The sequence below is a fragment of the Barbatula barbatula genome (genome assembly GCF_947034865.1).
Source record: "Barbatula barbatula genome assembly, chromosome: 3".
Lineage (NCBI taxonomy): Eukaryota > Metazoa > Chordata > Actinopteri > Cypriniformes > Nemacheilidae > Barbatula > Barbatula barbatula.
The window spans coordinates 5,016,632-5,160,453 of record NC_136764.1 but is presented as its reverse complement, the minus strand read 5'-3'; the positions used below and the strand labels follow the sequence as shown (position 1 = coordinate 5,160,453).

The 143,822-nt window shown below is 39.5% G+C and overlaps 11 protein-coding genes across 31 annotated transcripts; 7 read left to right on the top strand and 4 right to left on the bottom strand.

Annotated features, from left to right (window-relative positions):
- Positions 1-605: 605 nt before the first annotated feature.
- Positions 606-23,869, top strand: gng7 (guanine nucleotide binding protein (G protein), gamma 7). 2 transcript variants are annotated; one of them, XM_079452485.1, is made up of 4 exons: positions 606-1,097; positions 4,450-4,506; positions 19,839-19,960; positions 20,925-23,869. In XM_079452485.1, the coding sequence occupies exons 3-4, from the start codon at positions 19,880-19,882 to the stop codon at positions 21,048-21,050; spliced, it is 207 nt and encodes a 68-aa protein (XP_079308611.1). In that variant the 5' UTR covers positions 606-1,097; positions 4,450-4,506; positions 19,839-19,879; the 3' UTR covers positions 21,051-23,869. The 2 variants fall into 2 exon arrangements, with proteins under 2 accessions (XP_079308611.1, XP_079308612.1); XM_079452486.1 differs by having other exon boundaries at positions 1,097-1,302.
- A 14,999-nt stretch (positions 23,870-38,868) lies between these two features.
- Positions 38,869-40,288, bottom strand: gadd45bb (growth arrest and DNA-damage-inducible, beta b). 2 transcript variants are annotated; one of them, XM_079451378.1, is made up of 4 exons: positions 40,090-40,288; positions 39,906-40,007; positions 39,589-39,814; positions 38,869-39,478 (listed from the first exon to the last, which is right to left on the bottom strand). In XM_079451378.1, the coding sequence occupies exons 1-4, from the start codon at positions 40,131-40,133 to the stop codon at positions 39,374-39,376; spliced, it is 477 nt and encodes a 158-aa protein (XP_079307504.1). In that variant the 5' UTR covers positions 40,134-40,288; the 3' UTR covers positions 38,869-39,373. The 2 variants fall into 2 exon arrangements, with proteins under 2 accessions (XP_079307504.1, XP_079307503.1); XM_079451377.1 differs by having other exon boundaries at positions 39,318-39,814; positions 40,090-40,286.
- A 2,349-nt stretch (positions 40,289-42,637) lies between these two features.
- LOC306891849 (uncharacterized protein) lies at positions 42,638-118,941 on the bottom strand. 16 transcript variants are annotated; one of them, XR_013786416.1, is made up of 29 exons: positions 118,681-118,891; positions 118,287-118,365; positions 118,016-118,103; positions 117,779-117,917; positions 116,945-117,089; positions 116,674-116,761; positions 116,436-116,574; positions 115,602-115,746; positions 115,331-115,418; positions 115,093-115,231; positions 114,293-114,404; positions 114,022-114,109; positions 81,613-81,751; positions 80,713-80,923; positions 80,442-80,529; positions 80,204-80,342; positions 79,371-79,509; positions 79,100-79,187; positions 78,862-79,000; positions 77,929-78,172; positions 77,658-77,745; positions 77,417-77,558; positions 76,637-76,728; positions 76,373-76,538; positions 75,952-76,022; positions 71,790-72,107; positions 61,040-61,174; positions 58,721-58,856; positions 54,711-56,742 (listed from the first exon to the last, which is right to left on the bottom strand). XR_013786416.1 is itself a non-coding variant. In XM_079452422.1 (28 exons), exons 1-28 carry the CDS (start codon positions 118,754-118,756, stop codon positions 44,254-44,256), a joined length of 3,768 nt encoding a protein of 1,255 aa, XP_079308548.1. In that variant the 5' UTR covers positions 118,757-118,941; the 3' UTR covers positions 42,638-44,253. The 16 variants fall into 16 exon arrangements, 11 of the variants coding, with proteins under 11 accessions (XP_079308548.1, XP_079308554.1, XP_079308553.1 ...); XR_013786417.1 differs by lacking the exon at positions 61,040-61,174 and adding an exon at positions 58,206-58,320 and having other exon boundaries at positions 56,603-56,742; XM_079452422.1 differs by lacking the exons at positions 54,711-56,742; positions 58,721-58,856; positions 61,040-61,174 and adding exons at positions 42,638-44,490; positions 47,158-47,298 and having other exon boundaries at positions 118,681-118,941.
- LOC306892454 (electromotor neuron-associated protein 1-like) lies at positions 50,796-55,563 on the top strand (the record flags this gene model as incomplete). Its single annotated transcript, XM_079453580.1, has 4 exons — positions 50,796-50,943; positions 53,657-53,758; positions 55,077-55,159; positions 55,354-55,563. The coding sequence occupies 4 exons, from the start codon at positions 50,796-50,798 to the stop codon at positions 55,561-55,563; spliced, it is 543 nt and encodes a 180-aa protein (XP_079309706.1).
- Positions 63,940-69,168, top strand: LOC306891852 (interferon-induced protein 44-like). Of its 3 annotated transcripts, XM_079452432.1 has the most exons (9): positions 63,940-63,993; positions 64,444-64,480; positions 65,729-66,218; positions 66,342-66,393; positions 66,530-66,725; positions 67,292-67,444; positions 67,575-67,746; positions 68,103-68,203; positions 68,303-69,168. In XM_079452432.1, exons 3-9 carry the CDS (start codon positions 65,735-65,737, stop codon positions 68,483-68,485), a joined length of 1,341 nt encoding a protein of 446 aa, XP_079308558.1. In that variant the 5' UTR covers positions 63,940-63,993; positions 64,444-64,480; positions 65,729-65,734; the 3' UTR covers positions 68,486-69,168. The 3 variants fall into 3 exon arrangements, with proteins under 3 accessions (XP_079308558.1, XP_079308559.1, XP_079308560.1); XM_079452433.1 differs by lacking the exon at positions 64,444-64,480 and having other exon boundaries at positions 63,949-63,993; positions 68,303-69,162; XM_079452434.1 differs by lacking the exon at positions 64,444-64,480 and having other exon boundaries at positions 63,960-63,993; positions 65,755-66,218; positions 68,303-69,162.
- LOC306891856 (interferon-induced protein 44-like) lies at positions 86,528-88,411 on the top strand. The gene is made up of 3 exons (XM_079452439.1): positions 86,528-86,600; positions 87,222-87,714; positions 87,817-88,411. Exons 2-3 carry the CDS (start codon positions 87,231-87,233, stop codon positions 87,870-87,872), a joined length of 540 nt encoding a protein of 179 aa, XP_079308565.1. The 5' UTR covers positions 86,528-86,600; positions 87,222-87,230; the 3' UTR covers positions 87,873-88,411.
- map1sb (microtubule-associated protein 1Sb) lies at positions 87,966-96,668 on the top strand (the record flags this gene model as incomplete). The annotated part of the gene is made up of 7 exons (XM_079453579.1): positions 87,966-87,992; positions 89,087-89,288; positions 90,561-90,643; positions 90,688-90,978; positions 91,074-94,113; positions 94,237-94,442; positions 96,510-96,668. 7 exons carry the CDS (start codon positions 87,966-87,968, stop codon positions 96,666-96,668), a joined length of 4,008 nt encoding a protein of 1,335 aa, XP_079309705.1.
- On the top strand, positions 99,396-104,687 carry LOC306891853 (interferon-induced protein 44-like). Of its 2 annotated transcripts, XM_079452436.1 has the most exons (9): positions 99,449-99,498; positions 99,946-99,982; positions 101,281-101,770; positions 101,894-101,945; positions 102,081-102,276; positions 102,841-102,993; positions 103,124-103,295; positions 103,622-103,722; positions 103,822-104,687. In XM_079452436.1, exons 3-9 carry the CDS (start codon positions 101,287-101,289, stop codon positions 104,002-104,004), a joined length of 1,341 nt encoding a protein of 446 aa, XP_079308562.1. In that variant the 5' UTR covers positions 99,449-99,498; positions 99,946-99,982; positions 101,281-101,286; the 3' UTR covers positions 104,005-104,687. The 2 variants fall into 2 exon arrangements, with proteins under 2 accessions (XP_079308561.1, XP_079308562.1); XM_079452435.1 differs by lacking the exon at positions 99,946-99,982 and having other exon boundaries at positions 99,396-99,498.
- Positions 118,942-122,531: 3,590 nt separating the features above from the next.
- LOC306891851 (interferon-induced protein 44-like) lies at positions 122,532-126,372 on the top strand. Its single transcript, XM_079452431.1, has 8 exons — positions 122,532-122,606; positions 123,209-123,701; positions 123,804-123,855; positions 124,822-125,017; positions 125,137-125,289; positions 125,428-125,599; positions 125,675-125,775; positions 125,861-126,372. Exons 2-8 carry the CDS (start codon positions 123,218-123,220, stop codon positions 126,041-126,043), a joined length of 1,341 nt encoding a protein of 446 aa, XP_079308557.1. The 5' UTR covers positions 122,532-122,606; positions 123,209-123,217; the 3' UTR covers positions 126,044-126,372.
- rabgap1l2 (RAB GTPase activating protein 1-like 2) lies at positions 126,215-130,552 on the bottom strand. Its single transcript, XM_079452437.1, has 8 exons — positions 130,338-130,552; positions 129,116-129,175; positions 128,799-128,909; positions 128,574-128,678; positions 128,416-128,499; positions 128,112-128,183; positions 127,822-128,010; positions 126,215-126,988 (listed from the first exon to the last, which is right to left on the bottom strand). The coding sequence occupies exons 1-8, from the start codon at positions 130,446-130,448 to the stop codon at positions 126,770-126,772; spliced, it is 951 nt and encodes a 316-aa protein (XP_079308563.1). The 5' UTR covers positions 130,449-130,552; the 3' UTR covers positions 126,215-126,769.
- A 2,203-nt stretch (positions 130,553-132,755) lies between these two features.
- fam163aa (family with sequence similarity 163 member Aa) lies at positions 132,756-135,406 on the bottom strand (the record flags this gene model as incomplete). The annotated part of the gene is made up of 3 exons (XM_079453546.1): positions 132,756-133,220; positions 133,349-134,326; positions 135,314-135,406. 2 exons carry the CDS (start codon positions 135,404-135,406, stop codon positions 133,967-133,969), a joined length of 453 nt encoding a protein of 150 aa, XP_079309672.1. The 3' UTR covers positions 132,756-133,220; positions 133,349-133,966.
- Positions 135,407-143,822: the final 8,416 nt, after the last annotated feature.

The following is a 143,822-nucleotide window of genomic DNA, read 5'->3' as shown; positions in this document are numbered from 1 at the left end:
TCATTCTAAATCATAATCATCTTACAGACGTCTTCTAGATGTCTATATGACTTCTGACAGCAGACATCGTAAGAAAACATCCGCTAAACATCTTAGAAAGAGCTGTTGCTCATTCATTCTAAATCATAATCATCTTACAGACGTCTTCTAGATGTCTATGTGACTTCTGACAGCAGACATCGTAAGAAAACATCCGCTAAACATCTTAGAAAGAGCTGTTGCTCATTCATTCTAAATCATAATCATCTTACAGACGTCTTCTAGAGATCTACGTGATGTCTGACAGCAGACGTCTCCGAGACGTATCGCAGACGAGCAAACGATGTATTGAAGATGTAAATGCAGACGTCAAATAATCGTAAGCCAGATGTATGTGTGCTATCAGGGTTTAGTCCGATCTAACAGCTTCAAATCAAGCATTCATCTGTAAGTCGCTTTGGATAAAAGCGTCTGCTAAATGCCTAAATGTAAATGTATTTACGCGGTGTTACCTACGGAGTCCGTCATCTCATCCACCACTAAAACTAAATGGTATTTTAAAGCAGATACTGCACAGACACCTCTCTCTCTTCCCAAGCAAAATAAGCGCCTGCGTCCGCAGATGTGAGCAGATATTGTGCACCGGCGCCCTCTAGGGTCAGCGCGGGTCCCTGCACACTGCGGTGCCATTCGGGGCGAGAGATCGGAGCGCCCAAATGCGTCGCCTTAGAAAACCGTGAGACGATCAACCGCTGCGTAAAGTGCGCGCATTAGACCGGTCGGCAACTCAAAGGCGCAAAAATCTCACCGAGCAGCGAAACGGTCCATCGAAGGACGCAACCAAACCCGTCGTCGCCCGTTGAGGGTGGAGAAAGCGGATCTTGCAAAACTGATTGGTTTCCGATTTTACCGAAGAGCCGCCTTATTTGACTCAGAACCGACTCAGCTTTTTCCCAGGAGAGAAAAGCAAGTTCGTGTGCGAGGACGCTGTCACCAGCGGTGGGGGGACTGACTGGGTGGACACTGGTGCACGGAGGGGGTGGTGTTTGTTTGGTAGGGGGGCAACAATCTGCGCGAACCTGGCCCTTTAAATTACCTCCACAAGCACCGTGGACGAGGTGAGTGTGCAACGCGCTTTTATTTCTCTCCTTTCGCATCCGAGCATCCGTTCGCTTCGCCGAGCGTCGGTGCTTTTCACTGCGCCTTCGTCAGGCAGGGCGCGCGGCGCGGCGCGCAACTCCACCGGTGTCACGAATCCGAAAGCGCTTGAATTTACCGAGACTCCGGCGGGGCGGGGAACGGGCTTCACATCGGGAGCCTTTTGTACGTTATGCGTTTTAAATGGCTGCGCTGGGGAAAAACAAGAGGCCGGGATTGGCGTTCGGGCGTTTGCGTTACGCGAGCTTTAGCGGAAAACCCGACATTTCCACAATGTTAACGGGCGCCTCCTGTCAACACCTTTACGCGTTATGTGGTGTTGTTCCGCGAGCGCACGGAGATAAAACGACGGGACGGCGCATCCGTCGTTTGATGGAGTCTGTGGAGATGTACGCGGTGTACCGTTTGTCAAAATGCCCGCATTGTCTTAACATCGGTGTGAGCAAGGCCTACCAGCAGCAACAGACGCACAATATGCTGTGCGTGTTTAATAGACTGCACTTCTGCGCTGTTTGAGGGGGATTTATCATCGCCGTGGCGTGAAGACAAATGCGCACGAACGCAGTAATGTTGCCATAGTTCAATAGTTTCGGGGAGCTTTTAAAAACAGCCGAACATGACATCAGATCAGTCGCAGGCCTGCTTTTCCTTGCGTTCACTCTGTAGTTTACTTATGGCTTGAGCATCATTCGCTCTTTCATCTTTTTCATAGTCAGGAGAGAGTTGTCTGTTATTTACACTACGATCTCTTATACAGTATAGATGGTATGTGATGCATAGCAAGGAATGTTTCATTTTTTTTCCTTTACAGAGAAATCTCAAGAATTCCAAACAGGGCTGTGATTTCATCAGAAGGGATTTGATGTGCTCCGGTCAGGGGAACGTAGTGTAGTCGGAGAGCCGGTGGACCGCTTCTGTCGACCTGTTCTAGAGAAGTGATGTCATGAGGCGTTATCGTGATTATGGGCAACATTACCACGCTGAGCCACACGACACACTGTATACTGGACACAAGTGCATTCCTGCGTACATGTGTACATTTACATTTAGTCATTTAGCAGAGGCTTTTATCCAAAGCGACTTACAGGGAGTTCGGCGAGCAATAAGCGATATGTCATAAAATGTAAACGAGCAATTCTTTTATTATTGATAATCCTCGTGTCGTTCCATACCTGAATAACCAGAACACAACAAATATATTTTTGGAGAACGTTGTCGACAAAATAGCTTTTGGCCCCGTTGACTTCCATTGTATGTACATTTCACAAAATATCATTTTTTGTGTTCTTCAGAACTCGGATTCTTGATGATTTGTCATGCTATATTGAACAAGCGCTCGAGTGACACCATCCATTACGGGCCACATGCATCTTTAAAGGTCCAATGTGTCATTTTTGGCCGGAACGCAATATAATATACATAACCATGTCTTCGGAGGTGCATAAAGACCACGAAGCGTTAGGATTTTATTATGATTCGATCTACATGCACTCCTTACATAGAATTCATCACAAATTTTTGGATGACATTCTACGGTAGCCCCAAATGGACAAACTGGTCCAGAGAGCGCGTTTAGTAAATACATTACATCTTCGTTCTGTGTCAGCCAACATAGTGCTTAGAAATGACATATATTCTTTATATTATATGATTTTATAGTTTTGGAATCAGGCCTAGGACCGGTAGTTGGTAGATATTTGTCAATGTTTTTGAAAGCGATTCGATCATTTCCAGGAAGAAATATTTCCACTTTATAAAGAGCTTATTATTCGACATACGTCTATGTGTATATTTAGACATTATTTTATACGCGTCCGAGTTAACAAACAGTCAAAAGTATTTAATGTCACTCAGCACGGGCTGTTCGCTTATCTTGAAGTGACCCATATTTTCCCCGTGTTTCCAGGGACCCGCAGCTCATAATTACAGCCGGACGAACACCCGGTGCTAATGACCCAATCACCTCACTCACTCATTCTACAGCAACATAATTAAAACATACATTTCATCTACGCCTCTATATAAAGAAACCGATGGTTGGCAAAATGTTGCCGCTGGTTCTGTTTTGCTGGTCTGGGATCATACTCTGAGCTCTATTGAATGAGATGAGATCAATTATTCATGGGGTTTGATTTTGGCGCCTCGTCTCTCTCGTTGTACTTTGGCTTGCCTTGTTGGAAATAGTTGTTTTGACAACATGAATAATGGTTGTGGCTGCAGAGCACATTATTTCAGCATTTGAAGTCCGATAAGAAATGTTGGAGTAGTTTGAGAACCGTGTTGGCGTTACTACAACATCTCACCAAGGGAAACGTTCAGTGTGACATTTAAATCATATGCATGTATAATTTATGTGGAACTAAACATGAAAATGGTCGTTTTAGTTAGTAAGTCCGTGGGGTTTGTCAGTGGTTGCAAAGAATGGCATGGTTGTAGAGTAAAGGTAGTGTTGATAATGTGAATTGATGCGTTCAAAATTGCGAATTGACTGTGACCATATAGCTATGTCAATATGTATTAAACATATGTATACAATATATTTTTGACTAGGGATGTGACACTATAATCTCACTGTACAATAATACCTCGATATAAAGTCTACAGTACGATATTTTGGAAACGTGCCATAAGCGTCCTCTTTTCTTTATCCTCTAATCATAACTATTGCTTAGATGTATGAGTTATAATACGAGATGAGTTAAATGACCTAAAAATCCCCAAATAAATCGGAAAAAATGATGCATTGAAAAATTCCACATTGGTTCACTAGGGGGCAGGGTATTGATGCGAGGCCAGCATAACACGCATCATTTATTTATTAAAATAATGGCAGCAGATGGACCTTGCCAAAGTGAACATCTCTTATGTTTTCTAACATTCTCTATGTTAGGCCTGGAAGACCTATCGTTTCATACAGTCGTGTGACCCGGAGACAATTTTGCTATTGCGATAACACGATATCGATAATATTATAACATCCCCAATATTGACATTCGCTTCGTTCAAACCTGTCTGAACATATTGCTTTATCGTGATTATAAAGGGATTAAAACAAGCCTCACTGGAGATTAATCTGCCCGACTACTGAAAGTAGATTTAGATTGCGGTAATGCTAATTCTGCCCTAATCTGCATTAAATGAATTATGTGAGTGGCCTAGCATCAATGCACTGCCCCCTAGTGAACCTATGTGGAATCTTTCAATGCATTTTTTTCACTTGTTACAATCTGTCTTGTTTATTTAACGATAGTATTTTGCTAGTCGCTTGTTTTCTCGTTCTAATACCTGTTGCCGTGTGTTTTTGTCCCGCAGATAAGTGACCTGCAGGTTTCTGACTCGGCTTTGGTCTTCAACCTCTCCATCATCCAGGTAAGGCCAAGATGCAAGTAATAAAAACCAAACTATGAACGCAGATGTATGTAATGCCGACAGGGACATGCAGGCCATGCATTTTATGTAATGCAGCACACGCACGTCCAAATTTTGACCACATGGGGGCGTTTATGCACATCCTATGATGTATTCTCTGCAGCTGCAGTGAGCTGCATCCATAGCAACCGTCCAGGTCTAAGTCCACAGTTCAGTTTTGTTAATAGAGGTAGACCAGGCCTCCTTATGGCTCAGCGTGGAAATAAAAACGAATTGATGTCTACATGCCTCAAAATTGCACATTGCAATTGTGTTGACCTTTGTTTGCACGTGATATCGATTGGCTTGGAGTTTATATGCGTTTATTTTAGTCCTGCACAATAATGATGCCATACTGACCGTTGTTTGTCAAATATTTCGTTTTAAGAGTTTGACTTGGTGTCTCAGTAGTGGGGTTTTTGACTTTATGGTTTATTTTGTACTAATTGTACAAACATTAGTTACATGCTTGTTTGAGTTTATCCGTGCATAATCTTCTCAAGTCAACATAATACTGTTGACAATGTCTCAGATTTAAAGCTGCAATCGGCATAGTTTGTCTCTACATCACCGTCTCTGTTTCAAACGGAGGTTCAAAATATTACAATATGTCAAAACGTTATTGAGCATAATTGTGTCTGACATTTCTAGAGACGTGATACCCAACAGCTACAATTACAAATCATTATAATAAACCCACCCTACGAATGCTTTATGTACTATGTCGTTCTGTTTATTTTGAAACAAAAATAATTCGCGGACCGCTGCTTTAAATATGTGTAATGCATAATACATGTTATACGAATAGGCCTAATGAATACATTTTAGAATAATGGGTCATTCTCATAAAACATGATCATTTTAAATATAAAAAATATAATTCAATATATATATATATATATGTTTTGTAAGTGAATGACATGTTTTAATTTACACCAAATAAAAGTAATTGGATGTTGCACAAAAAACATATACACAATAAAGTTGAATAATCTCTCGACTGCGTACACGGCAAAACATCCTGTTTTGCTTTTTTAAGACCGTTACGGCAATGAGATTTGTTCGGGTCTTGAAATGAATGTGTTAAACACGTCAGACCTTGTTCGCAATGCCTAGAAAGGACGTTTGTTGATGCGAGTATTATATAAACGCTCTAAGCTAAAAACAATCCCTGCTGTCACAGTCAACTCCATGCGATGTGTCGACGTACTGTAAATCTACTACACCACAGTGTGGCAGTATAGGACCTCACTAGAGAGGCTCTTTTGTTTTTGTCTCTCTAGTTACTTTCTGCCTAGTCTAGACGGGCGAAACCTCGGACCAGATTCCTGCAGTCTTGCGTCAGCTGGGGGAAAGTTTGGGGGCCCGCTTGGAAAAACGTGCATGAGTAAAAAGACCTCCCGAGCCTTAAGTCTGGACTGCACACAAACACGGTGTCTGGTTTTACAGAGGAGACTGTTTTTGTGGGGAAGACAGAAAGATTTTGTCACATGCTGACTTGAAACATGTCTGTGAGGGATGGACCGTAGGCCTGTCTCGGGGCCAAGCGTCTCTCGCCGTCTCTTTCAGACTTTACAAGCGACCTGTGTTGTATAATTCCATATATAACATATTACATATGGCCACACATCGCTGGGGCATGTGACACGATGGTCTTGAATAATACCCACAATAAATGCGCTGTCGTTATAAAATACTCGAACCATTACAGGAGTGCAGTGTATCTGAAATAAGTCTGATGTTTCTGTAGATCTTTCGTAATGTTTTGCAGCCTCGCAGGTTGTTATTAAACAGTTGGATGAGCGGTTGGCAGGTGAATATCCCTTAAGACCTCCGCTATCCGTGTTGTGAAAGAACAGAGCTGTTATAAAAGGCTTGGAGCGACTACAGAAGCGTGTGGTCATGATGACTGTGCTATTTGTGTAGTAAGCTTTCAAAATATGAGTCAGCAGCTGTGCTCCAGACTGCTGGATGAAAACTGAGCGGCTGACGTTCACATCAGGGCTTTTTTTTCCTCGGGTAGCTCGTATGACAGGTGTCAGTGTTGCGTAAACTCTTCCTCACAGAGATCCTTTGGGATTTGTCTTGTAACAGCTTATGTCACTTCTCCGAACCTCCAGATGGATCAGGCACCGGGGGTTTTAATGGACGATTACCGAACGCTCTGAGCGGGAAGAGGAAATAAAGTAGCCGTCGCTCCATTCCACGAGCATATTCAGTTTGTGTGTTGCCCGGCGACATGCAAAGCTGGAAAGCTTCTTTTGTAACTGTTTTTGGAGATTAAGTTTGCAAAGCAGCGTGCCGGATTTGGCAGAAACCTGCGGTAAATGATAACCGTTGCAGGGAACTGCTGACTAAAACAGTGGTGTGTCCTCGAATGATCAAATGTGGGAACCAAAGTATAATCCTTTACTAAAGTCTACTAAACTTTTAAACTATTACTTAGTTGCCGGCATTTTTCATTATATTTACAAAACTATCGTGCCCCCAAAATGATTTTTCTGTATGAATATGCAAACATTTCATATATCAAAAGAAAGAACAGAGCATCTCTGGTTTAGGCCCGATTCGTATTTCACGTCTAAAATCGTGAGCCGGGCCTCTTTCTCTCTTCAAATGACCCATGGTGCACTCCGAAAAGTTGTTTTTGATTATTTCAATCTCGATGCGGCGGCGATGCATCTAGAAAAATATGCCCTTGTCTAAAATAACGAATATGCGCGAAATGTGAACCGGGCCTTAAACAACATAAATGTTATGCTAGCTTCATTCATTTTGTATCAACAGTTAAATACGGATTGTGTTTTTTGGCAGGCAAAGACTGTCCAGTTCGGATTCAGAATGATGATCATAATGTCGATTTTGGATCCATAGTTTCTCTACTTTTTGGAAAAGCTCTTCCTACTGTATAACAGTGAAAACACAGAAAATCTTGTACGAGGAAGAAATAGATGTTCTTTCCTCTTTGGCAGGGAGTAGTTTTGATTTTTTCCGTGTCCTGGATTAGTGCTGTCAACCGATTAATCGTGATTAATCGCATCCGGATTAAAAGTTAATGTTTACGTAACATACGACTGTGTACCAGGGCTGCTCGATTATGACACAAATCATAATTTTGGCCATTATTAAGATCCTGATCATTTAACACGATTAATCATTAACCCTTAAAACAACATAGAAAATAAACAACTTGGCTTTTAAACTCTGAATTTAACTAAAAAATACATGTTCAGAAATAGCACTGCTGAACCACTGTAAAGGAAAGGTGTGCGCTGTGGATTAATACTACAAGAAAAGAGAGGATCCTTGCAAAATGGAATGCGGCACAATAATCGTTTACCTCGATCATTTCGTTTTTGTAATTGATGAAGGCCAAAACTGACCATTACGATTAATTTTCGATTAATCGCACAGCCCTATTGTGTACTGTGCATATTTATTTTGTATTTATAAACGCATCTAAATATTTATAAATCTATATCTGTGTATGTGTTGTTTTTTAAATACAAAATGCACAATATACAGACGTATATTATGCAAACACAAACTGTTATTTTGGATGCGTTTAATCGCGATTAATCGCTTGACAGCCCTAGTACGAATGATATGTAAGGTAAGGTTTTTGCAGTATTAAAATACCTTGAAGTAAAAACTAATATTTTTGGTGCCATTCACTGCAACAAGCAAGTAACTGTGCAACCCACTTTGGAGTTGGGTAGTGTTGGAATTTTACTGCTGATCATTTCCTATTATTATTGAGTCCACAGTTTTGACGTTTCAAGATATTAAGGCCATTCAGCATGCCTATTGACTGGTTTTCACATCACACAGGATTTGTTAAATGTAAGGATCCGGTTCCAGCACTGTAATTGATTTTCAATTCCCAATTCTACGTGTGACCCACAGTTTGGAAACTCCATGGACTAAAGCAATATCAAACTCGCAAGCATGCTATTATACTAAATAGAGTGGCATGAAAGTCATGACATGAATATAATAAGACTCCTGCTAAAGTATACAGAACATTTCTATCTATTTTCCAGCATGACATTAGAGAGGTTAATAATGGTGTGCATGTGCAGTTTGGAGGTGCAAGCACACACAACAGCCCATCAAAAGTAATGACTAATACATGTTATTTAGACCTGATGACAGCAAGTCCTTCTGCCTCGTGAACGCTGTGTTATTTTCACCGCGGCCCCCTCACAATCTCTTCGGCATTCACGAGTCCCTATTCAGCTATTCAACCGTTGCCCGCATTCCTCTCGTTCTCTACTGGCTTGTCGTTAAAAAAAGGAACGTCATGTGGGAGAATGTGAGTAACGGCCTCCGCTCCTCCACCCGCCTTCCCTCCATCGTTTGATGTGTTGCTGTGTTCAAGGACTCCCCAGGATCTAGATCCGTAGTCTCCCACCTCCATGTGTGGAGGGAGAGCGTGTGTGCGGCCCACCCCGGTGCATGTTCGCTCCACCGCTCCACCGCCTCCTCCTGTATGACAGTTTATTTAACGCTGCTTTATCAGGCCAAATACTCGCATTCTTTGCATATTTACAGCAATCTAAAGTCAAAATAAGTACGCAGCTAATGGTGTGCAAATTTAGACTCTTTGCTAGTCCTCACACGTTTGCATCATAGTTTTTCATCCGTGCCTAAGTAACACCGATGGTAAGAGGATGTTTGCATGTTTTGCATTCGAATGACTAAAAGGTCCATGCCGTTCTCATGTGCAACGTTCCTCTCGCTTGAATATGAATGATTTTTTCCTAGAAATGCCAGTGCTAGTGCTAGAAATCCTGTTTGTATGAAAGAGCTGATTGTATTGGTTTGATTTGCAGAAACGGAAAGGAGTCGTTCTGGAAGGGTATTACATGTGCAAGTGGATGATTCGGGACATAACAAACTGTTTATTTTGTTCTTCTTTCTATGTTTGGAGTCATTTGATAACATATCTGTGTCCCACTCATGGTCCGTCTTGTCTGGTGTACTAGTTCGGAGCTGCTATCTGTACTGCTTTATAAACCTTTGGTACATTCGCCTGTGCCACATCATGATGTCTTGCGCTGGAACCTCGTGCGCTTGAGGATCATTGGCATTGTTATCTCTCAGCTTTCCCAATAACTATATAATTCAGCAGATATCCAAATACTGGAATACAGGCTGTATGTTAGTGTAATACTGTATTGAATCGTGGACTTTAGTAGAGGGTTCGGTGAGATTATACTTTGGTTCCCACATTTGATCATTCGAAGACACACCGCTGTTTTAGTCAGCAGTTTAGGCAGTGTTGTGAGAACAGAGGGAGTGTTTGGAATGACACGCATATCATATTTAAACAGTTTGTATACAATGCACAGTTGCACTTTTTGTAGGCATTTGATAAATGTGTAGTATTCAACTTAAGCACGCTGTTGGAATGCTGTAACCTCAAACGCAACATGAACGTCAGGATGAAACGTTTCAATTTACGATTTAAGATACTGATGTACGATACGATTAATTTTTACAATATGAGTAGAGACAAATTAGAAATGAACAACTGCCCTTTATTTTTCCTCAAATGCTGCACATTTCGTTGTAAAATAAAAATATACGTTGTCAAAAAACTAAATGAAACCGCAATTTTAAAACAAATTCCAAATAAAAAATAAAAAAAGTAATAATACAAAAGTCTCGTTAATATAAACAAACTAAGACTTTGTGCTTTTCTAGGATTTTTTAACATTTAAGAAATATCAGCATATCCACTTGTTTCAAGTTTGCAGTAAACACAGCAGTTCAAAACGTGTATCGCGATTCAAATAACATCTCAACCGGCTTGAATCGTCACATATTATAATCGATTTTCAACCGGCTCATGCTGAATCGTTACATCCCTAATTGAAAGATATTTTGAGACATAACTAGAAAAAAAATGCACAATAGTCGTATTTTTAAGATTATAACTGTATGCTACTTGATTAAGATACAACATAGTGAGTGCGATTTTTGACAAATATTTTATATATAGGGATTATTATACTATATGTGCACAGTGCAGTAAATTGTATGCATTTGCTTTTATTCATCTGCCATTAAAACGACACTGCAAGTGTAGTTGGAGATTAAACAGACTGAACCCATGGCCGTTTGCGCCCAGGACTCATCAACTTTGACCCGAGTCTGACACAAGTTGACCCTTCTCATGACTAGACAGAAGAATCTCCTCCACTCTCCCCCTCCTCAGGTTATCATGGGACCGGGGTGCTGCAGCTGACACCTGCCCGTTTTGCCACCAATGCACCAGAACTCTTCAGTCGTCCTGCAAAACACTTGAGATAACAAACTTCTTGCCATTTATCTACTAAGTTCAGTGCCTTTAAAGGCGTTGTAGATATTCAGATTGTAGGCCTGGCATGGATCATTCCCATTGTTAGTAATATGCAGATTTCCTCTCGTACTTATAACAAGTAGGTTAAGCTCCTAGAGCACTGACCCAATTTAAAGGGCCTTTACACAGACGGTAAACGTCTCTACACTGGGGAGGATTGCGGAGAAGAGGTGTTGCTTCCCAGCAGTAAGTCCTGTCCTGCAAACCTTGGCCAAAGGTTTAGCAATGTGCACATCAGCGCTGCATAGAACCAGTTATCATGGGTTTAAGGGATGCAGAACATGGCAAGAGTAAGAACGTGCAATTAAAGACCAGTTACAGTGCTGTATTCTGACTTTAACATTTTTATTTAGCCAATTTTTTTATGCTAAAATGACAACTCCATTATTAAGTGCATTACAACACTTAACTTTACTAACTTCTTCATTTCTAACTGGCCTTATTAGAGCAACAACAGCAATGCTTCACATATTATCGCATGTCCAGGCTGTTTATTATCAATGGGTCATTTAGCACCCCTTTCTTTCAGGCCATAGTTTACATTCTCTGTGCAAGCTCCAGACAAACAGGGAGCACATGTGCTAGAGTCAATTACAGTCTTTGCACTGAGGGTGGCTTGTTTGGGAAAGCAGGCGCGAGGTTCGACACCTGTGCAGCTGATATCTGCAGCAGCTTCTCACAGCTGGGGTCCGGTGGGGACCAGGCCACAGACCAACTCAGAGCCGTGCATGTGAACCGCCTGCTTTAAGCAGTTTCACGACAGAGGTGCGATGTGACCTGCCATATATCTCCCTAATGCCCTGCTGTTTAGGTTGTGGCCATCGAGTGGCTCGGAACAATCTTTCCCATTCTCTCTCTCGCTCTCCCCCAATTACAAAACCACAGATGACATGGACACGTCAATAAATCTGCTTCCATTACTGCCTTAGTAATGATCAAGATCTGTCTCCATTGCGAGTCATGTGCAATTGATTCCATGTGGTCCAGGAGGGACTGAAATGTTCCTCCTACACAATAATGACTTGTTCTACCTGGTTTGAGAAAATATAGGTTTGACTGCCGCTATAAATCCGAACGGTCTCTGCTTGGTGTGGCATTCGATTGAATCTCATCTTTATAGGGATCTGTTCTGTTTCTGGTTGCGTGTGTGTTTCTATATACATTCAATTAATGTATAGATATTTAAAAGAAATGCACTGTGTTCTTTCAGCAAGTTTATTTAAGCAGACACGTTATGTGCATCATGGGATGCAGGGGAAGCGGTAAGCAGAATTTGGCAGTTGTGTTGTGTCACTCAAGTTGTTCCAAAGAACTGTGTGACGAGAGAGAGATTAGCTCTCTAGCTCTGTAGATCAGCACAACGTCACATCCTGGTGCTGTAACAACAGATTAAAGACAAAAGAGACTGCAGACCATGAATGGCTAGGGATCTTGCTCATTATCTCGGATGGTTTGCATAGGCTTTAAAATGATAAAAAGCATTTTGCAACATGTAATACCGCAGTTAACTGCATAGACTAATGCAGGATTAGTTTCATTTGATCATTAGGGAAGATGCTTTTCCATAAAACTTGACTAGCGTTCCCAACAGTGCTGTCGCTTTTATCAGAAGCTTTAAGAGCAGAAGAGGAAAGGGTGTGCCCTGGCTCTTGCGTCATAGGCTGCCTTGACCGGCTTTGTCTCGCGTCATCTCAAATATCTCCCAACCTCCACATATGGGCATTCCTTCAAGGACAGATCCAGCAGAACGCTCTCGGCTTCTTTGGCAACTCCATGATAAACCTCAGATTGTAAACATAAATGCTTTGCACCATATTGTGAATATCGAAGACACATGGTGAAAGTTAAATAAAACGTCCGTTCAGTCGTAGGAGCAGAACAGTGGACGCGTCGGCTCAGAATCCCCCAGATAAGCGCCACTCACGCTTACTGGAAGCGGCGTCGGGCCCCTCAGGAGTTCCCCACTACACCACGTCCTCTGCCCATATAAGGAAGCAGACGGAGGAGGAAGTCGGCTATTGAGAAGCCGGTTAGTCAGATTCTCTGTTCAGTCCCGTGTGCTTGTTTACCGGCTGCTCTGCGGGCTCAGCACAATGGCTATTGGCACCTGGCTCTCACCTCAAAGGTTGTCTTGCGTCCAGCACGCACACACATCAAACGGAAGCCACGTGTTTGCACGAGTGACCCAGGCAGTGAAAAGACCCTCTTACTCACAAGTTTGTGAATCATGAAAGACTCGAGCCATCTTGTAAACACACAGTTCTCAGAATAGCTGGAGGGCAAGAGGCTGTACTTTTTTTGCCATGGTGCAGATTGTTATCAGGTTGTGCACCTTCCTCTGCACGGTCACGTACAGTTTCTCAAATCTTTTCTAGATCCGGTTGTCATGAAATCGAGTCGTTTCGTCATTGCAGGAAACTTAGATTTGTGCTCCATGCGTTTCTTTTTCTACACATCCGTAATGTAAAAAATGTCACCAGTGAGGTGGATCCGGAGAGGGTGCGTCTCTCCCACACATACTCTCTGTTTTGACTAGATGCACTTCCTGACCTCAGGCTTCTGTCGCCCGCATCCCAGGCGCTGTAGGGACAAGTTATGGTTCATTTTTCCTCCTCTCCACATTTGAACCTCACCCTGGCCTCTCTTGCACAGTCTGCAAAGAGACGCCGCCTCCCTAAAACCTTCCAGAACTTCACTGAATAAAAATGTGTTTGTTGGCGGCGGGGGTGTCGTGCATTTTCAGGACTGGCTCTGTAATGATTATTTTCCCAGATAGCACAACCACGTCCGCTAAAGATCTGGGAAACATCTGCCGTGTAAAAACATCTGTTTTACATGCATTCTAAATCATTAACATCTTACAGACATCATACAGATCTGACAGCAGACGTCTTAAGAGACGTAATGCAAATGAGGATGTAAATGCAGACATCTTACATATGTATGTGTGCTATCGTGGTTTTGCTAGATTGAACTGTTATTAATGCATTAAAGGCTGTTGCATAATTTGCTTGATGTATGCTAGTTTTTCGACTTGTTTCGCATGCATTGACATCAACATGCTCTTGCCTTCTCTTTCGGTTATGTCCGTATCGTTTCCGCTGATCAATGGGAATTCTTCATATGGTTTCTGTGAAAGAATACGTTCTTTTATGAAGCATTATGTTGGCTGTTGTATGTTGTTTGCATTCGTATCCTATTCATGTGTTGCAGTGCTTTTGATAACAAGATTTCTAGTCTCAATGGTTTCTTGTAGTCTGAGACACAAACTGCATTGGGCGACATTCCTGCAATTCCTCTGACTATTTAAACAAAATGCCTTACCAAGCATGTTTGCACTGCTGGGCAATTTTATGGTATTATCATAAAGTGGCTGGACTAAAGCTAGTTATGGCTTAACAAAGACATTGTCAAATCCATCTTTTGTCCGCCCAACTGTCAAACAAGTTTCTGACTGGGTGTTGTTGGTACCACCGAGTGATGCACGCACAGGCAATGCCAGCTACACCTGTCTGATCAAACGTTTGGCTGGGGTGTTGCCCACAATGCACCTGTCCCGACTGCAAGAATTCAGCACCATCATAGCAATAGTAATAAAATTGACCGAACGGACTTTGGGACTTTAAAAAAGGCAGCAAACACCCCCATACTTGTCTTTCTCAGAGTACCAGATCTTTTTTTTTACAAATCACATGCGCCTGACAGTAATGTAATGAGTGTGAAGGACAGACGTTGTATATGCCCGACCAAACAGTTTCCTCCCACTTCGGTCATTTGTACCTCATCAAGAACCGGGCTGTCTATTTTTCTGTCTGTGTGGTTATGAGACTGTCTGTGCTTTTGTCTCTCTATTCATGCATGCTTGTTCCCCCCACACACCCATGCTTACATTACTGAGACATCACTGTGCACATGCGTGCTATAGTGAGCAAACGCTCCGTCACGTGATATCTGCTGGGAGATGAGCAATCCGTTTATTTTTCCCCTATTTTTCACTTCCCTCCCCTTCTCCTCCCCCTGTTTCTTGCAAATGCTCTAATATCCTGGATGCTCTGACATTTTGTTTGGCAGCTGATCAAGCAGTACATGTTTTTCGGTTTCTGATTCCTGTAAGGAAGCCGTTGAGCGAGCATATTAAAGACAGGGGAGGTGGAACAATAACAGTCGTGCTGTTTGCAGTCGCCCTTGAATACAGCGCTGCAGTGTTATTGGTCATTAGTAACATCTTATCTCTTATCAGCTTTTCATGAAATGTTCATTATGTAAATAGTCGTCGTGTTTACCGTTGCTTACAGGCGACAAGAGGAAATTAAGAGCATTTTTGGAACGAGCTTGTTTTGAGTGTAAATTCTGGTTGGTTGAGTTGCATTTAAAGGAATTATACAATTCAGATAAACGCACAACTGACTGCACATTCTATAACTATGCACGACAATCCTATGAGGCATACAATAATAAACTGTAATATAGATGAACCATTAACCATTAAGTAACTATGCTTACTGTTATCAACGATTATAGACATTAGCATGTGGTCACAGCTTTGGTATTTTGAACGGGGAAAAGTGTGACGTTTAGTGCTTGTCAGTCATTGCACATGTGCAGTGCAAAAAAGTTTTAGTGCAATCTGACCTCAAAGGTCCAAAGTGTATTTAGTTTTTGGAGGATCTATTGACAGAAATGCAATAAAATGTGCATAACTATGTCGTATACAGATCTTACATAATGAACCGTTATGATGTTATTTCCTTCTATATACAGGTCGCCTTACATAGAATTAACAATGTTGTTTGTATAGTAGCGCTTAACAGACAACCTGCTCTAAGTATAAATAAATCTCCTTCAACAAAGAAGCGAAAACGTGACATCTTAGTTCTGTGTCAACCACCGTAGTGCTTTGAAAGGGAGGGGTGAAGCGAGCCGTTGGCTGCAATATGCAACCTTACCACTAGATGAGAATGTTTACGGTACACTTATACGATAAGATACGATACAATTTTATTTATATGGCACAATTTAAAAACACCCGAAGATCACCAAAGTGCTGCACAGAAAGACGATGATCAAAGTTTTAAAACAAACTGTCAATTATTAAAACGAAAGCTGTAACATAGTCGAAGGCAACTTAATGCCGAGCGGTACATAAGATGTAACTTAATGTCAGGTTAGTTGTATAAGGCACATTTGCACAAAATTGAAAAAAAAAATGTGATATGCAATAACTTTGTTGTGGTATACTATATCATAGTGCTAAAGTTTGCAAAGTAAATTAAAATAATATTAAAATCAGAAACCATATAAAAGATGGACGACACTTCCCCAATAACTTCCACTTTAGAAAATGAAGCCATAACTTTTCATATATGGCCGCCGACAAATTGCGCCAATGACATCATTTGGAGTCAGAATATGCGCATTAGTAAGGGCAAGCTAAAGCCTTGGTATCAAGGTCCCACCCGTATTCCCCAATGACTCAAACGGAAATTAAGAGGTCACCCCCATTTTATAACATCTTATAACTACCTAACACCAAACTTATTAGAAAAGCAAACTCTTTAACATATATCGGCATGAAATCATCCTTTGCCGAAATGTATTTCAATTGCAATTGGATTTTGTTTTGTTTGGTGTATGCCTCATTCGTTTACGTGGAGAAGGCGGGGTTAATTGACTTATGCTACAGCCGCGGCCACCAGGGGGCGATTAAATTGCTTTTGCTTCACTTATTGCAATCTTACATACTGCAATATGCACATTTGCATTATTTCGATATATCTTGCAGCCCTATACGTTGCATCCAAAATGTGGATATTGACTGTATTTATATTGACTTCTTGTATTTCTTGTAAAAGTATTTTCACACATGCTATAACAAACGTCAGGCTTCGGCCTCGTGCAGACCACAATTCCATTAGCCACAAAAATCAGTTAGTCTGATGCCAGTATGAGACATCTTTCCGTATCAGCCTTGAAGGGCCGTTGGTCACAATCCGTTGAGAGCCAGAACACTCACTTTTTTCCCTCTCTTCCCCTCACACTTCTTGTTCAGTACAGTCATATATACGGCCTTCCCGCCAAACACTACGCATCAGCCAAAAGGCCGGCAGCGTAGAAGCATGTAGCCTGGTGACTAAACAAATCGGCACTGTGCCATCAAGTGGCCGTTAGAGTTCTGTTTGATTCAACACCACATTGTGAGGCTTTATTGGAAAGCTGGCGGGTGCTGCCGCCTCGCTTTGAACTAAGAGTGAAAATAGAGCCTGCAAAGCTACACATATCCAGGCAGACTGCGACTGAACACTGCGGCTTAGAGCAACATACTGCAGAATCTGCATGCTTCACATTCTCACTTGACCACTGTTTACATCCTGCGTCCTACATGTATCTCTGCTCTTGGCTTGCAGGGGAATACCAAAACACTACGGTGATATACAGATTATTGGGACAGTTTAGCTGTTGGTTAACCATTTGGGATTTATTTGAAAGAAATGCTAACGTTTGCTAGGTGTGAGTAGTAATAGTATTGTGACGCTCTTGTTCATTGTTAGTGTTTCTATTCGCCACAGTGATTCTGTTACATTTTCGGCACAGAATATGCGACTGTTTACATGTTGAAGTGGCTTAAAACAGCACAAGCAATGAAGGGCGGGGTGCAGTTTTCTAATGAAGGGAAAAACGGCCACCCCGTCCCCCCCAAATTCCACTGAGCGGAGAAAGAGGCGCCTGTTTTGGAGAGTCCGCGCGGCTCTGGACCCGCGTAGTTATGCGAAAAAGAAGTGTGTGCAATTGCACGTGAGTCTGCTTCCAGCTCAGAGAGAGTGAATGAGGAGTGGTGTGTGTGTGTGTGTGTGTGTGTGTGTGTGTGTGTGTGTGTGTGTGTGTGTCATAGGCAATGGTTAATAATCCTCACTAACTCTGAGCGGAAAATAAAGTAACCTATGGATTTAGGGTGCTCGGTGGTGCCTTGTGTTTTGGCCTAACTCTCTGTAATTTACATTTACACATTTGCAAACACGTTTTTTATACAAATGGGCTTTCAGTGCTTTCAAGCTATACATCTGATCTGTATGTGTGTTCTTTAAGTATCAAATTCGAGACCTTTGTGCCAATTTAACCCACATTTCATCATGCAGCTCATTCTGATGCTCAACTATTCGAGCATGGCTCGATCGCACATCTTGAGATGATGAACATCTTCCAAATGCAAAGGGAAAAATGTAAATCAGTGACTGCAAATTAGAAGACAGTTGCATTATGTTGAGTTGTAATGTATTGTAATATTTTACACGTGTCCAGAGCTGCACGATTAATTGTAATCGCAAAAAGATTTTTCCGTCATTTGTAAAATCATTTTGATATTAATGCGTTAATAGTAAGCACGAAACATCATCTTGATATGTTTATGGAAGTACGGAGGCTTTGAAATACGGAGTCACAGAAGTTCAACAGCAGCAAATTATATCATATTAATTGGCTGTAACACATAATCAAAAATATGCTGAATGCATAAAAATATGTTATAATAAATATGCTAAAGTGACATCATAAAACGTATGTAAACCGACAGAATAATCGCGATTTGTCATTGTGATATAATTTTTTAGCAAAATAATCGTTCTTCATTCTTTCTTTGTTTCCAAAGATTCTGCAGCACGCATTCACATCATCTTGCATTCACATCATCTCGCACTCTCAGGATGTGCACTGAATAGGGTTCAATGTCAGCAGCCTACATGGTGCACTCCATGGCTCCATATATCCAAACCTTGTGCCAAATGTTTCCTGTGTAGGTTTTCTTAAAAAATAAAGGAAGATGTGGTTGGAAAGAAAGAACCGTGCAGACGTCTTCCTTCATAAGGACTGTATGTTTAAATCAATATACCAATGTGCTGGACAGGGCTGCCGTTCAATATGCCGTTGCCTATTTCCTGGAATGCAGCAGGCCGTGAAAGAGACTGTGTTTGCCGGGACAAGACAAAGCCCAGGCACTAAGCAACATGTGTTAACCGCTACGATCCTTCTAGGAAAGTCCTGGAAAGCCGGGGGTACGCCGTGCGTGTGGAGAGCGAGAGGGGCGCTTGTATAAGGAGCGTGTTTGTGTGGAGAGAGAACGAAACCTTTCATTGCCTCCAGTGTTTCCTCTGAGTCTGCGGTTACTTTGATACTCTCCTCTCTGTGGGTGTCCTGTTATTAAACTGTACATCTTGGCGTAAGTGCTTTTTAAAAAGACCTCTCGGCGAACGTGTATGTGAAAGGCTTGCGTTGTGCAAGGCGCACGACGCTGTTTGACTGCATTCAAAAGTGTTTATAGTTTAGATGAACGCGAGATAACTTCGCCTCTATTGTTACCTTAGTCGAGGTTTCCAAAGCAATGCCTTGAACCAGAACAGTCAACGGTACAAAAGATGTTCTTCTGCACGAGGCAGACCCTGCGACGTTAAGTTGGCTTCAATTTTTTATATCGACCGAACCGCTGTCGGAAATATAAAACTGCTTTTCCCGACGCATTTCGCTGTTCAGGGCACTTGGTCCCTAAACAAAGAGGGAGACGATAAGTATGTGAGCCTCGCAGCACAACTGCACCTGTTTTCAGTTTTAGCGTTTGTCTGATTGATGGGCATGTTGATCTGGGTGGTCCGGACTGAAGTTTCTGGGTCGCAGTGTGGTCATGCTGTCAGATTGTTTCTGTGATATACATATTTACTGCGCTAAGCCGTTTAAGAGGTTTGATTTATTGAGAGACATGACTATAAGTGAAATATTTAGCATATTTGCCGTCCTTGCCCGTGTCGTTTTGAGGCTTTTCGAAGTCCTAAGGAAAGCAACCCACAAGTAGTGTTTTATCTCGTACTTTTATCTTCTGCACGCAGTACGTGCCTGAAATTCTATCTGGACTTTAACCGTGATGCAACTTTTTTCGTTGCAGAATTTTCTCCCTTTTCCTGGCACGATAACCGATGGCAGAGAATGTCGACATCTAATAACATAGCGCAGGCCAGGAAGTTGGTGGAGCAGCTGAGGATCGAGGCTGGCATCGAACGCATCAAGGTACATGACGCATGCATGATTCTGTGCATCACTACAACTGTCGAGCATCATCCGTTTAGCTATGCATTCACTTTGCAGCGATGACGATACGTTATGGCATTCATCATGTGGCTGCTTGAATATGGACATGAAATATCGATTTGGGTTTTAAATTACGATATGTGGGGAGAAGGAGATAGCAAAGCTCTATGAGAGACGGCTAGCGCAGTGATGTAGCATATCAGTTGCCCGAAGCTGTGTTTACCGATATTGTTTAGTGGTCTTTACGTAAGGATTATCACAGAAAAAAAACCTGACAGTGTGTGAAGAACCTTGATGTCTTAAATAACGACTTCGTAAGAAATGAAATCGGTATGTTCATCTCTATTCTACGCCATTTTGTTGTATAAATAGTGTGAGTAGTGCGTTCACATTGAAATTGTCCGAAAAGGAGTTCGCTTTAAGTGCCGAATGATGGTTAGTATAAACCTATTTAGTATCCCAATTGGGAATACGATACTACCCTTCTAAAAAGTGCATAGTATATAGTATGTCATTTGGCACACAACTAGCGTTTAGATATGCTAAGTTCTAATATGTTTGTGCAAGGTAATACAACTCTGTTCATGAAATCATTAATTTCAGTATTTATAATATTATAATTGAAAATATGAGTACGTTGTAGAATGTCATGAGGTAACAGTGATGAGTGATCCGAGGCAGGCTGTTCACACGACTATGCAATTTACATTCGGGTATGAAAAACAAACGGTCGGCTCAGACTCGGTTCTGTCTCAGGTGGGTTTTTATCCAAATAAATGAATTTATGAATATTGGGTTCGGGTAAGACGTTGTTTGGGTCGGGTACCGATCTTTGGAGACCAACATATTGATCTGCGATGCGCTTATGGGCAACGCGAGCTCAAATCTCACTAGCCCGAAAAGACCTAAATTAAAAAAATGTTTCTTTTGTGTTTCTCTTCAGGTGTCCAAAGCTGCCGCTGACCTCATGAGTTATTGCGAGCAGCATGCTCGCAGCGACCCTCTGCTGGTGGGGGTTCCCACCTCAGAGAACCCGTTCAAAGACAAGAAGCCTTGCATCATCCTATAGCTACTCTCTCTCCTCCAGCTATCTCAGTCCAAACAGCGCCCATCCCCGGCCAATGGGCATTTCAGTCCAACACATCTTTTACCTGGAATCCACAGTATTGTCCAGAAAATCAATCTGTCAGAATAAAAACAAAAGGGGCAATGTCTGAACACCTAGCGTCATGTAGCCCGGCGTTGAGTGCGTCTATATGAATGAATATACGCACGCGTGCGTACTACACTTCACGCATATGGACTCACTTAACAGGAGGTGGCAGATTTTGAATTTGGAAACTATTTTCACAAGATTATACAGCGCAAAAGAGGCTGAGAGCATGTTTTTCAGTGCAGTGGGTGACGTTACGACCACAGGTGATAGAGGAGAGCGGTTATGCCGACTGACTAGCTGGCTAGCCGGGTCACTCTATGGTAAACGCTTCAGTTCAGTATTAACCCTGCATTGTTACGTTCGATCCGCAAGCTAAAGGTTCATTTTTGATTCGTATGGCCAAAATGGAATCCAGGTATCCAGGCACATTTACAAAAGGGATTCACGACATTAACCGGAGTTGCCAATAGTCCGTTTGTGAGCTGTAGTTTTTCTTCTCGTGAATAACAACACATGTTTTGGGCTTTTTTTCTAGTCTTTATACTATATTTCCGAATCCTCAGACGCGAAGTATAAAGGAATAATTTTCTATAACGCAGAATGAAACCTAGCTTATAACTCCTTCCCAGCCCCCTGAAACTCTTGTTTGAGATGCTGATTTGCAGAAAAACAAAATGTTTCCAACATTTGTGTTCAGATCTGACCCCCGAAATAGTAATGATCCTTTAGTATCAGTATTTTAAGATGTTAATAACAGAGGCTCAGCCCCATACGAAGGTGTCATTTGAAAAGAAACGTCCAAGCCCCGGCATCAGCTAATCCTTTTCTCTAAAGCCAAACTTGATTGTAAAATCCACACGGAAGGAAAAAAATGTACACACTTTCTTTCGGACATGTTGAGAGGTGTTAACTTTGAGAATAGCTGTTTGGATTTGTTTGTTCCGATTTCTTCTTTCTATGGAAACATGGAATCTGGTCATTGAGTATGAAACTGTACAGTGTTTGATAACTAAAGCGCATTCATTTTCTTTTGGATGTTTTATCTTTTTTGTAATCTTCGTGTAATATTTCTGTTTCCTCACCACTCATATTTAACCTCTCGGTTCGTCTTCTTTGAAGCAGTGAAGGAAGCGATGGACGGCTCCTGTGCTCTTACATCGGTTACGCTGGTTACCTGTTCCCTTTTAGGGAATGTGGAATGGATTGTTGACACTTTACACGCAAAGCTGTTAGGTGCTCAGGCCATTGTACCGTTCTATACGTTTAAGGCACATGTCATGAGGTGGTCCGCTGTTTGGATGTCCAGTGTAATGCAACCAGTCAGTGGGTTTGGCTTGGTCTCGTGCAAAATTTTAAGATCGGGGGGGACAAGGTCAACCCACAACTCTGAATGTGTCCATTTGCATCCAGCACATGATCCAAGCTTAACTGGAAGTGCCAATCCTTGAAAAGTAACAGTACAAAGATGAAGAGTAATGAGATTTGTGCCGAAAATAGAATCGCCCCATTGTCCCTCCTTATGCGACGGAAAACAACGACGGTGCAGCCAAGTGGGTCTTGGGAATAGTGTCGTACTGTAAGGGGGATAGAGGGGGGCCTGTGCTCTCCGCAGCCTACAGGATGTTGCCATCGGCCCTTATTTGGCATGATTAAGCGTGTGTAGTGGTCACAAGTTTGTGTGAGTCATCTGGCAGGCCATTGAACGACAGAATCTCATCACTCTGTCAGTCAGCCCGCAGTGGACCGAGCCGTTTCAGTGACATCACTTCTTGTCTGGCGGAGCATTAGGTTGAAGTTGGCTTGATCGCAGCGCACATGTAGGGTTGTCGTGAAGATCTTGGACGGTCTTGCTTTTGACAAATCTTGAGATACTATGATGTTATGTAATGAAGAGTTGTAATTGAATCTCTTGAAGTATTATATTAGAAACTCGCTCACTTCTCCATTGTTAACCGCATTACTACAAAGACATTAGGAAAAAGCCTTTGGAGAGGTGCATTAATTCACTCCAGACGTGTAATGAGCGCTAAGCTAAAGGTTGCGCTCAAGAAACGTTTATAAAGAATAATATGATGTTTATTCACCAGATGCCAACTCGCTGTACCGTCATTGATGGTATATCACTGGAGCAAACACTGTGAAATTCAGCTAAATTAAGTTTGCTTATCAGTTATGAGTTCTCCACCCTCTTGACTCGCAGTGTCGGGATGCACTGTGCTCCAAAGTATTTAGTATGCTCGCACCACCAGTGCAAGGTTACTTCTAGATTTAATGACCACGTAATCGTTTCGCTCGCTATGAAACCCGATGTATGCAAGGGAGCGCGCTCATTTCCACTTTGCGTCGCACACGGCAAGAACAACTAAGGTGCTGGGAAGGCCATGATACCTTAACCTCGATTCCTTGTTCCCAACGTCATTTTCTCTCCATCGCGCTCCCTTGGTGACCGCGAGAGATGAGATTTAGGCTTCGTGTGGGTAAAATCTGTAGCCGAGTCCTTAGCCAGTAGATTCGATCTCAGCCTGTCCCATTTCTTTGTGTTTTTTCCTGTGTATGCATATGTATCTTTCTGCCTTGATTATGAAGAAATATATCTATTTTTTGTAATTGTTCTCCTCGGATGTGCCATAAATCATGTTTTCTTGCACACTGTTAATATTTTGTGGATATTGCTGTTTAAAAAGGATGATATCGAAAAAGTAGATGAAATAAAGACAAAATGTTACTCTGCATCGATGGGAGTTGTCTCATGTGTTATAAAGTGGTGTGGACAGCCGGATCGCACAGGAATGTCTGAGTTTAAGGTAGCGAATTCATAGAAAACGTAGGATTGTTAGAAAAAAAACAATGAAGCTCAACGCCTTAACCTAACCGTCACTGGTGCAAAAGCTAATCGTACAAAAATGTACAAATGAGATTAGCAACCTTGTCAAATAGTTATGAACCGCTATGAGATTGTGTTGGTTAAGCTTTGTATCAGGATTATTACGATATACCAGAATTGGCAATAGCCGCATTATTTAAAAAACGCAATTATCGATATTGTTTTAATGAGAGAAATAATTCACCACTTGTTTAAAGTTTTGCTTTAAGAGCTACAATGGTAAGTGTTTGATTTATCGACCAAGAGAAAACAAAAACAAGCAACATTACAGATAAATTTAACAGGTTTATTCATAAAAAAAAGTTTAATTGTTAATATATCGCTCTTGAGAATTATTTCCACCACAAGACACGTGTAGTGAAAAATCTGATATTGAAACAGCGCTACTTTAGAGTATTTGTTTTAACCTCACCGTAGTTTGGTTCCTATTAGACAAAAAATTGTCAAATATGTGAAATTTTCACTCTAATATTTCGTGTCCTTCGTCAACATTGACGCTGTTTTCATTCTGTCACTTTAAGAATGATATTTACTTGCTTTTGCAGATATACACCAACACTTTACACTAAGATTGGTTGTTAACATTGCACCGTAAGAAAACGGTAATATTCAGAAAAATGCTGTACAATAACACCGTTATATTAAGGTACATTCATCATTAACTACTAGGTTGTATATACTGTATAAAGCACATATTAATGCATTATTCTGCATCACCCTCTCTTAATCCTACCCAATATATAAACCTAAAAACTACCTTATAAGAAGTCATTTATTGAGGCAAAAGTCATAGTTAATAGTTTGTTCGTAGTGCGAATTACTCCCAACACTGAAGTGTGTCCAATAACACTTTTTGTTAAGTAAAATGACTTGTTTCCCATGTGATTTGTACACCCGACTTAAACCTGACCCGTAAATTTGCGGTATATACCTGTAATTTAAAACTTTACCATATTTTAAAAAATACATGAAAATTTGCCAAATAAAACCGTAAAATGAACCACAATGACTAATACTACAACTTATTCATCTTCGTTCATGTTAATTTCAGTATTTACTTTTACTTAATGTTTTTGTTAAATCAAAGGCATTGGTTCCTGTGAACTAACCTGTATAATTGTATTAAGAGGTCGATTAAATGCAAAGATGAAACAATGGGCTGAAAAAACGATGTTGCTAGGGTATTTGTTTTAATTTACAAATACTACCTTTTTAGTAAAGTGTCATTTATTTTGCAGGATTTCGCTTTAATGTGGCTTTTTTGAGCATCATGCACGTGTCTGAAAGCTATGCTAGTACCATTGTGTGTAATACAGTATGACACTTTGCTAAACTATACAACAAATATGCATGTCTCATCCTTTGTTCAACAGATCCTGTTGATTGTATTTACACGTTTCATCTGCACGTTGACCTTTTAGAAAGAAAGGAGCTTACAAGGGATAAACAAGGGAAAAAGTGAGATGGAAACCTGTCAGTCGTCTGCAGGAGTGAATCAGCCAACCAGCAGCAGGTGGACGGTAAACAACCTGGAGGTGCATGTGAGTGAGTGTGACTGTGCTCTTGTAGTATTCTGCTCTGACATGTGAGTATGCAGGGATTGTGGTCGGAGCATGTGTCAAATACACATTAAAGGAAAGTCCTGGGTCGGGTTCTTTTCAGAGGTGGACAACAAACCTCGGGGTGGAACATCAAGCTTTGTTGTGTGTGTTTGTGTGCATTGATCACCACAGGACACAAAAATGTGCGCGAGGGGACATTCTCTTCCTTAATTTGTCGGTTAAGTGTCGGTATGCACTCACCCTTGGGAACGGCCGGGGTGACTAAACGTCCCTCTGCAAGATCCAGAGAGGGCAGGACAGAACAAACCATACTTCATCCAGATCTTTATTTACAAACATGAGAAAACACACAGCAGGGTGGGGCGGAAGATACAAGGGGATTACGGGAGGCAGACGCAGTGTTTTCGTGGTGGAAAAATGACAGTGACCGCTGTCGGCTGTTGTTGTTTTGCATTGCTCTTTAAGGTGTTAGTTTTGCTCGGGCACAGTCACTATCATTAACTCGAAGTTGCAAAGCAATGCTTAGTGTCTTAAAAGATTAGTGAGCATGTGCATGCATGCTTTTCATTTGTTTACAACAGCCTGTTCGCTGGAAAATCCACTGCTGGACTGAGAAAAAAACGCAAAGCAGGGAAATGGTGCAACAGTGCTCAAATATGTTCTTTCATTTTATGTACCTTCAAAGTGCAAATATGTACTGCAAAACAAATGCACACGGTTTAAGATGCATGATAAGGTCATGCAGTATTTCAGAGCTGTAAGTCTCTCCATGTTCAGCAATGTTGCCAGGCAACATGGCTCAGAAGGGGTTGCCATGTGTATCACCAATGGCGATCAGGATTCATACGTTCATTACAACCACAGAACATACAGTATGTTTCCAGCATGCGCTCGCATTAAAACAAGGATAATGGTACAGCGCTGCAACGCCACTGAATCCCGGCCTGACCTTCTGGCTGATGTTATCAGCGGCTGTAGTTTGAATGGCTTTGCGTCAGCTGATGGGGTTCAGAACGCACTGTTATTACCCTATCAGTAGATCAAAGCAGACGTTCCCAGCGCCTTTCTGTCCTGCACAAACCACGCAGAGAGGGAGAGGAAAAAAAGAAATCGCACTTTCTGTCGTGCCACATTCCATCTTCACCCACGTTTTCCTCTAGAAAACACTATGTGAATATTTGGCATTGTGTGCGTTTAGACACTCCTTGAGTTTAGTCTCGTGACAAAAATGCGCTTTTGGCAGCCGGTGCCGTCCTGCCCCGGTTCCTCAGGAAGAACTGCTATCTGCAGCATTGCTATGGCTTGGACCAGTCATGCATTACTAAGTCATTAGTAAAGGACGGGCATGGCTAGATGTTGGAACAAATGGCTCTGGAATTTTAATTTACTTAATGTTTCTCCGTGAGTATCCATTGCCTGTGTTTCCAGTAGACCTTCCTCTGGTTGGCATGCAGGCAAATTGATTTTGCAAATGCATCGAAATGCAACGAGGTCCTACTATGGGCAAAATATCAGTAGTAAATTATGTATTTTAAAGAGTTCACCCAAAGAAATGAAAATGCTGTCATCATTTAGTCAACCTCAGATCAGAAGGACAGATCTCATCCCCCATTGAAGTCGCATGAAATTGAACAATATCACTTGTCAGTCTCATCCAGCGACGCTTTTTCTGATAATCGTATATTGTTGCATTATTCGTACGCATTCTTACACATTTTAAGTAGCTACTGTACGTCTTCCTGTGAGATCAGGTTGGACACATGGTCTCGTATATCTCTGGGCAATGCTATGCAAATGCCAACCTTAAGATGAAAAGAAGTTTTTATCAAAGGTTTTCACCGTACTCCGATGTCAATATTTGGTGGTTTAAAAACCCATGTGAAGTCTCACACTTTTTAATGCGTAGTCAGGTAAGTGAATTTTCACATCCATAACGGTCCATATTCTTCATAAATGGGCACATGTTCTATGAAGCGTCATCCCTTCTCCATTTTTTTGGGTATTATTGGCTCTGGTTTGCACGCTTTAAAAGTCTATAGATTGGTCAGGGTTCTCTACTTAGCGCTACGGTGTTTAAACTAACAAGTATGTCACGAAATGTTTTCAGCTTTTCTAAAGGTTTGCAGTTTACAGAAGAAACTTTCTTCTGAGATGGCATTTTGTAGCACCATACACTTTGTTTGGGCGTTATTGCTTCGATCCAGCGCCAATTGTACAAGTGTTAAATTAAATTGAATTACTGCATGTTTACAAACGTAGACCTAATTAATTTCTGTGGCATTTGAGATAAAACATAAAAGTCCATCGGTTTGGCTGAACTATAACAGCGTAATAAGTCTTTCCTTTGGGCTATATGAACCTTGTCTGACAGTGCCGGGCATCAGAGGTAACCTTTTAATAAAAGGAAATATTAAATTATACAACTTGAAGTGAGACCGTGTGAGCCTCTTGGGTCCCTGCACATGGATGCTTACATAAACATGTTCTATAAATCTTTTCCATGCGTATCAGGTGGACAACCGATAATGAGGAGTCCTCTCCCCGCTGGGACCGAGACATACTTATGTCATCTTCTCACCCAATAATATAACATTTTATTTACACTAGATTCCATCTGGCCTCGAAGGGCACTCTCATAATCGCTGTCATAATGAGGTGTGTCCTGTTCAGTCCAATATCCCGATGCATGGCAAGTCTCTGTCAGCGACACATCCTGAAACGGATATACCTCGGAGATAAAGCATAGAGCATTCTGAACGTTGTCAATTATTTACACATACTGTAAAATACCAGGAAGTTTCTGTTTGAATCGAACCATATATGGAGAACAGTTAGTTATTGTGTCAATAAAACATGTAGTGACTTGTGTGTTGAAACCTTTGTTTTCCCCTCCGCATCGGTGGAATGCATAAGGAATGATAAGAATGCATTAATGACTTAACATTATATTGCATGCATTTGAACGCCTGTAGTTTGATTTTGTCACACCTTTTTCACAGAAGCACACCCATGTGACATTTCCTACAAGTGCAATTCTATGCAAATGTCAGTCTTGCCGTGAAAGACATGCTTCCTCGGGTTTTCACCATACTGATGGATACCCTTATTTGGTGCTTTAAATGGGTTTCAAAGTTCTTAAAGCGCGATTTTTCCATCTGCTTTCAGAATTGTCACATCCATAACGGTTCATATTTCGCATAAATGTAAAAATATAATAATGTTTTATGTTCTTTGAAGTCCTTCTCCATTAGTCGGGTGTTACCGCTTCCGGTTTGTTCATATTCATTCACAGAAATCCTAAAAGTCTCTTTATTACTTGTTCCTCTTTTAAGATAGAAAACTCATGCAGGGACTGTTTTTTTCTAAGGTATAAACTGAGGTTTAGTAAAATATAAACTGATGGTTCGATATACTGGTGATAAATACATTCTCTGCGAATGTCACATCCATAATGCTTGAGTTGCACACAACGTGCGCTAAAAACTATGATTATTAGCGAAAAGTAAAAAAAAATTGCCTTGAAGAATACAGTTTCCACATTTTGAGAATAAAAGCAAAATTTCTGCTTTAATATTTAATGCCTATTATTTAACGGACGGTTCTGGTCCTTGATTCTGATTGGCTGAGCCGAGTTCTTATCCTTTATAAAAACCTCGATGACATCATTTTATGTACTTTATTTATGTACTTTATTTCATGAAACCTTGCATAAAAGCAATAATCCCCGCTTGGGCTTACGTTTTATTACAGCTAAGGGTTCACGGCTGCTTCATTATAAGTTTGTTCTCAAAACATCTCGACACCGTTCTCTAAAACTCTCTAATTTACTGCACCTAAATGCCATTGTATGTCCGTGTTTGTTGCAAATGTTGTTTACAGCAGAAGTGTGTATAGAAACGTGCTCAGCAGTTCATAATAAAACCATTATCTGCAGCTCTCCTAAGATTAGCATTAACCTGCAATAAAAGGCCGTTCCGGCACACCTGAGGAAAAAGAGACAAATAACAAGCGATTAAAACGCTTTGGGTGCTATTTAGGAGTATAGACATCTAAAATCAAACAATTAGCCAATTGCCAAAGTCATCTTATACATGACACAAATGCTAAACACGGTGCATAAACACTTTGGAAGTCACAGGCCCGTGACTGGTTACATATCATGCAGTTATGTACTTATTCAGATCAGGGTGTACTCTGTATACTGTACGCCGGCCGCCCTCGGTGACCTTTGAAGTGAGGAATGTTTGGAATGCAAGCCGTGCCGCATGTCACTGGCAACGTGGTGTGGAATTCCAACCGCGTCCCTCTTACCTACCGGTTTCGGAGAATGAATAGACACTTAAGTCGGTACATTTTTACACAGCGGTGCATTGGTCTCCATTCTTTGTTGACTGCAAAAGGATTTTAGATCTTGGATGTAGTTGGTGTCAGTTCGCTAAACGTTCCCGGTGTGTGTTTTCTTGTGCATTTGAGTTGCAAGAAAGTTCGAAAGTGCGTATGTTTGCAGCCAGTGGTGGAGGTGTTCAGCCCCCTGCCGAGCCGGGTTCTGTCCCCCTCCAGCCATCTGTATTCAGTGCGGGATTAACCCCAAGAAGAGTATACTTCCCTTTTCCCGTGCATTGTGACGGTTTATCTGGAACCCTGTCTGCTCAGCATGCACAACCCACTTCCTGTTAGCTTGAGAACGAATTGATGACGCAGCAGCAGAGTGACATTCACTTGCAAAAATGTTTTGTAAAATTGGAGAGTCCTGGACTTGCATCAGCTGCGGTATTTTTTACCAGAAATAGTGCAAACCTTGACACACGGTGCGAATATTCTGTCAGGAAAGTAAGAAGCGTCTGCAAAAAGAGAAATACTTGCTGCCATGTGCATGTGCAAGATGTGCCAAACAAAGCTAAGCAAAATAGCTGTGAGGTGCTAATACAAAAATCACAGATAATTGGAAGGTGTGGCGAGTTATTAGATTCATGATTCTGTGGTAAGACTCCACATGACAAAATGACTTGGAAGAGTAAACAACCCTCTTACGTGGTGGCTTTGTGCTTGTTTTGTTTCCTTGTCTTGTCTGTTACCAGGGTCCATATAGACAAAAGAAATGACACTTAGAACTTTAGTACTTTAACAATACAAGATATTTTCCAGACATGTTTAAAGAGATGTTTTTGGTTATGTCTGTAAAATGGCGATATATTTAGGTTAGACGAATGCATTTGGCATAATGGACTTGTATCCAAAGTAGCATGCGGTGCATCCACACTATATTGTCTATTTGTAAAGCTTGTCAAGTTGAATGCATTTTGTACGTTTGTAAAGTTGATGTACTAAAAACAGAAACGGTTCTTCCTGCGTATTTTGGAAACATTTTGTATGCAGATAACAATGCTTATTATTCTCGTCCGCACTAACCTGCAAAAGCAATTTTGCAAGTTATACTGTTTTTTCATGCAGTTCAACACGCTGAATACAAAAATCGCATACATAGTTTTACCATTGGTGGTGAGATGATATGGTACTGGCATGACACTGAGCTCAGAACAACAGTTTAATACATAACAGTTACTTAAAATGAGTCGTCCAAAACTTCAGAAGTGTACATTTCATTGTTTTTGTACATACTGTCCTCACAAACCAAGTTCTGGACGTAGTCCCCTTCAGCCCACCTTCCCTGTGCTACATACATTTCTAGAATTTACAGACAGTGACAATTGGAAAATCTTTTTTTAAATATGTGAAAATGTTTACAGTTTTTGTTTATTTGCAATATACCGATATACTGTAATCCTTTTCTGGACCTTGACAACAACTAACCATGATGTCTACGAGGAGGCCTCTCGGATGTCTCCTAAATATCTTTAAGGCTTAAATACACTTTTTGCTCAGACTTTGCCCAGATTTTCTGAAAGTCTGCCGATTAGATCCGTTCGTATATTTCTATCTGAAAAGCCTGCAAGTGTATGATGCCTATAGTTAAAACAATATCTGTTCAGATTTTAAGTCTTGTCGTTTATTCCAGCCATTATTTGTGTCCCGAAGACGCCGGGAGGTCTTAAAACGGACGTCATGTGGGTGAGTAAAAAAGTACAATTTAGATTTTGAGTTGAAACAGTGTCACGTGAACGACCCCTAAATCAGAATAGTATTTCTTGGAACATCACACCCAGGTACACCAAGCTTTACCAGCTGATATATCATCAAAGACTTATGTATTAATGTCTGAGGCAGACGCACTCTCACAAAAGACTTTACACACACTTCCATTGTTATTTCCCAATTTGTCTTTTGATTGCAGAAACCACCTGCATAGTCAGACAGTTAGCTGCCGTCTGTCAGACATAAGACAGTGAACTGGGGCCGCTGAGGGTTTGTTAAGCCGCTGGGATGACTGCACGATTACAGTGTTAGGGATCCCGCTGTCTCCTGGACACCGATACACATACAGACGTCTGGCGGTGAGCCAGTTAGTCAGAGATGTTCAGACAGCCTCCTGCGAACGCTGTAAATATTATTTTCAACACATCGTCTGCATCATGATGACTCAGATGGCAAAAGCAGAATACATCTTTTACAGTTGTGTCAATTTAAAAAGAAAAAACGTCTTGAACAAAATCTCGATGGTCTCCAATTTGCCAACAAAGGAGCCAAGATACTTAAAAGAAACTGAGAACTGCTTTAAGTGATGAAAGAGCAACTTCTACACATTATCTCAGGATCATGATATCGCAGAAAACATCTAAAAAAACATCGTAAACGTGACTATAACATTAATGAAATGGCGAAAGATGTTAATTATTTCCTTGAGGGAATTTATACGATGAGATATGTTTGTATTGCATGTCCTGTGTTTTTGTGTTGTGTGATGTTTGTTTTTGTTTATCAATACGTCTCTCGGACAGTTTTTTTTAAACAGTGACCCTTGCACTTCCAGTTTTTTTACAGGGCAACTCAACAGCAGGAAGTCAAAGTTAAGCCGCCCTCTTGTTTTGTCTGCCCTGAGCAGGCGCTGTTAAAATGACCCGCACACTCAAACTTTTCCAAAGAGTAAATGAGCGCGATGACCCGAGGTTATCTGATGACCTCGCTGCTCAAAGAGGACAAGAAAGAAAAGAAAATGTTTGCTAACAGCAAAACGTGCAAAGAAACTGTACTTTAATGTTTTATTTGACGGAATTTAACAAAAATGTTGAATTACAGAAATAAACCGGGGTTTAAAAAAACGTTGCTTTTGTTTCCGATGCCTGCAGCTCCTGGAACATTTCTTTATTGTTATATATCGTCACTGTCTTTCTGAAACCTTGTGTGTCCAAACGTACTGTTTTCCAGAAAACTAATCATAAAACACTGCACTTTTTTTAAATGATTACATTTAAGTCAATGTTGACGGGCACTTTTTTGGTACCTTTCATTGTTCCGATATTTGCAAAACATAAAGGGTTACTTATAGGGATTCATGGCAAACAATAAAGGTCAAAAATATTGAGATAAGAGGTTTCAGAAGGACAGCAGTGTTACGCGTTTCTTTATACTATATCTTTATTGTTTTAACAGAATGTTTAACCTGCTACTTAAATAAATTGATAAAAGGTTTAATGAACAGTTCGCAATTTTGGCAACATGAGAAAAGATGACAAACACAAAGCTCCAGAATAGCTTTCGTTTACTATATACGCATTTACAGTCATTTATATTTAAGTAGGTTTAAGCTTTATGTCTCTTTATGCATTCACAGTTTAAGGTAACCAGAGCGAGCTGTGTCTCAAATGTTCTTTAAGTCTAAACGATTTAGTTTAATAATCTGCCACAGTGAATATTTCATTGCTTTTATGGCTAGTTCCACTGATCATTTATCTGAGCAATAAACAGATAACAATATATTGATTTATCATGCACGAGCAAATAAGACTGTCAGAGTTATACTGTTCAATGTTTGTACAAAACTCCGACTCTCCTGCATGATCCTGAATCTTACTATAATCTTGATCCAACAATACACAATATTTCAAAGCTTAAATATAAACTGTGTATAGATCATAAAAGGTTAACAGAATATGAACAGAAGTTTATGTTTTGGCACATTATTGGATCGCAGGGCTGAATCGATCGTGCAACTTTGCACGTGCTTTAGCTAAACCTGCGGGAGTAAATCTGACTGTGTTTCTGCAGCAATGTTTGGCCGTCGCTGCTGACCGCTCCAGACTGATTGATTCCTGCGGAGGAAACAGAAGCCTAATAATTACTTTCACATATGAGCGCTGAGCGATTTGTTTCGGGCAACATTCAAGTCAGATCTGCTTATTGGTGGAAGTTGAAAGGCCCCTCAAGACAAGAAATGAGTTGCTCTGATCAAAATGAAAACTCACTGTTTGTTTTCTCTAAATGACAACACGTGAAACCTCGCATATAACCTAAACGTTCTCATTGCTAATGATGTTATTGTAAACTGGACGTCTGGACCCTTACAGCCCACATCACCTGAGTTATTGCAGAACGTGTTTGCGTGTGCTTTTATCTGCGTGTGCAGTCGCATTACACGCACTGGGCTGCCCGGCGCGTGCATGACGTCCCACCGGCTTTGTCAGACACTTCTGCTAATCGATCAGTCACAGGGAGCCCATGCGTTCCCTCTTTCCCTTTAAACTTCGGCGCAAAGGCACAGATGAATGAATCTGCATCAGCAGACAGATATGGTGTTTCCTGAGCAGAGGGGAAGTAGAGGAACCTCTGAATGCTCTTATCACGTTATGACTTGCACTTACAGAGAAGTGATAGTCCCAACAGTCATAAAATATATCACCGCAGTATGATAACCATACTGCTTTTACGCACAATACTGGCTTTTACACAGACAATGATTAACCTATGGCATGACAATATAATATACTGTGCAAAAGCACATAGGATGCTTTGCTCCACAACAACGTCTTTAAGGGGTTTGTTTATGTCATTAGATTTGCAGTAGGAAATATAAATATTGATTTCAGTCAATTTGGTTTTAATGGTAATAAACAAGTTTTGTTGCATTAATCGATTGAGATTTTCAGCGTAACGTTCAGATGTTTCTTGTGGTAGAAATAAAAGACTATTGTTAAACTACACGAGGAGTATGGGGATGTAAATTAATGTAGATTGTAAATTCATGTAAAGAATAAGAAATGTTCATACGAAAATCAATAACATTGACTTTGGATTGCAGTAAAATCTGAGTTCAGTTTTGTCGGGATATTTTCTCAAAATCATTTCAAATCCGTATGACTTGTCTTTATTTCTTTTTCAGAAAACAAAAGAAGATATTTTGAAGAATTTTAGGAACAAAACAACGGTCCATTGTACTGTGTGTACACAAAACAAATCAACGGGTACCGCTGTTGTTTGTAACCGACATTCTTCAATAAATATTTTGCGTTTCACAGTAGAAAGAGTCACATGCCGGTTTTGAATGACACTGGAATTTTCATTTTGGACTGAACTATCCCTTTAAACTTGAATGGACGCATTTGTGGGATTTCTAGCTCTCTTTCTCAGGAGATGCAGGAGCCTTAAGCAAAAGTTTCCATTCGCTTTCATTGCGTTTTTCATTCAGTAGTATTAAGAGAAATAATCGAGATGTCCCATCTTTGATTTTTCTTTCTTATGGGTTGCCTTGTGACGTTTGTATTCATTTCAGTCGGTTACCTCTGTCTTCTAAAGTCGCTGCTTCCGGAGATGTGGCTTGTGGCTGTTATTTTTGCTCGTTCTTCCGTATTCGTCGACCATTATTCTCCAGTGTCATAAAAGGGAAACGCGGTGACAACAGGAAATGTGGGCCGTGTTTGACACGCCATGAGTGTCTTTGGCCTAGTGTTTATAAACAGGGTCCCATTGCGTCAGGGAGAACGGTGGGTGGATGCAGCGTTTGGATTTTCTGTGTAAACAAACCGACCGATATGTAGACACTCAACCAATGTTCATTAAGGGAATGGTTTGCCTTCAAAATGAAAATTCCGTCATTGTTTACTCACTCCATTGTCATTTCAAACCTGTACGACTGTCTTTCTTCTGCAAAACACAAAAGAAGATATTTAGAAAAATGTCGGTAACCAAAAACCGTTGCTCCCCATAGACTTCTATTGTTCTAGAGTCAAAAGGCACCATCGGTTTTCTGTATTTCTTCAAAATATCTGGAACGAAGAAAGTCAAACAGATTTGAAACGACAAGAGGGCTTGAATAATGACAGGATTTTAATTTTGAAGGTGAACTATCTCTTTGAAGAAGCCTTCCAGATCTTGAGCTATATTATTGACCTCCGTAGGTTCATAGAGTTCCCATTTGACAACAAAGCTTAGAAGTTTCTAGCCCATGCTGACATGCTGGTTTAGATAAAAAACACTGCTTGAGGCTATTCACGATCTCAATTATACAAACAGATTTGAGCATTCAGACTACTCACTGCATCATGTGAATGATCTGTTTACTCATCCACAGAAGTGAACTTCATAATGGAGGCAGTGATGAGAGGGTCTTTATTTCTTGACCTTTGACTTTGGCTGAGGCGAACACATGAGGCCATTAGTGTGTCAGAAGTAGCAGGATGACCCGGCGGCACATGACTATACCAACTTCAAGATAGGTCAATAACATGACCAGCCGTCACCGCGAGGATTCATGACACACTTAAACGTGTTATGTTGATCTCAAAACAGAACAATGGCTTTTTGTTGAGACAATGTTCTGTTATAAATCATGCAGATATCTGAAGTTCAGCATATATTCTGGAATATAGGAAAGGAGCGTCTGTTGGGTGAACGTGTTTTTCTCTGCATGGTCTTTTACATTTATGCATTTTGGCAGATGCTTTTATCCGAACGCATTGTTCTATACATTCTGACTATGTGTTTCAACCCATGACCTTGGTGCTCTAAGTAATGAGCCACAGGAAAGCTCTTAAAGAGGTGGATCACCCAAAAACAAGCTTTTCTGCTTCTGCAGAACACGAAAGAAGATTTTTTGAAGAATGATCGTAACCGAGCAACTCATTCCCTTCAATTGTACGAACACAAAACCAATGCAAGTGAATGGGGGCCGCCAATGTTTTTGCCAAATATCTTCTTCTGTCCTGCTGTAAATAAAGGGTAAATAAACGATGACGGAAAACAGACTGTGTCTCTGTTCGTGTGCTGCCAATGTCTTAACTGTGATGTGAGGTGACCCGTAATGGAGTGTTTATGTCTACTACTCTTCACGTCTTTCTTGTCTGTGAATATCTGAGTCTCGAATATAGCTCCACGCCGTCTAAGAATAGCACACGCGGCTGGACTATTCATAGCTGTGGCTGTCACGTCGGTATAGCCAACATCATGTAAAAGGGCAGTGCTATTGCCTTCTGTTCCTGTTTTTCTTCTATTTGCTCCCTCCGGCTTGACGTCACGCAGCCCTGAAGTGCGCAGCTCAATCCGGCACTCACCGAGAGTACGCACCATGCTTTAGTCATGTCCGTGTGTCAACGTAGACAGCCTGGGGAGGTAAACATTGTCTTCTCACTGGCTTTTACGATGAGGATATATAAGGTATCTGTCCGTCGCTAACTGATCCACACCGCAATGCAATGAGCCCTCGGACTTGGAGGATTGGTTTGTTTTACCTTTTGTGTGCTGTTCCAAAGCTGAGGGTTTTTTGGCACGGGCAAATGGTAAACACTGACACATGTTTGAACAGCCCCTGTATTACTGTTCTGTGGAAAAACAGACACGCCTTTCCACAGACGTTCTCCAGGAAAGATCGATTCTGAGCTGGTGTTGATTCCAGTAGATGCATCCGTCTTACATTATTCACATCGTCTTACTAAAGTTACAGCTACGTTCTCGACAGGCATCTTCACTGGAGCTTAAAGGGGAATGGTGGAGTTTGTCAAGACGTTAGTGAAGTTGCAGGGTCCTTGACGTGCAGTAAAGACAGATTCGGTATATTTGTCCTGTACATATGACTGATTTACATATGATTTGTCCTGTACATATGAGTTAAAAGCGAATGGGCCAAGCATTGGTTCCTAAACCGTTTCCGGGGACCCACATTTTGCACGTCCCTCTTATCTAACACGGTAGCACATTAAGCGAGGGATCCATTAAATAAAGCGTGCCAGTTTAGAGAGACACAGATGTGGGTGCCCAGGAACAAGTTTGTCACTTATGTGATCTCAGCGGACTCCTCCCACACGTTTGCTGTTGACCGCAGTCAGGCTGACCTTTCACTGTGACCAAAGAAAGGTCGGTGAAGTCAGAGCGCCCTAACTACTGGCCAACACTGTGTCCCTGAGCCGTGTGAGCGTGCGAACGACGAGAGGCTTGTGAAGGTTTTCACGTCAAACCTAAAAAAAACATTTAAGCGCACGTAGAGGACTGCTATATTGTAAATATAGTCACAGGTAAATCAAAGGTACAACTTTCTTGAGGGAATAGTTCACCCAAAAATTAATTCTGTCTAATTCTGACATCATTTCATAGTAGGGAAAACACTGCTATGGTTATGGTGCCCCAGAACTGTTAAGTTTCCCAAATTCTCAAAAATATATATTTTTTGTGTCCAACAGAGTTTTGGAACAACTTGAGGGTGAGCGAATGGGAAAAATTTTGTTGAAAATGTAAGATTTTGTTAAAAATTTAAGACAGAGCATACTCTTCAAAAACATAACTGCCAAGCTGTGATATTAATAAAAAGCATTTGACATTGTATTAGTGTATTACTTTAACGCATTTTGCTTTTCTAAACTGTCTGGAGAAATATGCGTGTACACTGGACAGTTTATTATCATTCATTGTACTTTGTGATTTGGCCTGACTGTAATTTCCTTAAGCTTGAGTTCCTTATACCTCCTTTCCCTTATGTGCAGAAGGTTCTTATATTAAAAGCAACCACAGTGTTTTCTCAAGCAGCTGTGTCTGCATGTAAATTTAACTTCCCCTTGCAAGCCCCCCCACTCCTCTCCGAAACAGATAAGCAGTCTTGTGCACATTGTGCTGTATAGAATGCATTACCTATGATCCCGGTTGACAACACCATACAGTATAAAACGTTGTATTCCCCTTAATAGCCCCATAGAATAGTTAAAATCCATATCTTCCTCATTGTGCACCTAAAATAACTTTGCAAACGATAAGACCCGGCTATTGCTGGAAAGGAAATATCTCGCATGCCAAGTTGAATGGAATGTCTGTTGACATTACGATTTTACTGGCATGCATTGATGCCTTAAGAGAATGACTACTGCACCGCTGTCCATAAACTGAGCATAAAAACAAAGCAAACGGATAATTGTTAAATATCAAGCATAGAATTTATTTCATGAAACAACCATTCGGAAAGTCATAAATAACCAAATATATTACTTGTTTTAAATGGCATCAATATTATGCATAAATAAAAATCACCAAAGCAAGATTCAGTCATTAAATAGCAGTCTCTTTGTGAAAACACAAGTCTCTTCTGCAGACCTACGACAGTCTGAGTCATGTGTTCAACAGCCTCCCCCACTCCCAGCGGGGGCAGAGTGCGGCCAAACGCCGCTTCGGTCTGGAAATATCCCCCAGCATCCTTGACGCGTCCCTTTTAGATACGCGGCACGACCACCCTGGTGCGCCTTCGCTCCGAAGGCCAATAACACCCATCATGAAGCAGGAGGAACGCAGACGAATGTCTCCAGCGTCCTAAACCCCATAAACACGGAGGTGGGAGTTTCGGAAACCTCCCTTGTGTACTGACGAGTATGTCCTTGGACGATTTCAATTTTCCTTTCGATCTTTCCTCGACGCGCGGTGGCTTAGCGCTCCTGCAGGGCGATGGAGGGCACCCACTGGTTCCTGCAGCGGCTCTCCTTGCAGTAGCTCCCGACCTCGCTCAGCTTCAGATGCTCGGCTTGAGGGTTCTGAGAGAAGAAAGAATACAGTGAGCAATGCGCAACGTCTGCATAAAAGTGTAGCTTGACAATGCGTAAAGTCGGCGTTGACGCGTATTTGCGCTGCGTAAAACACTTACGGTTACAAGTATGCAGTGGAGATCTCTTGGCTCGTTGGCGTTGGCGTCTGCGGAGAGAGGTTCGCCGAGGACTTGTGCCAATCGCCCCATGCCGGAGACGCGAACTATGTTGATGTCGATGTCGCAGCAGAAGGCTTGGATGAGCGTGAAGTGGATCTGGAGCGCGACGTCGTTCTCGTCCTCCTCGTCGGTCGCCAGGACGCACAAGACTACGCTGTCCGGATCTCTGTAAAAAGTACAAGGTTCGGTTAAAACGCAGTTCGGTTTACTAGTGAAGTCTCCAAATGCGCACGGACATCCCAAAGGAAAACACTTACGCGTTCATGAGCTGCGCAGACTCGTAGACCCCAACAGTCAGACAGTTTTGCCGCTGCGCAGCCACGAGCAGCTCCTCCAGTGCGTCGCTCACCGTCTCCATTCTGCAAGCAAATAATGCATTGTTAAATTATGAACATAAAACGATAGAAAGTGTGTTTCTAATGATGCATTTGGGTTACTTACTTTCTGTCTGTGCTACTGCATCCAACAACTTCTTCCAGAGTCATGTTTTCCTCGAAATGCAGAATAATCCAGAAAGCGAAACGATAAAATCCCAGAGAATGTGATGCTGTTTGATAATAAGGTAATCCACGGTTATGGTGACGGTTTCTGTTGCGATACTCCTCTCTGCGATACTCTCTGTGCGATACTCTCTCGTGTTTGACGTGTGACGGTGAGGCGGGTAGCCTTTATAGCGCGTCGCGTAGTGGGCGTGGTTGAAACTTCGGCCGAAACCTCGCGCTAACTGGCCTGCAGGTTTCTATCGGATGAAGTCTGATAATGTGTCACGGATTGCAAATGACTTTGTTTAAGAAACGATCAAGCGCCAACTCACTCACTCACTCACGTGGAATCCTGCGAAGTTAACACTTGCAAGTGTGATGAATAATAATAGATGACTTCTGATCGTTTAACGTCTCCACTGTTGCAATACTGCAAAATGCATCATTTGTTTAGAAATACTCAAATAAAACATTGCACTCTTTTATGCATTCAACACTATTTTGCAACGTGTTGTAGTTTTACATGGCATGCATTTATTTATGACTGCAATATTTCATTGCCATTTATTTAAAAGGGAATACGTAATTTATTTTTTAGTCAGTGTTGGGATGTCAATGGGTATTCTTCTAGGTCTTGTGTGCCATCTGGTGGTGACAAAAGAGCTCAAGGCAAAGATCAAAGTGAGACATGTGTGGGCAAGTACCTGAGTGAGAGCAGGGCTCTGTTTCAGATCAAGGACACCTTGATGGATTGAGCGTAGGAACAGGGACACAGACCGCCTGCTTAATATTGCATATAGGCATATTAAAAATTAATATATAAACATTTGAACAAGTAAAGAAATACAGATTATGATGTATGATTTATTAAGAATAATAAGAACAAATAAAGCACGGTCAACCATAAAGGTGCTATATTCTTTGTTAAGATGCTTACATGATATTACAATGTCTATATACTATATTATTTATGAATATTACTATTCAACGTTGTGTGGCTTTACAGTCTATATGTTTGATTCTTATGTTTTGATAGGAAAGACCCCCAACAGTACCACCACAGACCCCCTGACCCTTGCCCCTGAGAATGTGCTCACGAGATAATGACTGTGTGATTGCATCAAAACTAATCATTAGGTTTAAACATCGAATAAACGCTTTTATTGGTTTAGATCATTATGATCGGATGTATATCACAGGATTCAAATGTCTTCCCTTTGCGCAATTGCAATATGTCAGATGGTGATAATGTGTCAGGACAGAATAAAGTGGACCTGTGAATGGGAACACGAAGCTCTTGATGGTTAGACGAGCGGCATTTTGCATAATAATAATAAGTTTAATCAGGGCTGCCGTGATCACGTCAACTGAAGACAATTACAATTAGGACTGCAAATCTGTAACTAAAAAAGTAAATCGAGCTTCGCGTTTCAAAACATCACCACAAGAGCTTTTATGAAAGAAATCTTTTCCCAGTTACAAACAATTTGGTAACACAAAGATCAATCATTTGAGGAAGCAGATCTTCTCACTCTCAGTGATATCATGTAAATTCATCCTTTTGTGACTTTAAAAATGCCTTATCTATAGGCTTCAATAATTATTATTATCTTTATGTTTTAACATTCAGTGTTTCTGTATTAGAAGCTTTGAAATGTAAAGTGTGATCAAGGTTCATATTTTAGGAAAGCATTGAATAAATAAATGTGTGCATATATTTATATTTTCATAAACCAAAAGCGGGACGGTGGACACGTAGCAGGGCTTTAAGTTATCTTATTCCTCTTATAGAGTAAGTCTACACTTTAAACTCTCTAATTTGAACAGGTTAATGTAAAGAAGAGAAGAATACGTTACAGATTTCACAAAATCATTTCAATTTTGAGTAAAAAAATCTCAAGCATCACAGCATGGTGTTCATTTATCTTTTTTAACGGTGCACAAAACGATTTAAATGTCATTCTTCTCTCCCAACGGTTCATGTTATAAGGCTATTGTACCCTTTTGTGTTGACCGGAGGTCTCTGCCCAACAGGGCCATGCAAGACCCCAATCAGCTCCATCATGTTCAGATCAAGGTCAACATTAAACTTCACTCTGAATCATGCAATCATCCGGACACGTATCTTATAACTAGTTTATTGTAAATAAATGACATTCATTTATGACTATTTTTAATTTAACAATATATTTAGCATATTTTAAGTAATATTTCATCTAAAAATGAAGCAGTTGTATTTAGTGTTTTCCTTATTAGCCTAAGGGTTCAGGATTTTCAACAGGGCCTCAGACCCCTTGTGGTTAATGAAGGTGTTGCATGTCTTTGGTTGAACAGAAATGTTTTTTTTTCATTGATTTTCTTTTCCATGTGTACAATTGGCATGGGGACATCAGATGATCCCATATAGAGCCCATCTTTTAGCCAGCCCATTTCATACAGAAGGGGAATGTACTGTAAAGACATATTGACCGTGAAGTTGTAATGAATGAAGACAAGGAGTCAGAGATGAAGATGATCAAAGAACATTTACTCACGAGGAGTTCCTCAGGCTGACCTGCCGTCACATGCATACAGGATATATAGTAGGATTTAGGCTAACAGAAACAACACATCTATGGCAAATATGATCTATGAAACCCAAAAATGATCTATATTAAATGAGAGGAAGAGCCTCTGCAAGTTTTTACATGTCTAGGTCTATTCATATGACAACATAGAAAGAAACGTATGTCCTACGAATTCTTGGAAAACAAACTAGGAACTATTCTAGTAACTTAGTAATATTTATAACATAATCACAAAAGGTACAGATTTAATCTTAATCACATTTAAATCATTATTGTTATTGAAGGATAAATGTTGATTCATAATTTGGTCGAAACCACACATGTTTGAAGCAAGGTGGAGCCACAGAACCCACCCCTTCAATAAGCATAGGGCATAAAAAATACATTAATGTACAAATGTTGGCTGGGAATCAACCACAAGAGGGCACACCATACCTTTGTCATTCATTCTGGACTCCATTTCCCATAACCCTTTGCTGGACTCATGATTGTTGATCAATGTCACCTGTGCCTCATTGGACCTATTAAACCTGTCTTCTTATGTCATTGTTCATTGTGTTAATGTTACACTGCCTCTCTGTCTCTTGTTGTCTTTGTTTATTTCATGTGTTTTTCAGTTATTCCTTTGAGGGCCGATTATCTCGTATTTGACTTTCACCTGTAGTTTTGGATTATGGTTCTGGATTGACCCCTAAACTGTATTTGGATCTTTTAAGCCATGTCTCAATCATGCGCCGAACATCTGTAGCTGCATTGAATACTGGATCAGTACCAGGGCCTTGAAAATGACTTCTATGCTCTTCTATACTGATAACTTTTACCAGATTCATTAACAAAGATCTCTGCACACCATTACTTGCACAGCCGTTTTGTTCTTGTTGTTGTTGTTTTTGTATTTTGACCTTCTCTTTATGTGCTTCAGTAACTTGAAGCTCTTTGTGTGCATAAGCACTAGTCGCCCAGGTCCTTGGATTGGTGTGAAACTGACCCTTTGTTGAAGGAGAAGTAACAACTGGATTCTTGTCTGCAAACACAGCTTTGAAACCTTCACGTTCTTTTACTTTAGTTATCAAATTAGGAGATTCAAAGTTATTATATTGATCTCTTCTATAATCAAAACTCTCAGGAAGAGTGTCTTCTCCATCAGGTAGAAGCACACAGAAATTGGGCTCTGGGTAGTAAGTGCCCAGAGGAAAGTGCTTCGCTGTTTCTATCCGGACATTTCGATCACGTTCGCTGTTTTCTCTGTCCACACTCTCCCAGGGAACACATAACCAGTTGACATCACTGTTGGGTACTTGTACTCGTGGATTACATCTATGTAAGAGCTCAACACTTGATTAAAATTGACTGTGTCTGCGTCAAAAACGCAGAAATAGATTTTATCATTAGGACTTGATTTCCTAAATCGTTGAACTAAAGCCCTGGTGTGTTCATGACTTTTAATTCTTTCTCTGATTGTTCGATATGGGATGTTAGCGTTGTCTGGCCATAAAAATTAGAATTTTTTTAAAGCAATTATAATTGCCTCGTTAGTTGGCTCGTTAATGGACCTGTTAAATTCTATCTATGGCAACTTCATCTGACTCCTTTCCGTTAAAGCTAAAAACTACAGCAATATCTTTATAACGGAGTTCATCCTTTTTGAGGAAAGCTTCCTTTCTTAGACGATCAAGAAATCCCTCACAATGTGATTCAGGTCTTTCGCTCATCTCAGGTGTAACACCCACTGGGACATTGATCAAAAATTTGACTCTGATTTCATCTCTGATGTCCGATGGTGGTGTTGAATCCTAGATAAACAGATAAACAGTTTATACAACCTTTCTTCAACTCCACTTTCAGAAAAGAAAGTACAAAAGCTGTCACTGGGACAGTGTCTTTTCAAAAGGTAGAACCTTTGTAAGTAAAATGGGTTAACACTTTATTTAAGGGAGCCCTTATTAGACGTTATATTATAGTATTTACTATAAATGCACTATACACCTTCGCTTATTTACATGTAACTAATAGACCACACCATAATCTAACTCTATACTTAGTATATTAATTGTACTTAAAATAAAGTGAAACCTTGTACTTTCTTTTCTGAGTTGCATTCATCAATTCAACAGCTGTTTATATTTATATTTCCCGATCTGAAATGTACATATCATCATGATAACATTTTAGGGAAAGATGGAGAAGAAGCCTTAAGAACAATGTCCATGTACTGATATCTGTGACACTTTTACATATGAATGATGGATCATTGTGGGGTTCATTAGGCACCAATTAACACATTTTAATCAACTGGTTTCGTTGTAGTGGCGATAAAAATATGTAAGGTGGCCATCTTGCCTAACAATTGGGGCAAAATGACCCCCTTCACGAGGAAAGAAGTTCCCAATTGATCTCAATCCCAAATTAATCCTAATAATAAAAAATATGGCATCAATTAAACTGGTAAATTGTGCATTTTGGTGTTACTGGAATATATTTACTGAACTGGAATTTAAATGAAAAGACAGAACGTGATACGCATGCATTTGTAGAAAACTTGCATTTTGAGCCTTTTTTTAAGTTTTCGAAACGGATAAAAGTTTTGCATTTGTTGTTGAAAACGGCGTCATGTAAACTGCCTCTTACCCTACTTAAGAGTTATCATAAGTTAAAGTCAAAAGATCTTCTCTCTTCCTTACAAATGAGAATGAATGATGACCGGTCAAACAAGATTGTCAAGAGAAGCCGGTTCCTCACACAAAACTATTACATGAGAACCTGAAATGAAAGGGATAGTTCACCCAAAATGAAACTTGTTTCATAATTTATTCACTCTTACGTTCTTCCAAACATCTATGAGTTTCTTTCTGTTGAACACAAACAAAGATATTTTGAAGAATGTTGGACACCAGACAGTTGAGAGTAGCCACTGACTTCCACAGCATACAAGTAAACTATCCCTGTAAGTTTGACAGCAATACGGTTTTAATTTATGGAAAAGCAGAAGAGAGTCTAACTTTATATAAAGTATCATCAAGTTTTATATGATCTATATGAGTCGGATTTACTTCATTTGTTCAACTAAAATGACTCAAACAGAATAAATAAATCTTGTAGAGCAAAATTGTAGATTTTATTCCTAAAATATTTTCAATCAATTAAACTTAATAATTATATTAAGTATATTTTAATAATGTCTTTTCATAAAATCTACCAAGGATCATAATCATTTTATACAGTGAGGTGAGACTTAAATACATCCACAGCCAGTCAGGTCTTAGACATTGTCAAGTCTTTGTCAAGTCTGTAAAACTGCTTAAAAAACATTTGTGTTGGTACTTTCAGAAATGAAATTAATATTTAATTGAATTACATAAAAGTTGTCAGTAACTATGGCAGAGATAATGTGCTGTTATAGGCAATAACATTTAATGCAGTATACAGTTGGTTGAAAAAATGAACAAGGTATGTTTAGACTTGGCATAAAACGACTGGTTTCTTGAAATATTGCAATTGTTCATTCTTGAAAAGATGTAATTATTCATTGTTATCACTGTGTAATGAATGCAGATTCATTCTCTCTGCTTTCATTATTTCCAAACAGTTTATGCAAACATGTTTATAAAGTTTGTCCTGTATGTTTCTTTAATATTTTTAAATACAAAAATGTTTACCTTCCCTAATATTGTTACACTGTACGGATAGTAGTTTGTGTAGTGCGTTGTGTCGCAAGTGATAGAACAAGTAATGGGGTCTGTGCCACAGTTGAGCTTTAGGTCTTAACGCCCCTGGGTATCATTACCTGCTTAACATGCACAGGAAGTATTATGGATTTGAAATTAACATATGAATAGTTTGATTCCAAAATGAGATAAATATTTCAAAAATCATGTTTTTATTGTAATGATGAGAGGGTCGGATATGATCCATATGCAACAGTTTTTTATATAAAAGTAATATCCGTGGAAACCTAATGCAGATAACAAGGCACAACGAACAAATTACAATACAAACAATACCGGACCCAGACACAAGAAACTCAGGCCCACAAAGATTACAAGACACAAGCGAATGGACTGATGGCTGACCAGTCCGGGCAAAGGGTTATGGGAAATGTAGTGTGTTTAAAGTTTGGGTGATGTGGAGAGTGCCCTCTTGTGGCTTTGAGAGGTCACTGCAGCTGGTAACTGTGACATTTATTGTACTTTATTGTGTTAGTTGTAATTTTAGTTTAGTAAATTTTTGAATCATAATAGCTTAAATTAAGACAAACCAACTGCAGTTTGATTATATTAATTGAAATGCACTGTAATGTTGATGTTTAAAAACGAAGGGTGTGTGTGTGTGTGTGTGTGTGTGTGCGTGCGTGCGTGCGTGTGTATAGGGGTTAACTGTTCCATTTAATTAACAAGACAAATACTACAGGTCTAAATAAAGGAAAAACATATACCATACATTGTAAATTGTTCTATCATTACCTCAATATTGAGTTTGACACCAGCAGCAACCTGGTCAATGCTGGAAGTTCCTGCCTTCTCTCCTCCCTCATTCTCAGATGGTTTCTTCATAGCTGATGGATCTTTCTTCTTTCTTTGATTGTCAGATGTAGACATTTTGGTCTGAGAAAACAGAACAACTGGAAAGATCAATGCGTGCCTCAATGTACACTGGAGTATGTTTATAAAGTATTTACAGCGGCTTATGCATACTTCATCAAATGAATAATTACATAGTAATAAACAAAGTCTGCTTTATTACACACAATTGGACCATTTAACATTCACAATGAGAGATGGAAAAAATGTTAATAGCTAAACTTTTGAGTTCCATCATAGCAAACTGGTTTCTGAAAAAATCACCTACGATTTAAATTGTTGACGTGAATATCGCTGCTACAAACCCGGCAAACAGGCGAACAAGAAGCAGATCCAAATGCAGAATGAAATCTTTATTTGAAGTCCAAAGAGTCACAAAATTCCAGAGAGAGAATCGAAGGAAACCATGAGATGCACAAGGGCATAGCATTCAACAACGATGGATAACAGCCATCTGAACACTAGGGCTGGGAATGGATGCCAAAAGAATAGATTCCAAGGCGTTAAATGAATCGACTCCTCTTTAAGAGCCTTCACAAGCACAAGCCCCGCAGCTGATGTCATCGGTCAAATAAATCACATTCGTTTCTTGTCTAAAACAGAACAGACTTCAGAAAACAACGTATGGATGAAGTCTAGAGGTGTGGAATGACAAAAAATATTCTGCATGCATAAAAGCAAAAGCTTGTTTGCAAACACAATCCAGATATAATGTATCCACACATTGTACAAATCATATAAGTATGTTTGTCTTTTCAGACTTTTGACTCTCTACCGATGAGCTCAGTATGTGTGTGAAGAATACAAGAAGCACAATCTCACAACATATTTACTTGGATGTCTGTTTAAAGCTCATAAAGCTTCACAGAGCTTTTGCAACACCTGTCTGCACGACTTGCATTTAAAATGAAATGAAAAGATAAAAGAAGAGCAATAGCAAAAAACATATTAGTCACCAAAGAAAAATAAAGCTAGCACCTGAGCTTCAGAGATCTGTCTGTTATTTACACATATATGCACAGTATTCTTACATATTTTTAATACAATTGACTGATTATCGATGATTTATATTCCGCAAGTATTTTTGTGTACACATTGCCGAATATCCTCAAAAAGAGTTAATAGTATTTTGACATGTGCTTTATTTTGAAAACAGCTAGTAAATAAAAAAACTGAGAAAGATTATTACTGATGTTATAAATAATACATTGGAAGTGCAGGACAAGATCGACATATTTGGTTAAGGTTTTGTTATAGAAACAATAAACGATTAAAATATGTAAAAAGTGACTGCGTAAAAATATTTTTCAATAATAAATAAAAATCTGTAGTAAAATACAGTGAATTGAGCAGGAATCGAAAACAGCAGCTAGGAATCGATTCCCAAAACCAGGAATTGACTCAGAATGGAACAGCCCGACTGAACACAAGGGCTATAAACAAACACATGCAGGGACAAACAGGAAGTGAGACACAGCTGAAACCAGTTATGACCGCAACACAAAGGAGTCCTTAGAAAACAGGACACAAACTGTGTCTGGTGCCCCGAGGTGGAAATCCTGCACCAGCAACAGGCTGCGACAATTGATGGAAAGGCAAATATATCATAACATTTTGTTCACACCTTTATTAATTCCCCTTTTCTATCCCCCCTCTTTAAAACGAACATGACAAACATTTTATTAGGGGTGTAATGGCATGTGTATTCGTACGAACCCTCACAAACAAAATTCCAAATGAAGTCATCATTCTTATGGCCTTTGAAATGCAGAGCCCTTTAGACTTTGAAGTGAACAGGGTGCGTGTAGTTTGTAGTAATTTGGTGCAGAATGCACTTTGGCAAAGGAAGAGACCGAGACATCATTTCTCTTATTATCTTCAGCTACCATGTTTACGTATACACAACGCAGCATGGTGTCTGTCTGCAGATGTTGCTGTTTTAATGGTGTGTAACATAAGTATTAAACATACTGTTTGAAAATAAATATACATTTGATATTTTAAAGGGGTCATATGGTGCGAATACGTGTTTTTCTAGGTCTTTGGTGTGTGAAAAGTTGCCCATGCATGTAACTAGCAGACATGTAAAATTACCTTTTTCTCCTCTTCACACGTCAAAGGACATCAATTCAGTTCAGAGGTGGTGGACATTAGCGTTGTAGTAAATACATCAGATGGGGTTCTCTATTCTGGCCTCAATGTAATTGTCACTGGAATATTTTATTCCCTATCTTAATTTGATTTATTGTGTATAGTATGACAATGAATGAAAGAGACAGGGTCACATTAAATATGATAAGGCTAAATTTACAATGCCTTGCAAGATCTTCTAATCAGTTCAGTCGCTTAAATTACTTCATAATAATGATTCTTAAAAAAGAAATTATCTGAGATATTGTCTCAAATTAATAAAAATCAAGTAAACACTTAATATTGTGACTCTGCCTATAACAGGAAAAGTATTTTCTCTATCTGTATTTAATAGTCTATTGCATATATAGCTCTATATGTATTTAATAGTATATCACATTATACTATATGACTCTATATGTATTTAATAGTCTATCACATATATAGCTCTATATGTATTTAATAGTATATCACATTATACTATATAGCTCTATATGTATTTAATAGTCTATCACATATATAGCTCTATATGTATTTAATAGTATATCACATTATACTATATAGCTCTATATGTATTTAATAGTCTATCACATATATAGCTCTATATGTATTTAATAGTATATCACATTATACTATATAGCTCTATATGTATTTAATAGTCTATCACATATATAGCTCTATATGTATTTAATAGTCTATTGCATATATAGCTCTATATGTATTTAATAGTATATCACATTATACTATATGACTCTATATGTATTTAATAGTCTATCACATATATAGCTCTATATGTATTTAATAGTATATCACATTATACTATATAGCTCTATATGTATTTAATAGTCTATCACATATATAGCTCTATATGTATTTAATAGTATATCACATTATACTATATAGCTCTATATGTATTTAATAGTCTATCACATATATAGCTCTATATGTATTTAATAGTATATCACATTATACTATATGGCTCTATATGTATTTAATAGTCTATCACATATATAGCTCTATATGTATTTGTAATATTTAAAATATGCATATATAAAATAAACAGAAAATGCGGGAGACGTACAGGGTATATAGTATAGTATATAGCAGAATATACGTATTAACAGATTGCATGTACACTAGTGCAAATGTATAATGTTATAAGGTTTGATAGTGTTATATAAATATAGAAATAAAATGCACATATAATAAAGCACATAATGGCGTATACGTATATGTCCATATAATATTATTTGAAGTACACAGCCAATGGCAGCGAAAGGCGGATGCATTTGGACTTTGGTTGGGCAGCTTCAGCTTCATTCAAATCGTCCGCTCGTTCCGCTATAACACTTGATTGTTTGGGTATGACATCATAAGCATAACTTTCCAACATGGCGTCGGGTCTAGCGGCAGCAAAGGGAGCAGAAGACCTGACAGCCCATCCTGGATTCAGCAATGACAAATACTCGATTCTGATGGTCGTCGGTGCGCTTTATCGACCGCGCATGCTGGACTTTATTGTGGTGGAGATAGAACGAGGTACGCTTTCGCGTTTAAAGGAGTGTATTGATATAATCGTTATCAGCTCAAGTGTGTCTGTATTAAGAGACTAGAAATGATCCCGACGGCTGTAATCTCGCGCGTGTTGCAAAGCGACACAACTTTAAATCTCCTTTGATCTTTAAACACAGCCACGCGACTGTCTGGTGAAACGATCGCTCGGTCACGTGACGCGCGCGTTTCTCTCGCTTTTTAACAATACGGGGAATATGCTTGAGTCGTGTATTTCCCAAAGATGAAAACCATAGACTTCGTTTGAAGCAGTAATGCAACGTTTCATTCTGGCGCTAGATTCGTGCATTGTGCCCTGGCTGCATGGCATCAGAGTCAACATCAGCTTCTCCATTAGCCTGCCATTATTTCCCTATATGTCGCCATTATATAAAATAGACATCGATGTGTTTATGTCATTGTACTGTTGTCCTTGAAGTCTGTGGTTTGGTTAAGCCGTGCCCATGTTCACACCCACTTCTTGTTTGCTTTAATGCACGTCTAAGTCAGTCATCCAAGCCACGCCTACTTTTATGTACATTTGTAACGGGAACAAAGTTATTTCCTAAATAGCACACATACATCTGAATTACGTCTAGTTGACGTCTGCATTTACATCTACAATTGCTCATCTGCGTTACAATTGCTCATGCTGTCAGACGTCACGTAGACATCTAGAAGACGTCTGTAAGATGTGTATGATTTAGAATGGACGAGCAACAGCTCTTTCTAAGATGTTTTTACGATGTCTGCTGTCAGACGTCACATAGACATCTAGAAGACGTCTGTGAGATGTGTATGATTTAGAATGGACGAGCAACAGCTCTTTCTAAGATGTTTTTACGATGTCTGCTGTCAGACGTCACGTAGACATCTAGAAGACGTCTGTAAGATGTGTATGATTTAGAATGGACGAGCAACAGCTCTTTCTAAGATGTTTTTACGATGTCTGCTGTCAGACGTCACGTAGACATCTAGAAGACGTCTGTAAGATGTGTATGATTTAGAATGGACGAGCAACAGCTCTTTCTAAGATGTTTTTACGATGTCTGCTGTCAGACGTCACGTAGACATCTAGAAGACGTCTGTAAGATGATTATGATTTAGAATGGACGAGCAACAGCTCTTTCTAAGATGTTTTTACGATGTCTGCTGTCAGACGTCACGTAGACATCTAGAAGACATCTGTGAGATGTGTATGATTTAGAATGGACGAGCAACAGCTCTTTCTAAGATGTTTTTACGATGTCTGCTGTCAGACGTCACGTAGACATCTAGAAGACGTCTGTAAGATGATTATGATTTAGAATGGACGAACAACAGCTCTTTCTAAGATGTTTAGCAGATGTTGTTACGCAGCAGATCTTTAACAGAAGTATTACAGACGTACACCGAGATGTAAATGCAGACGTCGAATAGATGTAAGCCAGATGGATTGTGCTATCTGGGTTGTTTGTAACTTTCAGTATGATTGCGGTCTGTATGGATAAACGGCACACTTTAGTCCTAAATCTGATAAGAGCTTGTTGATCAAGATAAATGCAAATTGCTTTACCAATAGTAATTTGACTAACAGTTCATGAAAAAAAACCACGAAACAATTTTCTTGTTTCCTCGCCATGTTGTTTGTCTGGAAATGCTACAATATGACTTGAAATGTGTTACTGTATATCAATAACAAGGTATATATACATTTCATAACACCAGGGGTATCTGGCAGCTTGCTTTAATGCTATGTTTTAGTTTTCTTTTGTAGTAGTATTGAGTTGGCTTCCTTTGATGGTGTTCCTGTAGCTAAGCAGATAGAGGGTCATGTGTGAAGGTCATGATACTTATGAAACTCATATAATTAAACGTAGACTATTTGTGAATGTACTCTAAGTTGTTTTAGATAAAAGCATCTACGTGCATGAATGTAAATGCTGATTGTAGGTAAGTAAAGTATGTATGTAAGTTAGTAACGTATGTAAGTTAGTAACGTATGTAAGTTAGTAACGTATGTAAGTTAGTAACGTATGTAAGTTAGTAACGTATGTAAGTTAGTAACGTATGTAAGTTAGTAACGTATGTAAGTTAGTAACGTATGTAAGTTAGTAACGTATGTAAGTTAGTAACGTATGTAAGTTAGTAACGTATGTAAGTTAGTAATGTATGTAAGTTAGTAACGTATGTAAGTTAGTAAGTAAGTAAGTAAAGTATGTAAGTAAGTAAGTAAAGTATGTAAGTATGTAAGTAAGTAAGTAAAGTATGTAAGTAAGTAAGTCAGTAAAGTATGTAAGTAAGAATCAAAAAGTACTTTATCAGTAAAACAAATCAAACATACATAAAATCCAATATACAATAAAAACATAACAACAAAAAACAATTTGAGACCAAATATCTCATAAGTGATGAAGACATTCGGTCCTCAGGCTTTTATATTTCATGAGTACAGCTGAGCAAGCGCTTCAGATCTGTGCTTTTTTAGTGCCAGCCAACGATCTCTTCAAATGTCTCTGAAAACCACACCGTGTCTCACATGATGCTTGAATTTCATGCTGACTTGAGTGGTTTTGCTCTGGGGCATTTCAGTCTCTTTGTTCTCAAATCAGTGTCCAGTGTCTATTTACTAAAACCAAATGTCAAAAAGCACATTAGGACTCATTTCAAGTATTTGAGTGTTCAGAAGGCTTCAAAGTGTTTGTTTTTATCTCCATTGCAGGTATTCGTGCCTGGGATGTGGACTTGACCGTGTGTAACTTGGATGAGCAGCTCAAACTCTTCGTTCATAAGCATTCTTCTTGCCAATCCAAAGATGTTAAAGGCATGTGTCACTTTCTCATTTCTACAGTAATGTTGTGTGTTGTCTTCATTAAAGGCTGAACTTGGTGAACTTTGGTATGTTTAGTTATGCTGTTAGAAATCTTAGAAACAGATAGTTTATGTCTAGGATGCGCATTATTGAATGAAGAAAGAATCAACTGTGTAATTCACAGCCTCGAATGGCACCGTAAGGCTGACCGTGTCCCTTGACTTGTTATGTAGTGTAGACAAAGCGACAGATTGTTTCATCACAGCCCGTGTGATGTGGAAATGCAGATGTTCCCTTTTTTCATTAGTTTTAAAAGGGCAAACATATTTAGTATTTACACTGCATACAGAATACCGTTTAAACAGCATGTACTGTGCACTATCACAAGTATAAATGTGTGTTAGGATGAATGCTTGAGTTTGAATTTGCTACTGAAGTACCCACAGGAGAAAGGCAGGAAGGAAGTGCATTCGACCAATTGTTCAGACTTTGGCCTTTGGTGATAGAACATTTTTGCAATAGCTTATAAAATGAAATTTCTGAGTAACTAAAAAATCACTTCGTCATATTACTCGGGTTGTGTTTGGGAATAGAGAGGCAAATGTGAAGCATTGTTCATTTTGGCTCCCGTAACCTTTGACATTTTGAACGGATATGTGCCCTGGCTCTAAAAAGTGGTGGGAATGGAGCGGTCATATTATTTTAATAATAAAACAGAAAGGCACAAAGTAAAGTTTTACTTAATACTACATATAGGAATTTATAGTCCGTTTAATATTTGACACGTGTTTCTCTCTCCCTTATCTTAAACGTGTGCTTTAAATGTTTTGCTTATAGTCAATATGTTTTATGTACAGCTGCTTTGTCACAATGAAAATTGTAAAAAGCGCTATATAAATAAAGTTGACTTGACACAGTGTCATAACATCATAAATAAGACATAACATAATTCATAACTTTTTTAAATAAACAAAAACCAGTAAATCTGATTTATTCAATACATACATGAACGGTAAGCTTATTCTAAGGATTTCTATGTTTATTATTACAGTTTTGCAAAAAGTGTGAGTTTGACACCATGTGATAACAATCCACATAAAGTTAAGTAGCCTGCAATCTCGTATTTCAAACAAAGGAGGCGATAGAGAGTAAACGTTTTATAGCATTATTGTAGCTTTACTGACAAATACAGACTGCAGTATTGTCTGTCTAAAATGTTTGGTGAAACATACTTTTAGATATTTTTTATTCAGATAACAATTTAAGACCGATGATGTGCAAACATTTTTTATTTTAAATGAACCTTTTTCTCCCTTTCGCCTCTTCACAGGTCAAAGGACATTTCAATTCAGTTCAGATGTTGTGGACATCAGTGTTGTAGTAAATCCATCAGAAGGGGTTCTCCATTCTGAGGTAATGTGATCGTTACTTGCATATTTTATTCCCTTTCTTAATAGTACATTACATATATACGTAGATCTATATGTATTGTATTATTTAATACCCATTTTTGGGTACTTTGTAGAGGAACCCTTTACTGCGATAACAGCTTGAAATCTATTTTCTACTCATTGTTCCTACATATTCAACTTATTTTTGTGGTTCAGGTCCATGGTTTGATATCAGGCGTATCTAGACACAAGCTGCTGGTGCTCACAGGACAATCTCTTGAAGAAACCGGCGATCTTGTCCTTCACACTGGACAGTTCACTCCAAATGATTTTACACGTATCCTTTCAGATGAAGAGGTCGGTCTGAATGGATTTGAATTACTGTGTAGTGATTTAATGGTGATTTTATATCTTCTTTTTCAATGAATAACCCGTTCTCTCTCCATGTTCCAGATTGACGCACTGTTAAACTCTGTTAGCACACAAGGCAAAGCAAACCTCACCATAAGCTGCCCCAAAACTGGAAAATGGAAAACCTCTGTGCTTGGAAAACACAAGATACATGAAATCGTGGACATTAAAGTAAATCCTCTAATGGTGCTACCTAAAATGGGCGGCCTTCAGGAGTTCACAGACCTTCTGACTGAGTCTTTAGAGCCACAGTCTCCATTTGACCTCCTGGAGCCTCCTGGCACTGTGGGATTCCTCAAACTCTGTCGCCCGTGCTGTTATGTTTTTCCAGGAGGCAGAGGGGATTGTGCTTTCTTTGCGGTCAATGGATTCAATGTGTTGGTCAATGGCGGAGCAGATCCTTGTGCCTGCTTCTGGAAGTTGGTCAGGCATTTGGACCGCGTGGACTCTGTGCTGCTTACGCACGCTGGAACAGACAATCTGCCCGGAGTTAACAGCCTGCTGGAGAGGAAAGTTGCAGAGACTGAGCAAAATAAAACCGACTGCCAGGAAAAAGAACAATTGCAAAATAATCTCATCTCTCCAGAGCTCGGCGTGGTCTTCTTCAATGCTTCAAACAGGCTTAAAAAGATTCAGGGTGACCCTAATGTGCTGAGAAGCAGCGATCTAGCATCACTTGCTTTACAGCATCTGGAAAAGCTTAAAATCTCACCAGAGCCACTTCTTAGGAACGCAAGTGGTCCCATCGAACCGGTTATTCTCTTTCAGAAAATGGGAGTTGGGTGTCTTGAACTTTATGTCCTAAATCCAGTCAAGCGTAGCAAAGAAGTAGATTCGTTTATGCAGAACTGGCCCGAAAACAGCTCCAAATCCAAAAGCTCGGATGTTCCCCTGACGTCTTTGGTCTCTATATGTGCTTTGCTTGTGTGGCATCCCGCCAGCCCAGTTGAGAAGATTATCAGAGTGCTCTTCCCCGGCTCTACACCACAAAGTAAGATAATGGATGGTCTGGAGAAACTGAAGCATCTAGAGTTTCTCAAGAGGCCGGTGGTGTGCTCCAGAGACTTCGAAACTTCAAAATCAGATAAAAATCCCAAACTCGCAGAGAATCAGGAGAGTCCCAAGTCTTCAAAAAATGAATTAAGGTCAAGTAATGGTGCTTCAAAGGAACGATCTGTCCATGGAGATCTCGAGCTGAAAGACAAAACCAAAGGTGTGAATAAAAATGATCCGAAAAGTGAGGAAAAGCTGAAATCTGCAGAAAGCAGCATCAAACTAAAACCCTCCAAGCCTGTTGCGAGGAAGGAGTCTTTTAAAGAAAAAAGCAATGAAAAAACAAGCATGCCAGACACAAAGAAACAAGAAAATGGGCAGAGAAAAACTTCAGGTAGCAAACCAAAGACAGATAGCAAAACTGATGTGAAAATAGACGAGAAAAAGACAACAAAGTCTCTTGGGAAAGATATCAAGAAGGCCTCAGATAAGCCTGGGAATGTAAAACATGGAGCAAAAGTAAACAAACAGGCTGAGGACAAAACCAAATGCTTTAAATCTAACAAGGAACAGCAGAACCAGAAGCTTTCCACAGAAGATTGCTCTAAAATGTCTTCACCTGAAGATATGACAGCCGGATTTCTGGAAATGAACAAAGAACAACAGGAATCTTCTGTGAAAAAGCAACATGCTGACTCTGGAAACCTAAAAAACATCCCTAGAGGTGATGTTAAGTCTAAATGTAGTACCAGAGTAACCACTGGCAAGGCCACAATGGCTGCCGGGCCCAAAACCAAAAATGACCTCACACCTACTGAGTATACTTTGCTCGATGGGGCTTTGAAAGACAACATTTCAAAAGATGGTCACAAGGAAGTTTGTGCCAGTCCTGAAGAGAAGACATTAGAGTTATCTTCTCCTAGATCAGGTCCGAACAGTGCTGGTCATACTCCTTATCATCTGTCCCCTGAAGAGACCTGGGCCTCCAAAGATCACAGTAGTTTTGGTGTAAAGATGTGTCTCGGTTCAGAAAGCCAGCAAACAGGGCTGTCCAAGCTTTCAGAGTCCGGATGCCCTAAAAGTAACCAAGAGAGTGTCTCCACTTCATCCAGAGAGAAACATTCGAGTTTTCTGTCTCTCAGTTCGTTCAAGGATATAATGCCTGATATATCCACCACTGTCACTACAACTCACTCAATGCCTGCAGAAGTCAGCTCACCACAGTCCACTGAGGTTGATGAATCACTGTCAATGTCTTTCGAACAAGTCCTGCCTACAGTCAGTGAGTCTACCAACGAAGATGAAATGTCGTTCTCCAATGGACAGCTTTCCAAATCTGAATTCAAAGTAGGGATGTCTTTGTCCATAAAGAAGCCTCACACTCAAAGGTCCCATCAGGATGGCTCAGGTGGGTGTCCGTCTGAACCCCAGGGTCTAGTTGTTGATATTGGCCATGATGTAGACCTGTGCTTGGTCTCTCCATGCGAGTTCAAACACTTTAAACCGGTCGGCAATGGAGAAGATCCACGTTTACCAGGATTTGTTAACACCAGCTCGCTGAACCATTCCGATGATAGCGACCACTCCCAAGAGGCAGCTAAGCCCCTTCCACCAGCATGTTCGGTTAACAGATCCGCTAATCCAGCTATGGAGACCCCACTTACGTCTGTCAGTGACTTCCCCACGGCCACCGACTCCGATGCACATCCAGGACTAGAAGATTGCCCATCTATTACAGCCGATGGACTTCTAGATTCGGACGAAGAGTCAGGAGGCCACCTGCAATACCAGAACATAAACGATGGATTGGGCTTTAATCGAGGTAATCATCTTCTACCCCAGGATCCTCCACCTGCACCTGTGAAAGATTTACCTCCCCTTCCACCACAGCCGGGTGCCTGTATGCCCGATCCTGTAAGCAGTGTGAAGTCTGGTGCAACAAAAGGTAGAAAATCAACTGGAGTTACCCAGAGGTTAACATTACCTAGCAGTTCAACACAAAGCACCAAAAGGACTGGAAGTCAAGCTACATCTGTTACCAGCTCGAGAAGCAACTCAGCTGGCATAGCTTCTGCCACAAAAAGATCAGGTTTGGGCTTTTTTTGGGGCATATTTAAAACAAAATTATACTGTTTTCTTAAGAATGCCATTGGTCATATTGGTATGCAAATATACTGACCTTGAACTGACTGATGTCCTGATCAATCAACAGGTAGCAAGGTTGGAGCTTCAGTATATTTGGACCTGGCTTATCTTCCATCAGGCCATGCAGCGTCCACTGTAGATGTTGAGTTCTTCTGCCGTCTACGATCGTCCTGTTACATAATAAGTGGTGATGACTCGTACAAAGAAGGCTTGATGAGGTCCATTCTGGATGCGTTATTGGAGGGTAAATCTGTATGGCCTGAGGATGTGCCGGTTTGTACTCAATTGTATATTTATTTACTTAAGTTATATAAATGCACATGAATATAGCATGAATAGATATATGGATGAGTATAATACATATACAGTATAAAGAGAAGTAATGTTTAAACCTCTTAAATTCTGCCACCTCTCACCAATCTAACACTTTAGATTAAGATGGGAGACAATTTTTATTTCTTCCAATGTATCTGGTTAGGGCACTCTTTTAAATTCGTATAAAAACATGCTAAATATACACCAGAGCTTAAGAAGTTAAATAAGAGTTCATGGAGTTGTTTGTTATCGCAAAATAAACTCTGTCAGGGTGAATAAGACCCCATTGCATACTTCACGAATACTTGCCACATGAGTCACTAATATACAAAAATAGCGATTTGAAATACTTTATTTGCTCGTTTATGACAAATTAATGTCACGAGAAAAAGGAGTGATAGCTTAGTGCTACAGTTAGTGTGATACATTAAACATTAAATCATGTGTGCTTATCAGTTTTAGCAGTTCATATTGGGGAATATTGTCATGACTGACCTGTCACAATCAATTATTCCAGACATGCATGAGCAGTGTGTTATCAGTTTTAGCGGTTGTTATTGGGAATATTGTCATTACTGACCTGTCAGAATCAATCATTCCAGACATGCATGAGCAGTGTGTTATCAGTTTTAGCGGTTGTTACCGGGGAATATTGTCATGACTGACCTGTCAAAATAAATTATTCCAGACATGCATGAGCAGTGTGTTATCAGTTTTAGCATTTGTTACCAGGGAATATTGTCATGACTGACCTGTCACAATCAGTTATTCCAGACATGCATGAGCAGTGTTTTAGCGGTTATGGGGAATATTGTCATGACTGACCTGTCACAATCAATTATTCCAGACATGCATGAGCAGTGTGTTATCAGTTTTAGCGGTTGTTATTGGGAATATTGTCATGACTGACCTGTCAGAATTAATCATTCCAGACAATGCTTGAGCAGTGTGTTATCAGTTTTAGTGGTTGTTATTGGGAATACTGTCATGACTGACCTGTCAGAATCAATCATTCCAGACATGCATGAGCAGTGTGTTATCAGTTTTAGCATTTGTTACCAGGGAATATTGTCATGACTGACCTGTCACAATCAGTTATTCCAGACATGCATGAGCAGTGTTTTAGCGGTTATGGGGAATATTGTCATGACTGACCTGTCACAATCAATTATTCCAGACATGCATGAGCAGTGTGTTATCAGTTTTAGCGGTTGTTATTGGGAATATTGTCATGACTGACCTGTCAGAATTAATCATTCCAGACAATGCTTGAGCAGTGTGTTATCAGTTTTAGTGGTTGTTATTGGGAATACTGTCATGACTGACCTGTCACAATCAATTATTCCAGACATGCATTAGCAGTGTGTTATCAGTTTTAGCGGTTGTTATTGGGAATATTGTCATGACTGACCTGTCAGAATCAATTATTCCAGACATGCATGAGCAGTGTGTTATCAGTTTTAGCGGTTGTTATTGGGAATATTGTCATGACTGACCTGTCAGAATTAATCATTCCAGACAATGCTTGAGCAGTGTTATCAGTTTTAGCGGTTGTTATTGGGAATATTGTCATGACTGACCTGTCAGAATTAATCATTCCAGACAATGCTTGAGCAGTGTGTTATCAGTTTTAGTGGTTGTTATTGGGAATACTGTCATGACTGACCTGTCACAATCAATTATTCCAGACATGCATGAGCAGTGTGTTATCAGTTTTAGCGGTTGTTATTGGGAATACTGTCATGACTGACCTGTCACAATCAATTATTCCAGACATGCATGAGCAGTGTGTTATCAGTTTTAGCGGTTGTTATTGGGAATATTGTCATGACTGACCTGTCAGAATTAATCATTCCAGACATGCATGAGCAGTGTGTTATCAGTTTTAGCGGTTGTTATCAGGGAATATTGTCATGACTGACCTTTCAAAATCAATTATTCCAGACAGCCATGGAAATAAGACAATGTTTGTAGTTTTTAATAAGACAATACATTTAGTCCACCTCTGTGTTAACTTCCAGGTGACCCTTATCCCTACGTTTGAATCCATGATGATGCACGAATGGTACCGGGAAACTCAAGAAAAACAACGGCAATTGGGAATAACTGTCCTGGGCAGCAACAGCACTGTGGCCATGCAGGAGGAGACGTTCCCGGCTTGTAAAATTGAGTTCTGGTAGATGGAAAGTAACAATAAGAGCAACACTCGCACACTTTGAGCACCACTGATTGTTATGTACAGTTTTGTTCTTAAGAAAATGTTCCGTTATCAACCAACATACATGTTTATTGTGTTTGTGACACATAAGGACTGCACAGTAAAATAACAAGAATTGAATCCCACACCCGTAGTTGTTTACAGAGTAGTTGAATTGCACTGTGTTTTATGGCTGCATATTTGCTTTCTGGTTGGCAGAGTATACTGTCTACTAGAATCCCATTATGATAGTTAAATGTTACAAACTTTAATGTAACCCAGAGCTCAAATCATTCTTTGGAGCAAGCGTACTTAAGTCACCTCTATGTAAATGAGTGATGTATTCATGTGATTTATGCCTGTGACACCAAAATGAAGGAGAAAATGTGCCTGAATATAATGGAAGTACATAACTGCATTGGTTTGTTTAAAATTCTGACTATGCATGAAGAAATATATAGAATGAAACATATGAGCAGTGCCAATGGGAGTCCACACACAAACCAATTCATCATTATAATATAGAGCCATATTTTTATACTTTTAATTGTACTTAGATTGACTTTCTCTTTCGCTTTGTTCTTATCGAATGCTATTTACACTACAGTCTAGAATCAGTTCACTAAACCACACACATATTGGATGTACTGTACTAGAATGTACCGTCACCTATTGCTGATCAGAAATCTGTAGAAATTGCATGTTGCAGTTTTCTTTTATTTGCCGAATGGTTGGACACGATCTCCAGCTGCTGCTGTGTTAAGGGTTAGAAGTGTCAACGGTGGGACGTAAAGTATAACATGAAGTGCAGATCCTCTAATATCTGTCCCTACCGTAAAGTATCAACTGCTGTAGTGCACACTAGCTAGCCCTTGTTCTCTTAGACGTCTATTATCTTCTTCATTTTGTACCACACAATGCTATCAGATGTGTTGCTGCGTCACACAGAAACTAAGGTATGTACTATAATAAAAGATTATTGTATGTATCCTGAATAATATAAATTAAAATGTTGAATTGACGTTAGTGTGTTGGTTTGTTATTAAATGATTTTAGCACATGAGAAAAGAGACATGGGGGTTGATACATTTTATCTCGTAATGTTTCTTCTGCAGAAACATAAAACGTGTTTATTTGGGATCTTTAATTGATCAAACAAATAATTTTTTGGCTATTTTTAACATTATTGGTCTAAGTGTCATTTTTATTGCTGTGATCCTTTAAATTCACTGAATGTATAGCAAAACTTCTTGTATTCTTACTAGAGGGATGTAACTTACAAAGGAAATGTATACAAAACCGGTGGTTTACAAAACTTTACAAAAACAGTTCATACAGGTTAATACACTTTACAGCACCAACTTGAAAGTTGTAAAGTTGGTAGCATTGCATACGTTTTAATTTTATGACACCAGTTATAACCCGCTCATGATTTCCAAAAACCTTATTGTGCCATAAAATGGCGGTTGCTAAAAGCGACTACATCCTTTGCCTGGGAAATTGGACGTTATTAAAGCATGTATTAAAAACGTGTTCCCAAGTAAGTTATTGAAATTTTTTTCATCCATTTTAAAAGGTGTCGGAGGTTTGGTGGTGGTGACGTCGATATATGTAGTCTGTTTATATGGCCAAGTATTTGCTTTTTACTTTTGCCGATTGTATTCAGGCTTCAAACAAACGCTGTATTACTCTGTAAAGATGATCTTGATAGACAAAACGTGTGGACATTTAATCGCAGTGCTTATTTTATGATCTAAGTCTATTGACTTTTTATAGGCTTTCAGTCGTGAGACCATACAAAAACATGTCATCTCTGAGGTCCTCTATAAGGCCAGCCAGCATAGCCCTGCAGTAGTCCAGTCTTGAAACAGTGTGACAAGAGCTTGAAGTCTTAAACTCTGGCTTTTCTTATGTTGTGTGGTAGATGTATCCAGGGCCGGCCCAAGCCTTTACGGGACTCTAAGCAGAATTTATTTGGGGTGCCCCAATAGAGTTGACTATTATTAATGTTTGATTACTTGCATGCACACTTAAAACCTTACACACCCAATTCTATTAGTTCTAGATGTGTTCGGGTTGTAGGAATGTCTTAAAAGCAAAACAGATAAACGTTGCATTCCAAGTCTATCGTAATGGTCAATATATTTTATTATTTCATTACTTCCAAATGTTTTGGGTGAACTGTCCCTTTAAATTGAGCACACAGACCATACAAAGGTTGTGGAATTTGTTGTTCAATGCATTTAACTATTTGCAAAGATTACATTTTTATTTTATTTTAACCACAACCTATAAAGCCACACAGCCCTTGTTTTGAGTCACCGACAGTATGTCGTGAATATAACACAAAAAGGACAGGAGTTAATTTGCTCTTGGGGGCCCCCTCGTGGTGGCAGGGCCCTAAGCAGCCGCTTAGTTTAATAATAGGGAGGGCGGGCTCTGGGTGTATCTGTTAACCTGTGTGACTGGTTTTACTCTTATTTTGGGCCGGAATTTAAATGTCATGTAAATCAAGACAGTTCCCACTTTCATTTATTGTTTACAATTATGTTTTCTTTTATTAAGCCCTTTACATTTAAATCTACATATCTGTCAATGAGATTTAACGGATTGAAGATGTTTTTGATGTTGTAAAACATAAGAATTAGAAATGAAAGTAACGCAGAAGTGACGTTAAAGCCATCACCTGGTCACACAACACTAGGCAAATATCTTTTCAATTGTTACAACGTTGCACCCTCACACACATACACACACCCACAGAGTGAAAACAAGTACAGGAACTTCACACACAGGTAAGCAACATCTGTGATGTTATTTCTGTTCTATACTTATTATTTGGATGTAACAACTTCTCATTTAAAAATGTATATCAAACGTTAGGGACGGTAAAAAGAGAAAGTAAAAAACCTAAAGACTATAGCCCTCCCAGACAGCTAGAAATAATAATAATAAATAATCAACAAATAATTGATTTGTCAATGTCAATTGCATTAATATCACGTTTGAACCCGCTATTAATGTTTTAACAAATCACCATTATTGTGATCAGTTTTTGCCTAAGTTGGGCTCTTGACTCTTGTACATCATTATTACGTTTGCTTTGGTCAACAGTGTGTCAAAATGAATTTGTTGTAGCAAAGTAAGCTAGATTTGTTGTTGTTGTTGTTGTTGTTTCCTGATGACTAACTGATTCAATGACTATAAGCCATTTTTGTGTACTTTGTTCCGTCTTTACACGGTAGTGTCACGCACCCGCAATACTGTCAAGAGAAATAATAGGTGAGTTCACAATTATTACAATACTATATATAGACCTTGGGATCTCAGCTCTCTTTGACACAACAATTAAATTTTATTATAATGACCAAGGGCGCCAGGAGCATTGAATGTAAGTGGGACAGGACGTTTTAAGCAGGGACGTGCACAGGGGGGTTGCTCGGGTTGCCCGGGCAACTGCCCATATGCCCTTCTCGACTCACGTTGCCCTTCCGAGGTGGAAAATAAATAAATCATGTACAATGAATGCAGAATTTCACATAAGTCTAGAGAAAAAAAAACGCGAAAAGCCTCATTCACCTCCGTATTCGGGCAACGAAAGTGAAAGTCAGAAGGGGAAGAGCAAACTCTGTTTAGGTGGGTTCAGCACTGCACGTGACCGGCACCTGAGCTGAGCCTGCATGAGCGGCCCTAGAATGAGATTGTCGCGGTTATCGGGTGATACGACTCAACGTTTCTAGGGTGGCCATACTTCTGGATTTCGTCCGGACAGTCAGGATTTTAAGCCCCCTGTCCGGCGTCCGGGGCAAACTCAAACCTGACACTCATTTGTCCTTCTTTTGTGCTGAATCGACCTAAACAAAACCCGCTTTAGAACATTTATTGGGACGCAGCAGCATCGCGTCTGACGCCGTAAGATCTCCGGTCAAACAAATGATTGGCTGAAAGAGGTGTCAAATAAATATCTGATATATCATTGGTTAATAACGTAAACAAGCCTCCACGACGTGGAAGTTGAGTGCTGTATTTCAGTGTTTTACTTCTTTATATATATATATATATATATATATATATATATATATATATTAATAAAGACCCTGTTATTCTCAGCCCTTCATATGAGGGGGGGTTGCCCTTTTTTCAGGTCAGAGCAACTGCCCCTCAAAATTCCTGTGCACGTCCCTGGTTTAAGACCAATGATGTTGGACCCACTCACTTGTACCCTCCCTAAACTTATTTAGCATAAACATTAGTATGCTTTCACTTTTCAGAGCTTTTGCTTGAGTTTGCTTGAACGAAGCGCTGGAATCATAAATCTATGTCGCTTTAGACGTTTAAAATAAGTTAAAACCAGTGGCTGTGTTTTTCATGGGGAACTTTCATGTTTATTGTTCAAGGGTGTAGATGAGCCCTCAGATAGTGTCCTCTTATAAAAACTTTGAATGAGTGCTTTTCATTTATTAATATTAAAATGTCGCTGGTAATGTGTAGCTCAATCTTACATTGAATTGATTGTTATTTGCTCTATAGGTCATCATGAGTACTGTTGTGTCCAGACTTTCCGCACAAGAGGAGAAGAAGCTGCGCTCGATGTTTGGTCAAAGCAGGCTGAGTCTGCTGTTTAAAGCCAGTGTGCACGGGTACCATGTTGATTCCTTTCATCAAAAGTGTGACAGACAGGGACCCACTGTCATTGTGGCTTACAATAACTCAGGGTTTGTTTTCGGAGCGTTCACAAGTAGCGATTATGCTCAGACGGGGAGAGATATAGTGGACAACAAAGCCTTCCTGTTCGGCTTCAATTGTAACGCGAATAATAATGATCCCCTGCGTGTGGTCAGTGGAAATAATCAGTATTCTTTCAATGATGGAAACTCAAGTCCAAATTTTGGATCTTTGGTGTTCCTTTATAATAACACGGCCGCCGTGTACAGTAATCCTGGAATATACCAGTTTGATCCGCAGGAGATGCATGGCAATGATTTACAGCTGACTGAGTTAGAGGTGTACAGAGTTGAAGGTTTGCATTTTATTTTTATTCTCTTCATGTGAATCAAAGCATTAGAAAAAGAGTATTTGCTAACTATGTACATGGTTATTGATTGTATGAATATCTTAAGTGCCCTGGTTATCATTTTCTCAGACTTTGGAGGGCTCATGGAAAAACCGTGGAGAAAACTCCTTTGGGACTTTGAGTGAGTATCTTCTCCGTCACCAAAGGCCACCAGCCTTTTCTCATCGTTATTTGAATTCATCTGGATTATTTATGCTAAAAAAATAAATCTACAAATAATCTGAGTAAATAATCTGTAAATATCTAAATATTCGCAGGCGTAGAGAGGAGATCTTGCGCTCTGTTTCTGAGTGGAAGCCGTCTGTGAGCTCAGTAACACAGGCCCGGATTCTGCTGGTGGGTCCTGTTGGTGCTGGAAAATCAAGCTTCTTCAACTCCATCAACTCTGTGTTTAAAGGTTACGTGAGCACCCAGGCCAACACCGGCACTGCCGGCTCCAGTCTCACTACTCAGGTAGAAATACATTTTGGGTGCTTCTAATGTTTGAATCTTTTATTATAAATGTTTGTTTCATATACTTCACATTGGCTAGCAGGCACGTGCAGGGGATGCGGAGGGTGCTTGAGCAGCTGCCTTTTTGGCCCTTAATGCCAAATGTACCCTTTTGTCAAGGCAAATTTATTGTGCGGGTAACATATGTTAAAATAACTTGGTCTAAATAAAAAAACATAGTTTTCCAAATTCCCCAAATTTTCTGCCTTTTCCAGATTCTGCAAGGGGGGTGTAAACTTTTGACTTTGACTTTAGGTGCAAAAAAAATATTTTTAACTTATGAAACATTAGAAAGGTCTTTTCTGTTCTGTTTCTTTTCAAAACTGCATCATGCCATTTGCTGCTGTATCAATACAGAAGCGCATCTGTATTGATACGCGCATCAGCAGGGAATACATCACGATGTACAGCACTGCTGTATTGATCCTTTTAGTGAAAGCCTTTGTCCTTGTGCACGTTTTATACTTTAAGCACCTTCTGCACGGCCCTGTTGTCAAGTATAAAGTTATTGACGGATATCCGGTTAGTTTCGTACTTATAGAATCAAGGCAGGCAAGACTGAAAGCTTTCTTCCCTTCATGCTGTGTGATACTATGGGGATGGAAGAAGGTGCCAACGCCGGGCTTGATGTAGATGATTTCAGCAGTATTCTGAAGGGCCACATTAAGGACAGGTATCAGGTAAACACTGAATATGCCATTTTTTAAAACAAAGCAAACAACATGGCATCAGATTTTATTTATCTTTTATGGATCTAAGCTGAAATACTCCTGAATTCATATTATTATGATTATCATTACTGTCTTTAAGTTTAATCCATCAGTGCCTCTACAAGATGATTCCCCCAATTTCCACAAAAGTCCCGCCCTTAAGGACAAGATTCACTGCGTGCTTTATGTGATGGACACCAGCAAAGTTAAACTCCTGTCCAAAAAAATGGTCGAGAAGTTCGTGGCGCTTCGTAGGAAAGCCAACCAGCTGGGTGAGTAAATGAATTATTAGCACGATTTCAATGTATCAATATTTGTAATATAAGGAATCGTGTGATAAAATGGGCCGCGTTCACACAGCACCACAATACAGTTGCAAGTCCTGTATTTGAGTCGGCGTTTACACACAGTTCGGATCTTAGCAGGAGTTCTTCTATAACATTTTCAGGACTCACAACGGCGTCACTGTGTTATGAAAATGTGAATAGAATACAGGCTTGAGTTCAGTTGCTCAATCGCACCTGTAAATGCAGTTGTCTATCCCGAAAGGTGACAGTCATTTGTACAACCAAGCTCATGTTGTTAGTTTGTTTAAAATAATGAACATGGCCGGGCGTCCTCCCATCAGGTATCCCTCAGCTGGTGGTTCTGACCAAGGTGGATGAAGCCTGTCCTTTGGTGGAAGCTGATCTGAAACACGTCTACCAGAGTCAGTACATCAATAGAATGGTGAGTCTGTGTTGTCGGCTCATTGATTCTCTGTGGTTTTGTAGCTTTGATGAATTACAGGTAACAGCAACATTGTAATTCTTCATAATCTGGTGACAGATGCATGAGGTTTGTGCTAATATCGGAGTTTCTATGACCGCCGTGGTCCCAGTGAAGAACTACAGTCAGGAGGTAGAACTGGACGCTTATATGGACATCCTGCTCCTAAATGCATTGAATCATGTTCTCAGAGCTGCAGAGGGCTACTTCGATGATCAGGGTGAAGATGCGGTGTCGGTTTGAGACGGCTGTGTGAAAACCCTTAAGAAAATGCATATTGATGACGTTTTGCGAATAACTTCTGGGGCTTTATTGTAATATGCACAGATTATTTTCTTAGTACATGTGAATGGAGGCAGTCTGCCCAAAAAACTGTGTGACCATGTCTGAAAACCCAGGAAAAGTCTTTATGTGATTTAATGTTTTCCAAAGAACATTCTGTGAAAATATATCCTTGCGTTCTCAAATAGTTCTGTTGTGTCGAAAATTTAAATCATTGTCCTTGAATCTGAAAACATCAATTTCACTGTGTATGGATTCTTGCTATTATACACTAGAAGCTGTTATTGCATTAAAAGTGTCTACAGTCTAACAATGTTTGAAACAATTAATCTTGTTTAAAATAAAGTGAATTACAAATAAATCAATTACAAAATGACATGTTTTATTGTTTTGGGGCATTTTAGCTTTCAAAATGTAAATAAAGTAAACGGACACAAACCAGTCAGTAAATATAAAAACAACTGACTGAAAAAATGTCAGATTTGTTAACTATGAAGTTTATGACCACGGTCTTAGAAAACTCTTATTATGCTTTGTTGCCTCTACCAATGTATTCAATGTGTAATGTTGATGTTCGAGTAATCTGCAAAATAACAAAACTCATCAGAATCATACCAAATAAAGCATGACAGAAGTGTGCACACAGCTTAGACACATTATTATATAAACACCGGCCATGAAGAAATGACCGGAAGGTTTGTTTTCAGAGCATTTCTTTGAACAACAACTTGTTTAAATAAAACCATGCAAATGTAAGTACTTGAAACACGGTTTGAGGTAACCATTAACATTTGCCGTTATTCCATACTGCTTATATAGTGTCCCATTGAACACTGATGGACGATGCGGTCTGTTTATCGTACCGTTTGATATTCTATAGGAATAGATTTCTCTTTTTTTTTGTTTGCCTAGTTATGTTATCTAGTTATGGCTTCAGTATTTCAATTGCACATGTGGCCGGTACTGAAACTCCCTTTTTGCCTGCAGTGTCACCTATACGGCCTTGATTCTGCCAGGCAAAAAAGAGTGAGTACAAGGGCAGCTCTCAGAGGGCGAGTACAAAATTATCTTATTGCGCCCCGGAAGGGCCCTCTGGGAAAGAGACACCGTTTGTAATGGCATCCCAAACGAAAGCGAATATCTGAACGAAGGGCCCTTCCTGAAGTCTGTAGGCAAAGGACACATGCCGTGTTCACCTCAAGGAAGTGGGTGCAGTTTGTGAGGACGTGCCCTTGAATGTGTTCTTGTAAAGCAAGTGAATATGGTGCAGAATTTTTACTTTGGCTTTGTTTGAATGTAATACACATTGCTTCTGTCAGTGATAAAAATGTGATGTTAAGATGGTTAAACGTAGTAGTTAAGTTTGAAGAAAATGTTTAATAATACTCTAGCTGTGTTGTATAATGATATAGCGGTTTGTTATATGTTATAGCCAGGCTTTATATACTTTATTAAACACCAGACAGAGAAAAAGGAAAACCAGCTGAAATAAGACAATTAGACAATGTTTTATTTATATTCAAAATAATGTTTATTTGCAACAACGGAGCGTTGGACTTCTGAAGCTTCAATATGAGCTACAATATGTTGGCACTGATATTTCCATAAAGCATAAATATAGCAAAGATGTGATCCATTGATAAATACAGTGAAAAAGAGTTCGGTCTTGTTAGATAAAATTAAATTAAAAGCTTCTTTATATAATCACAGGATATTAGATACAGTTGGCTAAACATTATCAAGATAGGATGTCTGTAACATTCAGCAACTTATCTTTAGATGGTGATAGTAAAAAGTCCTTTGGCCGGAAAGTAACAGTATGGCTTATTGTATAAATGACGTTCAGTTTATCCCTTTTACAACCAAAAGGCCAAACCTGTCCTGATCGCACTCATATTCAATTCAATTCAATGTTATTTATATAACGCTTTTCACAATGTGCATTGTTCCAAAGCAGCTTTACAGGCAAAATAAGAAAATAAGAAAACAAACAAAAAAAAGGTCAAACACAGCAAGTTAAATTATTCTAGTAAATAATATCTAATGTCAGCAGTCTCCCGGTGGTTTATTTTGCATTAAGTGAATGCTCTGCTGAAAAGATGTGTCTTTAATCTAGATTTAAATTGGAGGATATTCCAGAGTTTAGGTGCTACGTATGAGAAAGCTCGACCCCCTCTGGTGGATTTAGTTATTCTAGGTGTTATCAAAAGTCCTGAGTTTTGAGATCTTAGAGAGCGTGATGGGTTGTAGTGTGATAGAAGCTCTGTTAGGTAGGTAGGGGCTAAACCCTTTAATGCTTTATAAGTGATTAAAAGAACTTTAATGTCAATACGATACTTAATGTGTAGCCAGTGAAGGGTTGATTACATTGGGGTTATGTGATGGTATTTTCTAGACCTGGTCAGAACTCTGGCAGCTGCGTTCTGAACTAACTGTAGTTTGTTTATTGATGATGCAGGACAACCACTAAGTAGCACATTACAGTAGTCACATCTTGAGGTCATAAATGCATTAATTAGCTTCTCTGCGTCAGCAACACAGAAATACTCTTAATATTCTCGGCTCTGTGAGATATAATCAAGTCTAGTGTATGATTAAATCGATGAGTGGGTCCATTGATGTGTTGTATTACTCCAAAAGAGTGTAGTATTTATGTACATGCTGCTGCTAATGCATCGTTAGCCCTATCTACGTGGATATTAATCGCAGACAATTAGTACTTTATCAACGTTAACCAATAGGTCCGATGACAAGTCTGAACTCTTTCAGAAAATCAGTGTAGGCACCAGGGGTCTATATAGTAAACAATATATAAAGTAAACGAAAGCAATGTTTTTTTACTTTTGTTTGGAAAAATTATGTTCAACGCAAGCACTTCAGATAATTTAAGTTTATGTTCTGTTCTCTGAGTTACAGTAAGAAAGTCTATTAAGATTGTTGTGACTCCACCACCTCGACCAACCGGACGTGGCTCATGCAGTAGCTTGGTGGGGTACACTCATTTAGACAGAAATAATCATTTGGTTTAAGCCAGGTTTTGGTGAGACAAAGTAATGACAATGTAATAAACAACCAAAACCAATTCATAAAGTTCGGCAAACTTAATATTAGATCACTAAATTCAATCCCGATCCGATTTTTTGTCTAACTTTTGCCCAAATGATTATTTTGTAGTACTATTTGGGGGACAGATACGGTCTCTATACATTTGAAAGCAGAAACATTAATAACAGTTAAGTGGGAGGAACACAAAGTTTTGACTTACCGGTGGGAGACGTAGTAAAACGGTGCGTAGCGCCTTCGAGATTTTGTCAGGAGAGCCGCTCCGATGCTGCTGGGGTGCAGGCCGTTGGGGGGAAGAGCCTATAGGTCGCTCCCAGAACAGATCAAAATTATTAACAAAGAGCAGCTTCTGTTCAATACACCATGACATCAACCATTGATTAAGCAAAAACAGTCTACTGGACTTTTCATTCCCTCGACGGTAGGTAGGAAGCGGCCCTGATACGATGATGCTCGCCGCGGGCGAGGCGCTGCGTACCGTCTCCATCAGACTCCTGAAGTCCCTCTTCAGGATCTCCGACTGCTCCAGTTAAAGATGGTTAGACATAAATGTATTTATGGTCATACAGAACAGTTAAAACTCAAGCTTGTCAAGCAATCGTTTACACTTAATAATGGTGTACACAACCTGTTATGACGTATAGACAGAACCCAAGCGCAGGCAGCGATTTGCTAAATAACAAAACCTTTATTAAAACAAAGACCCTCGATGGGGAAAACATGAACACAAACAAGACTGAAAACTAAAACTTCCCACAAGGGGGACAAAACAAACAAGGTCTTAATAATAACAAACTATAAGTCCACAAACTGAGTCCAGGGAACAGGAACACGGGTAATCCAGACAGACTAGGAAGGGTAAATGTGCAAAGTGTGCAAACTGAACCGACAAGGGACAGAGGGAAACTGGGGCTTGATAAAGGGAAACACTAACAAGGACTGATGACACAGGGAGAGTGGCCACAGGTGACATGGATGAAACACTAAGGGAAAGCTTACAGGAGGATTGCACGAGGCAGGTGAGGGGACTGAAACACTAAGGGAAAGATGGACCAGGGCTGGAGACAAGACTAACACTAATGGACCGCTAACCGGGGAAACAAGGGGGCAGGACTAAAGGACGTGACACCGGAGAGAGAACATGGCTTCTCAAACCAAAACAATGTTCTTTCTCAACACAAACCACATGGGACTGACATGATCCTGCCACAAGACTCGAAAACCAAGACAAGGAGAGGCAGGATCATGACACAACCCTAATGTGAAATAATAAAAGGTAGATTAAATGCACATGATCGGAATAAAAGCTCGTTGTTTTGCATTAGAAGTATGAAATAGAAGTATAGTTTTATTCGTTCTACTACATACTATATAAATGTCTGTGTTTTATTCTCGACTATGGCAACGTGGTTATTTATTCTGTTGTCTTGAACATATCACTGAAAATGGTGACAACCATTCATTTTAAAGTATCGAGATATGAAGCAACAAGATGGATGATAGTTAAAGACTAAAGTTGTATCATTGCTTTTAATGCGGAAAAGCGCAGCTCTCGCACTGGGTTCAGTAGGCTTTTAGTGAACTGTTGCCCTCACTTATATGGCGGCGCCATTGACGTATCACAGCAGCGGAGCTAATCGGCCAATGCAGCGTTTTGCTGTGTAAAATGGCAAATACACAACTATGGAATTTTCGCCAAAGTTCAGTTTTTTCAACTCGCACGAATAACACGAACGCTCAATTCGCGTCAAAAAGAAACTGTACAATAGGCGTCGGTATCGGCACACGCAAACACACAGAATGGTTTTGCACAAACTGTTCTGCGCATGCGCTCCCTCTCTTGTCCTCATTGTCACAGCACAGCAGGTGATGGCCGGGATTAACAATCTTGGGTACGGGCAGGGTTCCGGCTTTCATTTAAAACCTGTGCAGAACTCTAAACCTAACTCACCCTAAACCTTACCCTTCAGCTAAACGTAACCCTTAAAGTCCCCATGGAATCAAACAAGAACATTTTAAGTGTTTTACTCCGTGTTGCAGAGATCATTATAAATGAGTTTATCCGTGCACACCATTTCTAGCCTTCACTTCAAGCCCAACTTACAACAAAGGGAAAAATAAAGCCCTGCCCTACATTTTATTGTATTTCAGAAGCCGTTCCACTCAGATATAGGTCGCGATACGGAAAAGTATATCGCAACTGCTGTTTCATGGGGACTAAGTACTTGTCAAAATAATTCATCTTTTTTATTTCTTTGCAGTCAAATGAAAAGCACTCGTATTGTCATTTATTAGGATTTGTGTATTTCTTTAATCAGCACTTGTTTTGTTTTATTTTGTTTTGTTGAACTTTAAATATTTTTATAATATATGCTTTCCTGTGTTATATTAAATAAAATCTTGTTTTACTGTTTTTTTTTATTTACTACTGATTTACTGTTTTGGATTCTACTGTTTTTTTATTTACTACTGATTTACTGTTTTTGATTCTACTGTTTTTTTATTTACTACTGATTTACTGTTTTTTATTCTACTGTTTTTTTATTTACTACTGATTTACTGTTTTTTATTCTACTGTTTTTTTTATTTACTACTGATTTACTGTTTTTGATTCTACTGTTTTTTTATTTACTACTGATTTACTGTTTTTTATTCTACTGTTTTTTTATTTACTACTGATTTACTGTTTTTTATTCTACTGTTTTTTTTATTTACTACTGATTTACTGTTTTTGATTCTACTGTTTTTTTTATTTACTACTGATTTACTGTTTTGGATTCTACTGTTTTTTTATTTACTACTGATTTACTGTTTTTGATTCTACTGTTTTTTTTATTTACTACTGATTTACTGTTTTGGATTCTACTGTTTTTTTTATTTACTACTGATTTACTGTTTTGTATTCTACTGTTTTTTTATTTTCTACTGATTTACTGTTTTGGATTCTACTGTTTTTTTATTTACTACTGATTTACTGTTTTGGATTCTACTGTTTTTTTTATTTACTACTGATTTACTGTTTTGGATTCTACTGTTTTTTTATTTACTACTGATTTACTGTTTTGGATTCTACTGTTTTTTTTATTTACTACTGATTTACTGTTTTTGATTCTACTGTTTTTTTTATTTTCTACTGATTTACTGTTTTTGATTCTACTGTTTTTTTATTTACTACTGATTTACTGTTTTTGATTCTACTGTTTTTTTTATTTACTACTGATTTAATGTTTTGGATTCTACTGTTTTTTTTATTTACTACTGATTTACTGTTTTGGATTCTACTGTTTTTTTTATTTTCTACTGATTTACTGTTTTGGATTCTACTGTTTTTTTTATTTACTTTGCTAAATTAAACTTAAACTAACAATCCATATGTACCTAACTAATACCTGCTAACCTAACCTTTAAGTACCTAACATTAGCCTTAAAATAACATTAATCCATATGTACCTAAGTAATACCTGCTAACCTTAACACTTATGAGCCTAAATCTAACACTTAAATTATTAAGTACCTAACATTAGCCTTAAAATAACATTAATCCATATGTACCTAAGTAATACCTGCTAACCTTAACACTTATGAGCCTAAATCTAACACTTAAATTATTAAGTACCTAACATTAGCCTTAAAATAACATTAATCCATATGTACCTAAGTAATACCTGCTAACCTTAACACTTATGAGCCTAAATCTAACACTTAACCATTAAGAATGTAAGACGCTACATTATATTCTACGTAATCTATATAAATAAATATATAATATTTGTCAGATTCAAGAATTAGACATTGGCACTATTTAGGCTATCCGTCAGGTTTCTTGAGAGGATAGCAGTGCCGTCGCTATTGAGATAAAGACCATCTCCCCAAAACAGGTCAGGTCTAAGTACAAAATGCTTCCAATTATCAATGAAACCGACATTATTCTGTGGGCACCACTTGCACATCCAATCATGCAGTTGCAATAATCTACTATATAATTCACCACCCCAATAAGATGGGACGGGGCCAGAGCATATTACGGTGTCTGACATGGTTTTGGCGAGGTCATAGACCTCTTTAATATTATTTTTGCTCGTCTCCGATTGACGGAGTTGAACCTCATTAATGCCTAACTGTATAATAATTCTATTATATCTACGCTTGGCATTAGCCAAGACATTAAGTTTAGATTTGATGTCAGATGCTCTGGCGCCCCGTATACAATTAACCATGGTGGCTGGTGTCTCTACTTGCACACATTTCAAGGTAGAGTCACCAATCACCAGGGTGCTTACCACAGGCAACCCAACCGGTATGTCGAGGAGGGAGGAGGATCTGTCCGAAACAACAACAGGTGCCGGAATAAAGCCCTCTTTTACCTCAAGACCATGCTTTTGTGCAGGTACAGGCTGGACTTCAGATGAAGATCTCGGGGCAAGTGGAGAAGGTGCTGAGAACAAAGAACAGAGTAAATTATGCACCGATACGTTGCTGCAACCTTTACATTACACTCCATTCACATCTTTTTTTAAGGAAGTAAAGCTTTGGGCGTCGCATTAAAATAACTGATTTCTCACATCACCTAACTGAAAGAAGCTCACACACATTTTTCACGCAATGTTTAAACTTCAAAACTTTCAGCCTTCATTGAATGATATTGTGACCTGCATGGTATGATCTATGAATGCTAACCTGTTAACAAATCTGCCAATGAGTTCATATCAAACACTAATCGACAAGAACCAAAAAGTAACACGAAACAATTAAGAGTCAAAGAACAATTGTGAATAACAAACTTACTAATTTTCTTTTCGTCAGGAGGAGGAAAGTAATCACTCCACTTCGGCACATCCAGTTTAAAATACTGCTGTGATGTTGAAACGCTATCAAGCTTCTTCGCAGTCCGCCTCGAACGAACTTTAGACTGGACACGTAACGGCCTCTCCAATTTCTCTATACGCCGCCGCTGTACACACAACAAACACAGAATTAATACACAAAACGATTTTGTACATTCAAATTGGCTCATGTAGTGATTGTAATGACGGTTCAGTTATAACTAACCTTTGAATTATTACAAATGTAATAAGGCTCAGAGGACTCGCAGCGAGGCTCAGAGGACTTGCTGTCAGCTCTTCTGTCCATCACATCTGCACCTGTAAATGAAAAGCACATCATAAGTAAAACAGCACAATAAGACTGAAGGAGCACAGCAGCATATTGTCAGAAAGACATGCGATGAGAACAACATTAAATAAATCAATAGCATGTTATCTCAATAGGTTTATCCTGCTTTACAAGATAAGCGCACATCGTCATGTTTACGCTACATTTGATCGGATTTGCCTCACATCAACTTCTTGAAATATATTTACAAGGTGCAGCCAAAAGTTACAACAAAACAAAAACAGTGCATGGCATCGTGTAACTGGGACGTTTTAAGACAGACACTGTCTGGTTAAAGGGAAACTTCACTCAAATTTTTATTCTATCATTTCACCCCATCGACTACCATTGAAGGAAAAAATACTGTTTCATCTTTTTGGTTCTGTGGAACACAAAAGACATTTTTAAGGAATGTATGACAGCAAACAGTTCTGGGACACTTTTGACAACCATTGCATTTATTCCTACTATGGGAGTCAATGGGGAGCAACATCTGTCTGGTTATAAACATTCTTCCAAATATCTTTCTCTTGTTCATCAGAACAAACAAATGTAAACCGATTTGGAACAACTCAAAGATGAGTAAATGACAGAATAAAATGTTTTGGGTTTATCCCTTTAACAAAACAAAAATCGCATACATTTATACATTATGGATGAATATTGTAAATAACTTACAGATCTTCAACGCGGTCTCAAGCGAGCAATCATTTCTGTTGACCGGGCGTGCATAAGGATGGCTTGTTTCCCGTTTACTTTGGAAACGAAGAGCCATCGTGCAAAACGCTTTCCCATGAATGGTGAAAAGCTCAGGTGTTTCCTGTAAACACAACAGACAGAGAATGAATACATGAGACACTTTGATGTAAAAGCTGGTTTTATGTCGTGATTATGATGAAGGTTCAGTTATAACTCTAACCTTTGAATTATCACAAATGTGATGTTTGCCAGGACAGTCAAGCAGCGACGGTGCACTCGGGGCAGATCCAGGACACTGAGATGAAGGTCTATAGACACATACAAAATATTGATAAAACAGTTTCTGCAAACATTCAAGGACAAAGCATCGTTTTATTTGAACTAACATGGCTAAACCTAAAATAATCTCTTAGTAGTTGTTTATAAACGTAGTTACTGTACATTAGGCGTTCAACTGATTCTTGATGTTAACTGTGAATGTCATTTCTTACCCTGTGATGATGGAGCTTGTAGTGTCGAAGCGAGGCTCAGAGGACTCGCTTGTAGTGTCGCAGCGAGGCTCAGAGGACTCGCTTGTAGTTTCGCAGCGAGGCTCAGAGGACTCGCTTGTAGTGTCGCAGCGAGGCTCAGAGGACTCGCTTGTAGTGTCGCAGCGAGGCTCAGAGGACTCGCTTGTAGTTTCGCAGCGAGGCTCAGAGGACTTGCTGTCAGCTCTTCTGTCCATCACATCTGCACCTGTAAATGAAAAGCACATCATAAGTAAAACAGCACAATAAGACTGAAGGAGCACAGCAGCATATTGTCAGAAAGACATGCGATGAGAACAACATTAAATAAATCAATATGCATGTTATCTCAATAGGTTTATCCTGCTTTACAAGATAAGCGCACATCGTCATGTTTACGCTACATTTGATCGGATTTGCCTCACATCAACTTCTTGAAATATATTTACAAGGTGCAGCCAAAAGTTACAACAAAACAAAAACAGTGCATGGCATCGTGTAACTGGGACGTTTTAAGACAGACACTGTCTGGTTAAAGGGAAACTTCACTCAAATTTTTATTCTATCATTTCACCCCATCGACTACCATTGAAGGAAAAAATACTGTTTCATCTTTTTGGTTCTGTGGAACACAAAAGACATTTTTAAGGAATGTATGACAGCAAACAGTTCTGGGGCACTTTTGACAACCATTGCATTTATTCCTACTATGGGAGTCAATGGGGAGCAAAATCTGTCTGGTTATAAACATTCTTCCAAATATCTTTCTCTTGTTCATCAGAACAAACAAATGTAAACAGATTTGAAACAACTCAAAGGTGAGTAAATGACAGAATAAAATGTTTTGGGTTTATCCCTTTAACAAAACAAAAATCGCATACATTTATACATTATGGATGAATATTGTTAATAACTTACAGATCTTCAACGCGGTCTCAAGCAAGCAATCATTTCTGTTGACCGGGCGTGCATAAGGATGGCTTGTTTCCCGTTTACTTTGGAAACGAAGAGCCATTAACCTTAACGCTTTACAAATAGGGATACGCTCAGGTGTTTCCTGTAAACACAACAGACAGAGAATGAATACATGAGACACTTTGATGTAAAAGCTGGTTTTATGTCGTGATCATGATGAAGGTTCAGTTATAACTCTAACCTTTGAATTATCACAAATGTGATGTTTGCCAGGACAGTCAAGCAGCGACGGTGCACTCGGGGCAGATCCAGGACACTGAGATGAAGGTCTATAGACACATACAAAATATTGATAAAACAGTTTCTGCAAACATTCAAGGACTAAGCATCGTTTTATTTGAACTAACATGGCTAAACCTAAAATAATCTCTTAGTAGTTGTTTATAAACGTAGTTACTGTTCATTAGGCGTTCAACTGATTCTTGATGTTAACTGTGAATGTCATTTCTTACCCTGTGATGATGGAGCTTGTAGTTTCGCAGCGAGGCTCAGAGGACTCGCTTGTAGTGTCGCAGCGAGGCTCAGAGGACTCGCTTGTAGTTTCGCAGCGAGGCTCAGAGGACTTGCTGTCAGCTCTGCTGTCCATCACATCTGCACCAGTAAATGAAAAGCACATCATAAGTAAAACAGCACAATAAGACTGAAGGAGCACAGCAGCATATTGTCAGAAAGACATGCGATGAGAACAACATTAAATAAATCAATAGCATGTTATCTCAATAGGTTTATCCTGCTTTACAAGATAAGCGCACATCGTCATGTTTACGCTACATTTGATCGGATTTGCCTCACATCAACTTCTTGAAATATATTTACAAGGTGCAGCCAAAAGTTACAACAAAACAAAAACAGTGCATGGCATCGTGTAACTGGGACGTTTTAAGACAGACACTGTCTGGTTAAAGGGAAACTTCACTCAAATTTTTATTCTATCATTTCACCCCATCGACTACCATTGAAGGAAAAAATACTGTTTCATCTTTTTGGTTCTGTGGAACACAAAAGACATTTTTAAGGAATGTATGACAGCAAACAGTTCTGGGGCACTTTTGACAACCATTGCATTTATTCCTACTATGGGAGTCAATGGGGAGCAAAATCTGTCTGGTTATAAACATTCTTCCAAATATCTTTCTCTTGTTCATCAGAACAAACAAATGTAAACCGATTTGAAACAACTCAAAGGTGAGTAAATGACAGAATAAAATGTTTTGGGTTTATCCCTTTAACAAAACAAAAATCGCATACATTTATACATTATGGATGAATATTGTTAATAACTTACAGATCTTCAACGAGGTCTCAAGCGAGCAATCATTTCTGTTGACCGGGCGTGCATAAGGATGGCTTGTTTCCCGTTTACTTTGGAAACAAGGAGCCATCAACCATAACGCTTTCCAAATAGGGATACGCTCAGGTGTTTCCTGTAAACACAACAGACAGAGAATGAATACATGAGACACTTTGATGTAAAAGCTGGTTTTATGTCGTGATTATGATGAAGGTTCAGTTATAACTCTAACCTTTGAATTATCACAAATGTGATGTTTGCCAGGACAGTCAAGCAGCGACTGTGCACTCGGGGCAGATCCAGGACACTGAGATGAAGGTCTATAGACACATACAAAATATTGATAAAACAGTTTCTGCAAACATTCAAGGACAAAGCATCGTTTTATTTGAACTAACATGGCTAAACCTAAAATAATCTCTTCGTAGTTGTTTATAAACGTAGTTACTGTACATTAGGCGTTCAACTGATTCTTGATGTTAACTGTGAATGTCATTTCTTACCCTGTGATGATGGAGCTTGTAGTGTCGCAGCGAGGCTCAGAGGACTCGCTTGTAGTTTCGCAGCGAGGCTCAGAGGACTCGCTTGTAGTTTCGCAGCGAGGCTCAGAGGACTCGCTTGTAGTTTCGCAGCGAGGCTCAGAGGACTCGCTTGTAGTTTCGCAGCGAGGCTCAGAGGACTTGCTGTCAGCTCTTCTGTCCATCACATCTGCACCAGTAAATGAAAAGCACATCATAAGTAAAACAGCACAATAAGACTGAAGGAGCACAGCAGCATATTGTCAGAAAGACATGCGATGAGAACAACATTAAATAAATCAATATGCATGTTATCTCAATAGGTTTATCCTGCTTTACAAGATAAGCGCACATCGTCATGTTTACGCTACATTTGATCGGATTTGCCTCACATCAACTTCTTGAAATATATTTACAAGGTGCAGCCAAAAGTTACAACAAAACAAAAACAGTGCATGGCATCGTGTAACTGGGACGTTTTAAGACAGACACTGTCTGGTTAAAGGGAAACTTCACTCAAATTTTTATTCTATCATTTCACCCCATCGACTACCATTGAAGGAAAAAATACTGTTTCATCTTTTTGGTTCTGTGGAACACAAAAGACATTTTTAAGGAATGTATGACAGCAAACAGTTCTGGGGCACTTTTGACAACCATTGCATTTATTCCTACTATGGGAGTCAATGGGGAGCAAAATCTGTCTGGTTATAAACATTCTTCCAAATATCTTTCTCTTGTTCATCAGAACAAACAAATGTAAACCGATTTGAAACAACTCAAAGATGAGTAAATGACAGAATAAAATGTTTTGGGTTTATCCCTTTAACAAAACAAAAATCGCATACATTTATACATTATGGATGAATATTGTTAATAACTTACAGATCTTCAACGCGGTCTCAAGCAAGCAATCATTTCTGTTGACCGGGCGTGCATAAGGATGGCTTGTTTCCCGTTTACTTTGGAAACGAAGAGCCATTAACCTTAACGCTTTACAAATAGGGATACGCTCAGGTGTTTCCTGTAAACACAACAGACAGAGAATGAATACATGAGACACTTTGATGTAAAAGCTGGTTTTATGTCGTGATTATGATGAAGGTTCAGTTATAACTCTAACCTTTGAATTATCACAAATGTGATGTTTGCCAGGACAGTCAAGCAGCGACGGTGCACTCGGGGCAGATCCAGGACACTGAGATGAAGGTCTATAGACACATACAAAATATTGATAAAACAGTTTCTGCAAACATTCAAGGACAAAGCATCGTTTTATTTGAACTAACATGGCTAAACCTAAAATAATCTCTTAGTAGTTGTTTATAAACGTAGTTACTGTACATTAGGCGTTCAACTGATTCTTGATGTTAACTGTGAATGTCATTTCTTACCCTGTGATGATGGAGCTTGTAGTGTCGCAGCGAGGCTCAGAGGACTTGCTGTCAGCTCTTCTGTCCATCACATCTGCACCTGTAAATGTAAAAAGCACATCATAAGTAAAACAGCACAATAAGACTGAAGGAGCACAGCAGCATATTGTCAGAAAGACATTCATTTATTTAATGTTGTCAAAATCTTAACAGGTTTATTCTGCTTTACAATATAAACTCATTTGAGCAGATTTGCTTCACATCAACTTCTTGAAATACATTTACAGGCAAAAGTTACAACAAAACACAACATCGCGTAACTGTGCCGTTAAAAGTCTTCATACACGGAATCTGTCCGGTTAGCAAACACAAGCACATATAGTTTATATCAACTTTATGAATGTATTAATAACTTACACATTTTGATCGCTGTCTCGCGCTCAGAATCGCTTCTTCTGTTGACAGCGCGCGCATACGGATGGCTGGTTTCCATCGAGCTTAACGTTTTCCGTTTAACGGAGAAAAGCTTCGGTGTTTCCAAGTGAGAGTTTCGCAGACTTATCCGAGAAAACTGTTTTGCGAGCGAGGAATGCCCGACTGAACGCGTGAATGCCAAAATACACGACAAAACTGGGTAATCGACTAGAGCTGTCACGAACAGCGAAGCCAAACAAACCAAGAGTGTTGTTTACCAGCGATGCGCTCGAGCTCATATAGCCCCTGATGACGCCGCACTTACCAGCCAATCAGAAAAAAGAAAGAGTCTACACAATAGCCAATCAGAAAATTGCACTATTGTATCTGGGTAAGATTTAGCGCAACAGTTTTTCATCCTGTTCGCTGACAACACCTGCTCATAACAAGTAGTCTGGGCCTCGTTATATTCTCGTTATCACACGATGACTGACATTTTATCTCATTAAACATCTCTCCAAATAGGTTTAATCATTTTATTAGCACTAAATAAATTAAAGTTTATTGCATCGTATATGTTATAGGTCGCTAATATTTATATAGGTGATGTTTTATATCTTGGCCATTGATGCATTAATCATTGCATATGTCTTTCAAAGATGTCAGGTAAAAAGGCGAGCATCCTCTCATTCGCCCCGAGAGGAAAGCCCCCTAAAAAGGCCAGGTTACAGGATGCTGGCCCAGAGAAGGTGGTGAAAAGGGCAGTCCCTTCAGAGGAGGAGACAGAGGATGAGATGGTGCAGGAGGAAGAGGAAGAGACGGTGGAAGAGGAAGAGACGGTGGAAGAGACATCTAATGCTGATGCCGAGAGGGTATTTTCGATGGTCGGTTTGAACCTCAACACGAAACAGCTTGTCTCTGGACGGGACATTGTCCTCAATCATGACTCTGAAAGTCGCTGGGCTTGAGACGAACTGTTTCAAATGGGAGCCAACACCACAAATGATAAAGGAGTCCAAAAAGGCTAACAAACACTTACTATAAACAACACCAGTCATAATCTCTCTCTCTCTCACACACACACAAATGAATAAATGAAAATTGAATAAATACGTTGTATTTGTTTAAATTTTTGATTGTCCAGATGAGTTTATGTACTCTTGTATATGTACATTTGTTTATGTATATTTGTTTAATAGTGTTCAAAAAACATTCGCGCTCTTCCTTCCTGTCGCGTGCACGCGCTCTCAAGTGGCCAAGACCGCAAGTGGGGGTATTTGGGAGAAGGTGGAGGCTGCAGACCTGGAGCATGCATTTTTACACCCCTGGTGGTCCTTAATTGTACAGTAGGGGTTCGATGTGCATTATGAACCAGCAGAACAGACCTAACAGATAACTTTATCGTCTATCGCAAGTTAGAGGTACGGTAATAATCGTTTTTGTTATTAAGCAATGGTCCAACATGCATCGTTTTTGAACGATACATTTATATTGGTATGAATTCATTTAAACGTCTTAACATATGTATATATATATATATATATATATGTAACTTGTTCTCAAAGACAATAAAATGAATACTCCACCATTTATGATGAGCCACATTTGGCTGCCACTTCACCTACAATTGCCACCAACATGCCCTCTGTGCCACCTCTGATCACAGCAACATTCCCGCTGTGCCACCTCTGATCACCGCAACATCCACCAACATGCCCACTGTGCCACCTCTGATCACAGCAACATCCACCAACATGCCCTCTGTGCCACCTCTGATCACCGCAACATCCACCAACATGCCCTCTGTGCCACCTCTGATCACCGCAACATCCGGCAACATGCCCACTGTGCCACCTCTAATCACAGCAACATCCACCAACATGCCCACTGTGCCACCTCTGATCACAGCAACATCCACCAACATGCCCGCTGTGCCACCTCTGATCACAGCAACATTCCCGCTGTGCCACCTCTGATCACCGCAACATCCACCAACATGCCCGCTGTGCCACCTCTGATCACCGCAACATCCACCAACACACCCGCTGTGCCACCTCTGATCACAGCAACATCCACCAACACGCCCGCTGTGCTACCTCTGATCACAGCAACATCCACCAACATGCCCGCTGTGCCACCTCTGATCACAGCAACATCCACCAACATGCCCGCTGTGCCACCTCTGATCACCGCAACATCCACCAACATGCCCACTGTGCCACCTCTGATCACAGCAACATCCACCAACATGTCCGCTGTGCCACCTCTGATCACTGCAACATTCCTGCTGTGCCACCTCTGATCACCGCAACATCCACCAACATGCCCACTGTGCCACCTCTGATCACAGCAACATTCCCGCTGTGCCACCTCTGATCACAGCAACATTCCCGCTGTGCCACCTCTGATCACCGCAACATCCACCAACATGCCCGCTGTGCCCCCTCTGATCACAGCAACATTCCCGCTGTGCCACCTCTGATCACCGCAACATCCACCAACATGCCCGCTGTGCCACCTCTGATCACCGCAACATCCACCAACATGCCCGCTGTGCCACCTCTGATCACCGCAACATCCACCAACATGCCCGCTGTGCCACCTTTGATCACCGCAACATCCACCAACACACCCGCTGTGCCACCTCTGATCACAGCAACATCCACCAACATGCCCACTGTGCCACCTCTGATCACAGCAACATCCACCAACATGCCCGCTGTGCCACCTCTGATCACAGCAACATCCACCAACATGCCCGCTGTGCCACCTCTGATCACCGCAACATCCACCAACATGCCCACTGTGCCACCTCTGATCACAGCAACATCCACCAACATGCCCGCTGTGCCACCTCTGATCACCGCAACATCCACCAACATGCCCGCTGTGCCACCTCTGATCACCGCAACATCCACCAACACACCCGCTGTGCCACCTCTGATCACAGCAACATCCACCAACATGCCCGCTGTGCCACCTCTGATCACCGCAACATCCACCAACATGCCCGCTGTGCCACCTCTGATCACCGCAACATCCACCAACACACCCGCTGTGCCACCTCTGATCACAGCAACATCCACCAGCATGCCCACTGTGCCACCTCTGATCACAGCAACATCCACCAACATGCCCGCTGTGCCACCTCTGATCACCGCAACATCCACCAACATGCCCGCTGTGCCACCTCTGATCACGGCAACATCCACCAACATGCCCGCTGTGCCACCTCTGATCACCGCAACATCCACCAACATGCCCGCTGTGCCACCTCTGATCACCGCAACATCCACCAACATGCCCGCTGTGCCACCTCTGATCACCGCAACATCCACCAACATGCCCTCTGTGCCACCTCTGATCACAGCAACATCCACCAACATGCCCGCTGTGCCACCTCTGATCACCGCAACATCCACCAACATGCCCGCTGTGCCACCTCTGATCACCGCAACATCCACCAACATGCCCGCTGTGCCACCTCTGATCACTGCAACATCCACCAACATGCCCACTGTGCCACCTCTGATCACCGCAACATCCACCAACATGCCCACTGTCCCACCTCTGATCACCGCAACATCCACCAACATTCCCGCTGTGCCACCTCTGATCACCGCAACATCCACCAACATGCCCGCTGTGCCACCTCTGACCACATATTTGTATATTACTAGGCTACAGTAGATTATATATTATTATTGTACTGTACATCTGATCCAACTGTGCGTATTATACATTCTTCAATAAAAAAACACTAAATTGGAAATCAATTGTCTCTTGTAAGCTTTGTATCAAGACCATTAGTAGATATCTACACATTACACATATGTTCAACTGTTCTGCATATCGTTAGTTACGCCACGGTTACCGTAGTAAGATTGTTTTTGCCAAAATACAACAACAACAAAAACAAAATATCTTGAGTTTGATTCGGTTACAAATCTTTAATTTAGTCGTTCAACTACTGGACTAATAAGGAACAACAGGGGCGTAAATGCTGCAGTTAAGTTTCATTTCTTCAAGCATGGAAGTGACGTTGAGCGCGCTGATAAACAGCGAGAGAAGCAGCTATTTGTCAAGGTAGGCAAGTTTTCAAAACACGTAAAACAATCGGGATGTTATTCAAGTGCTTTTTTTATTGCAAATCCTTTTTGCAGAATTTGATATCTTAGTGTATCTGCATCTCTCGGGCATTGTTTTCATGTTCACACGTTCACGTGGTTTTGGGGGTAGACATGTGTCGCACTTCTGTAGAAATCATTTTTTAAACTAATATATATATGTGTGTGTGTGTGTGTGTCACGTTTTGTATCGTGCATTCCAATTAACATCAATCACACTGCAGTTCGAAACAAAAAAAACACAATGAAAACATGATAACATCATCAAATGCATGATTTTTCAACCAAACTCTTCATATATGGAAATATAGGTCAAGTTTACTTCATTTATATAGCACATTTAAAACAGACACGGGTTTGACCAAAGTGCTTCACAAAAGACATAGCAACATAGAGTTAGTACAAAACTAAAACAAAGAACCAGAATAAAACACCAATACAATATAAGGACATGAATACAATTCTAATAGGCCAATGAAAACAGATGGGTTTTTTAAATAAAGACTTTAGAAAGAGTCACAGTATTTGATTCCTTTTTGTTTCTGTTACACTTTGATTGATCTTGTTTTAATGTTTTTAGATCATCATCATGAGCAGCATCACATCCAGGTTGTCTGAAGGGCAGAAGAAGAAGCTGTGCTCATTGCTCAATCATGCCAACCTCAGTCTGCTGTTTAAAGCCAGTGTGCATGGCTACACCACCGCTGCTTTTAACCAGAAGTGTATGCGACAGGGCCCGACTGTTGTTGTAGCTTACAATAACACTGGTTATGTTTTTGGAGCTTACACTAGCAAAGATTATGCTCAGACAAATCGGGATATTGTCGATGAGAAAGCCTTTCTCTTCAGCTTTAAGGACAAAAGCATTAAGGAAGATCCTATGCGTGTGTTCGGTGGAAATCCTCAGTATGCTTTTACTGATTATGGTCCAAACTTTGGCTCGCTGGTGTTTCTTTTTAGCGACACGGCCACTGTGCAAAGTAATCCACGACCAGATCTTTACAAGTTTGATCCTCAGCAGATGCACGGCAATGACTTAAATCTGGTCGAGTTTGAAGTGTACAGAGTGGAGGGTGAGTGTTATTTTGCATCAGACTTCTCTCAGAAATACAGTAAAGGAGCACATACTGAATTATTAGTTACTATTTTTGTGTACTTCTCTGCATCCTCCCCAGACTGTGGAGGACTTATGGAGAAACCATGGAGAAATATCCAATGGAACGCTGAGTGAGTCGATTACCAAAATGTTGATTACCTTAAAGGGATATTTCAGAGGCAAAACTCAATTTCCCCATGACTCGCCCTCAACGCATCTTCACCGAATATGACTTTCTTCTTGAAGAATAATGCAGTCGGAGTTTAAATACAACGCATCACTTGGGGGGCAATTTTTTGAAGCTTTAAAAAGTGTTGGACACGGCTCTGTGGTCTTAACAAAGGTCCTCTGAAGAGAAATATCCAAATTGACGGCGCTATAGACGTTAATGCTTCCGGTTTCCTCGGCTGTGCGTGCACCTGAAGCTTGTTTTTCCTATTGGAACAAAACGAGAAAGGTAGCGTTCGTCACCAGAACTTACCACACGCCCGGGTCATTTGCCAGAAAAACAAGACCAAGGTTTATATGCGGTTAGGATGCCTTGAGGGGGTGTAAAACATGGGAAAATTTTGTTTAATGTATCCCTTTAAATTACTCTGGGGTTGCTGTCTTCATTTTACTTTGGGTTTGTTGTTTATTTTATTATTTTAAATAAAACTCATCTTATGAAACTCATATAATTAAACGTAGACTATTTGTGAATGTACTCTAAGTTGTTTTAGATAAAAGCATCTACGTGCATGAATGTAAATGCTGGTTGTAGGTAAGTAAAGTATGTATGTAAGTTAGTAACGTATGTAAGTTAGTAAAGTATGTAAGTAAGTAAAGTATGTAAGTAAGTAAAGTATGTAAGTATGTAAGTAAGTAAGTAAAGTATGTAAGTATGTAAGTAAGTAAGTAAAGTATGTAAGTAAGTAAGTAAAGTATGTAAGTAAGTAAGTAAAGTATGTAAGTAAGTAAAGTATGTAAGTAAGTAAGTAAAGTATGTAAGTAAGAATCAAAAAGTACTTTATCAGTAAAACAAATCAAACATACATAAAATCCAATATACAATAAAAACATAACAACAAAAAACAATTTGAGACCAAATATCTCATAAGTGATGAAGACATTCGGTCCTCAGGCTTTTATATTTCATGAGTACAGCCGAGCAAGCGCTGCAGATCTGTGCTTTTTTAGTGCTAGCCAACGATCTCTTCAAATGTCTCTGAAAACCACACCGTGTCTCACATGATGCTTGAATTTCATGCTGACTTGAGTGGTTTTGCTCTGGGGCATTTCAGTCTCTTTGTTCTCAAATCAGTGTCCAGTGTCTATTTACTAAAACCAAATGTCAAAAAGCACATTAGGACTCATTTCAAGTATTTGAGTGTTCAGAAGGCTTCAAAGTGTTTGTTTTTATCTCCATTGCAGGTATTCGTGCCTGGGATGTGGACTTGACCGTGTGTAACTTGGATGAGCAGCTCAAACTCTTCGTTCATAAGCATTCTTCTTGCCAATCCAAAGATGTTAAAGGCATGTGTCACTTTCTCATTTCTACAGTAATGTTGTGTGTTGTCTTCATTTAAGGCTGAACTTGGTGAACTTTGGTATGTTTAGTTATGCTGTTAGAAATCTTAGAAACAGATAGTTTATGTCTGGGATGCGCATTATTGAATGAAGAAAGAATCAACTGTGTAATTCACAGCCTCGAAAGGCACCGTAAGGCTGACCGTGTCCCTTGACTTGTTATGTAGTGTAGACAAAGCGACAGATTGTTTCATCACAGCCCGTGTGATGTGGAAATGCAGATGTTCCCTTTTTTCATTAGTTTTAAAAGGGCAAACATATTTAGTATTTACACTGCATACAGAATACCGTTTAAACAGCATGTACTGTGCACTATCACAAGTATAAATGTGTGTTAGGGTGAATGCTTGAGTTTGAATTTGCTACTGAAGTACCCACAGGAGAACGGCAGGAAGGAAGTGCATTCGACCAATTGTTCAGACTTTGGCCTTTGGTGATAGAACATTTTTGCAATAGCTTATAAAATGAAATTTCTGAGTAACTAAAAAATCACTTCGTCATATTACTCGGGTTGTGTTTGGGAATAGAGAGGCAAAAGTGAAGCATTGTGCATTTTGGCTCCCGTAACCTTTGACATTTTGAACGGATATGTGCCCTGGCTCTAAAAAGTGGTGGGAATGGAGCGGCCATATTATTTTAATAATAAAACAGAAAGGCACAAAGTAAAGTTTTACTTAATACTTCATATAGGAATTTATAGTCCGTTTAATATTTGACACGTGTTTCTCTCTCCCTTATCTTAAACGTGTGCTTTAAATGTTTTGCTTATAGTCAATATGTTTTATGTACAGCTGCTTTGTCACAATGAAAATTGTAAAAAACGCTATATAAATAAAGTTGACTTGACAAAGTGTCATAACATCATAAATAAGACAGTAAAAAAACAGTAATAAACAAAAACCAGTTAGTAAATCTGATTTATTCAGTAAATACATGAACGGTAAGCTTATTATAAGGATTTCTATGTTTATAATTACAGTTTTGCAAAAAGTGTGAGTTTGACACCATGTGATAACAATCCACATAAAGTTAAGTAACCTGCAATCTTATATTTCAAACAAAGGAGGCGATAGAGAGTAAACGTTTTATAGCATTATTGTAGCTTTACTGACAAATACAGACTGCAGTATTGTCTGTCTAAAATGTTTGGTGAAACATACTTTTAGATATTTTTTATTCAGATAACAATTTAAGACCGATGATTTGCAAACTTTATTTTAAATGAACCTTTTTCTCCCTTTCGCCTCTTCACAGGTCAAAGGACATTTCAATTCAGTTCAGATGTTGTGGACATCAGTGTTGTAGTAAATCCATCAGAAGGGGTTCTCCATTCTGAGGTAATGTGATTGTTACTTGCATATTTTATTCCCTTTCTTAATAGTACATTACATATATACGTAGATCTATATGTATTGTATTATTTAATACCCATTTTGGGGTACTTTGTAGAGGAACCCTTTACTGCGATAACAGCTTGAAATCTATTTTCTACTCATTGTTCCTACATATTCAACTTATTTTTGTGGTTCAGGTGCATGGTTTGATATCAGGCGTATCTAGACACAAGCTGCTGGTGCTCACAGGACAATCTCTTGAAGAAACCGGCGATCTTGTCCTTCACACTGGACAGTTCACTCCAAATGATTTTACACGTATCCTTTCAGATGAAGAGGTCGGTCTGAATGGATTTGAATTACTGTGTAGTGATTTAATGGTGATTTTATATCTTCTTTTCAATGAATAACCCGTTCTCTCTCCATGTTCCAGATTGACGCACTGTTAAACTCTGTTAGCACACAAGGCAAAGCAAACCTCACCATAAGCTGCCCCAAAACTGGAAAATGGAAAACCTCTGTGCTTGGAAAACACAAGATACATGAAATCGTGGACATTAAAGTAAATCCTCTAATGGTGCTACCTAAAATGGGCGGCCTTCAGGAGTTCACAGACCTTCTGACTGAGTCTTTAGAGCCACAGTCTCCATTTGACCTCCTGGAGCCTCCTGGCACTGTGGGATTCCTCAAACTCTGTCGCCCGTGCTGTTATGTTTTTCCAGGAGGCAGAGGGGATTGTGCTTTCTTTGCGGTCAATGGATTCAATGTGTTGGTCAATGGCGGAGCAGATCCTTGTGCCTGCTTCTGGAAGTTGGTCAGGCATTTGGACCGCGTGGACTCTGTGCTGCTTACGCACGCTGGAACAGACAATCTGCCCGGAGTTAACAGCCTGCTGGAGAGGAAAGTTGCAGAGACTGAGCAAAATAAAACCGACTGCCAGGAAAAAGAACAATTGCAAAATAATCTCATCTCTCCAGAGCTCGGCGTGGTCTTCTTCAATGCTTCAAACAGGCTTAAAAAGATTCAGGGTGACCCTAATGTGCTGAGAAGCAGCGATCTAGCATCACTTGCTTTACAGCATCTGGAAAAGCTTAAAATCTCACCAGAGCCACTTCTTAGGAACGCAAGTGGTCCCATCGAACCGGTTATTCTCTTTCAGAAAATGGGAGTTGGGTGTCTTGAACTTTATGTCCTAAATCCAGTCAAGCGTAGCAAAGAAGTAGATTCGTTTATGCAGAACTGGCCCGAAAACAGCTCCAAATCCAAAAGCTCCGATGTTCCCCTGACGTCTTTGGTCTCTATATGTGCTTTGCTTGTGTGGCATCCCGCCAGCCCAGTTGAGAAGATTATCAGAGTGCTCTTCCCTGGCTCTACACCACAAAGTAAGATAATGGATGGTCTGGAGAAACTGAAGCATCTAGAGTTTCTCAAGAGGCCGGTGGTGTGCTCCAGAGACTTCGAAACTTCCAAATCAGATAAAAATCCCAAACTCGCAGAGAATCAGGAGAGTCCCAAGTCTTCAAAAAATGAATTAAGGTCAAGTAATGGTGCTTCAAAGGAACGATCTGTCCATGGAGATCTCGAGCTGAAAGACAAAACCAAAGGTGTGAATAAAAATGATCCGAAAAGTGAGGAAAAGCTGAAATCTGCAGAAAGCAGCATCAAACTAAAACCCTCCAAGCCTGTTGCGAGGAAGGAGTCTTTTAAAGAAAAAAGCAATGAAAAAACAAGCATGCCAGACACAAAGAAACAAGAAAATGGACAGAGAAAAACTTCAGGTAGCAAACCAAAGACAGATAGCAAAACTGATGTGAAAATAGAAGAGAAAAAGACAACAAAGTCTCTTGGGAAAGATATCAAGAAGGCCTCAGATAAGCCTGGGAATGTAAAACATGGAGCAAAAGTAAACAAACAGGCTGAGGACAAAACCAAATGCTTTAAATCTAACAAGGAACAGCAGAACCAGAAGCTTTCCACAGAAGATTGCTCTAAAATGTCTTCACCTGAAGATATGACAGCCGGATTTCTGGAAATGAACAAAGAACAACAGGAATCTTCTGTGAAAAAGCAACATGCTGACTCTGGAAACCTAAAAAACGTCCCTAGAGGTGATGTTAAGTCTAAATGTAGTACCAGAGTAACCATTGGCAAGGCCACAATGGCTGCCGGGCCCAAAACCAAAAATGACCTCACACCTACTGAGTATACTTTGCTCGATGGGGCTTTGAAAGACAACATTTCAAAAGATGGTCACAAGGAAGTTTGTGCCAGTCCTGAAGAGAAGACATTAGAGTTATCTTCTCCTAGATCAGGTCCGAACAGTGCTGGTCATACTCCTTATCATCTGTCCCCTGAAGAGACCTGGGCCTCCAAAGATCACAGTAGTTTTGGTGTAAAGATGTGTCTCGGTTCAGAAAGCCAGCAAACAGGGCTGTCCAAGCTTTCAGAGTCCGGATGCCCTAAAAGTAACCAAGAGAGTGTCTCCACTTCATCCAGAGAGAAACATTCAAGTTTTCTGTCTCTCAGTTCGTTCAAGGATATAATGCCTGATATATCCACCACTGTCACTACAACTCACTCAATGCCTGCAGAAGTCAGCTCACCACAGTCCACTGAGGTTGATGAATCACTGTCAATGTCTTTCGAACAAGTCCTGCCTACAGTCAGTGAGTCTACCAACGAAGATGAAATGTCGTACTCCAATGGACAGCTTTCCAAATCTGAATTCAAAGTAGGGATGTCTTTGTCCATAAAGAAGCCTCACACTCAAAGGTCCCATCAGGATGGCTCAGGTGGGTGTCCGTCTGAACCCCAGGGTCTAGTTGTTGATATTGGCCATGATGTAGACCTGTGCTTGGTCTCTCCATGCGAGTTCAAACACTTTAAACCGGTCGGCAATGGAGAAGATCCACGTTTACCAGGATTTGTTAACACCAGCTCGCTGAACCATTCCGATGATAGCGACCACTCCCAAGAGGCAGCTAAGCCCCTTCCACCAGCATGTTCGGTTAACAGATCCGCTAATCCAGCTATGGAGACCCCACTTACGTCTGCCAGTGACTTCCCCACGGCCACCGACTCCGATGCACATCCAGGACTAGAAGATTGCCCATCTATTACAGCCGATGGACTTCTAGATTCGGACGAAGAGTCAGGAGGCCACCTGCAATACCAGAACATAAACGATGGATTGGGCTTTAATCGAGGTAATCATCTTCTACCCCAGGATCCTCCACCTGCACCTGTGAAAGATTTACCTCCCCTTCCACCACAGCCGGGTGCCTGTATGCCCGATCCTGTAAGCAGTGTGAAGTCTGGTGCAACAAAAGGTAGAAAATCAACTGGAGTTACCCAGAGGTTAACATTACCTAGCAGTTCAACACAAAGCACCAAAAGGACTGGAAGTCAAGCTACATCTGTTACCAGCTCGAGAAGCAACTCAGCTGGCATAGCTTCTGCCACAAAAAGATCAGGTTTGGGCTTTTTTTAGGGCATATTTAAAACAAAATTATACTGTTTTCTTAAGAATGCCATTGGTCATATTGGTATGCAAATATACTGACCTTGAACTGACTGATGTCCTGATCAATCAACAGGTAGCAAGGTTGGAGCTTCAGTATATTTGGACCTGGCTTATCTTCCATCAGGCCATGCAGCGTCCACTGTAGATGTTGAGTTCTTCTGCCGTCTACGATCGTCCTGTTACATAATAAGTGGTGATGACTCGTACAAAGAAGGCTTGATGAGGTCCATTCTGGATGCGTTATTGGAGGGTAAATCTGTATGGCCTGAGGATGTGCCGGTTTGTACTCAATTGTATATTTATTTACTTAAGTTATATAAATGCACATGAATATAGCATGAATAGATATATGGATGAGTATAATAAATATACAGTATAAAGAGAAGTAATGTTTAAACCTCTTAAATTCTGCCACCTCTCACCAATCTAACACTTTAGAGTAAGATGGGAGACAATTTTTATTTCTTCCAATGTATCTGGTTAGGGCACTCTTTTAAATTCGTATAAAAACATGCTAAATATACACCAGAGCTTAAGAAGTTAAATAAGAGTTCATGGAGTTGTTTGTTATCGCAAAATAAACTCTGTCAGGGTGAATAAGACCCCATTGCATACTTCACGAATACTTGCCACATGAGTCACTAATATACAAAAATAGCGATTTGAAATACTTTATTTGCTCATTTATGACAAATTAATGTCACGAGAAAAAGGAGTGATAGCTTAGTGCTACAGTTAGTGTGATACATTAAACATAAAATCATGTGTGCTTATCAGTTTTATCAGTTCATATTGGGGAATATTGTCATGACTGACCTGTCACAATCAATTATTCCAGACATGCATGAGCAGTGTGTTATCAGTTTTAGCGGTTGTTACCGGGGAATATTGTCATGACTGACCTGTCACAATCAATCATTCCAGACATGCATGAGCAGTGTGTTATCAGTTTTAGCGGTTGTTACCGGGGAATATTGTCATGACTGACCTGTCAGAATCAATCATTCCAGACATGCATGAGCAGTGTGTTATCAGTTTTAGCGGTTGTTACCGGGGAATATTGTCATGACTGACCTGTCAAAATAAATTATTCCAGACATGCATGAGCAGTGTGTTATCAGTTTTAGCATTTGTTACCGGGGAATATTGTCATGACTGACCTGTCACAATCAGTTATTCCAGACATGCATGAGCAGTGTTTTAGCGGTTATTGGGAATATTGTCATGACTGACCTGTCACAATCAATTATTCCAGACATGCATGAGCAGTGTGTTATCAGTTTTAGCGGTTGTTACCGGGGAATATTGTCATGACTGACCTGTCAAAATAAATTATTCCAGACATGCATGAGCAGTGTGTTATCAGTTTTAGCATTTGTTACCGGGGAATATTGTCATGACTGACCTGTCACAATCAGTTATTCCAGACATGCATGAGCAGTGTTTTAGCGGTTATTGGGAATATTGTCATGACTGACCTGTCACAATCAATTATTCCAGACATGCATGAGCAGTGTGTTATCAGTTTTAGCGGTTGTTATTGGGAATATTGTCATGACTGACCTGTCAAAATCAATTATTCCAGACATGCATGAGCAGTGTGTTATCAGTTTTAGCGGTTGTTATTGGGAATATTGTCATGACTGACCTGTCAAAATCAATTATTCCAGACATGCATGAGCAGTGTGTTATCAGTTTTAGCGGTTGTTATTGGGAATATTGTCATGACTGACCTGTCAGAATTAATCATTCCAGACAATGCTTGAGCAGTGTGTTATCAGTTTTAGCGGTTGTTATTGGGAATATTGTCATGACTGACCTGTCAGAATTAATCATTCCAGACATGCTTGAGCAGTGTGTTATCAGTTTTAGCGGTTGTTATTGGGAATACTGTCATGACTGACCTGTCACAATCAATTATTCCAGACATGCATGAGCAGTGTGTTATCAGTTTTAGCGGTTGTTATTGGGAATATTGTCATGACTGACCTGTCAGAATTAATCATTCCAGACATGCATGAGCAGTGTGTTATCAGTTTTAGCGGTTGTTATCGGGGAATATTGTCATGACTGACCTGTCAAAATAAATCATTCCAGACAATGCGTGAGCAGTGTGTTATCAGAGTTATCGGTTGTTATTGGGAATACTGTCATGACTGACCTGTCACAATCAATTATTCCAGACATGCATGAGCAGTGTGTTATCAGTTTTAGCGGTTGTTATCGGGGAATATTGTCATGACTGACCTTTCAAAATCAATTATTCCAGACAGCCATGGAAATAAGACAATGTTTGTAGTTTTTAATAAGACAATACATTTAGTCCACCTCTGTGTTAACTTCCAGGTGACCCTTATCCCTACGTTTGAATCCATGATGATGCACGAATGGTACCGGGAAACTCAAGAAAAACAACGGCAATTGGGAATAACTGTCCTGGGCAGCAACAGCACTGTGGCCATGCAGGAGGAGACGTTCCCGGCTTGTAAAATTGAGTTCTGGTAGATGGAAAGTAACAATAAGAGCAACACTCGCACACTTTGAGCACCACTGATTGTTATGTACAGTTTTGTTCTTAAGAAAATGTTCCGTTATCAACCAACATACATGTTTATTGTGTTTGTGACACATAAGGACTGCACAGTAAAATAACAAGAATTGAATCCCACACCCGTAGTTGTTTACAGAGTAGTTGAATTGCACTGTGTTTTATGGCTGCATATTTGCTTTCTGGTTGGCAGAGTATACTGTCTACTAGAATCCCATTATGATAGTTAAATGTTACAAACTTTAATGTAACCCAGAGCTCAAATCATTCTTTGGAGCAAGCGTACTTAAGTCACCTCTATGTAAATGAGTGATGTATTCATGTGATTTATGCCTGTGACACCAAAATGAAGGAGAAAATGTGCCTGAATATAATGGAAGTACATAACTGCATTGGTTTGTTTAAAATTCTGACTATGCATGAAGAAATATATAGAATGAAACATATGAGCAGTGCCAATGGGAGTCCACACACAAACCAATTCATCATTATAATATAGAGCCATATTTTTATACTTTTAATTGTACTTAGATTGACTTTCTCTTTCGCTTTGTTCTTATCGAATGCTATTTACACTACAGTCTAGAATCAGTTCACTAAACCACACACATATTGGATGTACTGTACTAGAATGTACCGTCACCTATTGCTGATCAGAAATCTGTAGAAATTGCATGTTGCAGTTTTCTTTTATTTGCCGAATGGTTGGACATGATCTCCAGCTCTTGCTTTGTTAAGGGTTAGAAGTGTCAACGCTGGGACGTAAAGTATAACATGAAGTGCAGATCCTCTTATATATATGCCTACCGTAAAGTATCAACTGCTGTAATGCACACTAGCCCTTGTTCTCTTAGACGTCTATTATCTTCTTAATTTTGTACCCCACAATGCTATCAGATGTGTTGCTGCGTCACACAGAAACTAAGGTATGTACTATGATAAAAGATTATTGTATGTATCCTGAATTATATAAATTAAAATGTTGAATTGACGTTAGTGTGTTGGTTTGTTATTAAATGATTTTAGCACATGTGAAAAGAGACATGGGGTTGATCATGCCAAGATTATTTTAAGTTGAACATTTTATCTCGTAATGTTTCTTCTGCAGAAACATAAAACGTGTTTATTTGGGATCTTTAATTGATCAAACATAAATTTTTTGGCTATTTTTAACACTATTGGTCTAAGTGTCATTTGTATTGCTGTGATCCTTTAAATTCACTGAATGTATAGCAAAACTTCTTGTATTCTTACTAGAGGGATGTAACTTACAAAGGAAATGTATACAAAACCGAAGGTTTACAAAACTTTACAAAAACAGTTCATACAGGTTAATACACTTTACAGCACCAACTTGAAAGTTGTAAAGTTGGTAGCATTGCATACGTTTCAATTTTATGACACCAGTTATAACCCGCTCATGATTTCCAAAAACCTTATTGTGCCATAAAATGGCGGTTGCTAAAAGCGACTATATCCTTTGCCTGGGAAATTGGACGTTATTAAAGCATGTATTAAAAACGTGTTCCCAAGTAAGTTATTGAAATTTTTTTCATCCATTTTAAAAGGTGTCGGAGGTTTGGTGGTGGTGACGTCGATATATGTAGTCTGTTTATATGGCCAAGTATTTGCTTTTTACTTTTGCCGATTGTATTCAGGCTTCAAACAAACGCTGTATTACTCTGTAAAGATGATCTTGATAGACAAAACGTGTGGACATTTAATCGCAGTGCTTATTTTATGATCTAAGTCTATTGACTTTTTATAGGCTTTCAGTCGTGAGACCATACAAAAACATGTCATCTCTGAGGTCCTCTATAAGGCCAGCCAGCATAGCCCTGCAGTAGTCCAGTCTTGAAACAGTGTGACAAGAGCTTGAAGTCTTAAACTCTGGCTTTTCTTATGTTGTGTGGTAGATGTATCCAGGGCCGGCCCAAGCCTTTACGGGACTCTAAGCAGAATTTATTTGGGGTGCCCCAATAGAGTTGACTATTATTAATGTTTGATTACTTGCATGCACACTTAAAACCTTACACACCCAATTCTATTAGTTCTAGATGTGTTCGGGTTGTAGGAATGTCTTAAAAGCAAAACAGATAAACGTTGCATTCCAAGTCTATCGTAATGGTCAATATATTTTATTATTTCATTACTTCCAAATGTTTTGGGTGAACTGTCCCTTTAAATTGAGCACACAGACCATACAAAGGTTGTGGAATTTGTTGTTCAATGCATTTAACTATTTGCAAAGATTACATTTTTATTTTATTTTAACCACAACCTATAAAGCCACACAGCCCTTGTTTTGAGTCACCGACAGTATGTCGTGAATATAACACAAAAAGGACAGGAGTTCATTTATTCTTGGGGGCCCCCTCGTGGTGGCAGGGCCCTAAGCAGCCGCTTAGTTTAATAATAGGGAGGGCCGGCTCTGGGTGTATCTGTTAACCTGTGTGACTGGTTTTACTCTTATTTTGGGCCGGAATTTAAATGTCATGTAAATCAAGACAGTTCCCACTTTCATTTATTGTTTACAATTATGTTTTCTTTTATTAAGCCCTTTACATTTAAATCTACATATCTGTCAATGAGATTTAACGGATTGAAGATGTTTTTGATGTTGTAAAACATAAGAATTAGAAATGAAAGTAACGCAGAAGTGACGTTAAAGCCATCACCTGGTCACACAACACTAGGCAAATATCTTTTTAATTGTTACAACGTTGCACCCTCACACACATACACACACCCACAGAGTGAAAACAAGTACAGGATTTTCACGCACAGGTAAGCAACATCTGTGATGTTATTTCTGTTCTATACTTATTATTTGGATGTAACAACTTCTCATTTAAAAATGTATATCAAACGTTAGGGACGGTAAAAAGAGAAAGCAAAAAACCTAAAGACTATAGCCCTCCCAGACAGCTAGAAATAATAATAATAAATAATCAACAAATAATTGATTTGTCTATGTCAATTGCATTAATATCACGTTTGAACCCGCTATTAATGTTTTAACAAAGCACCATTATTGTGATCAGTTTTTGCCTAAGTTGGGCTCTTGACTCTTGTACATCATTATTACGTTTGCTTTGCTCAACAGTGTGTCAAAATGCATTTGTTGTAGCAAAGTAAGCTAGATTTGTTGTTGTTGTTGTTGTTTCCTGATGACTAACTGATTCAATGACTATAAGCCATTTTTGTGTACTTTGTTCCGTCTTTACACGGTAGTGTCACGCACCCGCAATACTGTCAAGAGAAATAATAGGTGAGTTCACAATTATTACAATACTATATATAGACCTTGGGATCTCAGCTCTCTTTGACACAACAATTGCATTTTATTATAATGACCAAGGGCGCCAGGAGCATTGAATGTAAGTGGGACAGGACGTTTTAAGCAGGGACGTGCACAGGGGGGTTGCTCGGGTTGCCCGGGCAACTGCCCATATGCCCTTCTCGACTCACGTTGCCCTTCCGAGGTGGAAAATAAATAAATCATGTACAATGAATGCAGAATTTCACATAAGTCTAGAGAAAAAAAAACGCGAAAAGCCTCATTCACCTCCGTATTCGGGCAACGAAAGTGAAAGTCAGAAGGGGAAGAGCAAACTCTGTTTAGGTGGGTTCAGCACTGCACGTGACCGGCACCTGAGCTGAGCCTGCATGAGCGGCCCTAGAATGAGATTGTCGCGGTTATCGGGTGATACGACTCAACGTTTCTAGGGTGGCCATACTTCTGGATTTCGTCCGGACAGTCAGGATTTTAAGCCCCCTGTCCGGCGTCCGGGGCAAACTCAAACCTGACACTCATTTGTCCTTCTTTTGTGCTGAATCGACCTAAACAAAACCCGCTTTAGAACATTTATTGGGACGCAGCAGCATCGCGTCTGACGCCGTAAGATCTCCGGTCAAACAAATGATTGGCTGAAAGAGGTGTCAAATAAATATCTGATATATCATTGGTTAATAACGTAAACAAGCCTCCACGACGTGGAAGTTGAGTGCTGTATTTCAGTGTTTTACTTCTTTATATATATATATATATATATATATATATATATATATATATATATATATATATATATATATATATATATATATATATATATATATATATATTAATAAAGACCCTGTTATTCTCAGCCCTTCATATGAGGGGGGGTTGCCCTTTTTTCAGGTCAGAGCAACTGCCCCTCAAAATTCCTGTGCACGTCCCTGGTTTAAGACCAATGATGTTGGACCCACTCACTTGTACCCTCCCTAAACTTATTTAGCATAAACATTAGTATGCTTTCACTTTTCAGAGCTTTTGCTTGAGTTTGCTTGAACGAAGCGCCGGAATCATAAATCTATGTCGCTTTAGACGTTTAAAATAAGTTAAAACCAGTGGCTGTGTTTTTCATGGGGAACTTTCATGTTTATTGTTCAAGGGTGTAGATGAGCCCTCAGATAGTGCCCTCTTATAAAAACTTTGAATGAGTGCTTTTCATTTATTAATATTAAAATGTCGCTGGTAATGTGTAGCTCAATTTTACATTGAAATGATTGTTATTTTCTCTATAGGTCATCATGAGTACTGTTGTGTCCAGACTTTCCGCACAAGAGGAGAAGAAGCTGCGCTCGATGTTCGGTCAAAGCAGGCTGAGTCTGCTGTTTAAAGCCAGTGTGCACGGGTACCATGTTGTTTCCTTTCATCAAAAGTGTGACAGACAGGGACCCACTGTCATTGTGGCTTACAATAACTCAGGGTTTGTTTTCGGAGCGTTCACAAGTAGCGATTATGCTCAGACGGGGAGAGATATAGTGGACAACAAAGCCTTCCTGTATAGCTTCAATTGTAACGCGAATAATAATGATCCCCTGCGTGTGGTCAGTGGAAATAATCAGTATTCTTTCAATGATGGAAACTCAAGTCCAAATTTTGGATCTTTGGTGTTCCTTCATAATAACACGGCCGCCGTGTACAGTAATCCTGGAATATACCAGTTTGATCCACAGGAGATGCATGGCAATGATTTACAGCTGACCGAGTTAGAGGTGTACAGAGTTGAAGGTTTGCATTTTATTTTTATTCTCTTCATGTGAATCAAAGCATTAGAAAAAGAGTATTTGCTAACTATGTACATGGTTATTGATTGTATGAATATCTTAAGTGCCCTGGTTATCATTTTCTCAGACTTTGGAGGGCTCATGGAAAAACCGTGGAGAAAACTCCTTTGGGACTTTGAGTGAGTATCTTCTCCGTCACCAAAGGCCACCAGCCTATTCTCATCGTTATTTGAATTCATCTGGATTATTTATGCTAAAAAATAAATCTACAAATAATCTGAGTAAATAATCTGTAAATATCTAAATATTCGCAGGCGTAGAGAGGAGATCTTGCGCTCTGTTTCTGAGTGGAAGCCGTCTGTGAGCTCAGTAACACAGGCCCGGATTCTGCTGGTGGGTCCTGTTGGTGCTGGAAAATCAAGCTTCTTCAACTCCATCAACTCTGTGTTTAAAGGTTACGTGAGCACCCAGGCCAACACCGGTACTGCCGGCTCCAGTCTCACTACTCAGGTAGAAATACATTTTGGGTGCTTCTAATGTTTGAATCTTTTATTATAAATGTTTGTTTCATATACTTCACATTGGCTAGCAGGCACGTGCAGGGGATGCGGAGGGTGCTTGAGCAGCTGCCTTTTTGGCCCTTAATGCCAAATGTACCCTTTTGTCAAGGCAAATTTATTGTGCGGGTAACATATGTTAAAATAACTTGGTCTAAATAAAAAAACATAGTTTTCCAAATTCCCCAAATTTTCTGCCTTTTCCAGATTCTGCAAGGGGGTTGTAAACTTTTGACTTCGACTTTAGGTGCAAATAAAATATTTTTAACTAATGAAACATTAGAAAGGTCTTTTCTATTCTGTTTCTTTTCAAAACTGCATCATGCCATTTGCTGCTGTATCAATACAGAACCATCCGTATTCATACATGCATCAGCAGGGAATACATCACGATGTACAGCACTGCTGTATTGATCCTTTTAGTGAAAGCCTTTGTCCTTGTGCACGTTTTATACTTTAAGCACCTTCTGCACGGCCCTGTTGTCAAGTATAAAGTTATTGACGGATATCCGGTTAGTTTCGTACTTATAGAATCAAGGCAGGCAAGACTGAAAGCTTTCTTCCCTTCATGCTGTGTGATACTATGGGGATGGAAGAAGGTGCCAACGCCGGGCTTGATGTAGATGATTTCAGCAGTATTCTGAAGGGCCACATTAAGGACAGGTATCAGGTAAACACTGAATATGCCATTTTTTAAAACAAAGCAAACAACATGGCATCAGATTTTATTTATCTTTTATGGATCTAAGCTGAAATACTTCTGAATTCATATTATTATGATTATCATTACTGTCTTTAAGTTTAATCCATCAGTGCCTCTACAAGATGATTCCCCCAATTTCCACAAAAGTCCCGCCCTTAAGGACAAGATTCACTGCGTGCTTTATGTGATGGACACCAGCAAAGTTAAACTCCTGTCCAAAAAAATGGTCGAGAAGTTCGTGGCGCTTCGTAGGAAAGCCAACCAGCTGGGTGTGTAAATGAATTATTAGCACGATTTCAATGTATCAATATTTGTAATATAAGGAATCGTGTGCCGCGATCACACAGCACCACAATACAGTTGCAAGTCCTGTATTTGAGTCAGCGTTTACACACAGTTCGGATCTTAGCAGGAGTTCTTCTATAACATTTTCAGGACTCACAATGCGTTACGAAAATACAGGCTTGAGTTCAGTTGCTCAATCGCACCTGTAAATGCAGTTGTCTATCCCGAAAGGTGACAGTCATTTGTACAACCAAGCTCATGTTGTTAGTTTGTTTAAAATAATGAACATGGCCGGGCGTCCTCCCATCAGGTATCCCTCAGCTGGTGGTTCTGACCAAGGTGGATGAAGCCTGTCCTTTGGTGGAAGCTGATCTGAAACACGTCTACCAGAGTCAGTACATCAATAGAATGGTGAGTCTGTGTTGTCGGTGCATCGATTCTCTGTGGTTTTGTAGCTTTGATGAATTACAGGTAACAGCAACATTGTAATTCTTCATAATCTGGTGACAGATGCATGAGGTTTGTGCTAATATCGGAGTTTCTATGACCGCCGTGGTCCCAGTGAAGAACTACAGTCAGGAGGTAGAACTGGACGCTTATATGGACATCCTGCTCCTAAATGCATTGAATCATGTTCTCAGAGCTGCAGAGGGCTACTTCGATGATCAGGGTGAAGATGCGGTGTCGGTTTGAGACGGCTGTGTGAAAACCCTTAAGAAAATGCATATTGATGACGTTTTGCGAATAACTTCTGGGGCTTTATTGTAATATGCACAGATTATTTTCTTAGTTTTTTGGGCAGACTGCCTCCATTCACATGTACTGTGTGACCATGTCTGAAAACCCAGGAAAAGTCTTTATGTGATTTAATGTTTTCCAAAGAACATTCTGTGAAAATATATCCTTGCGTTCTCAAATAGTTCTGTTGTGTCGAAAATTTAAATCATTGTCCTTGAATCTGAAAACATCAATTTCACTGTGTATGGATTCTTGCTATTATACACTAGAAGCTGTTATTGCATTAAAAGTGTCTACAGTCTAACAATGTTTGAAACAATTAATCTTGTTTAAAATAAAGTGAATTACAAATAAATCAATTACAAAATGACATGTTTTATTGTTTTGGGGCATTTTAGCTTTCAAAATGTAAATAAAGTAAACGGACACAAACCAGTCAGTAAATATAAAAACAACTGACTGAAAAAATGTCAGATTTGTTAACTATGAAGTTTATGACCACGGTCTTAGAAAACTCTTATTATGCTTTGTTGCCTCTACCAATGTATTCAATGTGTAATGTTGATGTTCGAGTAATCTGCAAAATAACAAAACTCATCAGAATCATACCAAATAAAGCATGACAGAAGTGTGCACACAGCTTAGACACATTATTATATAAACACCGGCCATGAAGAAATGACCGGAAGGTTTGTTTTCAGAGCATTTCTTTGAACAACAACTTGTTTAAATAAAACCATGCAAATGTAAGTACTTGAAACACGGTTTGAGGTAACCATTAACATTTGCCGTTATTCCATACTGCTTATATAGTGTCCCATTGAACACTGATGGACGATGCGGTCTGTTTATCGTACCGTTTGATATTCTATAGGAATAGATTTCTCTTTTTTTTTGTTTGCCTAGTTATGTTATCTAGTTATGGCTTCAGTATTTCAATTGCACATGTGGCCGGTACTGAAACTCCCTTTTTGCCTGCAGTGTCACCTATACGGCCTTGATTCTGCCAGGCAAAAAAGAGTGAGTACAAGGGCAGCTCTCAGAGGGCGAGTACAAAATTATCTTATTGCGCCCCGGAAGGGCCCTCTGGGAAAGAGACACCGTGTGTAATGGCATCCCAAACTGAATATCTGAACGAAGGGCCGTTCCTGAAGTCTGTAGGCAAAGGACACATGCCGTGTTCACCTCAAGGAAGTGGGTGCAGTTTGTGAGGACGTGCCCTTGAATGTGTTCTTGTAAAGCAAGTGAATATGGTGCAGAATTTTTACTTTGGCTTTGTTTGAATGTAATACACATTGCTTCTGTCAGTGATAAAAATGTGATGTTAAGATGGTTAAACGTAGTAGTTAAGTTTGAAGAAAATGTTTAATAATACTCTAGCTGTGTTGTATAATGATATAGCGGTTTGTTATATGTTATAGCCAGGCTTTATATACTTTATTAAACACCAGACAGAGAAAAAGGAAAACCAGCTGAAATAAGACAATTAGACAATGTTTTATTTATATTCAAAATAATGTTTATTTGCAACAACGGAGCGTTGGACTTCTGAAGCTTCAATATGAGCTACAATATGTTGGCACTGATATTTCCATAAAGCATAAATATAGCAAAGATGTGATCCATTGATAAATACAGTGAAAAAGAGTTCGGTCTTGTTAGATAAAATTAAATTAAAAGCTTCTTTATATAATCACAGGATATTAGATACAGTTGGCTAAACATTATCAAGATAGGATGTCTGTAACATTCAGCAACTTATCTTTAGATGGTGATAGTAAAAAGTCCTTTGGCCGGAAAGTAACAGTATGGCTTATTGTATAAATGACGTTCAGTTTATCCCTTTTACAACCAAAAGGCCAAACCTGTCCTGATCGCACTCATATTCAATTCAATTCAATGTTATTTACATAACGCTTTTCACAATGTGCATTGTTCCAAAGCAGCTTTACAGGCAAAATAAGAAAATAAGAAAACAAACAAAAAAAAGGTCAAACACAGCAAGTTAAATTATTCTAGTAAATAATATCTAATGTCAGCAGTCTCCCGGTGGTTTATTTTGCATTAAGTGAATGCTCTGCTGAAAAGATGTGTCTTTAATCTAGATTTAAATTGGAGGATATTCCAGAGTTTAGGTGCTACGTATGAGAAAGCTCGACCCCCTCTGGTGGATTTAGTTATTCTAGGTGTTATCAAAAGTCCTGAGTTTTGAGATCTTAGAGAGCGTGATGGGTTGTAGTGTGATAGAAGCTCTGTTAGGTAGGTAGGGGCTAAACCCTTTAATGCTTTATAAGTGATTAAAAGAACTTTAATGTCAATACGATACTTAATGTGTAGCCAGTGAAGGGTTGATTACATTGGGGTTATGTGATGGTATTTTCTAGACCTGGTCAGAACTCTGGCAGCTGCGTTCTGAACTAACTGTAGTTTGTTTATTGATGATGCAGGACAACCACTAAGTAGCACATTACAGTAGTCACATCTTGAGGTCATAAATGCATTAATTAGCTTCTCTGCGTCAGCAACACAGAAATGTTGCCAAATTACGAAATACTCTTAATATTCTCGGCTCTGTGAGATATAATCAAGTCTAGTGTATGATTAAATCGATGAGTGGGTCCATTGATGTGTTGTATTACTCCAAAAGAGTGTAGTATTTATGTACATGCTGCTGCTAATGCATCGTTAGCCCTATCTACGTGGATATTAATCGCAGACAATTAGTACTTTATCAACGTTAACCAATAGGTCCGATGACAAGTCTGAACTCTTTCAGAAAATCAGTGTAGGCACCAGGGGTCTATATAGTAAACAATATATAAAGTAAACGAAAGCAATGTTTTTTTACTTTTGTTTGGAACAATTATGTTCAACGCAAGCACTTCAGATGATTTAAGTTTATGTTCTGTTCTCTGAGTTACAGTAAGAAAGTCTATTAAGATTGTTGTGACTCCACCACCTCGACCAACCGGACGTGGCTCATGCAGTAGCTTGGTGGGGTACACTCATTTAGACAGAAATAATCATTTGGTTTAAGCCAGGTTTTGGTGAGACAAAGTAATGACAATGTAATAAACAACCAAAACCAATTCATAAAGTTCGGCAAACTTAATATTAGATCACTAAATTCAATCCCGATCCGATTTTTTGTCTAACTTTTGCCCAAATGATTATTTTGTAGTACTATTTGGGGGACAGATACGGTCTCTATACATTTGAAAGCAGAAACATTAATAACAGTTAAGTGGGAGGAACACAAAGTTTTGACTTACCGGTGGGAGACGTAGTAAAACGGTGCGTAGCGCCTTCGAGATTTTGTCAGGAGAGCCGCTCCGATGCTGCTGGGGTGCAGGCCGTTGGGGGGAAGAGCCTATAGGTCGCTCCCAGAACAGATCAAAATTATTAACAAAGAGCAGCTTCTGTTCAATACACCATGACATCAACCATTGATTAAGCAAAAACAGTCTACTGGACTTTTCATTCCCTCGACGGTAGGTAGGAAGCGGCCCTGATACGATGATGCTCGCCGCGGGCGAGGCGCTGCGTACCGTCTCCATCAGACTCCTGAAGTCCCTCTTCAGGATCTCCGACTGCTCCAGTTAAAGATGGTTAGACATAAATGTATTTATGGTCATACAGAACAGTTAAAACTCAAGCTTGTCAAGCAATCGTTTACACTTAATAATGGTGTACACAACCTGTTATGACGTATAGACAGAACCCAAGCGCAGGCAGCGATTTGCTAAATAACAAAACCTTTATTAAAACAAAGACCCTCGATGGGGAAAACATGAACACAAACAAGACTGAAAACTAAAACTTCCCACAAGGGGGACAAAACAAACAAGGTCTTAATAATAACAAACTATAAGTCCACAAACTGAGTCCAGGGAACAGGAACACGGGTAATCCAGACAGACTAGGAAGGGTAAATGTGCAAAGTGTGCAAACTGAACCGACAAGGGACAGAGGGAAACTGGGGCTTGATAAAGGGAAACACTAACAAGGACTGATGACACAGGGAGAGTGGCCACAGGTGACATGGAACACTAAGGGAAAGCTTACAGGAGGATTGCACGAGGCAGGTGAGGGGACTGAAACACTAAGGGAAAGATGGACCAGGGCTGGAGACAAGACTAACACTAATGGACCGCTAACCGGGGAAACAAGGGGGCAGGACTAAAGGACGTGACACCGGAGAGAGAACATGGCTTCTCAAACCAAAACAATGTTCTTTCTCAACACAAACCACATGGGACTGACATGATCCTGCCACAAGACTCGAAAACCAAGACAAGGAGAGGCAGGATCATGACACAACCCTAATGTGAAATAATAAAAGGTAGATTAAATGCACATGATCGGAATAAAAGCTCGTTGTTTTGCATTAGAAGTATGAAATAGAAGTATAGTTTTATTCGTTCTACTACATACTATATAAATGTCTGTGTTTTATTCTCGACTATGGCAACGTGGTTATTTATTCTGTTGTCTTGAACATATCACTGAAAATGGTGACAACCATTCATTTTAAAGTATCGAGATATGAAGCAACAAGATGGATGATAGTTAAAGACTAAAGTTGTATCATTGCTTTTAATGCGGAAAAGCGCAGCTCTCGCACTGGGTTCAGTAGGCCTTTAGTGAACTGTTGCCCTCACTTATATGGCGGCGCCATTGACGTATCACAGCAGCGGAGCTAATCGGCCAATGCAGCGTTTTGCTGTGTAAAATGGCAAATACACAACTATGGAATTTTCGCCAAAGTTCAGTTTTTTCAACTCGCACGAATAACACGAACGCTCAATTCGCGTCAAAAAGAAACTGTACAATAGGCGTCGGTATCGGCACACGCAAACACACAGAATGGTTTTGCACAAACTGTTCTGCGCATGCGCTCCCTCTCTTGTCCTCATTGTCACAGCACAGCAGGTGATGGCCGGGATTAACAATCTTGGGTACGGGCAGGGTTCCGGCTTTCATTTAAAACCTGTGCAGAACTCTAAACCTAACTCACCCTAAACCTTACCCTTCAGCTAAACGTAACCCTTAAAGTCCCCATGGAATCAAACAAGAACATTTTAAGTGTTTTACTCCGTGTTGCAGAGATCATTATAAATGAGTTTATCCGTGCACACCATTTCTAGCCTTCACTTCAAGCCCAACTTACAACAAAGGGAAAAATAAAGCCCTGCCCTACATTTTATTGTATTTCAGAAGCCGTTCCACTCAGATATTGGTCGCGATACGGAAAAGTATATCGCAACTGCTGTTTCATGGGGACTAAGTACTTGTCAAAATAATTCATCTTTTTTATTTCTTTGCAGTCAAATGAAAAGCACTCATATTGTCATTTATTAGGATTTGTGTATTTCTTTAATCAGCACTTGTTTTGTTTTATTTTGTTTTGTTGAACTTTAAATATTTTTATAATATATGCTTTCCTGTGTTATATTAAATAAAATCTTGTTTTACTGTTTTTTTTATTTACTACTGATTTACTGTTTTTGATTCTACTGTTTTTTTATTTACTACTGATTGACTGTTTTTGATTCTACTGTTTTTTTATTTACTACTGATTTACTGTTTTTTATTCTACTGTTTTTTTATTTACTACTGATTTACTGTTTTTTATTCTACTGTTTTTTTTATTTACTACTGATTTACTGTTTTTGATTCTACTGTTTTTTTATTTACTACTGATTTACTGTTTTGGATTCTACTGTTTTTTTATTTACTACTGATTTACTGTTTTTGATTCTACTGTTTTTTTTATTTACTACTGATTTACTGTTTTGGATTCTACTGTTTTTTTATTTACTACTGATTTACTGTTTTGGATTCTACTGTTTTTTTTATTTACTACTGATTTACTGTTTTGGATTCTACTGTTTTTTTATTTACTACTGATTTACTGTTTTGGATTCTACTGTTTTTTTATTTACTACTGATTTACTGTTTTGGATTCTACTGTTTTTTTATTTACTACTGATTTACTGTTTTTGATTCTACTGTTTTTTTTATTTACTACTGATTTACTGTTTTGGATTCTACTGTTTTTTTATTTACTACTGATTTACTGTTTTGGATTCTACTGTTTTTTTTATTTACTACTGATTTACTGTTTTTTATTCTACTGTTTTTTTTATTTTCTACTGATTTACTGTTTTGGATTCTACTGTTTTTTTTATTTACTACTGATTTACTGTTTTTGATTCTACTGTTTTTTTTATTTACTACTGATTTACTGTTTTGGATTCTACTGTTTTTTTATTTACTACTGATTTACTGTTTTTGATTCTACTGTTTTTTTTATTTACTACTGATTTACTGTTTTGTATTCTACTGTTTTTTTATTTACTACTGATTTACTGTTTTGGATTCTACTGTTTTTTTATTTACTACTGATTTACTGTTTTGGATTCTACTGTTTTTTTATTTACTACTGATTTACTGTTTTTGATTCTACTGTTTTTTTTATTTACTACTGATTTACTGTTTTGGATTCTACTGTTTTTTTATTTACTACTGATTTACTGTTTTGGATTCTACTGTTTTTTTATTTACTACTGATTTACTGTTTTGGATTCTACTGTTTTTTTTATTTACTACTGATTTACTGTTTTTGATTCTACTGTTTTTTTATTTACTACTGATTTACTGTTTTGGATTCTACTGTTTTTTTTATTTACTACTGATTTACTGTTTTTGATTCTACTGTTTTTTTATTTACTACTGATTTACTGTTTTTGATTCTACTGTTTTTTTATTTACTACTGATTTACTGTTTTGGATTCTACTGTTTTTTTATTTACTACTGATTTACTGTTTTGGATTCTACTGTTTTTTTATTTACTACTGATTTACTGTTTTGGATTCTACTGTTTTTTTTATTTACTACTGATTTACTGTTTTGGATTCTACTGTTTTTTTATTTACTACTGATTTACTGTTTTGGATTCTACTGTTTTTTTATTTTCTACTGATTTACTGTTTTGGATTCTACTGTTTTTTTTATTTACTACTGATTTACTGTTTTGGATTCTACTGTTTTTTTATTTACTACTGATTTACTGTTTTGGATTCTACTGTTTTTTTTATTTACTACTGATTTACTGTTTTTGATTCTACTGTTTTTTTTATTTTCTACTGATTTACTGTTTTGGATTCTACTGTTTTTTTTATTTACTACTGATTTACTGTTTTGGATTCTACTGTTTTTTTTATTTACTTTGGTAAATTAAACTTAAACTAACAATCCATATGTACCTAACTAATACCTGCTAACCTAACCTTTAAGTACCTAACATTAGCCTTAAAATAACATTATTCCATATGTACCTAAGTAATACCTGCTAACCTTAACACTTATGAGCCTAAATCTAACACTTAAATTATTAAGTACCTAACATTAGCCTCAAAATAACATTAATCCATATGTACCTAAGTAATACCTGCTAACCTTAACACTTATGAGCCTAAATCTAACACTTAACCATTAAGTACCTAACATTAGCCTTAAAATAACATTAATCCATATGTACCTAAGTAATACCTGCTAACCTTAACACTTATGAGCCTAAATCTAACACTTAACCATTAAGAATGTAAGACGCTACATTATATTCTACGTAATCTATATAAATAAATATATAATATTTGTCAGATTCAAGAATTAGACATTGGCACTATTTAGGCTATCCGTCAGGTTTCTTGAGAGGACAGCAGTGCCGTCGCTATTGAGATAAAGACCATCTCCCCAAAACAGGTCAGGTCTAAGTACAAAATGCTTCCAATTATCAATGAAACCGACATTATTCTGTGGGCACCACTTGCACATCCAATCATGCAGTTGCAATAATCTACTATATAATTCACCACCCCAATAAGATGGGACGGGGCCAGAGCATATTACGGTGTCTGACATGGTTTTGGCGAGGTCATAGACCTCTTTAATATTATTTTTGCTCGTCTCCGATTGACGGAGTTGAACCTCATTAATGCCTAACTGTATAATAATTCTATTATATCTACGCTTGGCATTAGCCAAGACATTAAGTTTAGATTTGATGTCAGATGCTCTGGCGCCCCGTATACAATTAACCATGGTGGCTGGTGTCTCTACTTGCACACATTTCAAGGTAGAGTCACCAATCACCAGGGTGCTTACCACAGGCAACCCAACCGGTATGTCGAGGAGGGAGGAGGATCTGTCCGAAACAACAACAGGTGCCGGAATAAAGCCCTCTTTTACCTCAAGACCATGCTTTTGTGCAGGTACAGGCTGGACTTCAGATGAAGATCTCGGGGCAAGTGGAGAAGGTGCTGAGAACAAAGAACAGAGTAAATTATGCACCGATACGTTGCTGCAACCTTTACATTACACTCCATTCACATCTTTTTTTAAGGAAGTAAAGCTTTGGGCGTCGCATTAAAATAACTGATTTCTCACATCACCTAACTGAAAGAAGCTCACACACATTTTTCACGCAATGTTTAAACTTCAAAACTTTCAGCCTTCATTGAATGATATTGTGACCTGCATGGTATGATCTATGAATGCTAACCTGTTAACAAATCTGCCAATGAGTTCATATCAAACACTAATCGACAAGAACCAAAAAGTAACACGAAACAATTAAGAGTCAAAGAACAATTGTGAATAACAAACTTACTAATTTTCTTTTCGTCAGGAGGAGGAAAGTAATCACTCCACTTCGGCACATCCAGTTTAAAATACTGCTGTGATGTTGAAACGCTATCAAGCTTCTTCGCAGTCCGCCTCGAACGAACTTTAGACTGGACACGTAACGGCCTCTCCAATTTCTCTATACGCCGCCGCTGTACACACAACAAACACAGAATTAATACACAAAACGATTTTGTACATTCAAATTGGCTCATGTAGTGATTGTAATGACGGTTCAGTTATAACTAACCTTTGAATTATTACAAATGTAATAAGGCTCAGAGGACTCGCTTGTAGTTTCGCAGCGAGGCTCAGAGGACTTGCTGTCAGCTCTTCTGTCCATCACATCTGCACCAGTAAATGAAAAGCACATCATAAGTAAAACAGCACAATAAGACTGAAAGAGCACAGCAGCATATTGTCAGAAAGACATGCGATGAGAACAACATTAAATAAATCAATAGCATGTTATCTCAATAGGTTTATCCTGCTTTACAAGATAAGCGCACATCGTCATGTTTACGCTACATTTGATCGGATTTGCCTCACATCAACTTCTTGAAATATATTTACAAGGTGCAGCCAAAAGTTACAACAAAACAAAAACAGTGCATGGCATCGTGTAACTGGGACGTTTTAAGACAGACACTGTCTGGTTAAAGGGAAACTTCACTCAAATTTTTATTCTATCATTTCACCCCATCGACTACCATTGAAGGAAAAAATACTGTTTCATCTTTTTGGTTCTGTGGAACACAAAAGACATTTTTAAGGAATGTATGACAGCAAACAGTTCTGGGGCACTTTTGACAACCATTGCATTTATTCCTACTATGGGAGTCAATGGGGAGCAACATCTGTCTGGTTATAAACATTCTTCCAAATATCTTTCTCTTGTTCATCAGAACAAACAAATGTAAACCGATTTGGAACAACTCAAAGATGAGTAAATGACAGAATAAAATGTTTTGGGTTTATCCCTTTAACAAAACAAAAATCGCATACATTTATACATTATGGATGAATATTGTAAATAACTTACAGATCTTCAACGCGGTCTCAAGCGAGCAATCATTTCTGTTGACCGGGCGTGCATAAGGATGGCTTGTTTCCCGTTTACTTTGGAAACGAAGAGCCATCGTGCAAAACGCTTTCCCATGAATGGTGAAAAGCTCAGGTGTTTCCTGTAAACACAACAGACAGAGAATGAATACATGAGACACTTTGATGTAAAAGCTGGTTTTATGTCGTGATTATGATGAAGGTTCAGTTATAACTCTAACCTTTGAATTATCACAAATGTGATGTTTGCCAGGACAGTCAAGCAGCGACTGTGCACTCGGGGCAGATCCAGGACACTGAGATGAAGGTCTATAGACACATACAAAATATTGATAAAACAGTTTCTGCAAACATTCAAGGACAAAGCATCGTTTTATTTGAACTAACATGGCTAAACCTAAAATAATCTCTTAGTAGTTGTTTATAAACGTAGTTACTGTACATTAGGCGTTCAACTGATTCTTGATGTTAACTGTGAATGTCATTTCTTACCCTGTGATGATGGAGCTTGTAGTTTCGCAGCGAGGCTCAGAGGACTCGCTTGTAGTTTCGCAGCGAGGCTCAGAGGACTTGCTGTCAGCTCTTCTGTCCATCACATCTGCACCAGTAAATGAAAAGCACATCATAAGTAAAACAGCACAATAAGACTGAAGGAGCACAGCAGCATATTGTCAGAAAGACATGCGATGAGAACAACATTAAATAAATCAATAGCATGTTATCTCAATAGGTTTATCCTGCTTTACAAGATAAGCGCACATCGTCATGTTTACGCTACATTTGATCGGATTTGCCTCACATCAACTTCTTGAAATATATTTACAAGGTGCAGCCAAAAGTTACAACAAAACAAAAACAGTGCATGGCATCGTGTAACTGGGACGTTTTAAGACAGACACTGTCTGGTTAAAGGGAAACTTCACTCAAATTTTTATTCTATCATTTCACCCCATCGACTACCATTGAAGGAAAAAATACTGTTTCATCTTTTTGGTTCTGTGGAACACAAAAGACATTTTTAAGGAATGTATGACAGCAAACAGTTCTGGGGCACTTTTGACAACCATTGCATTTATTCCTACTATGGGAGTCAATGGGGAGCAAAATCTGTCTGGTTATAAACATTCTTCCAAATATCTTTCTCTTGTTCATCAGAACAAACAAATGTAAACAGATTTGAAACAACTCAAAGGTGAGTAAATGACAGAATAAAATGTTTTGGGTTTATCCCTTTAACAAAACAAAAATCGCATACATTTATAGATTATGGATGAATATTGTTAATAACTTACAGATCTTCAACGCGGTCTCAAGCAAGCAATCATTTCTGTTGACCGGGCGTGCATAAGGATGGCTTGTTTCCCGTTTACTTTGGAAACGAAGAGCCATTAACCTTAACGCTTTACAAATAGGGATACGCTCAGGTGTTTCCTGTAAACACAACAGACAGAGAATGAATACATGAGACACTTTGATGTAAAAGCTGGTTTTATGTCGTGATTATGATGAAGGTTCAGTTATAACTCTAACCTTTGAATTATCACAAATGTGATGTTTGCCAGGACAGTCAAGCAGCGACGGTGCACTCGGGGCAGATCCAGGACACTGAGATGAAGGTCTATAGACACATACAAAATATTGATAAAACAGTTTCTGCAAACATTCAAGGACAAAGCATCGTTTTATTTGAACTAACATGGCTAAACCTAAAATAATCTCTTAGTAGTTGTTTATAAACGTAGTTACTGTTCATTAGGCGTTCAACTGATTCTTGATGTTAACTGTGAATGTCATTTCTTACCCTGTGATGATGGAGCTTGTAGTTTCGCAGCGAGGCTCAGAGGACTCGCTTGTAGTTTCGCAGCGAGGCTCAGAGGACTCGCTTGTAGTTTCGCAGCGAGGCTCAGAGGACTTGCTGTCAGCTCTTCTGTCCATCACATCTGCACCTGTAAATGAAAAGCACATCATAAGTAAAACAGCACAATAAGACTGAAGGAGCACAGCAGCATATTGTCATAAAGACATGCGATGAGAACAACATTAAATAAATCAATATGCATGTTATCTCAATAGGTTTATCCTGCTTTACAAGATAAGCGCACATCGTCATGTTTACGCTACATTTGATCGGATTTGCCTCACATCAACTTCTTGAAATATATTTACAAGGTGCAGCCAAAAGTTACAACAAAACAAAAACAGTGCATGGCATCGTGTAACTGGGACGTTTTAAGACAGACACTGTCTGGTTAAAGGGAAACTTCACTCAAATTTTTATTCTATCATTTCACCCCATCGACTACCATTGAAGGAAAAAATACTGTTTCATCTTTTTGGTTCTGTGGAACACAAAAGACATTTTTAAGGAATGTATGACAGCAAACAGTTCTGGGGCACTTTTGACAACCATTGCATTTATTCCTACTATGGGAGTCAATGGGGAGCAAAATCTGTCTGGTTATAAACATTCTTCCAAATATCTTTCTCTTGTTCATCAGAACAAACAAATGTAAACCGATTTGAAACAACTCAAAGGTGAGTAAATGACAGAATAAAATGTTTTGGGTTTATCCCTTTAACAAAACAAAAATCGCATACATTTATACATTATGGATGAATATTGTTAATAACTTACAGATCTTCAACGAGGTCTCAAGCGAGCAATCATTTCTGTTGACCGGGCGTGCATAAGGATGGCTTGTTTCCCGTTTACTTTGGAAACAAGGAGCCATCAACCATAACGCTTTCCAAATAGGGATACGCTCAGGTGTTTCCTGTAAACACAACAGACAGAGAATGAATACATGAGACACTTTGATGTAAAAGCTGGTTTTATGTCGTGATTATGATGAAGGTTCAGTTATAACTCTAACCTTTGAATTATCACAAATGTGATGTTTGCCAGGACAGTCAAGCAGCGACGGTGCACTCTGGGCAGATCCAGGACACTGAGATGAAGGTCTATAGACACATACAAAATATTGATAAAACAGTTTCTGCAAACATTCAAGGACAAAGCATCGTTTTATTTGAACTAACATGGCTAAACCTAAAATAATCTCTTCGTAGTTGTTTATAAACGTAGTTACTGTTCATTAGGCGTTCAACTGATTCTTGATGTTAACTGTGAATGTCATTTCTTACCCTGTGATGATGGAGCTTGTAGTTTCGCAGCGAGGCTCAGAGGACTCGCTTGTAGTTTCGCAGCGAGGCTCAGAGGACTCGCTTGTAGTTTCGCAGCGAGGCTCAGAGGACTTGCTGTCAGCTCTTCTGTCCATCACATCTGCACCAGTAAATGAAAAGCACATCATAAGTAAAACAGCACAATAAGACTGAAGGAGCACAGCAGCATATTGTCAGAAAGACATGCGATGAGAACAACATTAAATAAATCAATATGCATGTTATCTCAATAGGTTTATCCTGCTTTACAAGATAAGCGCACATCGTCATGTTTACGCTACATTTGATCGGATTTGCCTCACATCAACTTCTTGAAATATATTTACAAGGTGCAGCCAAAAGTTACAACAAAACAAAAACAGTGCATGGCATCGTGTAACTGGGACGTTTTAAGACAGACACTGTCTGGTTAAAGGGAAACTTCACTCAAATTTTTATTCTATCATTTCACCCCATCGACTACCATTGAAGGAAAAAATACTGTTTCATCTTTTTGGTTCTGTGGAACACAAAAGACATTTATAAGGAATGTATGACAGCAAACAGTTCTGGGGCACTTTTGACAACCATTGCATTTATTCCTACTATGGGAGTCAATGGGGAGCAACATCTGTCTGGTTATAAACATTCTTCCAAATATCTTTCTCTTGTTCATCAGAACAAACAAATGTAAACAGATTTGAAACAACTCAAAGGTGAGTAAATGACAGAATAAAATGTTTTGGGTTTATCCCTTTAACAAAACAAAAATCGCATACATTTATACATTATGGATGAATATTGTTAATAACTTACAGATCTTCAACGCGGTCTCAAGCAAGCAATCATTTCTGTTGACCGGGCGTGCATAAGGATGGCTTGTTTCCCGTTTACTTTGGAAACGAAGAGCCATTAACCTTAACGCTTTACAAATAGGGATACGCTCAGGTGTTTCCTGTAAACACAACAGACAGAGAATGAATACATGAGACACTTTGATGAAAAGCTGGTTTTATGTCGTGATTATGATGAAGGTTCAGTTATAACTCTAACCTTTGAATTATCACAAATGTGATGTTTGCCAGGACAGTCAAGCAGCGACTGTGCACTCGGGGCAGATCCAGGACACTGAGATGAAGGTCTATAGACACATACAAAATATTGATAAAACAGTTTCTGCAAACATTCAAGGACAAAGCATCGTTTTATTTGAACTAACATGGCTAAACCTAAAATAATCTCTTAGTAGTTGTTTATAAACGTAGTTACTGTTCATTAGGCGTTCAACTGATTCTTGATGTTAACTGTGAATGTCATTTCTTACCCTGTGATGATGGAGCTTGTAGTGTCGCAGCGAGGCTCAGAGGACTTGCTGTCAGCTCTTCTGTCCATCACATCTGCACCTGTAAATGAAAAGCACATCATAAGTAAAACAGCACAATAAGACTGAAGGAGCACAGCAGCATATTGTCAGAAAGACATTCATTTATTTAATGTTGTCAAAATCTTAACAGGTTTATTCTGCTTTACAATATAAACTCATTTGAGCAGATTTGCTTCACATCAACTTCTTGAAATACATTTACAGCCAAAAGTTACAACAAAACACAACATCGCGTAACTGTGCCGTTAAAAGTCTTCATACACGGAATCTGTCCGGTTAGCAAACACAAGCACATATAGTTTATATCAACTTTATGAATGTATTAATAACTTACACATTTTGATCGCTGTCTCGCGCTCAGAATCGCTTCTTCTGTTGACAGCGCGCGCATACGGATGGCTGGTTTCCATCGAGCTTAACGCTTTCCGTTTAACGGAGAAAAGCTTCGGTGTTTCCAGGTGAGAGTTTCGCAGAAAACTGTTTTTTTTCGCAGAAAACTGTTTTGCGAGCGAGGAATGCCCGACTGAACGCGTGAATGCCAAAATACACGACAAAACTGGGTAATCGACTAGAGCTGTCACGAACAGCGAAGCCAAACAAACCAAGAGTGTTGTTTACCAGCGATGCGCTCGAGCTCATATAGCCCCTGATGACGCCGCACTTACCAGCCAATCAGAAAAAAGAAAGAGTCTACACAATAGCCAATCAGAAAATTGCACTATTGTATCTGGGTAAGATTTAGCGCAACAGTTTTTCAGCCTGTTCGCTGACAACACCTGCTCATAACAAGTAGTCTGGGCCTCGTTATATTCTCGTTATCACACGATGACTGACATTTTATCTCATTAAACATCTCTCCAAATAGGTTTAATCATTTTATTAGCACTAAATAAATTAAAGTGTATTGCATCGTATATGTTATAGGTCGCTAATATTTATATAGGTGATGTTTTATATCTTGGCCATTGATGCATTAATCATTGCAAATGTCTTTCAAAGATGTCAGGTAAAAAGGCGAGCATCCTCTCATTCGCCCAGAGAGGAAAGCCCCCTAAAAAGGCCAGGTTACAGGATGCTGGCCCAGAGAAGGTGGTGAAAAGGGCAGTCCCTTCAGAGGAGGAGATGGTGCAGGAGGAAGAGGAAGAGACGGTGGAAGAGACATCTAATGCTGATGCCGAGAGGGTATTTTCGATGGTCGGTTGGAACCTCAACACGAAACAGCTTGTCTCTGGACGGGACATTGTCCTCAATCATGACTCTGAAAGTCGCTGGGCTTGAGACGAACTGTTTCAAATGGGAGCCAACACCACAAATGATAAAGGAGTCCAAAAAGGCAAACAAACACTTACTATAAACAACACGTGTCATAATCTCTTTCTCTCTCACACACACAAAAATGAATAAATGAAAATTGAATAAATACGTTGTATTTGTTTAAATTTGTTATTGTCCAGATGGGTTTATGCATTTACATTTTACATTTATTCATTTGGCAGACGCTTTTATCCAAAGCGACTTACAAGTAGTTTTATACAGTGGCACATTACTGCAGAGCAATCAGGGGTAAGGTGCCTTGCTCAAGGGCCCTTCAGTCATGACCTGCTGGTACTGAGATTAGAACCGGCAACCTTCTGATCACAAGCCCAACACTCTAACCATTAGGCCACAGCTGACCCCCTGCACTCTTGTATATGTACATTTGTTTATGTATATTTGTTTAATAGTGTTCAAAAAACACTATTAAACAAATAGTGATCAGAGGTGGCTGTGCCACCTCTGATCACCGCAGCATCCACCAACATGCCCGCTGTGCCACCTCTGATCACCGCAACATCCACCAACATGCCCACTGTGCCACCTCTGATCACCGCAACATCCACCAACATGCCCTCTGTGCCACCTCTGATCACTGCAACATCCACCAACATGCCCACTGTGCCACCTCTGATCACCGCAACATCCACCAACATGCCCGCTGTGCCACCTCTGATCACCGCAACATCCACCAACATGCCCGCTGTGCCACCTCTGATCACCGCAACATCCACCAACATGCCCGCTGTGCCACCTCTGATCACCGCAACATCCGGCAACATGCCCACTGTGCCACCTCTGATCACAGCAACATCCACCAACATGCCCACTGTGCCACCTCTGATCACGGCAACATCCACCAACATTCCCGCTGTGCCACCTCTGATCACCGCAACATCCACCAACATGCCCACTGTGCCACCTCTGATCACAGCAACATCCACCAACATGCCCACTGTGCCACCTCTGATCACGGCAACATCCACCAACATGCCCAGTGTGCCACCTCTGATCACAGCAACATCCACCAACATTCCCACTGTGCCACCTCTGATCACAGCAACATCCACCAACATTCCCGCCGTGCCACCTCTGATCACAGCAACATCCACCAACATTCCCGCCGTGCCACCTCTGATCACCGCAACATCCAGCAACATGCTTGCTGTGCCACCTCTGATCACCGCAACATCCACCAACATGCCCGCTGTGCCACCTCTGATCACCGCAACATCCACCAACATGCCCGCTGTGCCACCTCTGATCACCGCAACATCCGGCAACATGCCCACTGTGCCACCTCTGATCACAGCAACATCCACCAACATTCCCACCGTGCCACCTCTGATCACAGCAACATCCACCAACATTCCCGCCGTGCCACCTCTGATCACCGCAACATCCGGCAACATGCCCACTGTGCCACCTCTGATCACAGCAACATCCAGCAACATGCCCGCTGTGCCACCTCTGATCACCGCAACATCCACCAACATGCCCGCTGTGCCACCTCTGATCACCGCAACATCCACCAACATGCCCGCTGTGCCACCTCTGATCACCGCAACATCCACCAACATGCCCGCTGTGCCACCTCTGATCACCGCAACATCCGGCAACATGCCCAGTGTGCCACCTCTGATCACAGCAACATCCACCAACATTCCCACTGTGCCACCTCTGATCACAGCAACATCCACCAACATTCCCGCCGTGCCACCTCTGATCACAGCAACATCCACCAACATTCCCGCCGTGCCACCTCTGATCACCGCAACATCCAGCAACATGCCCGCTGTGCCACCTCTGATCACCGCAACATCCACCAACATGCCCGCTGTGCCACCTCTGATCACCGCAACATCCACCAACATGCCCGCTGTGCCACCTCTGATCACCGCAACATCCACCAACATGCCCGCTGTGCCACCTCTGATCACCGCAACATCCGGCAACATGCCCACTGTGCCACCTCTGATCACAGCAACATCCACCAACATTCCCGCCGTGCCACCTCTGATCACCGCAACATCCGGCAACATGCCCACTGTGCCACCTCTGATCACAGCAACATCCACCAACATGCCCACTGTGCCACCTCTGATCACAGCAACATCCACCAACATTCCCGCCGTGCCACCTCTGATCACAGCAACATCCACCAACATTCCCGCCGTGCCACCTCTGATCACAGCAACATCCACCAACATTCCCGCCGTGCCACCTCTGATCACAGCAACATCCACCAACATTCCCGCCGTGCCACCTCTGATCACAGCAACATCCACCAACATTCCCGCTGTGCCACCTCTGATCACAGCAACATTCCCGCCGTGCCACCTCTGATCACAGCAACATGCCCGCTGTGCCACCTCTGATCACAGCAACATCCACCAACATTCCCGCTGTGCCACCTCTGATCACAGCAACATTCCCGCCGTGCCACCTCTGATCACAGCAACATTCCCGCCGTGCCACCTCTGATCACAGCAACATGCCCGCTGTGCCACCTCTGACCACATATTTGTATATTACTAGGCTACAGTAGATTATATATTATTGTTGTACTGTACATCTGATCCAACTGTGCGTATTATATATTTTTCAATAAAAAAACACTAAATTGGAAATCAATTGTCTCTTGTAAGCTTTGTATCAAGACCATTAGTAGATATCTACACATTACACATATGTTCAACTGTTCTGCATATCGTTAGTTACGCCACGGTTACTGTAGTAAGATTGTTTTTGCCAAAACTCATCAATACAACAACAACAAAATATCTTGAGTTTGATTCGGTTACAAATCTTTAATTTAGTCGTTCAACTACTGGACAAATAAGGAACAACAGGGGCGTAAATGCTGCAGTTAAGTTTCATTTCTTCTCGCGTGGAAGTGACGTTGAGCGCGCTGATAAACAGAGAGAGAAGCACCTATTTGTCAAGGTAGGCAAGTTTTCAAAACACGTAAAACAATCGGGATGTTATTCAAGTGATTTTTTTATTGCAAATCCTTTTTGCAGAATTTGATATCTTAGTGTATCTGCATCTCTCGGGCATTGTTTTCATATTCACACGTTCACGTGGTTTTGGGGGTAGACATGTGTCGCACTTCTGTAGAAATAATTTTTTCTAACTAATATATATATATATATATATGTGTGTATATATATTTTGTATCGTGCATTCCAATTAACATCAATCAAACTGCAGTTCGAAACAAAAAAAACACAATGAAAACATGATAACATCATCAAATGCATGATTTGTGAACCAAACTCTTCATATATGGAAATATAGGTCAAGTTTCAAGTTTACTTTATTTATATAGCACATTTAAAACAGACACAAAAGACATAGAGTTAGTACAAAACAGACTAAAACAAAGAACCAGAATAGAACACAAATACAATATAAGGACATGAATACAATTCTAATAGGCCAATGAAAACATGGGTTTTTAAAATAAAGACTTTAGAAAGAGTCACAGTATTTGATTCCTTTTTGTTTCTGTTACACTTTGATTGATCTTGTTTTAATGTTTTTAGATCATCATCATGAGCAGCATCACATCCAGGTTGTCTGAATGGCAGAAGAAGAAGCTGTGCTCATTGCTCAATCATGCCAACCTCAGTCTGCTGTTTAAAGCCAGTGTGCATGGCTACACCCCCGCTGCTTTTAACCAGAAGTGTATGCGACAGGGCCCGACTGTTGTTGTAGCTTACAATAACACTGGTTATGTTTTTGGAGCTTACACTAGCAAAGATTATGCTCAGACAAATCGGGATATTGTCGATGAGAAAGCCTTTCTCTTCAGCTTTAAGGACAAAAGCATTAAGGAAGATCCTATGCGTGTGTTCAGTGGAAATCCTCAGTATGCCTTTACTGATTCAGGTCCAAACTTTGGCTCGCTGGTGTTTCTTTATAACAACACGGCCACTGTGCAAAGTAATCCACGACCAGATCTTTACCAGTTTGATCCTCAGCAGATGCACGGCAATGACTTAAATCTGGTCGAGTTTGAAGTGTACAGAGTGGAGGGTGAGTGTTATTTTGCATCAGACTTCTCTCAGAAATACAGTAAAGGAGCACATACTGAATTATTAGTTACTATTTTTGTGTACTTCTCTGCATCCTCCCCAGACTGTGGAGGACTTATGGAGAAACCATGGAGAAATATCCAATGGAACGCTGAGTGAGTCGTACAAAATGTCGATTACCTTAAAGGGATATTTCAGAGCCAAAACTCAATTTCCCCATGACTCGCCCTCAACGCATCTTCACCGAATATGACTTTCTTCTTGAAGAATAATGCAGTCGGAGTTTAAATACAACGCATCATTTGCGGGGCGATTTTTTGAAGCTTTAAAAAGTGTTGGACACGGCTCTGTGGTCTTAACAAAGGTCCTCTGAAGAGAAATATCCAAATTGACGGCGCTATAGACGTTAATGCTTCCGGTTTCCTCGGCTGTGCGTGCACCTGAAGCTTGTTTTTCCTATTGGAACAAAACGAGAAAGGCAGCGTTCGTCACCAGAACTTACCACACGCCCGGGTCATTTGCCAGAAAAACAAGACCAAGGTTTATATGCGGTTAGGATGCCTTGAGGGGGTGTAAAACATGGGAAAATTTTGTTTAATGTATCCCTTTAAATTACTCTGGGGTTGCTGTCTTCATTTTACTTTGGGTTTGTTGTTTATTTTATTATTTTAAAAGTTAGTTTTGCGTTCGCCTGTTCCCGCTTTCTTCCTTCCTTTTATCGAACCTTGTCACATGGACTATCACTGGATCTGCGCCGGCATACTTTCACATTCAATTACACCCCATCAAGAACCAGCAGCGTTTTCTAGGGCAGTAAATCGGAACATTCTTCCGAACTCGGTCCGGTCAACCACATCTCTCACAAGATTAAAAAACGATTTAAACCCCATCTCTTCTGTGAACACTTGACAGACAAATGAAAAAAAAACGAACTCTTTCTGCCCACAGGTAGTGGTCTTTCTTTTGTTGAAACTTGCAACTTTGTATCAGCACCTATCGTACTATTGCTCTTTTATGACATACCCCTTATTGTTCCCTGAACTCTCTGCAAGTCGCTTTGGATAAAAGCGTCTGCTAAAGGACTAAATGTAAATGTAAATTTGATTCATTGTGTTTATCAGGAGAAGGAAAGCACTCCTAAGCACCATTTCTGAGTGGAAGCCCTCTGTGAGCTCAGTGAAACAGGCCCGGATTCTGCTGGTGGGTCCTGTTGGTGCTGGAAAATCAAGCTTCTTCAACTCCATCAACTCTGTGTTTAAAGGTTACGTGAGCACCCAGGCCAACACCGGCACTGCCGGCTCCAGTCTCACTACTCAGGTAGAAATACATTTTCGTCATCTTCTTTACAAATATCATGTGTAGCAATTAGTTATGCGAAGGTAATAATTTGCGTCGTCGCTTAAACAATTAATAGTAAACATATTTACGTTGTGTAGTTTCGTACCTACTGCATAAAGCCAAGCAGCAGCGTGAGCCATATTCCATTCACACTGTGTGACACAATGGGTCTGGAGGAGGGTTTGAACGCCGGGCTGGATGTGGATGATTTCTACAATATTTTGAAGGGTCACATTCAAGACCGGTATCAGGTGAGAACTTTTCCACTAAAGCTAGAAGGTGTGCACACTGTGCATCAATTGTTTGTCTAGCATGTATGTTATAAATATGAGAGAACATATCCCCTCATGTTTGTCCCATATCTTACTGATGTCATTTTCTTTGTTCAGTTTAACTCAACGATGCCTATCCAGTCAGACGCACCTTATTTCAACAAATCTCCAGGCTTGAAGGATAAGATCCACTGTGTGGTTTATGTGATCGACGCCTGTAAAGTCAAGCTTCTCTCTGACAAAATGATTGACAAGATCGCCGCTTTTCGAAGGAAAACCAACCAGCTGAGTAAGTGATTGACTAACTTGAGTCCTATCCAGCGTTAAGTTTCAATGGCATCTGAATTGTGCTTCTGCGTTTCAGGCGTTCCTCAACTGGTCCTGATAACCAAGGTGGATGAAGCCTGCCCCTTAGTGGCAGAAGACCTAAAGAACGTCTATCAGAGTCATTACATCAACAGGATGGTAAGATTTGGGGTCAGGGTTCCGGTCTAATATATAATAATCGCGTGCCTTTTTTACATGTGCGAGTCTTTATACATTTGGACAGATGCAGGAGGTGAGCGCTCATCTTGGAGTTTCTCTTTCTGCTGTGGTCCCAGTGAAGAACTACAGCAAAGAACTGGACATTGAGCCACAAACTGATATCCTGCTGCTGAACGCTGTGATACAGATGTTGAGAGCAGTGGAGGGATACTTCGATGATCTTGACAATTTGGTGAAACCGTTGTGATCACATAATCACGTAATAACGCTTCAACCATGCTTATATTTAGACAGATTTTAGTATTTGTAGGCAGGTACATTTATATGCATGTTTAATAGATTTCGCTCTGTTAGTGTATTGTGAGGTCTGCAGGCATTTCTCTTGTGCTCTGAAATGGCAAAAAAGACAAGCAGATTTAGTTTAAAATTTTCAAAGCTTTATTTTTATTCTTGTGAAATGAGTAAAAATGTCACTGTTTAACAAAAAGAACGTTTGTATCAGTGCATTGTCAAAACAGTTGACCTTACTTCATAAAGTTATTTGTTATGGAAAATAAAAGATATACATTCACAATCGACCAGCGTTGACTTTATTTGAAGATCATTGTTAAAATAAAAAAGGTTTAAAATAGAAATGTTTAAATAGAAAAAAGCCCTTCATCTAGTCTCCATATACCTTAACAGGTCTTTATCCTACAGATGCTCACTGTAGCTCTTATAATGATGTTGGCAATACTAAGGTCACAGGTTTATCGCCCCGAGGAACACGCATACTGATAAAACCTTGAATGCTCTTCCAAATCTCCCCAACTATCTGAAGCGGGGCAGATATTGCTTCTTGCTGTCACGCACTCATCCTCCGATGACGAAACGTTCATTCTCAGTTTTTAATTGTTCTCCCCGAGAAAATCCTTTTCATAATTTGTGAGGCTCGTGAAATCGTTCCTTCTCCTGGATTCGTGTGTTTCCTTGTTCATACTTTGGCAGCTCGTCCTTCCGGATAGGCCCAGGAGAGTCTTCTGGTGACCCAGCTGGACTGAGGGTTATGCGTGTAGCACCAGGCCGGATCTGTTTGAGCAGAGCTCTGATGGCTGCTGGCGACGGTCCTGATGGAGCCCAGCGTCTTCTTGAGCCACGTGTTCTTAGCAGCCTGAAGTTCGTTCACCAGAATCGCATTCTGGTGCTCGAGCTCCTTGAGTCATCAAGACAGGAAAACGAGTTAGAGACCATTCTTATTGCATACAGGTCTCTTTTTAACAGTTTGTTCACAAAACTGTGAGTCAATTGAAATATGTAGATGCGAGTCAGAAGATAATTTGGACTTGGGTTGAAAATTCGAGTCTATAAAGTACTGTAACATGTAATATAACAACACGGTGGGCCTATGTGAGATGGCGAAGGAACTATTTTCTTATATTAAAATGATGGTTTTCATACCATGCGTGCAACTGTTCAAATTGAAATTGATCAAAGCGACTCACAAATGAGGGTCAGAAAAATGTATTGTTTGTCCGTGTATTCATTAAAGAAAATGTACTGGGAGCCATCTCATTTTAAGTGAAAATGCAGACGGTGGCTGGAAACTTTTTAGAAAAAAGATTGGCAGGGATAGTTAAATGAACTTTTTTGGCTTATACATTTACAATTTAACTCATAAATTAAAATGAGATAATAAAACAAGTGTAGGAGTGGCAAAGAATATTATTGAATTTAACTGCACCTAATGATAATTGACAAATGTAGATTTAACAGAAATACCGTACATTGCCATTTTACATGCTGCATTCCAATATTTCATATTACATAGAAATTGAAATATGCAACCTTTAGCTAAGTATTAACGTTTTGCTTCCCAAACACGTCTCATAAGTAAATTATTTTAATGTGCAGGTTTAAGTGCGTATTCAGTATCATAATTGAATTGATTATTATAACAAGCATCAAATATTAATTTGCCTGCAAAAGGTTGAAGACCCTTGTTCGACCATCAAACGTCTCATCATATTGTTTGTTTTCTTTGCTTACCTGGATCTTGCATTCAGACTGGACCATCTGTAGTTTGGTCTGCGCTAACTCTCTCTCTAACTGAGCCTGCTGTCTGAGAGAAGCCTGGACGTCATTCTGAGCTGATCTCTCGTCACTCTTAACAAACAACTGAATCGATCCATCCCTACTGAAGATGTGACTGCACTGCGGACACTCCTGCATCTTGATCTGAGAAGCGTACAGTCAGTGTACCGTATGTAAGAACACAGACTGTTCAATGAGAAACATGCAACAGAAGACCAACTTTAACCTGTAATTGTGCTTCTTACCTTTATAACAGCGAGTTCTTCATCTGTTTGACTTTTCAGCTTTTCAAGTTGATCATTCAACTGAGAGCAAATCTAAAGAATGCAGAAAAAATATGTATTTACATACATACGGACATACATACGGACACACGGACACACGGACGGACACACATACGGACACACAGACGGACGTACAGACGGACAAACAGACGGACACGCGGACGGACACGCAGACGGACACGCATACGGACACACAGACGGACACACAGACGGACGCACTGACGTACAGACAGACATACATACATATAATTGGAGATGTGTTTACCTGTTTGTAATCATTGATGATGTTGTTTGATCTCTTTAAGCCTGACTCTGCTTTTTCCAACTCTTTCCTAAACATCTTCTTCAGCTGTCAAACACATCATTACTTTAGACAATGCATGTCACAGGTTTATTGTGTACATCAGGGATGTTACGACGCACCTGTGATACTTCCTCATCCTTCCCCCGTTTCTCTTCCTCCGCCGTCTTCAGAAGTAGTTTGGTTTTTAGCAGCTCTTTGGTTAATTCATCCACCTGGTCCTCCGTCTGAAAGAAAACACCGCAGCTACTCAATAAGTAACGAAATGTTAGAAAATGTCAAAGTTATTAATTATTGGATGGTCAGTGAATCATGGGCTTCTGCGATCTCAGAGTGATGTGTCAGACCTGGTCTAGCGCGGTTCTCAGCGCAATCTTGCTGGTGACCAGTTTTTGTGCAAGGTCATCGTTCTCCTGCTCCAGACGTAAACTGGCCTGCTGAAGCTTCCGGTTTTCTCTCTGGAAAAAAACATGCTTGTTATGCCAGAAATATGACACAATAAGATCCTGGAGACCTGTGGAGTACAAATCCAACCATAATAAAACACACCTGAACCAGGTAGGAGTTCAAATGACTCCAGTTTTACAAACTATTAAATATTGAATAGATCAACAACTACGTCTGTTATAGAGGAAGACATGTGGTTTTTGTGTGCGGCTCTTACTTGGTATTTGTCAAGTGGATCTTCTGGTTGATCTCCTAATTTTGGCTTTATAGATGGTGCCTATAGAGAAAAGGCTCAGATTAAAACCTTCAAAATACAAAAGTATGAAAAGAAAGGCTACTGCCACGTCTGATATACTATTTACAGTTGCAGAATTTGATACCAACAATATTTCTGAGACTTGCTTTTTAAGTCAAAGTGGTCATATTGCGCGAAAACGTGTTTTTCTGTGTCTGTGGTGTGTTATAAATTGCCCATGCATGGGCAAAAATTGTAACCCCTCGTGTAACCACAGCCCCACAAATCTACGTCAGTTCGTGGTATGATTTGACTACGATGTTACGCTCAAATGTAAACGCAAGTAAGGTGGGCGTTCCTCTCAGTACAATTGAAGGAAAACCTGATGTGCCAAATATGGTAAGAGGCGTTACATTTCCGCTTGCATTATTTCGACCGATCACTACGCACTGGTTAACTGGCCAATCATAGCACGCCTCGGTTTTTAGAGCGATAGCTTAAGAGGAGATACAAAAATGCACAATATGCGTTTTTTAACATTAAATCGTGTTTACACATTACATTACATCTAAAACAAACGATAAAATTCGTTTTAGCCGAGTCATATGACCCCATATGACTACATCAAATTAGCTTTATAAGTCAATTGAACTTAACTATAGTGAACGAGTTGTAAAATACAACTACATATTTTAAGTCAGTTCAACATAATTTATTTTATATAATTTGATTTAGCTTTATAGTTAAACAGCTTCATAAAATGTTTAAGTTGTTTTTTACAGTGTAAAAACAGATAAACCCTTTTATAATCTTCAAAAATTCCAATTAATATCAATAAAACTGCAGTTAGGTTAGGTTGTTATAATAAAACACAAATAATAGGCTAACTAACAAATAAAACACAATAAAAAAAACATTTTTGAACATTTCAACAAACAGAGTTAACTGTTTTTGCAAATATACTCACCATATAAACCAAAATAATCCGAAAGAAAGATAAATTAGACTTAGCATTATTTATTTCTTTATAAGGCGATATCGTGAACTCTTGACCGCAATAACAGCATAGTATGCATAAACAATAAATGATGACTTATGAACTGAAGTTTTTGGCTTGTAAACGCACACATACAGAATGCATTTACGTTCCATCGTGCCAGCTTCAACACGTGATGAAAATAAGTTCAAAGTTCACTAAACTTACCAGTTGTTTGGGTAAAGACTCCGCCACCAGACTAGCCAAGATTTCCTCCTCTGACATTTGGTCAATAATATAAGCATCGTAGGCAACGGCAATGGACACTTCTTCCATCATTTTGGCAGGCGGCTAGAACAGAGGTGATTTCTAAATGAAAAGGACGCAACTGAACCTGCCTGGAGAACTGATAACAGGTTTGACAGTCAAAGTTCTATATATGTGTCTCAAAGCAAGCCGTGCCCCACCATGAGACTATGGGAGGAGTTGTAGGAGTATTGCACCTTTGTCCCGGCTTCTAACATACCAAAACAAAAAAGAATGTAGTCCAATATGCAACAACCAAGCAATAACACAACGGTGATTTCTATCAAGCAATGAAAGTTCAACTATGTTAAGAAAGTCATTATTGGTTGGAGCTTTGTGCTAAAAGACTGTGAAATTGAAATTCTTGTTTCGTATAATCCTTAAGGTCACCGCTCACACAAAAGCACTGCAGTTTGCCCGGTGCCAGAACATTCCTCCATGCCTTAAGCTGCTTATATCTGCAGCCGTATAGCTGCTCACGGATCGACAGAGATTGGAAATACACGATGCCGAATAAACAAATTGAGGATGAAACATTTTTGGTGAAATTGTTACAATCTAACAGTTTGTGGCACAGACAAACTCTGTTATACAATCTGTTTCTTTATGTCATCAGGCCGAACAAAGCCGAGTTAAGAAGGTGAAATATAAAAGAGAAAGAGAGGAGGTTGTGAAGAAGGGCGGGGGAGAATGTTATTAGAAATTGAATGAAGGGAGGAGAAAAGTACAATAAAGACAGCGAAGTGTCACCGTGTTCAAAGGTTGCTGTTTGGAGGAGGGCCTGAGTTTCATCATGAACCTGCGAAACAAACAAACATACGCTTCGAAGGTGCGAACGGCTTATCACGTCCGTATGTTAAGTGTGTCTCTTATTATGGCTCGACACCCGAGTCACGAAAATGCAACAAAAAAGCTGAACAAAGCAAGAAATGCACATTATTTTCCGGCGTGTTTAACATCTGTACCCGTCAGATATCTCTATATATACTCTTAGTACTAAGTGTTGTTAATATGATAGTATTATATGATAATTATGCAGTTTGTCTTGACATAACTGAGAAAAATCTATCTAGAGAAACTTGAAACAGTGATGGGATTGATATCCACAAAGGGATGCATAACAGGCCATCAATTTATTTCAAATGTATTTTATACGGTAGGTTACTGTAGAATATGTTATAAATGATAACAGATTATACAGATTTAACTTTCACTCTGATTTTATAGTACAATTAGGTACCAGTAAAAGGTAATAGATGTAGTGAAATCGATGGATCTAACTCGAGCATTGACGTGTTGTAAAGATCACCGCTGGGCATATTCACATGTCCGTCATTGAAAAGATTCATCGAGCTGCAGAGCGGCATTCTTCTCTGTGTACAGTTTTGCTAGCCTGCAATGAGACGTGATGTGTGAAGCAGTTATTCGTTTAACAAGAACTCAAACAAGTCTTTCAAGTCGTTGAAGACAATACGCAGAGACAGCGCAGTGCCAGACATAACAAACTTTCTTAACACACCCTTTCTTACAGTCATGCAAATATTCGTTTCAGCAGAACACCCGACAGAACCTGTCAATCTTTTCAATTTCAAAGCGAAGCTATAGCGTACAACAAGAAAATCTAAGATGTTGACAATAATGAAGGAGGTATATTGTTTATTATTATTTTAATTCAATTAAAGCAATATTTATTTTCACACAAATAGCTCCTTGGGGTTCAAAGTGATGGGAGAGAGCACATAGCTATGCTTTTACACTATATGTTAAAATAGTTTATTTTATTATTAACAACATTGTAGAAATATCATCGTTGTGGTTCTGCAAAAGGATTATGATATTAATAAGTAAGAATTGCACATTTATCAACAACAAAGAAGTATAGACAAATATGACACGAGGTTTGTAGTGTATTTGCACAGATTTGTAGTTAATGCTAATTAGCTAACATCATTTTTTACAGCATTTATATCTTAGTTGATTTCAGCATTTAATAATCTAATACGTCTTAAAATCACCGTGTGTAAGTTTTAACGCAATGCACAGTAAACTAAGATGAACAATTGTATTCCCGGTTGAAATAACACCGCATATGTTGGGTTAGGTAGGTTTTGATGCTAGTTTGCTGGTTTAAGCTGGTGAGGAACCAGCACATGGCCAGTTTAAACCAGCACAAACCAGCATCATACCAAACCCAACATATGCTGTTTTTCAACAGGGTCGGCATCAATAAATATGAATAAATGCTTCATGCTAGTCAACGCATTTAGAAACGCAAACAAATGCAATCCTATTGTAAAGGGTTATCATTGACTCAAAAATAAACGTGACAGGAAACATGTAAATCATTGAAATAATCTTTATATACATGTATTTGTATAGAGGTGAAATGGCTTTTATTATTCCGATCACAATTGACCAATGATATAAAAGTCGACAGGCATTTAGAAATGCTTCAATTATATTCAAAACCATTCTGTGATATACGTGGACTACTCTTTATTTCTCAATGTGTTAAACCACAGACTCCTCACGTATTCACGTGTAAAAAAAAAAAGTGCCGGTGATTTCACACTAACAAAGACTGCTTCTTCAGACAGTGTGGATATAGACGTCACAATTCATAAAACAGTGATTATTAACACAAAAACAGACTGCATGAATACATCTGCAAGGACGAATACAAATAAGTTGTATAATTATGCCATAATATTGGAGGGACGGACAGGCATTACATTTTGTTTTCATTATGATCATCATCTTCCTGTCATTGACTGAAAGAAGTTCTTTGTAAAAGTTGGGATCGCACTGTTCATTATACGTGTGACACTGGAGATGTCAGTAAAAGCACTTGAATGTATATCTCAAATAGAATTGAAAGATCCTAAGACGCATGTCAGCATGGGATAACCACAAAAAACAAAACAAAGTGAGACTCAACAACATCATTCTTAATATTTGACCGCTCTCAACAGCTCATTCTGTGTCATTGTGAATTTCTGTGAACAGTGAAAGTCTACAGTAATATTCAGCACTTAAAGGACAAATGAGAATCAAGTGTGAAAGGTTAAGCATATACTGTCATAGACGATATTCAGATCAAAACATGACATTCACTCTCAAAGCGCGAGATACGTCTTTAAAGTCAACAGGTACATACTTGCCTTCTTTGTCCTTATCGATGACAGCGATGGAAATACTTCATATGACCCGGGCTGTTCGATTTCATCTGAAAAGCTTTTGCGTTCAACCTTTAAGATTAAAATAACAAACGCCAAACCCTTAGCCCTCGAACAACAAATAGCCCTCAATGTATTATTTTCAACCCATCACAGTAGACTTAAACAGTGGAGAAAAGGAACAGAATGGGACAGATGACAGAAATTGACCTGATACGAGTAGATCGGAACTGTGTGTAAGACTAAAATGCCATCCCGTAGGTCTTTTGCCCCTTCGGCTCCATGGAGATGACGCTAGGGCCGGGTGCTCTACAGATGGACGGTTGATACCTGGTGGGAAACCTGTCCCTGCGTCCACCTCCGTGTCTGTGAGGGTCAGACGTCAGTGCTGATGGCTCGTGTGTTGGTGTAAAAGTCCGGCGTACTGCGTTGGCTCAGCACGGGACCGTACATGGCGGCCAGACCGAGGGCGGTGGCGCCGTGATTCTCGAAATGAGAGGGCATGTAGGATAAGCGGTCGCCTCCGTTACGCATCTCATCCGTGCCACGGGGGTAGTATGGCGAACAGGTGGGGCAGTATTTGTGCGATGTAGTGGGGTCGTAGGGCAGGGAAAGAGGAGTGACGGCCAACCCATCAACCCCTGGTGCGCTGCATGCGTTGCAGGCGAACTGCGGCTGAGGATCTCCGGCTGAACCCGCCTCCCCTTCAGAATCATTCCTCTTACAGCAATAATACTAACGTGAAGAAAAGATTGAAAGTATATAGAATTAAAATACAACGTTTGAACACATTTTCTTTACATTCCTTAAACAGATTCTTCGTTTATGTTTCATTTTAAATTCAGATTTGGGAACAATGTTATCTCTCATTTTCATATTTAATGACACATTTTATAGCTTTGTTTTCATTCTAATATACATTTTGATCATACACTTGGATGCTCTTATGGGCTTGGATGGAGATGAGCATTTATAAATGTTTTCAATAGATTAGATAGTTTAAAACATAACCTGAAACGACAGGATTCTCTCATTTTAACTTTGATTTGACTGTTTTTATACATGTAAATAGAGATTCTATTATACGGTAGTTTATTTTGTATTCTTGATTTAGATTTTTAACATGCATTTGTGTACACATATCTACACTATATAATGTTTAATGCGTTGGCAAGGCTCATGAAAAACAAGTGAACAGTACTGTACACAAGCGCTTTCACAATAATGACATTTTAGTTTGACAATCAATTGTCTAATGAATCGTTCTGACTGCGGGACAATTCATAACAACTGTGTGGTTCATCCAATAATAAATATTAAATGATTACAAATATTAATATTATATATTCATCCTTTTTAAATTGTTAGCCGGAGAGAATAAGAGAAATGCACTTAACATTTCTAAATGGATTTTAGTGAAGAAGGTGTATTTTTTTGAAATGTGAAGATGACATGAATAACCAAAGAAATAGCCGTAAAGTGACCATAATAGAAAACGCCATCAAACTAAAAGTGCATCTACATCCAGCAAAGTGGTTTGGGATACTACAGATCGTGCGCAAGAAAACATTTTGGTTAGATAAAATCATTGTGATCAGACAAATAACCTTGACAGGCCTATTGTACACAGAACATTTCAGTCTTCAACAGCTCTATACAGTAAAAGGCCTCAGAAGCGAACTCTTACAGGACCCCACAATGTATATAACATGCATTATTCACCTGGAGTCTACAGTAACAAAGCACTGCAATGATAGAAAGAAGTATCACTGTTGCGAGAATTCCTCCGGTTATGACAACAGTTCCAGCTGTCATCCGACCAGATCTCCATCAAACCCTTGGTTGGAGACAGAGAGAGAGAGCGAGAGAGAGAGAGAGAGAGTCGGAGAAGTGAAACTTCATTTCCATATGCAAAATCAAACAGATACTGTCCATTAACAAGTCCACAAGGCATCGTGAATGACAATGTGCATGACGCTTACATTAGAAGAGAGCAGAGGAGAGACGAGACCGCAGAGAGTTTGGACCGCTGCTTCTCCTGACGTGCAGATCATGGGTTGAAGGCACTCGGCTGTACTCTACTACAGTTTCAGGATACTGCAAAACAAGTCAACGGTAAACCTGTGAGATTGTGTGGACTTCAAAGCTTCGAGCAATAAAACGATGTTGCTGAATAGTAATTTCATCCACATGGAGGCAGTATAATATAAGCTAAAGATTCAGTCTGTGTTCATCTCTATTGGTGTTAACAGAGCGAATTTCTTGCGATTGATCGGCAGAGAACACACCAGTAATATTTCCTCCGCCGTCGTTGGATTAAAAACATCCTTCAAATGCGTAAACGTATAGGCAGACATGTAAATACTGCAACAGCATCCCAGTTCTGTTTACGTCAGTCTAGCTTTTCCACTTAAAACACAACTTGAATGGTGTTTATATATCATACTATATATAATTATATATATATATATATATTAAATATCGTGATGCATCTTTACCTTTCTTTAAGATTTCATAGCTATTGAACATGTGGACAGAGACACAGTGTAAAATATTTTAAAGGTTTTTATTGGGTAGTTTTATGTCATAATTTAAAACGTGACAATATTTGAAAGTTTTGTATTCCACAGGCTTTATTTCAAGCGATTGACCAAAGACCCATAATCTTTGGGGCGGAAGTCCTAAAATGCTAACTCGCTTCTGGCTTTTGCAAACACAAATGCATCATCTCTGAGGCGCTCAAGGAAACAAGGGGACGGGGTCATGACGGGACTGGGAGAACACATGGCAAACAGAAACAAACAAAACACAGGGCTGTCACGATCCTGTCCTAACAAACCAAATAAAAAAAGTCATTTTCATTTACTATTTTACATTTTGTCCAGCAATAATTTGCCGTAACTTAAAAGATTTGAATGAGAAGTAATAAAAAAAGTTGTCTAAATGTTTTACAGTATGAGGTTTAACTTTGGGTTATATATGAAGAGTTTGGTTCCAAAACTCCATTACAAAAAATGAAAGAGCATGTTTTGTATTATGTTTTCGTTGTGTTTTATTGTGTAAGTTAGCTGTGTTTGTTTAGATATTATGGCTTATATTAAAATAATTTGATATTAATTGGAATGCACAACAAAAACACTATTGGGAATTTTTTTTAAAATATCTCATTTTGGAAGCAAACTCTTCAGCCCCAAGGTCAGTGGTCAGCCCCCAAACGCTTTATAACTACAAATATGAACATTCATAATTAACAAAACAAATGCTAAGATATATCTTGATTTGTAGCTCATTTTATTCTTATGTTATCAGTATCAAATGTGCAATTTTAGACAAAAATGATGACAAACATACAATAAACCGCCAGTCGGTATCGCTCCTTGGCATCCTGAACAAAGCAGTGTCCCTTTATTCACATCACAGTGTCCCAGCGCACTGTATTTCAGCCACGTCCTCTTCCTGTTTCTGAGTAAAAGCACTAAATTATAAACAGGACCGTCGGAATGCTAATGCTGTTAAAAGCAATGTGCCATCTATTCTCTGTGGAATGTGTCCGAGCACTGTGGCTGTCCTCTTCACTCCCTGCCAGCGCTTCATCTCAGTACTGGGATCTGCTGTAGGTGTGGTGGTCTGCTGGAGGTCAAACTACTCCATCATCACATCACTGACAGAAATACACCGCTGATCAGACACGTTTGGACAATTAGACAAAGCCGATGAGTCGGACAGTAAGGTCACTGTAAGTACACTGAGCACTTTTTCTTATGTGCGGTGATACGGCAACCTTATGACGCCATTTCTGCACACCACACCAACATTATTTTCAGGAATGTCGGATCACTCGCCGACCTTCTTGGCAACACCCCAAGCTATTTTATAGCAATGCAAGCGCAGTTCCTTTGTACCGTCTGAAATATCCACAACTTTAGCCAAGCGTACGTTTCAGCACTATATGTCGACAAATAAAAACGTTGCATAAATTTGGCTTTTTTGGCTCAAGTAAGGCTTAAAAGTCACATTGAAGGCCGAATGGCATACCGTTCAAGAGAAAGAAGATCAGGATATGTCTTTACTAAATAAGCAACATTTACTTGAAAGTTTGAACTTACTTTCCCTACCCGGGTCGCAAGCAACCATTAAATGGATGTTAAAACAACCCCGACTTTCAGGGTGAGACCCTCAGGGATTGGCTCCAATGGTGTCGTAGAGCCGAGGCGTGCCGAGACCCAGGGCGAATCCCGATCGAAAATCGAAGCTTTACATTTGTCCTCATGTCCCCAGATTTCTTTTTTTAACTAACATAAGGATTATATAGGTTAAATCAGACCCATGAAACGAGTGTTGTCACAAATGATGTAAAAAAAACGAAGAGATCTTTTCAAAGACCACTTTCAGTTTTGCCGAACTTTCTATTATAGGTTTGTTTTTTTAAGGTAAAATTATACTTTTGATACATTTATTTTAACAATATTTTGCACATTTCTTAATTAACAGAAACTTTTAAAAGAGTTCAAACTAACAGAAAAGATGCTCTGTGTTTTTCAGATCTCAAATACTGAAAGGAAAACAAGTTCATATTCACTTTGAAGCAACACAACAGTTATATTCGTTAGGTTGTGCGAAAGATCGATTCATCGTTTTTTTAACTGCGGTCGATTTTTTTCATTCGTATTTCTGCACACATTGAACATTCATTAGCGTGAGTGTTATTGCTCCAACTATCCATTAGATGTCACGGGTGGATGTCACATCAGGGAGCATATCGTGCATTCATAGCTTCATAAAAGGCAGCGGTTCATACGGTTGCTGCTCCTCTTTACAGCTTATTTTGTTTGACGATTTTTTGCGATTTTCACTTAAATGTAAAAGAATATACCCAAGTGTGTTTAAAGCTTAATATACGGGTTTGTGGCTCTTCATTTCGTTTTTTAATTGTAATCTGACGTTTACTGATCTTTTTTAAAATATCTATAGGATCTGTATTAAATCTATATTAATTGACTCGAATCGAATCGAGTGCTGGAATCTGAACGTCAGAATCGATACCCAGCCCTAATATTTGTACATCGACATATTAAGGAAAAGTTCAAAAACTATTTTTGAATGCGGTGATCTGGATTTTTATCACAGTTCTCAAGTGTCTTGTCATGCCGTCAGTCTTTCACATTGCTGTTGGATGACTCCTGACAGGTTTGATTTGGTTGAAATTCAACATGCGCTGGACTGGAAGGGCCACAATACATCTAAAAATGCTGTTTTGAAATGAAAATTTGGAATGGTCTCTTCATGCTGTGTGTGTAAAACTGTGTATTTGTGCATGTGAGGAGATGCCGTCTGACAAAGAGAAAAAGAAGGTGTGACCGGGCTCAGGCCTTGTCGGCGTGGTCGTTTATCACCGGTTCACTTTATTACACCAACGAGTCTGCAGATCGATAGACAGATGCTCGTATATGTCCGTTGCCATGGTATCCAGGGCAGCTGACCCACTTCTCCCCAAATACCCCAGCTATGTCTAGCCCATCGTCTCCTTTATCTGTGTACTCCATGCTGTTCATGCTCTTTTCAGATTGTCGCTAGACCACGTTGCAAAGGCACCAGATACTGTATCAATATTCTCACGTCAACAGGGAAAATGTGCGTGACGAGGCATAAAAGCCCCAAAGCAGACAAAAGAAAACGAATCGTGAAAAAGATCTTGTACACGACATCACAAATCTGATCAGATCTTTCATATTTGACTCTATTTATAGGCTTCATCACTGCGCTTCCCAGTTGCTTGTTATTCTTCACTACTTTTACTTTCTCTCTCCTTGCCTCCCAAAATACTTTTCTTCTCGCTTCCTGAACATCCGGTCCTCCCCCGGCTGCTTTTTAAGGAGCCCAATGATGACACTTCAGTGCTCTGGAAGAGTCTGCCGGGCCCGTCTTTCCTCCAGCACACTGATGGACTCTTCATCTGACGGTTCAATCTGACCTCTTCTCTGTCTCACAGCACTCGACCCAATAGCTGCGGGGCTCCGCGTGACGCAACAAGTCAGGAGCAGATCAAACATGAGCAGTGCAAACATCATTAACTTTAATGAAGGATGTAGTGCAAACGAATCACGTTAATGTCCCCGAGCCGAGGCTGTCATGTCACTGCTGTTGGCAAGAAGTCTGTTAATGAACGCTTTGAGAGTCCACAAACAAGAAAAGCTCAAAAACTGCTTGAGAACCAACATGAAGCTGCATGATGGGACCATGCGCTGATAGGTATCGAACGATACAGTTGGTTTGTTGTATGTAGTGTTGTATGCGTCTGTAAAATATCATCGGTGTAAAGATATGAAGCTCAATATCATGGCACCGGTGAACAGGAGTCAAATACGCAGAAGATGCTGAAAGACAGATTGCGGAGGATCTGAAAGATTTTTCTGAAGATCAGTGGACAGTTTAACCTGACCAAACAAGAAACCCTTCAACAACCATCGCAAAACATAAACACGGACATGAAATGTTCAGGTAACATCATGCGGTAGTAAGAATCAGGTTTAAGGAAACCTTTGTACTGGCTTACGTCCATTGCACATTGAGTTCGAACTTTGCGTCCGAAATGTATTAAAAAATAAACGCGAACTCGCGTTGTGTCGATCACATTTACACACCGCCTCCGATATTTTCGTCCGTCATAAACGAATTCGGAATGGGTTCGTTTTTCTGCGTTTTTCGCAGTCGTAGAGAAAGTCTTTTGAGAGGCGTTTTGACAATTCGGAGACACCGTACAAACGGTCGCCAAATACGAAAAAAAGCATACGAAAATGATTTTGGACTGTGTGTGGAAAGACATTCTCGTAAATTTGATATAGTTCTGTGTTTTGGACTATTGTGTAAACCTGTTATGTACTGTAAAATAACCTACATTTTCAAAATGCCTCTTAAAGAGTAAATCTTTTCAAGTGATTTTTAAGGTCTAACACATCAATATTTTTATGAATTGTAAAAATGAACAGTGTTGACATCTGGGATTTCAGTATGATAAAGGTTAGGATCGTGTTTGTTCGATAGTTTTACAGCAAACCATACAAGTAAATCGGCATTTTATGTTTTTTAGAGTGTTTGGACCTGGAAATGGTATTGGACCTTCCATAAATGGTGGTAACTTGATGTCAATACCGTAAATGGTTTATCCGTCGGTCAAAATGACCCACAATGCATTAAGAGGTACTGTATACATCATATCAGTATGTACTACCGAGATGAAACCTATGACCTTTGCATTGCTGTACTGATTGAGCTACAGGAACAAGTTTCTTGATGCTGTAACAAGATGTTTAGTTGATGTATGTACAGTATGTTTTAAGGGGAAATTCATACAAAAAGCTAAATTGTGTCAGTAATGATTCTTATGTTGTTCCAAACATTTCTTTGTTTGGCTTTGTGGAACACAACATTTTTTCAGATGCTAGGCAGAATTTGAAATAACGACGGCCTCAGTTACCGTTCTCTTTCTAAAGAAAACAACAACAAAAAACTATGATGAAAGTGAATGGTGACTGAGGCTATCGAGCAACATGAATTAACCTTTACCTTAAGAGAAACAGTTCACACAAAAATTAAAAGTCTGTCTTTATCTACTTGCCCCCGTAGATTATTACTTTAAAAATGTCCTTGTTCTGTTGAAAAACAAAAGAAGATATTTAGAAAAATGCAGGAGAGCGGACAGTTCTTGGGCACTTTTGACTACCATTGTATTTTTTCAATGGCGGCCAAGAACTGTTTGGTGACAAGCGTTCTTACAAATATCATTCTCTGTGAAGACATTTAGACAGATTCATAACATCTCGAGGGTGAGATGACCGAATTTTCATTTTGGGTGAACTGTCCCTTAAAGCATTAAAGCAAGGTAAGTAATGCAGTAATGTAAAGTAAGTATGCATGCCTGTGGTTTATAAGGGACTATCATAGCCAACATCAATGTCTTTGTATAAGTGACTGCTGCTGAAATGACGGCTTAGTGTGTCAGGTAACAGCTGACTGCTCTGTGCCGGTGATATTCAAGATTTTAGATGATGAGACACAGTTCCCTCAGATCCCAGTTTCTCTTTTATTCATCAACTCTGAAGATCAAATCATTAAACTTTCATCTCTTGTGGCTCGATCAAGGTTAAACAAAAAAAATGCAAATCTCTTATTCCTACTTCATGTAGTTCTCTTATCCAGCACTATATTCAATCTAATAACCGATCTGACATTAAAAACAAACAGCATTGCAGAGACTTTTATTTTGCATGATAAAAATGTTCTCCAATGTATGCCGCAGCCTCAGCCTATATGCCAGCGGGTCTCTGCTGGCTGATTTATAGACGGCCAGCATGCACATCCCGGCCCAAGGACAAATCAAGAGACAGCTTCAGATGTCAGGCTATGAAGCAGCTGCTGACTGGGTTCTTATTCAGCAATTGCCACAACCCCTCTTAATTCACCGCCGTTTATTTAAAGCACAAAGTGAGGTGATCGAACACTGCGTGGTTTTATCATTCTGATGGACACGAGACTCGCGCTTCATTTTGATGGTGGTATGCCACAAACAGAACGCAAACATTACTCAAGATTGCAAAATCTTCAAATGTCACCAACATGAATTTGAAACATAAACGTTTTGGTTGTTTATAGGTTAAAAGTATAACATACAGACACTGTGCAGATACAATAAGTAATGTTGACTAAGATGTATCTTAGTGCTGTCAAACCGATTAATCGCGATTAATCGATTCCAAAAGAAGTATTTGTGTTTGTATTACTGATGCACCGATACTAAATTTCTCCACCGATACCAATAGCCTGATATCTGCAGATGCCAATGCAAACTCTGAGGAATAAGTTAATATTTCTTAACATTCCGAATGTTATTATCGATATAACGACTATTCATATTGGTCATGAAACGGGTAACATTTTCTACTGTACATACGAAGCAAAAATTCATTGCATTTTCCTCTCCTCTTTTGATTGACAGGATATATTGGCCCCGATCATCGGCTGTTTTAAGCTATTAGCCGATAGTGTGAAAATGTGCATTTATCGACCGATACCGATTATTGACCGATGTATCGGTGCATCTATAGTTTATGTAATATGTTCGTGTGCGGTGTGTATATTTATATGTATGCACTGTATAAATAAACAAACATAGGCCTACATATGTATTTAAGAAATGTGAGTAATATATATCTATACACAATGTCAATTATTTACATATAATTATAAAAATACAGTATTTTGGCACAATAACACTTCTTTTTTAGCGCTGCTTTATTAGGGGCCGTTCACATTTCACGTCTTTTGCGCGCGAAAATTTGTTATTTAAAATGTAGGCGATTGAGCTCTTCAAAGAAGAAAATGCAAACTGTGAATTGACGAACCCAGCGCTTAGTTCAGTAAACTTCTTTTCAAGGTTGTGGAAGAATTGGTGTTGTATCTTATATCTAAATACGTGAATGTAGGTTTGTGTGTATCCTTAATAAAGTTTTGATTGATTGAAACAACGTGGATGTACAAACTATACCTCCCTTTCTCAAAGGTTACAACTATATGACATTTTCTAAAAATTTTCAGGCTTATTTTGTAGTGTTTTTTCTAAATTGACTGTATTTATATACTGTACATTAATTTAGGATACTGTTTGATATTATTTAGGAATCCAAAAGTAATCAAACTACATGACTTTTATATTTGGGTGCTTGGCTCAAATTGCTGAATCCTTTTTGATGACGTAATTTGTAACTGCAGTGGAATACATTTGACATTTTCTCAAGTCTGTATATTGTACATAGCGAACATACATCAACTATATATATGTATACTGTTATTACTATTCCTGTTAATGTTGCAAAATCAACTGATTACATCAAACAGAGAGACATTGCATATTTGGCAGAAAAATACAAATGAAGTCGCGTTACTATATCAGCAGTGTGTGTTAAACTCTACGCACAGTTCATGCAATATCAAGCCGATGACTCAGATTCTGTGCGCTTTGTTCACTCACAAACGCATTATAGTTTGTTTTTGATCCACGCTACATCACTCAGCATCAGCAGCAAACAGAAACCGGCACAATGACACTGTCGATGGAGGTTTCTCCTGAAACAGCTTGTTGAGCTGATCTGTGATGTCACATATAACAACACTGTGGGGAGATAGATAGTAAGGTGAACGTCCTTCTCCATTATTCAAATGAATCTCTCCTCCGCAC

What these genes read in the sequence shown, in the direction of transcription:
- rabgap1l2 (XM_079452437.1), bottom strand. Translation starts at nt 130,448, where the DNA reads ATGATGGAAGAAGTGTCCATTGCCGTTGCCTACGATGCTTATATTATT. An exon ending in AGTCTTTACCCAAACAACTG is followed by an intron (nt 129,176 to 130,337) that starts GTAAGTTTAGTG and finishes TTTTCTCTATAG; the next exon opens with GCACCATCTATAAAGCCAAA. An exon ending in ATCCACTTGACAAATACCAA is followed by an intron (nt 128,910 to 129,115) that starts GTAAGAGCCGCA and finishes GTTTTTTTCCAG; the next exon opens with AGAGAAAACCGGAAGCTTCA.
- LOC306891849 (XM_079452422.1), bottom strand. Translation starts at nt 118,756, where the DNA reads ATGGAAACCAGCCATCCGTATGCGCGCGCTGTCAACAGAAGAAGCGAT. An exon ending in TGAGACCGCGTTGAAGATCT is followed by an intron (nt 117,090 to 117,778) that starts GTAAGTTATTAA and finishes TTTCATTTACTG; the next exon opens with GTGCAGATGTGATGGACAGA. An exon ending in ACAAGCTCCATCATCACAGG is followed by an intron (nt 116,762 to 116,944) that starts GTAAGAAATGAC and finishes ATGTGTCTATAG; the next exon opens with ACCTTCATCTCAGTGTCCTG.
- LOC306891852 (XM_079452432.1), top strand. Translation starts at nt 65,735, where the DNA reads ATGAGTACTGTTGTGTCCAGACTTTCCGCACAAGAGGAGAAGAAGCTG. An exon ending in AAACTCCTTTGGGACTTTGA is followed by an intron (nt 66,394 to 66,529) that starts GTGAGTATCTTC and finishes AAATATTCGCAG; the next exon opens with GCGTAGAGAGGAGATCTTGC. An exon ending in GTCAGTACATCAATAGAATG is followed by an intron (nt 68,204 to 68,302) that starts GTGAGTCTGTGT and finishes ATCTGGTGACAG; the next exon opens with ATGCATGAGGTTTGTGCTAA.
- LOC306891853 (XM_079452435.1), top strand. Translation starts at nt 101,287, where the DNA reads ATGAGTACTGTTGTGTCCAGACTTTCCGCACAAGAGGAGAAGAAGCTG. An exon ending in AGAGGTGTACAGAGTTGAAG is followed by an intron (nt 101,771 to 101,893) that starts GTTTGCATTTTA and finishes TCATTTTCTCAG; the next exon opens with ACTTTGGAGGGCTCATGGAA. An exon ending in ACATTAAGGACAGGTATCAG is followed by an intron (nt 102,994 to 103,123) that starts GTAAACACTGAA and finishes ACTGTCTTTAAG; the next exon opens with TTTAATCCATCAGTGCCTCT.
- gadd45bb (XM_079451377.1), bottom strand. Translation starts at nt 40,133, where the DNA reads ATGACTCTGGAAGAAGTTGTTGGATGCAGTAGCACAGACAGAAA. An exon ending in TGCAGTAGCACAGACAGAAA is followed by an intron (nt 40,008 to 40,089) that starts GTAAGTAACCCA and finishes ATTTGCTTGCAG; the next exon opens with AATGGAGACGGTGAGCGACG. An exon ending in TCTGCGCAGCTCATGAACGC is followed by an intron (nt 39,815 to 39,905) that starts GTAAGTGTTTTC and finishes TACTTTTTACAG; the next exon opens with AGATCCGGACAGCGTAGTCT.
- LOC306891856 (XM_079452439.1), top strand. Translation starts at nt 87,231, where the DNA reads ATGAGCAGCATCACATCCAGGTTGTCTGAAGGGCAGAAGAAGAAGCTG. An exon ending in TGAAGTGTACAGAGTGGAGG is followed by an intron (nt 87,715 to 87,816) that starts GTGAGTGTTATT and finishes CATCCTCCCCAG; the next exon opens with ACTGTGGAGGACTTATGGAG.
- LOC306891851 (XM_079452431.1), top strand. Translation starts at nt 123,218, where the DNA reads ATGAGCAGCATCACATCCAGGTTGTCTGAATGGCAGAAGAAGAAGCTG. An exon ending in ACATTCAAGACCGGTATCAG is followed by an intron (nt 125,290 to 125,427) that starts GTGAGAACTTTT and finishes TTCTTTGTTCAG; the next exon opens with TTTAACTCAACGATGCCTAT. An exon ending in AAGGAAAACCAACCAGCTGA is followed by an intron (nt 125,600 to 125,674) that starts GTAAGTGATTGA and finishes TCTGCGTTTCAG; the next exon opens with GCGTTCCTCAACTGGTCCTG.
- gng7 (XM_079452485.1), top strand. Translation starts at nt 19,880, where the DNA reads ATGTCGACATCTAATAACATAGCGCAGGCCAGGAAGTTGGTGGAGCAG. An exon ending in CTGGCATCGAACGCATCAAG is followed by an intron (nt 19,961 to 20,924) that starts GTACATGACGCA and finishes GTTTCTCTTCAG; the next exon opens with GTGTCCAAAGCTGCCGCTGA.